The sequence below is a fragment of the Salvelinus namaycush genome, chromosome 1, assembly GCF_016432855.1.
Source record: "Salvelinus namaycush isolate Seneca chromosome 1, SaNama_1.0, whole genome shotgun sequence".
NCBI classification, from domain to species: domain Eukaryota; kingdom Metazoa; phylum Chordata; class Actinopteri; order Salmoniformes; family Salmonidae; genus Salvelinus; species Salvelinus namaycush.
In genome coordinates, this window is record NC_052307.1 from 34848795 (window position 1) to 34992973 (window position 144179).

General features: G+C 42.9%; 3 protein-coding genes across 8 annotated transcripts; 2 read left to right on the plus strand and 1 right to left on the minus strand.

Annotated features, from left to right (window-relative positions):
* Nucleotides 1-225: 225 nt before the first annotated feature.
* LOC120040599 (serine/threonine-protein phosphatase 2B catalytic subunit gamma isoform-like) lies at nt 226-68195 on the plus strand. Of its 4 annotated transcripts, none has more exons than XM_038985804.1 (13): nt 226-820; nt 18889-19086; nt 23340-23464; nt 47061-47172; nt 51769-51914; nt 53527-53666; nt 55463-55540; nt 57145-57239; nt 57964-58089; nt 58329-58406; nt 58906-58996; nt 61203-61300; nt 67777-68037. In XM_038985804.1, exons 1-13 carry the CDS (start codon nt 751-753, stop codon nt 67917-67919), a joined length of 1500 nt encoding a protein of 499 aa, XP_038841732.1. In that variant the 5' UTR covers nt 226-750; the 3' UTR covers nt 67920-68037. The 4 variants fall into 4 exon arrangements, with proteins under 4 accessions (XP_038841732.1, XP_038841789.1, XP_038841646.1 ...); XM_038985861.1 differs by having other exon boundaries at nt 58909-58996; XM_038985718.1 differs by lacking the exon at nt 61203-61300 and having other exon boundaries at nt 67777-68195.
* Nucleotides 68196-72241: 4046 nt separating this feature from the next.
* LOC120040934 (zinc metalloproteinase-disintegrin-like brevilysin H2a) lies at nt 72242-85209 on the minus strand. Of its 3 annotated transcripts, XM_038985943.1 has the most exons (22): nt 85080-85209; nt 83820-83905; nt 83548-83624; nt 83179-83257; nt 83006-83082; nt 82729-82912; nt 82397-82459; nt 82079-82150; nt 81581-81750; nt 80123-80204; nt 78810-78943; nt 78353-78530; nt 77409-77498; nt 76264-76459; nt 75443-75548; nt 75164-75320; nt 74728-74814; nt 73840-73933; nt 73490-73598; nt 73250-73340; nt 73047-73136; nt 72242-72930 (listed from the first exon to the last, which is right to left on the minus strand). In XM_038985943.1, the coding sequence occupies exons 1-22, from the start codon at nt 85135-85137 to the stop codon at nt 72901-72903; spliced, it is 2310 nt and encodes a 769-aa protein (XP_038841871.1). In that variant the 5' UTR covers nt 85138-85209; the 3' UTR covers nt 72242-72900. The 3 variants fall into 3 exon arrangements, with proteins under 3 accessions (XP_038841871.1, XP_038841935.1, XP_038842003.1); XM_038986007.1 differs by lacking the exons at nt 83006-83082; nt 83179-83257; XM_038986075.1 differs by lacking the exons at nt 83179-83257; nt 83820-83905; nt 85080-85209 and having other exon boundaries at nt 83548-83613.
* Nucleotides 85210-100980: 15771 nt separating this feature from the next.
* On the plus strand, nt 100981-102014 carry LOC120055047 (transcriptional and immune response regulator-like). Its single transcript, XM_039002911.1, has one exon. The coding sequence runs from the start codon at nt 101115-101117 to the stop codon at nt 101418-101420; it is 306 nt and encodes a 101-aa protein (XP_038858839.1). The 5' UTR covers nt 100981-101114; the 3' UTR covers nt 101421-102014.
* Nucleotides 102015-144179: the final 42165 nt, after the last annotated feature.

The following is a 144179-nucleotide window of genomic DNA, read 5'->3' on the forward strand; positions in this document are numbered from 1 at the left end:
GTTACCACAGCCACAAAGGCAACATTTCCTATAATCGTAAAAATGTATTATTATTATTGTGTTGCTTTTTTGTCTTAATTTAAGTTTAGGCATAAAGTTAGCATTGGGTTATGGTTAGGATTAAAATCAGATTTTAAGAAGATACATTTTAGAAATAGGAGGGGTTTATTACTTGTGGTTGTGGTAAATAGTGACGACCGTCTGTGTGCGCTGTCAGATTAGAGTTTAATCCGTGGGGTTACGGTCAGAACGGGAACAATAGCTAGTTACACCTGGAACAGGGCTCGATAACCGCGAGGAAACGCTGGTTTGAAAGCGACAGGTTTTATGGATGAATCATCTAAGTAATCCAAGCAATTTGATAATGAGGTTACTGACTAAGGTTAACATTAGCATTCAAATGGATTGCAAGTGATTTGTCAATCTGATACCCAGCTAGTTTGCTAGCTAACTCTTAAAATCGAAAATCGCATTAACTTTATCCACTAAGTAAATAGTCAAGATTTTTGCTACACGGGACAATCACCACTTCTCCGTTTTCTATGGTCCATATCAATTCGTGACATTTTGACACAGATTAACGCTGTTAGTGTTAGCAATCGAACCTAATCAAATCAAACCTCTCGGGAAGAAAACAAATCTCTATTCATTCTCATAACTTCAAGACGGAGTAACCAGCTGGCGCTAAAAACTAGCTAGTAAAACTAGCTCTTTAAACTTGGTCCTGAGTGGAAGCCAGACGGAACTAACATGTCTGGAAAAGACAAAGACAAGGAGAACGCCGGAGAAAAACAATCTACAACTGAGCGGCTCGTAAAAGGTGAGTCGATTTTGCAAACGTAGCTAACTACTGTACCGTTAGCTAGCTATGTAACGTTAAATTACCTAGCGTTCTGTTTTAACATTCCAAATATTAGCCAGTTAGCTAGCTAACAAGTTAGGTAACGTTACTGTAGTTACACCAAACGAAGCTGCAAGAACATGGTACAGTAATTAACTAGTTATATTGAACGAACCAGAACTGTATCTACTTGGCTGCAGTAACTAGCTTAGTTTAACTTAGTTCTGTCACAATGTTCAATTTCGCTAAGTAACAGTAGGACACAAGTTAACTTGCTAATATATATTTAGTATAACTCACTCCCCACATGTAGAAGTCAACAGGCACGATGATATACACAGAATGGTTTGAGAAAGGATTGATAGTGGCCAGTATATTTTCAAGACATGGTTTATAGCAGGCCTGCCATGAAGCTTTACTGTGACCAGAGGTGAATCAAGAGGCACCTGTGACCCCTGGCTCTAAATCACCAGGGCATAGCTTTGTGGTTGCGGTCTGACACGTTCTTCCAGGAGGTCTACTTAGTCTATGGTCATGGAAAGTGATGTAAGGTACTTGGTATCATTAGGCAGGTTTCAGTGGGGTGGTCTAGATAGGCCAATGATATCTCATCATGAGAAATGTAGTGACTGTGTGCAGTGTGCAACACAAGGGCCACTGAGGGAGAGCGGGCCGTGAGAGGTTTGCTATTGCTGTGATTAGGCTGGCAAGGTGGATTTCTTAACTCAGCTGTTGTGGACCTTGTTAGCACTGCATGGCCTGAAGGGTCTGTTCAACTGAGCACAAGCCAGTTCTCCCCCTCGGCCAGCCCAGCGCTGCCCAGCGCTACCCACCAATTCAGGGTGAGAGGGCCAGGAGCAAGAGAATTCCCTGGCAGGGGATCAAAATGTATATGTATGCCAGTAGGGAGAGGTGAGTTATTTGCGGAAAGAATCTCCCCAGTAACGTGCCCGACATGGTCTAGCCACAGGGTGTGGGATTGTGGGAGAAAGTGCAAAGTAGGGAGGAAGAGTGGGAGAAAGAGATTTGTTTGTACATCCAGTCAGGACCAGTGGGGTCCCGGCATGGCAGTTTTAACTGTACCAAGGCTAAGGAGAGGCTTGATGAGTAGAATGATGCTGCTAATCTTCCGATAGTGGTACTATCCACCTTTTTTTTTGTCTCACACTAAAACTGACACTTTCTGTTTTCAATATGAAATCCTCTCCTTTGTGGATAGCCTACAATATTAAAGAGGTGGATTGGATGGGATGTGTTGTACAAGTGCTCTACTTGCACCACAGCTGTAGTCCAGATGGAAAATGACAGATATGCATATTTTTTTCTTTATTGGTGAGTTGATATTTTGCGCTTCACTTCATTTATGTGGTTTAGAGGTAGCCTCAAAAATCTGTCATTTGGTAATTGGACCAGACTGAACCAGAGTGTATGCTAACCATGTCTGCCTGCCTGAAAGGGAGAGGCCCAGCTGGGTCCTGTGCCGTGTACAGAGCATGTGATGTCACTGACTCAGTGGCAGAGAGGACCACCACTCTGTGTTAGAGCTGGGACGATAAGCCAAAAATGATGGACACTGATCACTTATCGCAGGCATTTTGCTCATATAATTTATTACGATATGTAGCCTATACTAGAGAGATGTGAAGTTCGAAATGAAATAAGTATGCTAATATGGGTTATTGTTAATGGGACAATCAATGTCTACAACCATCAAACTAGTAGTAGTAATTTTAAAGGATATTTTAGGGCCCTATAAAAGCCATTAACTCATCAATTCTGTCAATTTATAGTAATATGGATTTTTGTCCATATCTACACTGTAATTATCTAATTTGGCTGAGTAATGTGTTCAGGGCAATTTGGATGGGAGGACAACATAATATCCAACTCCCCCCACAGCTACCTGAGCCATATTTTTAACCAGGTAAGTTGACTGAGAACACGTTTTCATTTACAGCAACGACCTGGGGAATAGTTACAGGGGAGAGGATGGGGATGAATGAGCCAATTGTAAGTTGGGGGTGATTAGGTGACCGTATGAGGGACAGCTTGGGAATTTAGCAGGACACCAGGGATAACACCCCTACTCTTAAGATAAGTGCCATGGGATCTTTAATGACCTCAGAGAGTCAGGACACCCTTTTAACATCCACCTACACAGGGTGGAATATCTTTTTTTTTTTTTAGACCAGAGGAAATAGTGCCTCCTACTGGCCCTCCCGTCTCCCATCCAGGGACTGACCAGGACCAACCCTGCTTAGCTTCAGAAGCAAGCCAGCAGTGGGATGCAGGGTAGAATGCTGCTGGCATCCTGATTCTGTAGCCTAATCATTCAGTGTGCCATTGTCCCATTTTGTGAGTGTTTGATGATACAATAATAGAAGGACTATTTCTATACCAGCAGGATCCAAATCTGAAACAAAGATTGAATAAATATTGGCCCTTTGTCCTGTTTGTTGTCATGCCAATTTGGGTGAGATGTAGGTCTTATTTGTCATTAAGTCGTCTGTCTCGTTTGTCATGAAGAGGCCATTAAACGTCCATGCTAATTAGTCAACTAATCTTAAGGACATACACTATGTATATAAAAGTATGTGGACACCCCTTCAAATTAGGAGAATCGGCTATTTCAGTAACACCCGTTGCTGACTGGTGTATAAAATCGAGCACACAGCCGTGTAATCTTCATAGGCAAGCATCGACAGTAGAATGGCCTCACTGAAGAGCTCAATGACTTTCAATGTGCCGCTGTCATAGGATGCCACCTTTCCAATAAATCAGTTAGTCAAATTTCTGCCCTGCTAGAGCTGCCCCGGTCAACTGTAAGTGCTGTTATTGTGAAGTTTAAATGTCTAGGAGCAATAATGTCTCAGCCGCGAAGTGGTAGGCCACACAAGCCCACAGAAAGGGACTGCAGAGTGTGTAAAAATCGTCAGTCCTCGGTTGCAACACTCACTACCAAGTTCCAAACTGCAAGCAACGTCCGCACAAGAACTGTTCGTCGGGAGCTTAATGAAATGGGTTTCCATGGCCGAGCAGCTGCACACAAGCCTAAGATCACCATGCACAATGCCAAGCGTCGGCTGGAGTGTTGTAAAGCTCACCGACATTGGACTCTGGAGCAGTGCAAACAAACACGTTCTCTGGAGTGATGAAATCACACTTCACCATCTGGCAGTCCAATGGACTAATCTGGGTTTGGTGGATGCCAGGAGAACGCTACCTGCCCGACTGCATAGTGCCAACTGTAAAGTTTGGTGGAGGATAAATAATGGTCTGAGGCTGTTTTTCATGTTACAGGCTAGGCCTCTTATTTCCAGTGAAGGGAAATCTTAACGCTACAGCATACAATGACATTGTAGACAATTCTGTGCTTCCAACTTTGTGGCAACAGTTGGGGAAGGGCATTTCCTGTTTCAGAATGACAATGCCCCAATGCACAAAGCAAGGTCCATACAGAAATGGTTTGTTGAGATCGGTGTGGAAGAATTTGACTGGCCGGCACAGAGCCCTGACCTCAACCCCGTCGAACATCTCTGGGATGAATTGAAACGCCGACTGCGAGCCAGGCCTAATCGCCCAACATCAGTGCCTGACCTCTCTAATGCTCTTGTGGCTGAATGGAAGCAAGTTCCCGCACCAATGTTCCAGCATCTAGTGGAAAGCCTTCCCAGAAGAGTGGATGGAGGATGTTATAGCAGCAAAGGGTGGACCAAGTCCATGTTAATGTCCATTTTGGAATGAGATGTTCAACAAGCAGGTGTCCACATACCTTTGGTCATGTAGTGTATATAAACAGTGTAGGCCTATCCTAACCTATGATTTTGTTTCCAAACTCTTGGTCCTCCTGACCAATAGCAGTTTGAATCTTGTCTCCAACACTCATTTTGCAGTGGATTTAGTCACCACCACTGTAGACTGGGATCATGTGCAGGTGACCCTAGAATACTATGGCTGATCTGTGCGACGTGTGATCCAGCCTTCTTGCTCCAGTCAGTTTCACTGAGATGGTGTTGTTGATCCCAATAACTGGCCAATAGGCCTAGCCCTTGACACATGCTAGCTACTGCCTGCCTTGCCTTCGCCCCTCACTGAGTTGCCATCCATCCATATTTTCTTGGATCCTTGCAGCCAGGATCTTGCCATCAGTGGGGCTAGCTAGCTAGGCTTCTAAATAAACAGACTCTGAACTTCGAATCCCCTGCTATTAGAGGCTTTGCCTAATCTCTTAACGCTTGTACCCAGCTTACAGTTCCTTTCGTTGCCTGCCTTGTAGGTCCAGGAACGCTTACTGTTTATTTATACCACACTTGTCAGAGCATGACAGCTTGTATTGATCATAGGCTGACCAAGTTGGAGCTCACTGTTTGTTCTGCTGGTGCAATCCCACTGCAGGCCGGCCAGGTCCGTGCCAGTAATCCCCCTCCCCCATTCCCCATCCAGCTCATCACACAGCCAGCCTGCACCCTACCTGTCCTGTGCTGCACACCAAAACAAGGCTGCTGGACTCCTAGTAGGCTATCCATAAGGCTCTGGGCAAAGGTAGTGCACTATGTAGGGAATAGGATGGACTTGCATTTGACTGATTTGTTGCTCCAAAACCTGTCAAAGATGCCAGTGGAGTAAAGAGGCGTGACTTTTTGTTACAATGTCGGCCTACACCGGCCAAACCCAGACGACGCAGGGCCAATTGTGCGCTGCTCTATGGGACTCTCAATCACGGCCGGATGTGATGCAGCCTGGATTCGAACCAGGTACTGCAGTGACGCGCCACTCGGGAGCTTTGACTCAGTTTTTTTCACTTTAAAATATATGCCAAACAAAAATCATTGATTTCAAGTTTAACTATGCACAAGGACTACTTTTAACAATTTCCACAGAAAAAAAGTCTAAAACGTATTTAGTGCAAGAACTGTGCAGATACCAACTTTGGTAACAGAATTATGGTTAATAATAAAAAATATTTTTTTTGTCTGCAGAAAGAATGTGTCAACAATGACATGGCACCTTGAGTTTGAAAAAATCTCTTTTGGTTATTGAAGGGAAGTGGATTTACACCCGGAAACGGAATTATGATAAAGGAATTACATTATGGGTCCCTGATCTGTACTACACAGAAATGCAAATGCATATCTCCTCATGTTTCACAAGTTTGGACAGCACAGTAGAGAAAAGTGCAGTACAATACAGCAGAGCAGAGTATGGTAGAGTTTAGTGTAGTTGAGTACAGTACAATATACCTTACTTTTCTGTACTGTATTGTACTGTGTTATTGTATTAGAATGTACTCTACTGTGCTCTACTCACTGTACAGTGCTGCACTGGTCTCTACTGTTCTCTAGTCACTGTAGAGTACTGTATTATCCAAACATACAACTATGATAGGTTCAGATTTGGTCCGGTCCGTCTGTGGACATTATCCAGGCCAGGGTGGACTGACCAGATTTCAACGTCCATGGACATACGGTGTCGGTCAGTACTCAGTGGGTGAGGATGCTGGTAACAGTACATGGAAAGCGAGGGGACTCATGGGTAGGTGTCAGAAAGAGCTGGCAGAGGTGGCATTAACTGGAGAGAGAGAGAGAGAGGGGGGGGGGGGGGGTTGTCCATACTCAAGACTGTTTTAACACTCTTGGTTTGACCACCAGACAACAGAAAGACAAAGAAAACAGTTATGAGTTGAAAATACAGTGCATTTGGAAAGTATTCAGACCCCTTGACTTTTTCCACATTGTTACATTACAGCCTTATTCTAAAATGGTTTAAATAAAAACGTTTCCACAATCTACAGACAATACCCCATAATAACAAGGCAAAAAGTTTTTATTTGTATTTTTTGCAAAGTGTTTAAAAAAAATAGAGATACTTTATTTACATAATTATTCAGACCCTTTGCTATGAGACTTGAAATTGAGTTCAGGTGGATCCTGTTTCCATTGAAAATCCTTGAGACGTTTCTACAACTTGATTGGAGTCCACCTGTGGTAAACTCAATTGATTGGACATGATTTGGAAAGGCACACACTTGTCTATATAAGGTTCCACAGTTGACAGTCCATGTCAGAGCAAAAACGAAGCCATGAGGTCGAAGGAATTGTCCGTATATTTCCGAGACAGGATTGTGTACAGGCACAGATCTGGAGAAGGGTGCCAAAAAATGTCTGCAGCATTGAAGGTCCCCAAGAACACAGTGGCCTCCATCATTCTTAAATGGAAGAGGTTCGGAAACACCAAGAATCTTTCCAGAGCTGTCCGCCTGGCCAAACTGAGGAATTGGGGGAGAAGGGTCTTGGGCAGGGAGGTGACCAAGAACCCGATGGTCACTCTGACAGAGCTCCAGAGTTTCTCTGTGGAGGTGGGAGAACCTTCCAGAACGACAGCCATCTCTGCAGCACTCCACCAATCAGTCCTTTATGGTAGAGTGGCCAGACGGAAGCAACTCCTCAGTAAAAGGCACATGAGAGCCCGCTTGGAGTTTGCTAAAAGGCACTTAAAGGACTCTCAGACCATGAGAAACCAGATTCTCTGCTCTGATGAAACCAAGATTGAACTCTTTGGCCTGAATGCCAAGCGTCACGTCTGGAGGAAACCTGGCACCATCCCTACAGTGAAGCACAGTAGTGGCAACAGCATGCTGTGTGGAAAACAATTTAATCAATTTTAAAATAATGTGTAAAAAGTCAAGGGGTCTGAATACTTTCTGACTGCACTGTAACAGTATGCCACTGGAAGGGAGGCCAGTAGTAGGTGACCAAACTGGTTTGTGACTTATTTCCCATTGTAGCCAATTGTTGCATTAATTCCATTACTGATTTGTTTGGTAATTGGTAACGGAATTGCACATTTTTATCACTTGTTTATGAATTATTATCAGTAAAATCACTATTTGGTAGCTCTACCGTTACTTGTTACTTCTGGGAACTTTCATTATTCTCCCTCATTTATTTTTTATTTATTTTTATTTCACCTTTATTTAACCAGGTAGGCAAATTGAGAACACGTTCTCATTTACAATTGCGACCTGGCCAAGATAAAGCAAAGCAGTTCGACACATACAACAACACATAGTTACACATGGAGTAAAACAAACATACAGTCAATAATACAGTGAAAAATAAGTCTATATACAATGTGAGCAAGTGAGGTGAGATAAGGGAGGTGAAGGCAAACAAAATATATATATAAATATATAAAAAAGGCCAAGGTGGCGAAGTAAATACAATATAGCAAGTTAAAAAAAACACTGGAATGGTTGGTTTGCAGTGGAAGAAAGTGTAAAGTAGAGAGAGAAATAATGGGGTGCAAAGGAGCAAAATAAATAAATACAGTAGGTAAAGAGGTAGTTGTTTGGGCTAAATTATAGATGGGCTATGTACAGGTGCAGTAATCTATGAGCTGCTCTGACAGCTGGTGCTTAAAGCTAGTGAGGGAGATAAGTGTTTCCAGTTTCAGAGATTTTTGTAGTTCGTTCCAGTCATTGGCAGCAGAGAACTGGAAGGAGAGGCGGCCAAAGGAAGAATTGGTTTTGGGGGTGACCAGAGAGATATACCTGCTGGAGCGCGTGCTACAGGTAGGTGCTGCTATGGTGAACAGCGAGCTGAGATAAGGGGGGACTTTACCTAGCAGGGTCTTGTAGATGACCTGGAGCCAGTGGGTTTGGCGACGAGTATGAAGCGAGGGCCAGCCAACGAGAGTGTACAGGTCGCAGTGGTGGGTAGTATATGGGGCTTTGGTGACAAAACGGATGGCACTGTGATAGACTGCATCCAATTTATTGAGTAGGGTTTTGGAGGCTATTTTGTAAATGACATCACCGAAGTCGAGGATTGGTAGGATGGTCAGTTTTACAAGGGTATGTTTGGCAGCATGAGTGAAGGATGCTTTGTTGCGGAATAGGAAGCCAATTCTAGATTTAACTTTGGATTGGAGATGTTTGATGTGAGTCTGGAAGGAGAGTTTACAGTCTAACCAGACACCTAGGTATTTGTAGTTGTCCACATATTCTAAGTCAGAGCCGTCCAGAGTAGTGATGCTGGACGGGCGGACAGGCGGGCAGGTGCAGGCAGCGATCGGTTGAAGAGCATGCATTTAGTTTTACTTGTATTTAAGAGCAATTGGAGGCCACGGAAGGAGAGTTGTATGGCATTGAAGCTCGCCTGGAGGGTTGTTAACACAGTGTCAAAAGAAGGGCCAGAAGTATACAGAATAGTGTCGTCTGCGTAGAGGTGGATCAGAGAATCACCAGCAGCAAGAGCGACATCATTGATGTATACAGAGAAGAGAGTCGGTCCAAGAATTGAACCCTGTGGCACCCCCATAGAGACTGCCAGAGGCCCGGACAACAGACCCTCCGATTTGACACACTGAACTCGATCAGAGAAGTAGTTGGTGAACCAGGCGAGGCAATCATTAGAGAAACCAAGGCTGTCGAGTCTGCCGATGAGGATGTGGTGATTGACAGAGTCAAAAGCCTTGGCCAGGTCAATGAATACGGCTGCACAGTATTGTTTCCTATCGATGGCGGTTAAGATATCGTTTATGACCTTGAGCGTGGCTGAGGTGCACCCATGACCAGCTCTGAAACCAGATTGCATAGCGGAGAAGGTATGGTGGGATTCGAAATGGTCGGTAATCTGTTTGTTGACTTGGCTTTCGAAGACCTTAGAAAGGCAGGGTAGGATAGATATAGGTCTGTAGCTGTTAGGGTCAAGAGTGTCCCCCCCTTTGAAGAGGGGGATAACCGCAGCTGCTTTCCAATCTTTGGGAATCTCAGACGACACGAAAGAGAGGTTGAAAAGGCTAGTAATAGGGGTGGCAACAATTTCAGCAGATAGTTTTAGAAAGAAAGGGTCCAGATTATCTAGCCCGGCTGATTTGTAAGGGTCCAGATTTTGCAGCTCTTTCAGAACATCAGCTGACTGTATTTGGGAGAAAGAGAAATGGGGAAGGCTTGGGCGAGTAGCAGAGGGGAGGGCAGTGCTGTTGACCGGGGTAGGGGTAGCCAGGTGGAAAGCATGGCCAGCCGTAGAAAAATGCTTATTGAAATTCTCAATTATAGTGGATTTGTCGGTGGTGACAGTGTTTCCTATCTTCAGTGCAGTTGGAAGCTGGGAGGAGGTGTTCTTATTCTCCATGGACTTTACAGTGTCCCAGAACTTTTTTGAATTTGTGTTGCAGGAAGCAAATTTCTGCTTGAAAAAGCTAGCCTTGGCTTTTCTAACTGCCTGTGTATATTGGTTTCTAGCTTCCCTGAAAAGTTGCATATCACGGGGGCTGTTCGATGCTAATGCAGAACGCCATAGGATGTTTTTCTGTTGGTTAAGGGCAGTCAGGTCAGGAGAGAACCAAGGGCTATATCTGTTCCTGGTTCTAAATTTCTTGAATGGGGCATGCTTATTCAAGATGGTGAGGAAGGCATTTAAAAAAATATCCAGGCATCCTCTATTGACGGGATGAGATCAATATCCTTCCAGGATACCTCGGCCAGGTCGATTAGAAAGGCCTGCTCGCTGAAGTGTTTCAGGGAGCGTTTGACAGTGATGAGGGGAGGTCGTTTGACCGCTGACCCATTACGGATGCAGGCAATGAGGCAGTGATCGCTGAGATCTTGGTTGAAAACAGCAGAGGTGTATTTGGAGGGCAAGTTGGTTAGGATGATATCTATGAGGGTACCCGTGTTTACGGAATTGGGGTGGTACCTGGTAGGTTCATTGATAATTTGTGTGAGATTGAGGGCATCAAGCTTAGATTGTAGGATGGCTGGGGTGTTAAGCATGTTCCAATTTAGGTCGCCTAGCAGCACAAGCTCTGAAGATAGATGGGGGGCAATCAGTTCACATATGGTGTCCAGAGCACAGCTGGGGGCAGAGGGTGGTCTATAGCAGGCGGCAACGGTGAGAGACTTGTTTTTAGAGAGGTGGATTTTTAAAAGTAGAAGTTCAAATTGTTTGGGAACAGACCTGGATAGTAAAACAGAACTCTGCAGGCAATCTTTGCAGTAGATTGCAACACCGCCCCCTTTGGCCGTTCTATCTTGTCTGAAAATCTTGTAGTTGGGGATGAAAATGTCAGAATTTTTGGTGGTCTTCCTAAGCCAGGATTCAGACACGGCTAAAACATCTGGGTTGGCAGAGTGTGCTAAAGCAGTGAACAAAACAAACTTAGGGAGGAGGCTTCTAATGTTAACATGCATGAAACCAAGGCTATTACGGTTACAGAAGTCATCAAAAGAGAGCGCCTGGGGAATAGGAGTGGAGCTAGGTTGGGGAATAGGAGTGGAGCTAGGTACTGCAGGGCCTCGATTCACCTCTACATCACCAGAGGAACAGAGGAGGAGTAGGATAAGGGTACGGCTAAAAGCTATGAGAATTGGTCGTCTAGAACGTCTAGAACAGAGAGTAAAAGGACGTTTCTGGGGGCGATAAAATAGCTTCAAGGAATAATGTACAGACAAAGGTATGGTAGGATGTGAATACAGTGGAGGTAAACCTAGGTATTGAGTGATGATGAGAGAGATATTGTCTCTAGAAACATCATTGAAACCAGGTGATGTCATCGCATATGTGGGTGGTGGAACTGAAAGGTTGGATATGGTATAGTGAGCAGGGCTAGAGGCTCTACAGTGAAATAAGCCAATAAACACTAACCAGAACAGCAATGGACAAGGCATATTTACATTAAGGAGAGGCATGCTTAATCGAGTGATCAATAAGGGTCCAGTGAGTAGAGGTTGGTTGGGGTCACGGCGATCCAGACAGCTGGCCGGGTAGATGGCTATCGGTAGCAAGATAGCATAGGATGGAGGTCTATTTTTAGACACCTCGTGCGTTTCCGTCTGTAGATTAATGGGGTTCCGTGTGGTAGAGGGGATCAATCCAATTGGCAAAATAGATATAGTGACCCAAGAAAAAATTGTCCGATATACTTATTCAGATAGCAGCCGATAAGACAGCTAACGATTAGCGGGCCCCAGATGAGCGTTCAGGTAACGTCGCGACGGAGGTGCCAGTTGGATAACTCCCTCGGGCAGATAACGTCGGCAGTCAGTCGTGAAGGCCCGGTGGGGCTCCGTGCAAATGTCCAGAGCCTGCGGCTGAAATCCGGGGACACTGAGAAAAAAAAGGCCCGGTATGCTCCGGTCCGAGTCGCGTTGCACAAAAGTGCCGGTAGATTATCGAGCTAAGGGAATAGGTGATGACCACAAAACGTGGGCAGCTGAAAACACCAACGCTAGCCAGCAAACCGGCTAACTTCTGGGCAGCTTCAGATTAGCTTCTAGCTAGCTTCCGGCTAGCTTCTGGTTAGCTTTCTGGCTAGCTTCTGATTAGCCCCTGGCTAGCTTCCACTGTGGATTTTCAGATTTGAGGTAAATAATACTTTTTTTTGTAATTGGTGAGGCGGGTTGCAGGAAAGCTTTTGTAGTTGAGTTCTTGGATAATAAAATATATAAAAGATATGTGAAGAAAGGTGTAAATATATATATATACAGGACACGACAATACGAGGTCAAAATGACGTCTGAACTGCTAAGCCATCTTGGAACGGGATAGGAGGGAGATAAAAATATCTTGTGGGTTTTTGGTAATTGAATTACAATGAAATATTTCTTAAATTTACTGAAGGTAAACAATGTATCCAAAACGAAATATAAGTGTTATTAGCTGGCAGGGTTCCTTCTGTCAACATTGTGTTTTGGTGTATTTCTGATACCTTTTTAAGACATTTTCTGGTAAATGTTTTCAAAGATCCCTTTTCCATCTGTTTATCCAGAAACCAAAGCCTTTACTTATGCCTAATTTTTAAGATGGAAAATGGTTGAAAAATGTATCCATGCCTTCATTCTCCCAAAATATAGACTCTTTGCTTTAGCTTGACACCCAATTCGTATATGCCCCTATAAACTTCACATGTTTATGCTCATGGGTCCTTTGACGGAAATGCCCATGTGTACATTTATTTTGCAATGCTCACGCACCCAGCGTGGCTGGTTCCAGTTTCTAGTAAGTGTGTTAAGCAGGGTTCAAAACTGCGAACAAAACACATTAGCGTCCCTTTGACTTGGCAGTGCAACACCAATTTTTTTTATTGGTCGCCAGTGATTTACATTTTTTTTGCTGGTCACGTTAGTTTTTGATTCACAATTAGCTTTATTTTATTATCAAGATTTATTGAAACTGAAATGTGTATGCCACAATTTGTATGCAGACCAGGTAGCTTATTAAAGAAGTTTGTTCCGAAGTCTTGGTTGAATCTTTGCGATGTGCGATTGTCATGTGCTGTTTGAATGAACATTTCTAAAGGCTTTCCCAAAAAACCTTCCCAATGAAATGTTTTCTAAAAAGTAGGGGTACCTGGCAGAATGATACCATGATGATTTGTATCAATCGCGGGGCATTTGTTTATCAAACTCTGCCATCGCATGTAGTCTACACTAGAGGTCGACCGATTATGATTTTTCAACGCCGATACCGATTATTGGAGGACCAATAAAAGCCGATACCGATTAATCGGCCGTTTTTAATTTATTTATTTGTAATGACAATTACAACAATACTGAATGAACACTTATTTTAACTTAATATAATACATAAATAAAATCAATTTAGTCTCAAATAAATAATGAAACATGTTCAATTTGGTTTAAATAATGCAAAAACAAAGTGTTGGAGAAGAAAGTAAAAGTGCAATATGTGCCATGTAAAAAAAGCTAACGTTTAAGTTCCTTGCTCAGAACATGAGAACATATGAAAGCTGGTGGTTCCTTTTAACATGCGTCTTCAATATTCCCAGGTAAGAAGTTTTAGGTTGTAGTTATTATAGGAATTATAGGACTATTTCTCTCTACCGTTTGTATTTCATATACCTTTTGACTGTTGGATGTTCTTATAGGAACTATAGTATTGCCAGTGTAACAGTATAGCTTCCGTCCCGCTCCTCGCCCCTACCTGGGCTCGAACCAGGAACACATCAACAACAGCCACCCTCGAAGCATCGTTACCCATCGCTCCACAAAAGCCGCGGCCCTTGCAGAGCAAGGGGAACAACTACTTCAAGGTCTCAGAGCGAGTGACGTCACCGATTGGAAACGCTATTAGCGCGCACCCCGCTAACTAACTAGCCATTTCACATCAGTTACACCAGCCTAATCTCGGGAGTTGATAGGCTTGAAGTCATAAACAGCTCAATGCTTGAAGCACAGCGAAGAGCTGTTCTCAAACGCACGAAAGTGCTGTTTGATTGAATGCTTACGAGCCTGCTGCTGCTTACCATCGCTCAGACTGCTCTATCAAATCATCAACTTAATTATAACATAATAACACACACAAATACGAGCCGTAGCTCATTAATATGATCAAATCCGTAAAACTATAATTTCGAAAACAAAACGTTTATTCTTTCAGTGAAATACGAAACTGTTCCGTATTTTATCTAACGGGTGGCATCCCTAAGTCTAACTATTGCTGTCATAATTATGTACAATTCTGGCAAATTAATTACGGTCTTTGTTAGGAGTAAATGGTCTTCACACAGTTCGCAACGAGCCAGGCCGGCCCAAACGGCTGCATATACCCTGACTGCTTGCACGGAACGCAAGAGAAGTGACACAATTTCCCTAGTTAAAAGAAATTCATGTTAGCAGGCAATATTAACTAAATATGCAGGTTTAAAAATATATACATGTGTATTGATTTTAAAGAAAGGCATTGATGTTTATGGTTAGGTACGCATTGGTGCAACGAAAGTGCTTTTTTCACGAATGCGCTTGTTAAAACATCACCCGTTTGGCGAAGTAGGCTGTGATTCAATGAGAAATTGACAGGCACCGCATCGATTTATATGCAACGCAGGACAAGCTAGATAAACTAGTAATATCATCAACCATATTTAGTTAACTAGTGTTTATGTTAAGATTGACAGTTTTTTTATAAGTTTAATGCTAGCTAGCAACTTACCTTGGCTTCTTGCTGCATTCGCGTAACAGGTAGTCAGCCTGCCACGCAGTCTCCTCGTGGAGTGCAATGTAATCGGCCACAATCGGTGTCCAAAAATGCCGATTACAGATTGTTATGAAAACTTGAAATCGGCCCTAATTAATCGGCCAATCCGATTAATCGGTCGACCTCTAGTCTACACTGTACATTGTACAGTACAAGAACACTGCTAGCCAAACAGGGCAGTATTTTTTTCATTCGGGGCAATAGCTTTCAGTTGGCACTAGCCTGGGTTGCCACTGGCAAATTTACCTGAATGTCAAGCCCTGCAAGGGCATGCTAATTTCAAATATGGCTTGTCGTTATTAGCCTGGTTCTGTATGGAATGCAGGCACATTATGGGACACAGGTGTCTGGTCTCCACCCTGCTGATCCTCAACACTGGGGACCCACAAGGGTGTGTTCTCAGCCCTCTCCTGTACTCCCTGTTCACCCATGACTGCGTGGCCATGCACGCCTCCAACTCAATCATCAAGTTTGCAGATGACACTACAGTGGTAGGCTTGATTACCAACAACGACGAGACTGCCTACAGGGAGGATGTGAGGGCCCTCGGAGTGTGGTGTCAGGAAAATAACCTCACACTCAACGTCAACAAAACAAAGGAGATGATCGTGGACTTCAGGAAACAGCAGAGGGAGCACCCCCCTATCCACATCAACGGGACAGTAGTGGAGAAGGTGGAAAGTTTTAAGTTCCTCGGCGTACACATCACGGACAAACTGAAATGGTCCACCCACACAGACAGCGTGGTGAAGAAGGCTCAACAGTGCCTCTTCAACCTCAGGAGGCTGAAGAAATTTGGCTTGTCACCAAAAACGCTTACAAACTTTTACAATTTGTAAGCGAGAGCATCCTGTCGGGCTGTATCACCGCCTGGTACGGCAACTGCTCCGCCCACAAACGTAAGGCTCTCCAGAGGGTAGTGAGGTCTGCACAACGCATCACCGGGGGCAAACTACCTGCCCCCAGGACACCTACACCACCCGATGTCACAGGAAGGCCAAAATGATCATCAAGGACAACAACCACCCGAGCCACTGCCTGTTCACCCCGCTATCGTCCAGAAGGCGAGGTCAGTACAAGTGGATCAAAGCTGGGACCGAGAGACTGAAAAACAGCTTCTATCTCAAGGCCATCAGACTGTTAAACAGCCATCACTAACATTTAGTGGCCGCTGCCAACATACTGACTCAAATCTCTAGCCACTTTAATAATTAAAAATTTGATGTAATAAATGTATCCCTAGTCACTTTAAACAATGCCACTTTATATAATGTCTACATACCCTACATTACTCATCTCATATGTAAATACTGTACTCTATACCATCTACTGCATCTTGCCTATGCCGTTCGGCCATCGCTCATCCATAAATTTGTATGTATTCTTTGTACATATTCTTATTCAATTCTTTGAAATTGTTAGATTACTTGTTAGATGTTACTGCATGGTCAGAACTAGAAGCACAAGCATTTCGCTACACTCGCATTAACATCTGCTAACCATGTGTATGTGACAAATAACATTTGATTTGATTTGGTCTTAATCACCTTGCAGCGGTGAAAAATTGGTGCGACCATATCATGTGCTGGTGCAATCAACTGAAAACCTTTTGTTGGAAAAAGTTAGTATCGATCCATGTTAAGCTCATTGTTGATGCATTGTATGCTCATGCTTTGTCATACTAGGAGGGATAGCAATAAAATATTTCCATTCACCTGCAGGCTAGAGTTGAGAGACAGAAGATCTAAGATTGATTCGCTGTGTCTGATTTGGTCATTGTTTTCTAAAGAAGACCAGTGTCTCTAGTCTTTACTCCCCTGAGCTAGTAGTGGGTTAGATGAAGAGACTGTGGCTCTATGAAAGCTTCCAGGTCAATTCACCTGCTACCAATGGAACAACCAGGACGAAGGGAATGTTAGGCCCTACCTACAGTACATGCCACACTGGAAATAATAGCCTGGGCACAAATATGTGGTAAATGCCTTATCACTACCCTGTCTGTCTGGGTGGCTGGCTGTTGAATTCTAAAATGAAAACGCATTGCTTTTCTGTTTAATGAATGGAGATGGTTGTTTCCTGTATTCCAACTGCCGACCCACCTCCAAGTTCCATACGTATAGTAGTAGGATAGTCTACACCTAAAAGCAGCATCATTGTCATAATCTTTTCTAATTGCTTGCCGGGGTTGCTACGCAATTTAGTAGGGCTGGGGATTGCCAGGGACTTCACAATTCGATATTATCATGATACTTAGGTGGCAATACAATATGTATTGCAATTCGTCGAGGCATGGACTCTACAAGATGTCGAAAGCGTTCCACAGGGATGCTGGCCCATTTTGACTCTAATGCTTCCCACAGTTGTCAAGTTGGATGGATGTACTTTGGGTGGTGGACCATGGGAAACTGTTGAGCGTGAAAAAACCAACTACCATACCCCGTTCAAAGGCACTTAAATCTTTTGTCTGGCCCATTCACCCTCTGAATGGCACACATACCCAATCCATGTCCCAATTGTCTCGAAGCTTAAAAATCATCCCTTAAACCTGTCTCCTCCCCTTAATCGACACTGATTTAAAAGTGGATTTAACAAGTGACATAAATAAGAGATCATAGCTTTCACCTGGCCATTCTGTCATGGAAAGAACAGGTGCCCTTAATGTTTTGTATACTCTGTGTATGGGAAAGGTTTTCCATCAGTTTGTCTTAAATTACTACTCGATGGGTTATTGTTGTGTTTTATTGCCTAAGATGTGGGCTCTCTAGGAGAATTTGTGTTAACGTATGTAAACTCAGCAAAAAAAATACTGTCAAATGCGTTTATTTTCAGGAAACTTAACATGTGTAAATATTTGTATGAACATAACAAGAATCTACAACTGAGACATAAACTGAACAAGTTCCACAGACATGTGACTAACAGAAATGGAATAATGTGTCCCTGAACAAAAGGGGGTCAAAGGAGGAGGGGGATGTCTTCACTGTAACGCACAGCATTGAAATTGCCTGCAATGACGGTGTAATGCTCATTCCTTCGACGATAAACGTGAATCCGACCATCACCCCTGGTGAGACAAAACCGCGACTCGTCAGTGAAGAGCACTTTTTGCCAGTCCTGTCTGATCCAGTGACGGTGGGTTTGTGCCCATAGTCCCATTGTTGCCGGTGATGTCTGGTGAGGACCTGCCTTACAACAGGCCTACAAGCCCTCAGTCAAGCCTCTCTCAGCCTATTGCGGACAGTCTGAGCACTGATATAGGGAATATGCGTTCCTGGTGTAACTCGGCCGTTGTTGTTGCCATCCTGTACCTGTCCCGCAGGTGTGATGTTCGGATGTACTGATCTAGTGCAGGTTTTGTTACACGTGGTCTGCCACTGCGAGGACGATCAGCTGTCCGTCCTGTCTCTCTGTAGCGCTGTCTTAGGCGTCTCACAGTATGGACATTGCAATTTATTGCCCTGGCCACATCTGCAGTCCTCATGCCTCCTTGCAGCATGCCTAAGGCACATTCACGCAGATGAGCAGGGATCCTGGGCATTTTTCTATTGGTGTTTTTCAGAGTCAGTAGAAAGGCCTCTTTTAGTGTCCTTAGTTTTCATAGCGGTGACCTTAATTGCGTACCGTCTGTAAGCTGTTAGTGTCTTAACGATTGTTCCACAGGTGCACGTTCATTAATTTTTTTATGGTTCATTGAACAAGCATGGGAAACAGTGTTTAAACCCTTTTACAATGAAGAGCTGTGAAGTTATTTGGCTTTTTACAAATTATCTTTGAAAGACAGATTCCTGAAAAAGGGATGTTTCTTTTTTTGCTGAGTTTAGATAGTATGCAGTTTGCCAGCACAAATGAGCAATCTGTAGAACACTGTCAGACATAATGCATTGTAGATCACTGCACTCTGACTGACTCATGGAGGTATTAAAGCTAAATGCAAGAGAAATCTCTGTGGGTTGTACCAAAGCCCTGCTCAAAAGTAGTGCACTAAATAGGAAAAGGGTGCCTTTTTGGGACACATCCTTAATATTGTTTCCCCTCTTTTCCCCTGTCAAGCCGTGCCGTACCCTCCCCAGCAGCGTCTCTCTATGAAGGAGCTGTTTGAGGATGGCAAGCCCAACACAGAGACGCTCCGCACCCACCTAGTGAAGGAGGGCCGGCTGGAGGAAGAGGTGGCCCTCCGGGTCATCAACGACGGCGCCAACATCCTGAGACAGGAGAAATGCATGCTGGAGGTAGAGGCACCCATCACAGGTAAGGGAAGACTAGTACTTTATTAATCCGTTTGAGACATATGTGCCTTCTGCTATACCCAACCCCTCCAATATACACACAACCTACACACAAACAAACATTAGGTTGGAAAGATGGAACTTGGTCTCCTTTTTTGGTGTTGCTGTATGTGACCGGCTGTTGACTTGAAACACCCTTTCTTTCACGGTTTCACACAAGAGGATAGTGTTGAGTATACAACACCGTTGTGTATCCTCCCTTCCTTTGCTTGAGGAGAAGGAACTTACCTGCTTCTCCAAAGGCAGTCAGTCGCCTGGCCTCCACTAACTGCTTCAAAGAGATCAAATGCAAATGGGAACGTTTAGCCCGTCATTAGTTGTTTAGCTTGTGAAGCCTGACCTTTGCATTTTGCCTGAAGCAACATCCGTCTTCAGGAAGTTAGTTTTTACACCCAGGTCTTGGATTTAGGCTACATATACTTCGTGCCTTTTGGGGAGGCAGGTAGCCTAGCAGTTAAGAGCGTTTGGCCATTAACTGAAAGGTCGCTGGTTCGGATCCCCTAGCTGACTAGGTGAAAAATCTCTGTGCCCTTAAGCAAGGCTATTTGCTCCTCCTGTAAGTTGCTCTGGATAAGAATGTTTGCAAAATAACTCAAATGTAGATGTCATCTAGTTCATATGGATTTGGATATAATTATTTTGCTGACGAAACCACGGTTGTAGGCCTGATAACCAATAATGACGAGTTGGCTTATAGGGAGGGAGGCATGTGAACTGGCTTTGTGGTGCCAAGACAACAACCTCTCCCTCAATGTCAGGAGTTGATTGTTGACTTCAGGAAGCAGAGGGAGGAACATGCCCCGATCCACATCAATGGGACTGTAGTAGAGAGAGTCAGCGGCTTTAAGTTCCTCGGCGTCTACATCACCGAGGACTTGACATGGACCAACACCACCGCCACTCCTCTCCAAATACTACCGCTGCGCCATTGAGAGCATCCTGACTGGTTGCATCACAGCCTGGTACTGGAATTGCTCCGTCCACGACCGCAAGGCCCTCCAGCAGGTGGTGAAGACAGCCCAGTACATCACTGGGACTCCCACCCATCCAGGACATCTACTCGAGGCGGTGCTTGGGGAAGGCCTCCAGCATCAAGGACCCCACACACGAGCTGTTCACTCCCTTAGTCAGGCAGACGGTATTGAAGCATGAGGTCTGATACCAACAGTCTCAGAGACAGTTTTGATCTACAAGCCATAAGACTGCTGAACACTTGAACTGGACTGACCACCTGCTCTGATTCGCCACACGTTAGCACGCACACACACTCATTCATGCTACACACACACACACACATCAACTGCTGCTACTAGACTTATGATTGCTAAATACTGCACAATTTAAATAATTTCCCCAATTCCCCCTTCCCCAAAAGACATGTAAATATTGGACTATAAATTGTGCCTTCCTGTATTATACTTATGCACGAAAATCTACAGTTGAAGTCGGAAGTTCACACACTTAGCTTGGAGTCATTAAAACTCGTTTTTCAACCACTCCACAAATTTCTTGTTAAACTATAGTTTTGGCAAGTCGGTTAGGACATCTTCTTTGTGCATGACACAAGTAATTTTTCCAACAATTGTTTGCAGACAGATTGTCACTTACAGTGAATTATATCACAATTCCAGTGGGTCAGACGTTTACATACACTAAGTTGTCTGCCTTTAAATAGCTTGGAAAATTTCAGAAAATAATGTCATGGCTTTAGAAGCTTCTGATAGGCTAATTGGTATCATTTGAGTCAATTGGAGGTGTACCTGTGGATGTATTTCAAGGCCTACCTTCAAACTCAGTGCCTCTTTGCTTGACATTGTGGGAAAATCTAAAGAAATCAGCCAAGACCTCAGAATTTTTTTTGTAGACCTCCACAAGTCTGGTTCATCCTTGGGAGCAATTTCCAAACGCCTGAAGGTACCACATTCATCTGTACAAACAATAGTACGCAGGTATAAACACCATGGGACCACGCAGCCGTCATACCGCTCAGGAAGGAGACGCGTTCTGTCTCCTAGAGATGAACGTACTTTGGTGCGAAAAGTGCAAATCAATCCCAGAACAACAGCAAAGGACCTTGTGAAGATGCTGAAGGAAACAGGTACAAAAGTATCTATATCCACAGTAAAACGAGTCCTATATCGACATAACCTGAAAGGCCGCTCAGCAAGGAAGAAGCCACTGCTCCAAAACCGCCATAAAAAAGTCAGATTACAGATTGCCACTTCACATGGGGACAGAGATCGTACTTTTGGAGAAATGTCCTCTGGTCTGATTAAACAAAAATAGAACTGTTTGGCCATAATGACCATTGTTATGTTTGGAGGAAAAAGGGGGAGGCTTGCAAGCCGAAGAACACCATCCCAACCGTGAAGCACGGGGGTTGTAGCATCATGTGGGGGTGCTTTGCTGCAGGAGAGACTGGTGCACTTCACAAACTAGATGGCATCAATGAGGAAGGGGAAATTATGTGGATATATTGAAGCAACATCTCAAGACATCAGTCAGGAAGTTAAAGCTTGGTCTCAAATGGGTCTTCCAAATGGACAATGACCCCAACCATACTTCCAAAGTTGTGTAAAAATGGCTTAAGGACAACAAAGTCAAGGTATTGGAGTGGCCATCACAAAGCCCTGACCTCAATCCTATTGAGAATTTGTGGGCAGAACTGAAAAAGCGTGTGCACCAGCTCTGTCAGGAGGAATGGGCCAAAATTCACCCAGCTTATTGTGGGAAGCTTGTGGAAGGCTACCTGAAACGTTTGACCCCATGTTAAACAATTTAAAGGCAATGCTACCAAATACTAATTGAGTGTATATAAACTTCTGACCCACTGGGAATGTGATGAAAGAAATAAAAGATGAAATAAATCATTCTCTCTCCTATTATTCTGACATTTCACATTCTTAACAAAGTGGTGATCCTAACTGACCTAAGACAGGTAATTTTTGCTTGGATTAAATGTCAGGAATTGTGAAAAACTGAGTTTAAATGTATTTGTTTAAGATGTATGTAAACTTCCGACTTCAAATTTCTTATTGTTGTTTCATTGTTGAGAAGGAACCCCACAAGTAAGCATTTCATTGGACAGTGTATACCATGTGTATCCCGTACATACAACTCATAAAACTCTCCTCGGCTGGTGGAACCAGCCTGATCTCTCCATTGTTTTACTGCACAAGTGAAATAGAATGGTGAGAATGCAGGGATTAGACTGGTTCCATCAGGGTTTTATTTTTTATTTATTTTACCAGGTGAGTTGACTGGGAACACATTCTCATCTACAGCAACGGCCTAGGGAATAGTTATCGGGGAGAGGACGGGGGATGATTAGGTGACCGGGATGGTATGAGGGCCAGATTGGGAATTTTGCCAGGACACCGGGGTAAACACCCCTACTCTTACGATAAGTGCCATGGGATCTTTAGTGACCACAGAGAGTCAGGACACCCGTTTAACGTCCCATCCGAAAGAAGGCACCCTACACAGGGCATTGTCCCCAATCACTGCTCGGGGGAATTGGGATATATTTGTTTGACCAGTGGAAAGGGTGCCTCCTACTGGCCCTCCAACACCACTTCTAGCAGCATCTGGTCTCCCATCCAGAACAAACACTGCTTAGCTTCAGAAGGAAGCCAGCATTGGGATGCAGGGTGGTATGCTGCTGGCTAGCCTGCTCCCTCTGGCCTACACACATGCTGAGTGAGTGAGGATAATACATGCACAACTCTCTTTCTCTGGCACCCAGCAGACAGACATTCATACAGTGCCATGGAATAGTGCCCAACCAGGCCCAGAGTAAACACAGCACATGCCTGGGCACTATGCCATGGTACCACACAACTGTTAACTGCATCTGTTGACAGAAGGTGTATTGGAGTGGACCCATTTTGCTGGCTTGAGTTATGGGTGTCATCAAATGCCTTTGAACTGAACTCCCAGTTTCACACAGCTGTCCTTGCTGTCCTGGTCCAGCTTAGTATATCTGTTCTGCACCCTGCTAGTGCTCACACACAGCCTCAATCACATGCAAATAGGCCTACATGTCCTCGCTGCATATGAATAGATTACTTTGTCATAGACAGAATTGGGTAACTCTGAAATTACTCTCACTCTTGTGCATATCAAAGTATTGTCATATCAGACCATGTCTCTCCTGTACTAGAGGATAATAACCTATTGTTTCCTTCCCTAACAGTGTTGTTTGTTTGTCCTTAGTGTGTGGAGATGTCCACGGCCAGTTCTTTGACCTAATGAAGCTGTTTGAAGTGGGAGGCTCGCCCAGCAACACACGTTATCTGTTCCTCGGAGACTACGTAGACCGAGGCTACTTCAGTATTGAGGTGATTATACCCTACTGACCCAATTCCCCCTCTCCTTGAGTCTGCCAATGAAAAAGGAGAATCTGAATTGGGGTGAAGGGGGAGGAGTGAATAAAAAGTTGGATCAGGTTTGGCGACTGCTTGGTGAGTCTATTCCAGAGCACTCAAAAGGAGAGGATAAATATGATTGGCCTTATTTAGATCCTGCTGCAGGAGGAAATTCCCTGTGTTGTGTTTGAAGGCGAACAGAGCGGCAGAGGTACACTACCGTTCAAAAGTTTGGGGTCACTTAGAAATGTCCTTGTTTTGGAAGAAAAGCAAAATAAAATTGTCCATTTAAAATAACATCAAATTGATCAGAAATACAGTAAACATTGTTGATGTTGTAAATGACTATTGTAGCTGGAAACGGCAGATTTTTTTAATGGAATATCTACATAGGCGTACAGAGGGCCATTATCAGCAACCATCACTCCTGTGTTCCAATGGCACGTTGTGTTAGCTAATCCAAGTTTATCATTTTAAAAGCCTAATTGATCATTAGAAAACCCGTTTGCAATTATGTTAGCGCAGCTGAAAACTGTGGTTGTGATTAAAGAAGCAATAAAACTGGCCTTCTTTAGACTAGTTGAGTATCTGGAGCATCAGCATTTGTGGGTTCGATTATAGGCTCAAAATGGACTGAAACAAAGACTTTCTTCTGAAACTCGTCAGTCAATTCTTGTTCTGAGAAATGAAGGCTATTCCATGCGAGAAATTGCCAAGAAACTGAAGATCTGGTACAATGCTGTGTACTACTCCCTTCACAGAACAGGAGACAGAATGCGTCTCCTTCCTGAGCGGTATGACGGCTGCATGGTCCCATGGTGTTTATACTTGCGTACTATTGTTTGTACAGATGAACGTGGTAGCTTCAGGCATTTGGAAATTGCTCCCAAGGATGAACCAGACTTGTGGAGGTCTACAATTTTTTTTTCTGAGGTCTTGGCTGATTTCTTTAGATTTTCCCACAATGTCAAGCAAAGAGGCACTGAGTTTAAAGGTAGGCCTTGAAATACATCCACAGGTACACCTCCAATTGACTCAAATGATGTCAATTAGCCTATCAGAAGCTTCTAAATCCATGACATCATTTTCTGGAATTTTCCAAGCTGTTTAAAGGCACAGTCAATTTAGTGTAGGTAAACTTCTGACCCACTGGAATTGTGATACAGGGAATTATAAGTGAAATAATCTGTCTGTAAACAATTTTTGGAAATATGACTTGTCATGCACAAAGAAGATGTCTTAACCGACTTGCCAAAACTATAGTTTGTTAACAAAAAATTTGTGGAGTGGTTGAAAAACGAGCTTTAATGACTCCAACTTAAGTGTATGTAAACTTCCGACTTCAACTGTATAACAAGGTGATGTGTGTCTGGCCCTGCTGGACTAGTGTGCCATGTTTAATTTAGACATCTCTCGCTCTCTGTATTTACCTCTCAAGCCCATTGAGGGACACCCACTCTGCTGTGCTCTCACGTGTTATTATGTCATGTCTGAACGTGGCTCAGGGTCAAGTTTGCTAAGTCTTTTGTTACATCACATAGTCAAAACCTTAATAATAGCTGCCATTTTGGTTCATGGTCATACGTTTGTTGCTCTTCTCAAGGCAGAGCACGTGAATTGGGGTCAGTGTCCTCTAGTTAATTAGCTTGATTAATCTGGGTAAACTGGGTGTGTAGACCACAGAAATGGCCTACAGTGCCTTAAGTATTCACACCCATTGACATTTTGTTGTTAAAGTGGGATTAAAATGGATTTAATTGTTTTTTTGTCAACGATTACACCAAATACTCTTTTGAAACTGGAAGAAAAATTATAACGTTTGTAAAAAAAAATATATATATATATATATAACACTATCATGCTTACCAGACCGCTCGCTATCGCGCGTGTCCACCATCGAGCGCATGTTGATTTTGTCCACCCACACCAGACGCGATCAGGACACACAGGTTGAAATATCAAAACGAACTCTGATCCAACTATATTCTTTTGGGGACAGGTCGAAAAGCATTAAACATTTATAGCAATTTAGCTAGCTAGCTTGCTGTTAGATAATTTGTCCTGGGATATAAACATTGGGTTGTTATTTTACCTGAAAGGAACAAGGTCCTCTACTCGGACAATTAATCCACAGATAAAAGGGTAAACAGAGTTCATTTCTAGTAATCTCTCCTCCTTCAGGCTGTTTCTTCTTTGGACTTTATATGGCAGTTGACAACCGACATTAAGGTGCACTACTAACTGGACTGGAGTGTGGACCTCAGTTCATCTTTCAATCACCCACGTGGGTATATGCTTCTACAAACCAATGAGGAGGTGGGACTTGCAGCGGTTCTTGCGTCACAAATATAACCAAGTTCTATTTTAGTGCCTGGCTACGCAGACGCTCGTTCACGTGCGCGAGCAGTGTGGGTGCAATGATTGATTAACATTTATTTGTACATTTAGTCAATCAGTACATCTTAGAATCACCTTTGGCAGTGATTTACAGCTGCGAGTCTTTCTGGGTAAGTCTCTAAGAGCTTTGCACACCTGGATTGTACAATATTTGCAATTAAAAAAAAAAAAAATATTCTTCAAGCTCTGTCAAGTTGGTTGTTGATCATTGCTAGACAGCCATTTTGTATTTATTTATTTATTTATTTATTATGGATCCCCATACTCTTCCTGGGGTCCAGCAAAATTAAGGCAGTTAAATATACAATTAAAAAAACATTACATTACATTTCACAATAGATTAGGTGTGTGCCCTCAGGCCACTACCCTTCTACCACATATCTACAACACATAATCTATGCTGTCGTGTGCCTGTGTGTCTCTCTACACAGTCCCTATTTTATTTTTTATTTTATTTAACTTGGTAAGTCAGTTAAGAACCAATTCTTATTTACAATGACGGCCTAACTCTAACCCGGATGACGTTTGGCCAATTGTGCACCGCCCTATGGGAATCCCAATCACGGCCGGTTGTGATACATCCTGGAATCGAACCAGGGTCTGTGGTGAGGCCTCTAGCACTGAGATGCAGTGCCTTAAAATGCTGCACCACTTGGGAGCCTTACTGTTCGATAAGGTGTATTTTTAGTTGTTGTTGCTGTGTTTACTGCTTCCATGAGTTACTTGATGTGGAATATAGTTCCATGTAGTCGTGGCTCTATGTAGTACTGTGCACCTCTCATATTCTGTTCTGGTCTTCGGAACTGTGAGGAGACCTCTGGTGGCATGTCTTGTGAGGTATGCATGGGTGGCTGAGCTGTGTGCTAGTAGTTTAAACAGACAGCTCGGTGCGTTCAACATGGCAATACCTCTCACAAATACAAGTAGTGATGAAGTCAGTCTCTCCTCTACTTTGAGCCAGGAGATATTGACATTAATAATATCAATGTTAGCTCTCTGTGTACATTAAAAGGCCAGCCATGATGCCCTGTTCTGGGGCAATTGTTATTTTCCTAAGTCCCTCTTTGTGGCACCTGACCACACGACTGGACAGTAGTCCAGATGCGACAAAACAACGGCCTGTAGGACCTGTCTTGTTGATAGTGTTATAAAGGCAGAGCAGCATTTTATTATGGACTGACCTCTCCCCATCTTAGCTAATGTTGCATCAATATGTTTTGTCCATGACAGTTTAAAATCCAGGGTTACTCCAAGCAGTTTAGTATCCTCAACTTGCTAAATTTCCACATTATTCGTTAAAAGATTTAGATGAGGTTTAGGGTTTAGTGAATGATTTGTCCCAAATACAATGCTTTTCATTTATGAAATGTTTAGGACAAACTTATTTCTTGCCACCCATTCTGAAACTGACTGCAGCTCGTTCTTAACTGTTGCAATGATTTCACGTGCTGTGGCAGCTGACATGTTGAGACATCAGCATACATGGACACACGTGCTTTAATCCGAGCAAGGTCATTAGTAAAGATGGAAAATATTAAGGGGCCTAGACAGCTGCCCTGGGGAATACCTGGCTCTACCTGGATTGTGTTGGAGAGGCTTCCATTAAAGAACACCTTATGTGTTCTGTTCAGATGGGCCAATAAAGCCAATAAGTTTTTCCAGCAGCAAATTATGATCAATGATGTCAAAAAATGCACTGAAGTCTAATAAAAAAGCTCCCACAATTTTTGTATCATACCTTACCTTGATTGTAAGGTATACCTTTTATCATACCTTACCTTGATTGGTGGAGGTCTGCAGAGATTGTTGTATGTCTGGGAAGTTCTTCCATCTCCACAGATGAGCTTTGTCAGTGACCATCGGGTTCTTGGTCACCTCCCTGACCAAGGTCCTTCTCCCCCGATTGCTCAGTTTGGCCAGGCGGCTAGCTCTAGAAAGAGTCTTGGTTGTTCCAAACTTCTTCCATTTAAGAATGATGGATGACACTGTTCTTGGGGACCTTCAATGCTGCAGAAATGTTTTGGTACAATTCCCCAGATCTGTGCCTCGACACAATCCTGTCTCTGAGCTCTACTGACAATTCCTTCGGCCTCAAGGCTTGTTTTTGTGCTGATATGCACTGTCAACTGTGGGACCTTTATATAGACGTGTGTGTGCGTTTCCAAATCTTGTCCAATCAATTGAATTTACCACAGGTGGACTCCAAGTTGTAGAAGCATCTCAAGGATGATCAATGGAAACCGGGTGCATCTGAGATCAATTTTGACTCTCATAGCAAAGGGTCTGAATACTTATGTAAACAAGATATTTCTGTTTTTTAAATTTGTAATACATTTGCAAAAATGTCTAAACCTGTTTTTGCTTTGTCATAATGGGGTATTGTGTGTAGATTGAGGAATTTGTATTTTAATACATTTTAGAATAAGGCTATAACGTAACAAAATGTGAAACGAGTCAAGGGCTCTGAATACTTTCTGAATGCATTGTATGTGTGGGGTACAGAGATGTTTTAACATTAAATCATTTTAAACACTATCTTATTATGTAATTTATAGACCATTTAACTTATGTGACTTGTTATGCAAATGTTTACTCCTGAACTTATTTAGGCTTGCCATAACAAAGGGGTTGACTCAAGACATTCCATCCTTAAAAAAATGCAATTTGTAAAAACAGAATTCCACTTGTACATTATGTGTGTGTGTGTGTGTGTGTGTGTGTGTGTGTGTAGGCAGGCCAGTGATCCATTTTAAATTAAAGCTGTAACACAACAAAATGTGGAAAAAGTCAAGGGGTGTGAATACTTTCTGATGGCACTGTAGATTATATTTCTATGGTATAGACCAGGGGTTCTCAAACGTTTTCACTCAGATCCCCTCCTGCGAGCGCCACGTCTATTTCTATGGGCACGAACACTGTTGATTACACAAACTGTTCACACCCCTCTTGTTGATGGAGAAAATGTTGCAGTTTTAAAGCAAATTGAATTGCAATTCTATACATTTTGCCATGTCTGTGTATTCATGTGATGTTTGAGCGACTCGAACATTATTACAACATCTATGGACTAAAGAAACGTTAGCTGACATGGGCTAGTCTGGACATTTCTGACAAGTTATAAATAGCTCTAAGGTATGCAATGACTGACATGACAAGAGAAAAACTGATGATCCACTACCCAATTTCAAATTGCACTTTGTATTCTGCTATTACAACTTTCAAGAGTAAGTTGAAAGCCAGACTGAGTTCTTAGCCCCACTGTTTGGGAACCACTGCAGACCTGCCAACATGCACGCATTTTGCGTAACAACTACACGATTCTCTGTCGATGTACGCAGGTACGAGATCCGAGTTAAAAGTACGCATAAATGAATAGGGCCTGATTTTTATTTTATTTTATTTTTTTATTATTTTTATATACATTACATTTTAATAAAAAAGAAATCCACTGAGTAAGTCTAACATCCCGATTCTCGAGCTGTAACACACAGACATGTACGGAGTTTGTCACTAAGCTAAGGACTCTGGGACTAAACACCTCTCTCTGCAACTGGATCCTGGACTTCCTGACGGGCCGCCCCCAGGGGGTAAGAGTAGGCAACAATATGTCTGCCACGCTGATCTTTAACACTGGGGCCCCTCAGGGGTGTGTACTTAGTCCCTTCCTGTATTCCCTGTTCACCCACCGCTGTGTGACCAAACACGACTCCAACCCTATCATTAAGTTTGCTGACGATACAACAATGGTAGGCATGATCACCGACAACGATGAGACAGCCTATAGGGAGGAGGTGAGAGAACTGGCAGTGTGGTGCCAGGACAACAACCTCTCCCTCAATGTGAGCAAGACAAATGAGCTGATCGTGGACTACAGGAAAAGGCGGGCTGAACAGGCCCCCATTAACATCGACGGGGCTGTAGTGGAGCAGGTCGAGAGTTGGTCTGTGGTCCAAACATACCAAGACAGTCGTGAAGAGGGCACGACAAAACCTTTTCTCCCTCAGGAGACTGAAAATATTTGGCATGGGTCCCCAGATCCTCAAAAGATTCTACAGCTGCGCCATCGAGAGCATCCTGACTGGTTGCGTCACCGCCTGGTTTGGCAACTGCTCAGCACCTGACCGTGAGGCGCTACAGAGGGTAGTGCGAACGGCCCAGTACATCACTGGGGCCAAGCTTCCTGCCATCCAGGACCTATACTCTAGACGGTGTCAGAGGAAAGCCCATAAAATTGTCAGAGACTCCAGCCACACAAGTTATAGACTGTTTTCTCTGCTACTGCACGGCAAGCAGTACCGGAGCGCCAAGTCTAGAACCAAAAGGCTCCTCAACAGCTTCTACCCCCAAGCCATTAGACTGCTGAACAGGTCATGAAAATCGCCACTGGACAATTTACATTGACACCCCCCTCCCTCTTGTACACTGCTGCTACTCGTTGTTTGTTTGTTACCTATGCGTAGTCACTTCGCCCCTCACCTACATGTACAGATTACCTCAACTAGCCTGTACCCCTGCACACTGACTCGGTACCGGTGCCCCCTGTATATAGCTTTGTTATTGTTAGTCTTATTGTGTTACTTTTTATTATAACTTTTTATTTTAGCCTACTTGGTAAATATTTTCTTCTTCTTGAACTGCACTGTTGGTACAGGGCTTGTAAGTAAGCATTTCACGGTAAAGTCTACTCTTGTTGTATTCGGCGCATGTGGCAAATAAAGTTTGATTTGTGTTAACGTACATGGAGATTAATACATCATTATTCCGCGTAGCTACCCCGTGTCTGCCGCTCCTCCTGTTTGTTGTGATGCTGAGTTTGCCGACTGTCAGCTGTACGTAAACACGTGGACAAATCCCTTTTCAACCCCGTGTGTTGTGGAAACGTAAACACGAATTGTTTCAAGTTAACGTTATCGAACGTAAGATGGACATTCAGTGGGCTCTAAATTGCCAGCAGTTCACTTGCATTTGCTAGTGAAAGAAATTAAATCCAAATACGAAAAATAACTGGTGTGATATTCATTTGAATTCTGTGTCCCATTAGTTGTATTTTCCACGTAACATTACGAGGATCGATAGACTAACTGTAATTATGATCCACGTCACAAAAAGCATTACAAAAGTATAATCAAAAATAAATATAAACATCTTGGCTTTAAATGGAGTCGGGAGTTTCGAAGACTGCGCTGTAAGGAATGAATGAATGAGTGTCCGGTATTAGCTATAGAGGCAATGCTTCTAAAATGCCTTTGCACTTGTTTTTGAGATGTTATCAATTTCGAAAATCTGAAATGTATGCGCTGCAAAGAAATACAATAGGCACCTTTACATAGGCTGAAACACCGGACTGTTCTAGCGAACAGTGTTCAGAGTTCAGATTCCCTTTGCGGTAGCCTACTTAAGCTTTGTGTTGCCAGTTTGTGATCTGCGGGGGTAAAGAACCCCAATTCAGCGAGTGTTACATCTCCTATTTCCCCGCCCGTATCTGGTACTCTAAAAAGTTGGACAGGGTTGGCAGGTCTGCCACTAGTGTAGACTAGTTTTTTTGTGTTTGCTTCTAAGTAGGGTTCAATGGTTGTGTGTGTGTCTGTCTGTGTGCGAGGAGACTGGCTGTGCGTGCATTAAAAGAGAGTTTCACATAGCTAAGTCTGAGGCCCTTGGCTGCCTCTCACTGAACCAGCTGTCTTTGTATAATCAGGCCTCCACCTCCGTGACAGACACACAGACTATCCACCCTCAAGCCTGCCTGCGTCTGGAATCTAGTGCATCAGTGGTGAGAGAGCAAGATAGTGGTGGGTTTTGACCCTAATGAGCTGTAGCACTTCTTAGACAGCCCTGCTGACCACTACAGGCCCATTTAGGCTCTGGTCAAAAGTAGTGCACTATATATGGCATCCATGTTGAGTGTAACGCATTACAGTAATCAGATTACTTTAAAACAGTAATATAACGTGTCACTTTTTAAAATTGGATAATATAATTAGTTACTTTTTCAATTATACTTTCAGAATCATATCTCTGCCAGTGTGTTATATACCCTCAGTGGCCAGTTTTAGGTACACTCATCTAGTACTAGGTTGAACCCCCCCCCTTTGCCTCAATTATTCTGTGGATTTAAAGTTGGTATCAAGGGACCTAACGTGTGCCAGGAAAACATTACACCACCGCCACCAGCCTGTACCTGTACCAATCATGCTGCTTACACCAAATCCTGACTCTGCCATCAGCATGACACAACCGAAGCCGGGACTCGACGGACCAGGCAATGTTTTTCCACTCCTCAATTGTCCAGTGTTGGTGATCGCGTGCCCACTGGAGCCGCTTTTTGTTTTCAGCTTATAGAAATGGAACACTGTGTGGTCTCCTGCTGCAATAGCCAATCTGTTACAAGGGCCGACGAGTTGTGCGTTCCGAGATGCCGTTCTGCACACCATTGTTGTACTGTGCCGTTACTTGTGCATTTGTGGCTGTTAGCTTCTCCTTCATCCTCTCATCATCGAGCTGTTTTCGGCCACAGGACTGCCGCTGACTGGATTTTTCTTGTTTGTCGCACCATTGTCGCATAATACTCCATAATGACAAAGCGAAAACATGTTTATAGAAATTTTGGAAAATTTACATAAGTATTCAGACCCTTTTGCTTTGAGACTCGAAATTGAGCCTAGGTGCATCCTGTTTCCATTGACCATCCTTGATGTTCCTACAACTTGATTGGCGTCCACCTGTGGTAAATTCAATTGTTTGGACAGGATTTGTTAAGGCACACACCTGTCTATATAAGGTCCCACAGTTGACAGAGCAAAAACCAAGCCATGAGGTTGAAGGAATTGTCTCTAGGGCTCCGAGACAGGATTGTGTCGAGGCACAGATCTGGGGAAGAGTACCAAAAACTGTCTGCAGCATTGAAGGTCCCCAAGAACAGAGTGGCCTCCATCCTTCTTAAATAGAAGAAGTTTGGAACCACCAAGACTCTTCCTAGAGCTGGCCGCCCGGCCAAACTGAGGAATCGGGGGAGAAGGGCCTAAATTCAGAGAGGTGACCAAGAACCCTATGATCACTCTGACAGAGCTCCAGAGTTCCTCTGTGGAGATGGGAGAACCTTCCAGAAGGGATAACCATCTCTGCAGCCCTCCACCAATCAGGTATTTATGGTAGAGTGGCTGACGGAAGCCAATCCTCAGTAAAAGGCACATGAAAGCCCGCTTGGAGTTCGCCAAAAGGCACCTCAAGGCTCTGACCATGAGAAACAAGATTCTCTGCTCTGATGAAACCAAGCTTGAACTCTTTGGCTTGAATGTCAAGCGTCATGTCTGGAAGAAACCTGGCACCATCCCTACATGTTTTTCAGCAGCAAGGACTGGGTGTTAGTCAGGATCGAAGCAAAGATGAACGGAGCAAAGTACAGAGATCCTTGATGAAAACCTGCTCCAGAACGCTCAGGACGTCAGACTGGGGTGAACGTTCACCTTCCAACAGGACAACAACCCTAAGCACACAGCCAAGACAACGCAGGAGTGGCTTCGGGACAAGTCTCTGAATGTCCTTGAGTGGCCCAGCCCGAGCCCAATCAAGCATCTCTGGAGAGACCTGAAAGTAGCAGCGACGCTCCCCATCCAACCTGACAGAGCTTGAGAGGATCTGCAGAGAAGAATGGAAGAACCTCCCCAAATACAGGTGTGCCAAGTTTGTAGCGTCATACCCCAAACGTCTCAAGGCTGTAATCGCTGCCAACGGTGCTTCAACAAAGTACTGAGTAAAGGGTCTGAATACTTATGTAAATGCCATATTTGTCTTATTTTTTATTAATTAGCAAACATTTCTATAAACCTGTTTTTGCTTTGTTATTATGTGGTATTGTGTGTAGATTAATGAGGGGGGGGAAAACAATTTAATCAATTTTAGAATAAGGCTGTAACATAACCGAATGTGGAAAAAGTCTTTCCGAAGGCACTGTATATACAAAGCTCATGTCTTTCAAGCAACTTTTTTCAAATAATCTTTCGTCTCAACATGCAGCCTTACAATGTATTAAAAATCAAAACATATAGCCCAATGTCTGTAGAACAACTAAAATTACATTAATAACTCTAAATTAAGCATATAGGGGTATATATTTATTTGTTAGCCACTCAACACAGAATAGCCGCATGTGCGTACTCCCTCATCGTTTGGAGAAAAATATATATTTAAAATTTTGTTTAATTGTATTCGTACTATAATGCCACAGATTATAAGCAAATATTGTATGCTAAAGCAACTGGTGTAGCCCACAGTCATTTGGCATAGCCACATCAGAACCTAACATAAGGACAGCTCATAGTATGCTATTCTTTTCTCCTGAAATAGACTACATTTTTTTTCATATCATGTTTCTTTAGACTTGTCTAAAATAAATAATGGATTGTTTGTGAAGGTGTAGGCTATATTACATGGATTTATTTGACTTTTTAAAATGGCTTGTAGGCTATTTGTGGAATCCAGGAGATGCTAAATGTGTTTGTTAATTAACGGTCAATTACCGTGATACTGACCGTTATTTGCTTGACAATCACCAGCAGACGAAATTTCATGACCGCCACAGCCCTAGTCTGGAGCCCTGCGTACATTTTCTAAACAACAACAACAAAATGATCTGATTGGCTCTATTTTAAAAATATCACTTCTTTGTAGAATAACTGGGGTTCCATGCTTTCCTCAAGTTGAAAAATATATTATTTCAATTTTATTCAGTTATATTCGGTTATATTTTACTATAAGTAATATAACAATTAATATAACTCATTAATCTGCACAGAAAGTAATTTTGTAACGTAGCATGTTACTTTGATTGAAGTAACGAGTAATGGGTAATATGCCGCTTTAGGAAACGAATTCCAGCACTATAGGGCATAGGGTGCCATTTAGGATGTATCCTCTTACAGCCCAAGCTTACTATTGAGTGCTGATTTTGACATGTTTTGCCGTGACAGATTTGGTTAATGTAGATCAGACCCATTTTTGTATCCCCATATAGCTTTTGTGGCCTCCTGAAATTGGGTCTGCTGAAACTAGAAAAAAACGAAAATGAGACGGCTGTTAGATTTTTTTTTAATGGGTTTTCTTTCTGCTGCTTTCCTGTGCTCTCTGAATGGTCATCATGGTAACTGCATGATTTAGCGTTTCTGTCAGTTTGAAATTAGAGTGTTAAACGAACATTTCTGTCCAGGAGCCGTTGTCATGTAAAGTGGATTAAAGCATTTTCATTATTACGTTGATAGAGGATTTAAATAATGGATTTTGCAGCCACTAATGAGAAGAGCAGAAACTGGTAGACTTGACCCCTAGAGTGGAAACCTGGATCCTCACAGCAGAGTAGTGTTGCACTGTATGCCGAAACGTCTTAACTGTTTCGATACTAGAACATGAAAAACAGTTTGGTACTAGAATTTTTGTTACTTTGATACTTATGTCAAATGTTTCACGTCGTCTACTGATTGAGAGAGGATCAAGTCTGTCTACCAGCGCAGCCAATGTTCCCTTTTTATAACGCAAGCACTAGGGTTGAATGGCGGGAACGCGGTAACTGAGATTTACCGGGATTTACTGCTCAAAACCACTCCCCTTTCCCGGGATAAATAACTGCAAGAAACCAATAAATTATAATATATTATTAATATGAACAGCATGGCGTGAAATGGAACTGTTAAATTATATGCGTTGTCTAAATCTGGCTTCTCTACGGCCTCCGCATGATGAATCATCAATGCTCAGGGTGGGGACAGACAGCCCATCTCAGATAGGAGCACAGTTCATAATGTGTAGATCGATCATCTCATCATGGTAACTTTTTTTCTTGTTGCAGGTAGGCCTACATTTGTTGCAGCATAGTCTATAATATAAAGATTGAATGTGTGTCTAATTTACCCGTCTCCATCTGACTTTTGGGGGTCACCTAATTTGTTTATTGTAAAGATTTTTAAAAAGCATTATTTTAAAACAGCTCATCACTCGAATATATCGTTGCTTTAAACCAGTGCACACACAATCGCTCTCTCGCAGTCTTGTGCTCTCATCAATTCCATTCAAATTGCATCAGAAATAGATAATTCTGTTCTAGTTGATATACTGTATAACCCTATATACAGATGTCCCAGCTTACCTCTTCCAGGTAATCCATTCACTGCAGTATTAGCCTTATTGTTAGCTAATTAATGATGGGTTATGCATAATAAGCTTCTAACTTAGAGCCTCTGTCTCTTGCACAATATGCATGCACATGTGCTCTACTGGCCTCTCCTTACACTCTCCTTAGCTCTTGAAGTCAAATCACATTTTATTGGGCACATACACATGGTTAGCAGATGTTATTACAAGTGTAGCTAAATGCTTATGCTTCTAGATCCGACAGTGCAGCAGTATCTAACAGGTAATATCTAACAATTCCACAACTAAACCTAATATCTAACAAATAACACAACAAAACGAATACACCCAATCTAGTAAAGGAATGGGATGAGAATATATAAGTATAAAATATATGGATGAGCAGTGACAGAGTGGCTAAGATGCAATAGACTATAAAGAATAGATAGTGAAGGATACAGTATACATTATATACGTATGAGATGAGTAATGCGAGATATGTAAACATTCTTAAAGTGACTAGTGTTCCATTCATTAAAGTGCCCAATGTTATCAAGTCTGTAGATAAGCAGTCACCTCTGTGTGCTATCTGATGACCTTGAGATAGAAGCTGTTTTTCAATCTCTCTGTTCCAGCTTTGCTGCACCTGTACTGACCTCGCCTTCTGGATGGAAGCGGGGTGAACAGGCAGTTGCTCGGGTGGTTATTGTCTTTGACAATCTTTTTTGCTTTCCTGTGACATCGGGTGCTGTAGGTGTCACGGAGGGCAGGTGATGCAATGTGCAGACCTCACTACCCTCTGGAGAGCCTTGCGGTTGAGGGCGGTGCAGTTGCCGTACCAGGCTGTGATACAGCCCGACAGGATGCTGTCGATTGTGCATCTGTAAAAGTTTGTCAGGGTTTTTGGTGACAAGCCAAAAGGTTGAAGAGGCGCTGTTGCGCTGCCTTCACCACACGCTGTCTGAGTGCATGGACCATTTCAGTTTGTCGGTGATATGTACACCGAGGAACTTACAACTTTCCACTTTCTCCACTGCTGTCCCGTCGATGTGGATAGGGGGTGTGCACCTTTTGCTGTTTCCTGAAGTCCACGATCATCTCTTTTCTTTTGCTGACATTGAGTGAGCGGTTATTTTCCTGACACCACACTCCAAGGGCCCTCACCTCCTCCCTGTAGGCTGTCTCGTCGTTGTTGGTAATCAAGCCTACCACTGTAGTGTCATCCGCAAACTTGATTATTGAGTTGGAGGCGTGCATGGCCACTCAGTCGTGGGTGAACAAGGAGTACAGGAGGGGGCTGAGAACGCACCCTTGCGGGGCCCCAGTGTTGAGGATCAGCGGAGTGGAGATGTTGTTTCCTACCTTCACCACCTGGGGCGGCCCGTCAGGAAGTCCAGGACCCAGTTGCACAGGGCGGGGTCGAGACCCAGGGTCTCAAGCTTAATGATGAGCTTGGAGGGTGCTATGGTGTTGAATGCTGAGCTGTAGTCAATGAACAGCATTCTTACATAGGTATTCCTCTTGTCCAGATGGGTTAGGGCAGTGTGGTTGCGATTGCGTCGTATGTGGACCTATTGGGTCGGTAAGCAAATTGGAGTGGGTCTAGGGTGTCCGGTAGGGTGGAGGTGATATGGTCCTTGACTAGTCTCTCAAAGCACTTCATGATGACGGAAGTGAGTGCTACGGGGCGGTAGTCGTTTAGCTCAGTTACCTTAGCTTTCTTGGGAACAGGAACAATGGTTGCCCTCTTGAAGCATGTGGGAACAGCAGACTGGGATAAGGATTGATTGAATATGTCCGTAAACACACCAGCCAGCTGGTCTGCGCATGCTCTGAGGACGCGGCTGGGAATGCCGTCTGGGCCTGCAGCCTTGCGAGGGTTAACACGTTTAAATGTTTTACTCACCTCGGCTGCAGTGAAGGAGAGCCCGCAGGTTTTGGTAGCGGGCCGTGTCAGTGGCACTGTATTGTCCTCAAAGCAAGCAAAAAAGTTATTAAGCCTGTCTGGGAGCAAGACATCCTGGTCCGCGACGGGGCTGGTTTTCTTTTTGTAATCCGTGATTGACTGTAGACCCTGCCACATACCTCTTGTGTCTGAGCTGTTGAATTGCGACTCTAGTTTGTCTCTGTACTGGGACTTAGCTAGTTTGATTGCCTTGCGGAGAGAATAGCTACACTGTTTGTATTCGGTCATGTTTCCGGTCACCTTGCCCTGGTTAAAAGCAGTGGTTCGCGCTTTCAGTTTCACGCGAATGCTGCCGTCAATCCACGGTTTCTGGTTTGGGAATGTTTTAATCGTTGCTGTGGGTACGACATCGTCAATGCACTTTCTAATGAACTCGCTCACCGAATCAGCATATTCGTCAATGTTGTTGTTGGACGCAATGCGGAACATATTCCAATCCGCGTGATCGAAGCAATCTTGAAGCGTGGAATCAGATTGGTCGGACCAGCGTTGAACAGACCTGAGCGCGGGAGCTTGTTGTTTTAGTTTCTGTTTGTAGGCTGGAAGCAACAAAATGGAGTCGTGGTCAGCTTTTCCAAAAGCACTGCTTTTCCTTCACTTTGCGGTCCGACTCATGCTGAACCATCTCAATTTGGTTAAGGCTGGTGGATTGTGGAGGCCAGGTCATCTGATGCAGCACTCCATCATTCTCCTTCTGGGTAAAATAGCCCTTGCACAGCCTGGAGGTGTGTTGGCTCATTGTCCTGTAGAAAAACAAATGATAGTCCCACTAAGCCCAAACCAGATGGGATGGTGTATTGCTGCAGAATGCTGTGGTAGCTATGCTGATTAAATGTACTTTAAATTCTGAATAAATCACAGACGGTGTCACCAGCAAAGCACCCCCACACCATAACACCACCACCTTCATGCTATACAGTGGGAAATACACATGCAGAGATCATCCATTCACCCACACCGCGTCTCAGACAACAACGGTTGGAACCAAAAGTCGCCAATTTGAACTCCAGACCAAAGGACAGATTTCCACCGGTCTAACATCCATTGCTCGTGTTTCTTGGCCCAAGCAAGTCTGTTATTATTATTGGTGTCCTTTAGTAGTGGTATCTTTGCAGCAATTCGACCATGAAGGCCTGATTCACACTGCCTCCTCTGAACAGTTGATGTTGCGATGTGTCTGTTACTTGAACTCAGTGAAGCATTTATTTGGGCTGCAATTTCTGAGGCTGGTAACTCCTAATGAACTGATCCTCTGCAGCAGAGGTAACTCTGGGTCGACCATTCCTGTGGCGGTCCTCATGAGAGCCCGTTTCATCATAGTGCTTGATGGTTATTGCAACTGCACTAGAAGAAAGTTCTTGAAATGTTCCGTATTGACTGACCTTCAAGTAATGATGCACTGTTGTTTCTCTTTGCTTATTTGAGCTGTTCTTGCCATAATATGGACTTAGAACTATTTGGTAAAACAACGTCTTCTGTATACCCCCCCACCTTGTCACAGCACAACTGATTGGCTCAAACGCATTAAGAAGGAAAGAAAATACACAAATAAAATTTGAAGAAAGCACACCTGTTGAATTGAAATGCATTCCAGGTGACTACCTCATGAAGCTGGTTGAGAGAATGCCAAGCTGTCATCAAGGCAAAGGGTGGTTATTTGAAGAATCACAAATATAATATATATTTTGAATTGTTTAACACTTTTTTTTGGTTACTACGTAATTCCATATGTGTTATTTAATGGTTTTGATGTCTTCACTATTATTCTACGATGTAGAAAATAGTAAAAATAAAGAAAAACCCTTGAATGAGTAGGTATTATACAACTTTTGACTGGTAATGTATATGTATTGGATAACGGCACAAACATTTGGGCTTGGGCTCATTAAATGTATTTTAATGTAGGGCTCATAAAATGTATTTATTGTGTGGCTCATCAGGCTCATTTAACATCAGGCTTGAATTTTCTATCAAAGCTCTAATCAAATCCAGACAAGCCTATTTATATGCTTTAGAATGACACTTCGGGTTTTGGCAGGAATAGAGGGTTACCCGGGAGAAAAGTGATTTCATTGTCGGGATGGAACATTTGTAAAATACCGGGAAAATATTCAACCCTAGCGAGTGCACCGTGCCTGCTCCTCTTAGTCGTTCCTAGCTCTAGCCTGTCCTGATGAACCACTGCACTCACTGGGAGTCTGGGCTGATTCACATGCAACACTTATTTAAGTGTGTTAATTGCAGCATAATGTAACGCTGCATGTCTTTTCTTTCTTTTTTTACGGAATTACTGTTCACACAAGCATATCCATTACAGGCTAGAACACTTAATGCAATAGGATGCAGGTAGCATCCAGCTTTGTAGGCGAACTTTCCTTGCTTGCATACAGCTGAAGCTAACATCAATTCACTATCCTAGTATCAGCAAAATATTGATTGATTTTAAAGCTGATTGTCACCAAAAACGTTATTCATTCACTTAGTCTCCCCCGCCTCGCGTCTCTACCTTTTCAAGATGATCTTTGTCCGAGCCTCGAACTGACTGCATGTGTGAATGAGACCGTGCACACTTTCATAAAATAAGAGATTGCTTCTTCTATGCAAATATTGTTGATCAGTATAATAAATAAGTCCCCAATGGAAAGGAAACGGATTGTGTTTCATCTATAGCCCATGAAATCAGCCAAAACGAGCTCAATAACTCAATACATGTACTCCCACCTGTATTGTGAATAGGCCTAGGCTGGCCTACAGCTTGATTTACTGAGTTTATCATTAGAGATGTACTATTCAAATAAGTGATTACCATTATGTAGTCAGATTGGTAAACAACAAAGTCATATTGATTTTATTATTGTGTAATTGATTAATTAAGGCATACATAAAAATAAAAATTTCAAATGTAATGATATTCAACTCAAAAGATCTGTCTGGCTCAAGCACCATTCTGTAACTTTGTCTAAAAAGCCTGCTTTTTTTGTTTTTGAGTATTGTAATGGTATTGAGTATCGTGATACTAAACCTGGTATCGAATACAAAATTCTGCAGAGTTTGACTGGTCCTCAGGGTGCAGAACTGGGCTGGCTGAGTTATGACCTGTGGGTGTTGAATGGAAGAGTCGACGGGGCTATAGGGCTGAGGGGGGTTGAATGGAAGAGTCAACAGGGCCATAGGGCCTGGACGGCTAACTGGGCTAAGCATCGACCTGCTTTGTCTGTGGTTCTGGGGGGCTTTTGATGGGAGGCAGTAGGTGAAATGTCACAGATGAAAAGTTGTCGGTGAAAGAGCATAGGGAATGACAGGTGACTCCTGGGCCATTGATCAGCTATTCTAGATGAAATGTTCTCTTCCCCTCATAACCAGACAGGACTCACAGGAAATAGGTAGGCTAATGTCCATCCATGACTCCTCTGGAAGCACAATGGAGTTATGTGCCTGTAAAAATCAAGGCTCATTTCACTCACCCAAAAAGTTTTTGAAACGCTTATTGCGTAGTTAAGCCTGCGTTGTTTGGTGTTCACTTGATTTTCACTTTACTCCCAGGAAAACAGTGTAAGGCCCTATTAAAATCTATTTTATTTTGCCGACTTCGTTCTGTTTCTCCCAAATTTCCAAAATCACACTTTAATAGAAAAACACCAAAAGTGGATGTTCAAGTCCACAACAATGCTTAAACCATCAGGAGACCACTTTTGAGGTCTGTGAAAAATCAGACATTTTTTATTTTAGGTGTTGTTAACCTTTAATGCAGCTGAGCACCAGCCAGAGACTGTTTGGTTAGCAGTGTTTCTGTAGCGCTTGTGATTGCAGAGTTTGCAAAACAAATGGCCACTGGATTGATGCAAATAATCATGATATCATTCTGCCAGGTAGGCATAGGCTACTTCGTAGTTATCATTTAATTGAGAATGTTTTTGGGAACCTTTACCAGAAGACGATTTTCATTAAATTAGCATCATCGCTATAGGCTACACAAAGTAGTAGACAAACAGACTGGGGCATTCCTGTGCTGTTGCCTCTTCACAAAGTTGAAGTAAAATACGATGTATTTTGTTCATGTCTTATGATAAACTTGGGAAAATGTATGAATTAAAATTCAGTTTTAATGTCTTGATTCTGTCCACATTCTCTGCAACACAGATTTTGTAGGGCCCTAACAGTGGCAAGTGTTACTTAGTTGACTATCCTGGTTAAAATGACAAGAATGAAATGACGCCATGTGCTTTCTGTTACACATCAAATATCTGCTAGTATAATGACCGACTGTGCCTTAGTCTAGGGGTAAGGAGGAGGGTACTGCCAGTGCCTTGCCCTCCTAGAAGGACTGGCAAAGAGAAGCTCTCTTTGATGTGCTGCGTAAATTAAACCAGTGTGTTGACTAGGCCAGTAATGAGATCTACCATTGGATGTGGGCCAGAGTTGGACCACAGCATAACTCACTGGATTTATGGGTGGATGTGTCCCAAATGGCACCCTTTTCCCCTATGTAGTGCACTACTTTTCACCAGGACTCATAGGGCTCTGGTCAAAAGTAGTGCACTACATATGGAATAGAGAGACACATGGTGAGCTCTACACGTAATTGCCAGAATAATGGATACTTGAGTAAATAAAGGATACAAAGTATATTGAAAGCAGGTCCTTCCATACAGGTGTGGTTCCTGAGTTAATTAAGCAGTTAACATCCCATCATGCTTAGAGTCATTATTTTGGCTACCAGGCTATGCCCCCATCCACAGGGCATGAATGGTCACTGAATGGTTTGATGAGCGTGAAAACGATGTAAACCGTATGCCATGGCCGTCTGTCACCAGATCTCAACTCAATTAAACACATAGGCGATTCTGGAGCGGCGCCTGAGACATCATTTTCCATCAACCAAACACCAAATGATGGAATTTCTCATGGAAGAATGGTGTCGCACGGAGTTCAAGACACTTGTAGAATCTATGCCAAGGTGCATTGAAGCTGTTCTGACTCGTGGTGCCCCAACGCCCTGTTAAGGCACTTGTTGGTATGTTCTTTATTTTGGCAGTTACTTGTATCTGTACACCCAGATTGATTTAGATTTAGTGGAAATGGGCTCAGAAACCTGTGTTGTAGTTCCATATGAAGGCCAAGAATGGAAAGATTGACCTTATCCTTTTGTAGAAGGTAGGTAGCATTACCATTTCAGGCCAGACATTTTCTCGGTCTAAATTCAGGATGTGTGAGCCATCCATTTGATTCTCCTGTTGGCCCTCCTTTGCCTCACCGCCTCCTCATTCCTTTCTCCCTCTTTGATGCAGGAAAGTGCTCTAACCTATGGACCCCTCCCAGCCTCCAGCCACCCCCAGGCAGCACACTGCTGTCTCAGGCTGAAGTGAAGTATGTGTGTTTCGAGGTGAGGGAGGTAGCAGCCACTTGTGTCTGACACACAACGTGCTGTTCTGCTGCCTTTGTCTGCCTCCCCCGCTCAACGCACGCAGGCAGGGAGGGAGGGAGAGAGAGGAGAGAGGGGGGGAGAGACTCATTAAATCGCCCTTCAGCCTAAGGCACGCCACTCAAAGCCCCTCACTCAGACTATAGGTCCTTTCACTGACTCTAAACTGCCCCTCTCCTCACCCTGGCTCCCTCCCTGGCCTGAACCTCTCCCCATGGTCAACCAGTCCCCTAGTCATTGTTAACCCATGTTTGACATGCCAAAGAATGACAAGGAGTTGGCATGATGATGACACAAATAATCCCAAGTCCCTACCTGCACTTCTCAGCTCCGTAACATCCCAGCCTTCCTAGAAACTCCGGAATTGTGGGTAGCGCAATGCCCACTTCTCTATTGTGTATTATTTGAATGGACACCTGCTGGCCTTGGTTGCCTTGGCATCCTGTTCTCAGGACTTAATGTAGGGCTCTGGTTGTGTTCCTGCCTGGCTGTATTTTAAAGTAGAGGATGAAGAGTGAGGGGGCTGAGATAGAGGGAGACTGAGAGTGGCAAGCCAAGTGGAGACTAATGAGTGCTGCTACCTTGTTTGTGTGTCGTCTGAGGCTGGAAAGTGGAAGGGGAAGCAATCTCATTTGGATTGTAAATGTAGCCCGCTTTTCATATTGTCGTCACACATTAAATACGGCCCGAACTCTATTTGGGTACTGCATCAAAGAGTGTCTGAGGATAAATTAATTTTGATTGAATCTGGTGTTTTTTTATCCTCTCCCATTGAGAGCCCTAAACGGGGAGAGAATGACTAGTCTGTTGTTGCTTTTCAGAGGAGACCTGGGCCCGTAGCCACAAATCAGCGCAAAAAAGGTCCTTGGAATCCTGTTAAAACCTGTTCTGACAAAAAAAACAAAAAACATCTCAGAGTAGGTTTTAGGGTGATGCTAAGACACTGCCCAGACAAACTCTGAGCCAGGAGTAAAATCAACTCATAAAAGTGTATCTCAGATGGTAGTCACTGTAGTTTGAGGCAAAGGAAAGATTGTGATCATGCTCATTGGCATTGTTGCAAATTATGGGGAATAACCAATTGTGATGAGGCATCGCCAGCTGGGAACTCTATAGCACGCTTCAGACAACCACGGTAAATGTGACTACATCAAATTTTGCAATGGTTAAAGGTCCAATGCAGTTGTTTTTATCTCAATATCAAATCATTTTTGGGTAACAATTATGTACCTTACTGTGATCTGTTTTCAATTGAAATGGTAAAAAATAAACAAAATAGCTTCTTAGCAAAGACCAATTTCTCAAGCAAAAATGTTGCTAGGACTGTCTGGTAGTGGTCTGGGTGGGGAGGGGGAAACTAGCTGTTATTGGCAGAGCGATTTGGAACTCTTTCATATCGGTCTATTAACTCATTTTACTGCCTGGTGATGTCACTAGCAGGCCAAAACTCCATCCCACCAAAACAGGCTGCTGTTCTTACACTAAAAGGGCATTATCATAATTTTCATAATTTCACAGTACTAGTCCAACCTCAGTGTGGAAATATACACTGCTCAAAAAAATAAAGGGAACACTTAAACAACACAATGTAACTCCAAGTCAATCACACTTCTGTGAAATCAAACTGTCCACTTAGGAAGCAACACTGATTGACAATAAATTTCACATGCTGTTGTGCAAATGGAATAGACAAAAGGTGGAAATTATAGGCAATTAGCAAGACACCCCCAATAAAGGAGTGGTTCTGCAGGTGGTGACCACAGACCACTTCTCAGTTCCTATGCTTCCTGGCTGATGTTTTGGTCACTTTTGAATGCTGGCGGTGCTTTCACTCTAGTGGTAGCATGAGACGGAGTCTACAACCCACACAAGTGGCTCAGGTAGTGCAGCTCATCCAGGATGGCACATCAATGCGAGCTGTGGCAAGAAGGTTTGCTGTGTCTGTCAGCGTAGTGTCCAGAGCATGGAGGCGCTACCAGGAGACAGGCCAGTACATCAGGAGACGTGGAGGAGGCCGTAGGAGGGCAACAACCCAGCAGCAGGACCGCTACCTCCGCCTTTGTGCAAGGAGGAGTACTGCCAGAGCCCTGCAAAATGACCTCCAGCAGGCCACAAATGTGCATGTGTCTGCTCAAACGGTCAGAAACAGACTCCATGAGGGTGGTATGAGGGCCCGACGTCCACAGGCTCAATATTAGGAAGGTTTTCCTAATGTTTGGTGTACTCTGTGTACATTTCCACACTGAGGTTGGAGTAATACAGTGAAATTGTAAAAATTATGATAATGACGTTTTAGTGTAAGAGCTGTTTGAAAATACCTGAAATTTCAGCCTGTTTTGGTGGGATGGAGTTTTGGCCTGTCTGGTGACATCACCAGGCGGTATAAGTTAATATACCAATAACAAAGGGTTTCAAACCTCTGCCAATATCAGAGTTTCCTGGTTACATATCTCTCTCATTAGGCTTGACCAATTAGACCCATATCTCAGACCACTCCCAGGAGTGAAAATTAATTATAATATTATTAATTATGTCCATCTTGTCCTGTCAAACTCTGTCCCATCCCGATAAAAATCACTTCCGACCCATACAAATTTTTATGCGCAGCCTGTTTGTAGCTGGATACTTTCGAGTCGCGTTGGAGACAATTTGAGCTAACCCTAACCTTTTCCTAACCTTAACCTAATTATCCCAACCTACCACGTTAATTCTCCTAACCTGCTACGAAAAGTCACTTCTTATAGTCAAAACCGGAAGATATTCCCTGAGAAGTCTTTGTTTCCACTAATGCGATACAGGCGCTCTGCGCGGGAGGAGCCGAGCAACTGCTCGTTTTGGCTGCTGCTCAGCGCTCACGAGACAGTTGCCTGTACACAACTGATAACAACCAAATGAGAACCCGCAAGAGTCCTCTTCCCGCTTGTAGCAAAATTCTTGCTTAAGAAATTGCTATTTGCTAAGAAGCTGTTTTTAACCATTTTAATATTTTAAAAAATAACACTCACTAATTATTTGATTTTGAGATAAAAATTGCTAAATTGGCCCTTTAACAACTCCAAAGCAATTGCGTGTGGCACACAAACCACTGACTCACTGCATTTTTCTATTTTCAAGACACCTGCTGGTACAGTAACTCTTAACTGCTCGTGAGGTGTCCTAAATACAGTATCTGTCGCCTAGGTGGGACTCTTATGACTAAAGAGGCTTAATGTATAGCTTTTATTTTTACCCATAAGGATAGATGTAAAGTCTTTATTCTCAACACTTACAACCAATTTCTACTCTTAGGCACTTTGTGGATACGACCCCAGTTTTAATGCGCTGTTTTTATTTTTGCACTGGACTGTAGACACAGCCCGTCTGGTTGGTTGAAGAGGTGTAGGCAAACCTTTGTCTGGAGCGTATCCGTTTGAAACCACCTGTTGCAGTTGACAATTCTCCTCGTCCTTACAATCTGGGGGGCCTGGTCCTGTGCTGCTTCTATCATTTTGTGTTTTTTGACCTTCTCAGCCTCAACAGAATGTAAACGTTTATTTTGTATAGCGATTTGTGATATATAATTCATGTTGGGCATTCAGGATCTATGCTGGGGTTATGTGCTTGACTTTCATGCCCTGGTTGCCTTGTGTCCCTCACTCGTTCTCTCGCTCTCTCTCCTCTCACAGTGTGTGCTGTACCTCTGGTCACTCAAGATCAATCACCCGACCACACTCTTCCTCCTGCGAGGGAACCACGAGTGCCGGCACCTCACAGAGTACTTCACCTTCAAACAGGAATGTAAGTATACTGTCACTGCAGCATGATATGTCACACCAATGAGGGCAAGCCTAATGTGACGCAACACCGTAGGGTACTACTTAGAGATCAAAGGCCCTCTGCAACCGAGAGAAGCAGACTTGGCCCTACTCTGCAAACAGACATAAAGTACATACTTGAAGGGGACATTCTTCCCCCTAGCTCTATGGCTTATTGATGCTCTTATTGTAGTGCAGTATTATTTGTGGCTGGTGAGTTTAGCAAACGTTCAGTGACAGACAAAAGAGACAAACCAAGCGATAAACAGACACTCAGACAGAGAGACGGAGTCATTCACAGAGACAGACGCACGCACACAGGCACAAAGAGACAGACAGACCCCTCCCTGCCTGTGCCCGGTGGCTGTCTCCCTGATTGAACAGCCTCCCTCTACAATGACACATCAGGATCAGGAAGCCTGTCAGTCACAGTTCCCAATAGTAACATCTCATTTGTTCAGATGTCTTTATCCATCGTGCATAGAGACCACGTCTCCTCTTCATGGTGCAGCCAGGCGGCGAGCTGCTGAGGCATGGAGAGCAGCCAGCCATGCAGATGACGTTATTCAGACAGTTACACACAATGAAAGAGAGCTGACACACCCACAAGGTGTGTGTTTTGTGCACGCGTATGGGTATGTGTGCGTGAACACTTATCGCTGTGCATTCAAGTGGCGGCACAGGTGTGAGGCATTAGTATGCAAACCTCATCAAATAAACCAACCTTACTTTGGCGGACAGGGCAGGAGAGGCAGCAACAACATTGGCCAACAGCATTTGAATGGGAAGAACCTATTGGAAAGAAAGATGCTTCAGTCTAATTAGTTTCTAATGAATGCATTCATTAGCATGCATTTAAACTAATTGACAAGCGCTGGGCTGACAGAGGCAGTTAGCATTAAGCAGCAGATGGCACCACTGATAAGTGTTGCTCTTTTCTTCAGGATGAAAGTCAACATACTGTAAAAATAGACTGCTGCCCTCCTGCTTTAGATTTAGGTGGCGTTCCAGGTCGTCGTTTAGCAGTCACGCTGCACACCCGAAGATTTCTAGATCATGTTAATGTGGTTTCTGGGATGTTTCTCCAGGTGTTGCGAGATCGGATCATCTGAGAAAAGATGACCTGGAACACCACCGGAGAGAGTGTGTGTGCCTGTATGTCTCTCAGGCATTTTGAGAAGCGACAGGTCTAAGACACAGGGCGTGTTCTAAATGGCACCCTATTCCTTATGTAGTGCACTGCTTCTGACCCGAGCCCTACGGGTGCCAGTTGGGACACAGAGTGCGCCTAACCGTTGAGCCCAGTCAGTGCGTGTCTGTTGTTACTAAAGCCTGGTCTCGTAACAGCAGCACTGATCCACCCTGGTCCAGCCCCATCTGTCAGGACCTTATTACTTCTCCTCTCCGGATGTCCTTCTTACGCAGCCATGAGTTAATGTAACTAACAACAGTTTAGCTCTGGGTCCTTTATGCACCTTGGGGAGATGCATGGCTTTTTCACTTGATCGGTTACATCTTTAGCTGTAGATTAAATTAGCTGGGCTGTTGTCTAGCCCGAGTATTTCAAAGAGACTTGCTGTTTGACTGTTGTTGTTTTGGTTGGTTCTTCAGCCTTTGGGTTTGTGCAAGGCTATTGCAAGACTGATAAATTAACTTCTGTGTTGCTAGAAAGGCCTCTGAATATTTGAACCATATCAGGAAGCACGAGTTCCATACGAACTGACTTCAAACCCTGAAGGCAAAATGAAGGGAGTGCGGTGCCATGCTCTCTCCCTTCCCTACCTTGGAATAGTTTGAATGCTACTCTCTCTCACCCCGGGGACTCACAGATTATCTTGCTTTCCTTGAGCTCTCATTGAGAATGGCCCCTGTCCAGCACTAAGCATTTTATGCTGAACAAAAATATAAACACAACCTGTAGTGTTCGTTTCATGAGCTGAAATAAAAATAAATCTTCGATACACACAAAAAGCTTATCTCTCAAATGTTGCGCACAAATTTGTTTACATCCCTGTGAGTGAGAATTTCCCCTTTGCCAAGATAATCCATCCACCTGACAGGTGTGGCATATCAAGAAGCTGATTAAACTGCATGATCATTTCACAGGTGCACCTTGTGCTGGGGACAATAGGCCACTTTAAAATGTGCAGTTTGGTCACACAGCACAATGCCACAGATGTCTCAAGTTTCGAGGGAGCATGCAATTGGCATGCTGACTGCAGGAATGTCCACCAAAGATTTTGCTGTGGGTGGAAACAAGTGTTATAACTCGCCAGTTGTCACATTCGCTGAGGTTTCCGATCTTTGGCCCAGATCTTGCTAAAGAGATCAGTCAGCACCTTGGTAGCGGTGTTGTCATCAGCTTTAAGTAGCTCAGCCTGCTGAGAGAATCCCTGGTGCTTTGCCACTCTTCATAGCCTTGATGGCTGCTTGGACCTCTGCTTCAACTGGTGGGTCGGTGTCTATACCATCAATCTCATCCGAGGGTGGTGGGTCTGCTGGATCATTAGGCTTTGGCCAGTTGAGGACCTCTTGAGGCCAGTTGAGGACCTCTCAATCTTGCAGTTTGTTCCTCTTTGGTTGTTAACATTTTACCTTGTCTTTGACTGGCATTGTGTGGTTGCTAACTTGGCCACAGAGCTGTCTTTTGATCTTATATACAGTGCTTAGTTCTCCTCTTGCTGCAGCTTGTTCTGCCTTACAGGCCAATTCCTGGACAAAGGCTCTCTTATCCCTTCAAGCACTCATTTTATGTCTTTGTCCATGGTCTTGTATTCTTGCTGTGCTCGCACAATCAGCCTGGGGGATTTTTTGCTCAGCAGTTTTTTGCCCAGCCTTCTCATCTATACTGAATACAAATATAAACGCAACAATTTCTATGATTTTACTGAGTTACAGTTCATATAAGGAAATCAATTAATTTAAATAAATTCATTAGGCCCTAATCTATGGATTTCACACGACTGGGCAGGGGTGCAGCCATGGGTGGGAGCCCGGCATAGCCAATCAGAATACGTTTTTTTCCCTCACAAAAGGGCTTTATTACAGACAGAAATACTCCTCAGTTTCAACGGCTCTCCGGGTGACTGGTCTCAGACGATCCCGCAGGTGAAGAAAGACGGATGTGGAGGTCCTGGGCTGGCGGGGTTACACATGGTCTGCGGTTGTGAGGCGGGTTGGTCCAAATTCTCTAAAATGACGTTGGAGGCGACTTTTGGTAAAGAAATTAACATTCAATTCTCTGGCAACCGCTCTTGTGGACATTCCTGCAGTCAGTATGTCAATCTGTGGCATTGTGTTGTGTGACAAAACTGCACATCTCGGAGTGGCCTTTTATTGTCCTTAGCACAAGGTGCACCTGTGTAATGATCATGTTGTTTATTCAGTTTATTGATATGCCACACCTGTCAGGTGGATGGATTGTATTGTATTTTGAAGTTTCAAACATGGTGCGGACGTTCCATGCTCCAAGGCAGGCTGTGGTTTTGGGCCCAAGAGAACTTATCGCGCTCCTGATTTCTCGGGTGGGGCTTTCATCTGGTCAGTGTTGTGAAAGACAAGTTACACTCAATCTGATAAAACTTGTCTATTAGGCCTGAAGTAAAAGAAGCTTAAGCAATCACCTAGGAGGACACGACATCCCCTGCGGAGTAGCTAGTAACTGTGGAGGTAGTGGTTGAAAACATATAGGTTACCAGGCCCAAATGACGGATGTGGGAGCCACAAACCAAAACAACACCCTCTGAAAACCCAGGCTATAGCTAATTGAGATGATTCCCTAGCAGTTATTTTGGCATGCATGGTTTTTCTGGATCAAAAAGTGGCTTAGGTGGTGGGTGGAGGCAATGGTCAGCCCCAATTATTGAGACCCCCATCTTGGCCCCCATTTCTGTGTTTTTAAAGCAAACTTTTTGCAATTCTACACATTTTGCCATGGAGCTGAGAGAAAATGTTGCAGGTTTAAAGCAATTTTTTTATGCAATTCAATGCTTAAACATTATAACAAAATCAATCTCCTGAATTCAGGCGCACCGGTTTGAGTTTGTGAAGGACCTCAACGCTGCTGTGTTTTTTACGCTCAACAGTTTCCTGTGTGTGTCAAGAATGGTCCACCAGCCAAAGGACATCCAGCCAACTTGACACATCTGTGGAAAGCATTGGAGCCGGGGCCAGCATCCCTGTGGAACGCTTTCGACACCTTGTAGAGTCCATGCCCGACGAATTGAGGCTGTTCTTAGGGCAAAAAAAAAAATCGTAATATTAGGAAGGTGTTCCTAATATTTTGTACACTATGTATCTAGGTCCATTATCTTTTCTACATACTTTATATATGATTTTGGTCATAAAGTTTACACTGAAATTGTTTTCCAATCCCGAAAATATATAAAAAATTATATATATATTTTTTACACTTTCACTTATGCAGAAAAAACCTGGCATCTAGTGAAGCTTAGCTTGACCTTGGTTACAATTGAAGTGGTACTGCCTCATTTAATCAAGAGTTTAGCAAGCGCAAGTAGATGCTCTCTGAAAGCGATAATGAACCATATCTTATGTGAATCCCCTGTTCCATGTTTAGGTAAGATCAAGTACTCAGAGCGTGTGTACGATGCCTGCATGGAAGCCTTTGACTGCCTGCCACTCGCTGCTCTCCTCAACCAACAGTTCCTGTGTGTACATGGTGGGCTCTCACCAGAAATCAACTGCCTAGACGACATTAGGAAAGTAAGTCCGTGTTTGACTACAAACTAAGTTTGGATGAATTTAAACTCAGCAAAAAAAGAAACTGCCCTTTTTCAGGACCCTGTCTTTCAAAGATAATTCGTAAAATCCAAATAACTTCATAGATCTTCATTGTAAAGGGTTTAAACACTGTTTCCCATGCTTGTTCAATGAACCATACACCACCATTAATGAACATGCACCTGTGGAACGTCGTAAAGACACTAGCAGCTTACAGACTGTAGGAAATTAAGGTAACCGTTATGAAAACTTAGGACACTGAAGAAGCCTTTCTACTGACTCTGAAAAACGCCAAATGAAAGATGCCCAGGGTCCCTGTTCATCTGCATGAACGTGCCTTAGGCATGCTGCAAGGAGGCATGAGGACTGCAGATGTGGCCAGGGCAATAAATTGTAATGTCTGTACTGTGAGGCACCTAAGACAGCTCTACAGAGAGACGGGATGGACAGCTGATCATCCTCGTAGTGGCAGGCCACGTGTAACAACACCTACACAGGATCGGTACATCCGAACATCACACCTGTGGGACAGGTACAGGATGGCATCAACAACTGCCCGAGTTACACCAGGAACGTACAATCCCTCCATCATTGCTCAGACTGTCTGCAATAGGCTGAGAGAGGCTGGACTGAGGGCTTGTAGGCCTGTTGTAAGGCAGGTCCTCACCAGTCATTACCGGCAACAACGTCGCCTATGGGCACAAACCCACCGTCGCTGGACCAGACAGGACTGGCAAAAAGTGCTCTTCACAGATGAGTCGCGGTTTTGTCTCACCAGGGGTGATGGGTCGGATTCGTGTTTATTGTCGAAGGAATGAGCGTTACACCGAGGCCTGTGCTTTGGAGCGGGATCGATTTGGAGGTGGAGGGTCCGTCATGGTCTGGGGCGGCGTGTCACAGCATCATCGGACTGAGCTTATCATTGCAGGCAATCACAACGCTGTGCGTTACAGGGAAGACATCCTTCTCCCTCATGTGGTACCCTTCCTGCAGGCTCATCCTGACATGACCCTCCAGCATGACAATGCCATACTGCTCTTTCTGTGCGTGATTTCCTGCAAGACAGGAATGTCAGTGTTCTGCCATGGCCAGCGAGGAGCCCGGATCTCAATCCCATTGAGCACGTCTGGGAACTGTTGGATTGGAGGGTGAAGGCTAGGGCCATTCCCCCCCGAAATGTCCGGGAACTTGCAGGTGCCTTGGTGGAAGAGTGGGGTAACATCTCACAGCAAGAACTGGCAAATCTGGTGCAGTCCACGAGGAGGAGATGCACTGCAGTACTTAATGCAGCTGGTGGCCACACCAGATACTGACTGTTACTTTTGATTTTGACCCCCCCCCCCCCCCCCTTTGTTCAGGGGCACATTATTCCATGTCTGTTAGTCACATGTCTGTGGAACTTGATCAGTTTTATGTCGGTTGTTGAATCTTATGTTCATACAAATATTTACACATGTTAAGTTTGCTGAAAATAAACGCAGTTGACAGTGAGAGGACGTTTCTTTATTTGCTGAGTTTAGTAGATTTAAAAAATGTGTGATCAATCAACTTTCTTTGACTCACGGTGCTGTGCGTGTGTGTCTGCGCTCCACAGTTAGACAGGTTTAAGGAGCCTCCAGCATTCGGCCCTATGTGTGACCTGATCTGGGCTGACCCAGGAGAGGACTACGGCAGTGAGAAGACAGCAGAACACTTCAACCACAACTCTGTTCGAGGCTGCTCCTACTTTTTCAGGTATGCTACCTGCTCTATATCAAGGTTCAGCTACATAAGAAACTTATATGGCCACAGCTATTTTCAGGTCTCTCCAGAGATGTTCGATCGGTTCAAGTCTGGGCTCTGGCTGGGCCACTCAAGGACATTCAGAGACTTGTCCCGAAGATACTCCTGTGTTGTCTTGGCTGTGTGCTTAGGGTTGTTGTCCTTTTGGAAGGTGAACCTTCACCCCAGTCTGAGGTCCTGAGCGCTCTGGAGCAGGTTTTCATCAAGGTTCTCTCTGTACTTTGCCTTGTTCATCTTTCCCTTGATCCTGATTAGTCTCCCAGTCCCTGTCGCTGTAAAACATCCCCACAGCATGATGCTGCCACGACCATGCTTCACCGTAGGGATGGTATTGGTCAATTGATGAGCGGTGCCTGGTTTCCTCCAGACATGACGCTTGGTTTCATCAGACCAAATAATCTTGTTTTCCACGGTCTGAGTCATGTAGGTGCCTTTTGGCAAACTCCAAGTCAGCTGTCCTGTGCCTTTTACTGAGGAGTGGCTTTCGTCTGGCCACTCTACCATAAAGGCCTGATTGGTGGAGTGCTGCAGAGATGGTTGTCCTTCTGGAAGGAGCTCTGTCAGAGTGACCATCGGGTTCTTGGTCCCCTCACAGACCAAGGCGCTTCTTCCCCAATTGCTCAGTTTAGCCTGGCGTCCAGCTCTAGGAAGAGTCTTGAAAGTTCCAAGCTTCTTCAATTTAAGAATGATGGAGGCCTCTATTCCCCAGATCTGTGCCTCGACACAATCCTGTTTCAAAGCTCTACAGACAATTCCTTCGACCTCATGGCTTGGTTTTTGCTTTGACGTGCACTGTCTGTCAAAGTGTGGGACCTTATATAGACAGGTGTGTGCCTTTCCAAATCTTGTCCAATCAATTGAATTTATCACAGGTGGACTCCAATCAAGTTGTAGAAACATCTCAAGGATGATCATTGGAAACAGGATGCACCTGAACTCAATTTTGAGTCTCATAGCAAGGGTCTGAATACTTATGTAAAGAAGGTATTTCAGTTTTTTCAACCTTTTTGGTTTGTCATTATGCAGTATTGTGTGTAGATTGATGAGGGAAAAATAGTATTTAGTCCATTTTAGAATAAGGCTGTAATGTAACAAAAGTGAATGGGTCTGAATACTTTCCGAATGCACTGTATATCTCTTTCCGCTGTTGACGGGTTTTTGCCACGCTAACTAAATGCAGGTGTCCGGCTAATTGCCCGAGCAGTCTTTGATGAGAGGTGGAGTAGGCTGGTGGGGTCATTGTAGAAACCCAAGTAAAAGCCGGTCAGCCACATAGATGGGCTGCTTCCCAAATGGCACCTTATTGCCTATATAGTGCACTACCTTCGGCTACGGCCCATAGAGCGCTGATCCAGGAAGCACACTGTTTAGGGAATAGGGTGCCATTTGGGATTCACACCAAGTCTGCTCTCCTGTGGCTGTGGCCTACTGGCTGCCTCTGGAGCAGCTATAAGAGTCCATAAATACCACAGCCCCCCTTGGCACTGTTCTGCTCTGGCCTCAGTGGTTCAATTAAACACTCCCTACCTCCCAGGCCAGAGGGCAAGAGACTGACAGGAATTCCAAATGTATTTCCAAAAGTAAAGAACAGCCAGAAAAATGCTTCTAATGGCCACACGCTGTTCCTCAAAGAATGTTGGTCATATCTCACACTACATGGTTGCCAGACTGACTCTGTGAGGTCCAGCTTTAACCTCACTCCACTGGCTGTTCTAATTGGCTGTTTTTCTCTCTCTCTTGCCTTGCAGTTACCCGGCAGTATGTGACTTTTTGATAAATAATAACTTGCTGTCGGTAATAAGAGCACACGAAGCACAGGATGCAGGGTAAGTTTCACTGTTTACAGAGTAATACATTTAACCGTATAACGGATTTACATACGGCGAAAAAAAAGAAAAAAAATGTATAAGTTGTACCCCTTGTAATAATATTAAACAATCTTAGGACAACACCTAGCGACCTAGAACATGGGTTGCTGCTGTGAAAGGCCAACAGCCTACACATCGCACCAATAGGGTAAATCTACTTGGTGGGAATTATAAAGTGGCTCATATAGCGAGCATCGCTACAGTGCCCTTTCCGAACGGGAGGCACGTCCCTGCGCTTTGACTACTCGGCACCCTAGTACGTCCTGGCCGTGCGTTCGTTCCGATACCCTCACGGCCGTCTTCCCACTTCTGCCACCAGTGTAGCAAACGGCGTGGCAGGGAATCAAAACCGGGTCACTGGTGTGAAAGGCCAGAGGGTAAAACCTCTTGGTGGCAATTGTAACGCTGCTCATATAGCGAGGATCATGATAGTATAATGGTTTTGGAATGACAGATCCACTAGATCCACTAATCCAGTTTTAGTCACAGGTGCATAGATCGACCATTTTTAATAGTTGATGTGCTGCTGATAGCAGTCTACTAAACTAATCAGACGTGTTCTTACTATACTGAGCTGCTTCAGTTTCTGCTTGAACTATTTAGCTTGAATTCGACACGTCTCCCACTACCGTACAACTAAGACGGCTGAAGCAAGCGCGCACCTTTTTTTCAGCGAATGTAGTTATTCTGTAGTAGTTCCCCTAACCACGCAGGTAGCCTAGTGGTTAGAGGGTTGGGCCAGTAACTGAAAGGTTGCTAGATCGAATCCCCGCGCTGACAAGGTAAAAATCCGTCGTTCTGCCCCTGAACAAGGCAGTTAACCCACCGTTCCTAGGCCGTTATTGTAAATAATAATTTATTCTTAACTGACTTGCCTAGTTAAATAAAGGTTAAATAAAAATTTATTGAACTGCCTCCTAGCAAGAGGCCATTGTGTTACTATTAGCAGAAATAAAGGCTATTGCGCACCCGATTTTGATACCAAGCATCATGATATCATTCTGCAAGGTAGGCCTACATTTAATTGGCATGTTCTTTTTAAGGATAACCTTTAGAATTTACTGTTTTGGCATGCTTTTCCATATTGCAGATTTTATAGGGCCCTATATATACTGTATCTTACCTTAAGAAGTGTTTACCTCAGGCTGACTTCTGGCATCTATTGGTGCAATGTTCCATAAATGTCCAAATCAACTTAAAGTATCTACAAAATACGTTTTTTGCAGCGACAACAATCTGTAAGGCTACAGCTAACATGTTTTCCTTTTACCGTTTGCGATTCACAAATTATTTGATTCACCTCGATTGAACAGAACCCTAACTATTACAATGGCAAAGCGAATCATTCGATTTCTCAAAAAGAATTGTTAAAAAGAATCGATTCATATTAATTAAATGATTCGCTCAATTTTATATATATATATATTATTTTTTTTACTATTTTGAGAAATGTGAAGCATCTGTTGTACAGTGCATTACATTTGTATGGCCTTACAAAAAAATGTTGCTCTCTCTTCACCATTTTATTTCTCAAACTAAGGTAATTTTGTCTCTCATCCCAGGTATCGGATGTACAGAAAAAGCCAGACTACAGGCTTTCCATCATTAATTACAATCTTCTCAGCACCAAATTACCTAGATGTATACAACAACAAAGGTTTGTGTACTCTTTATATCAAGACTGTGATGTGTTATATGCAGTGTAGTACGTGCCTTTCTGCTGTTGTAAAGAGCCAATTTCTGTTTACCATCAAACGTCACGTTCGAGTGAGGCGCCTATCCCTACATCAAAAATCTCTGTAACAGGATAGCTAACGTTGATGTCGGGACCTTGACAAACTTCCAGTGAGTGAGTGAAGACAATGAAAACATGCAAGACTGGTTGCTATAGCTATGTTCAACAAGTATATTATTCTTCTGGCTTTATCTAGCTCTATTTGTGATAGTTTACTTTGCGTTGCTGGCTTGCTAGGTAATCAACCCTTTTGACGACATCTGCGATGTTGTAGACGATAACCATCTGATTACATGCTTGTTAACTTGCGCGAACTGAATTTGAAGTTGCATGTGATCGTATCCTCTTCCACGTAAACAAACTTTCTGATGCACACGTGTGGCCAACTATTCATGACGGGGCCGGGAAATGGGTCTATAGCTGTTGTCTGCTGGCTGGCATACAACCACAGGGTCAGGTTTCACAAGTCTGGGATTTTGATTCCCGTCCCTTCTCTGACCTTTCCGCCCCTCCAGGTCCACTTGGGCTGTCCCCAAAATATGACAACACTTGGCTCGTATTGTTTGCAGGTGACACATTTAGTCTGTTAGTCAGAATGGCTAACTTGATCATTCTTTTGTTCTTTACATCTCACTCCAACTTCCAGCTGCTGTGTTAAAGTATGAGAACAATGTGATGAACATTCGGCAGTTCAACTGCTCCCCCCACCCCTACTGGCTGCCCAACTTCATGGACGTCTTCACCTGGTCTCTGCCCTTTGTTGGAGAGAAAGGTATGTAATGTGCTCCCTGTCCATAATCAGTGTTTTTGTCAGAGTTAAGAACGTGCCAGTAGAATTCCAGGAATGAGCATTGGAACATTCTAGCATGAGAGAGGGGTGTGTTTTGGTGCTAAAAATGCAACTACAAAAAAAAAAAAACAGTACTAGGTCTGCACCCTTAAAGATGTAGCAAAGAGTGTTTTGTTGGTGGTGCTAACTGAGTTGTGGCGGTACCTCCCTTCTCCGCACAGTGACAGAGATGCTGGTGAACGTGCTGAACATCTGCTCAGATGATGAACTCATGTCAGAAGGAGACGACCTGTGTGGAGGTAAGAGGAACAGCCAGGATTTAATGAGGCACGTTTAAGTCCCCCGCACCCCTCCTAACTCCACATTATCACGAGTGTTAAGAAGGTAAAGCTGGTAGCTTCATTTTTCATTACAGCTGGTTCATCCACAGCGTGTCATAACAGCTCTGTCAGACAAACACACGCAGTCTCATGTCTGGAGATCATCTAGAACATCTCAGGAGTCACTAGAGATCTGACGGAGCTCAACACGACATTCCACTGTACGCTCCTCTCCTTTACTCCTCTCCCCTCCGCTCCCTGTCCTCCGCTCCCTCCTCCGCCTCCTCCTCCTCCTCTGTTCCCCTCTACTTCCTTCCTTTTCTCCTCTTTACTCTCCTTTCTTCCCTCTGTTCCCTTACTTTTCTCATTTTTTCCCACCTTCCTCTGCTCTATGATGTTCACAGACTATTTCAAGCAGTAGAAAGCATTATAATGCCCAACCAAATGCTTAGAATATTTTATTGTTGTGTTTTATGAGAAGACGGTGGAATCCCAGCAGTGCGCAAGGAGGTGATCCGGAACAAGATCCGAGCCATCGGGAAAATGGCCAGAGTCTTCTCTGTTCTCAGGTGAAAAAGCCTTTCGCTCTCTCTGTCTCGTCATCACACACGACAGCATAAAGGCTGAACTAAATGGCACACTATTCCCTATATAGTGCACTGCGTTTGACCAGGGTCCATAGGGCTCTGGTCAAAAGTTGTGCACTATACAGGTAATAGGTTGCCATTTTGGACACAACCATACTGAAAAGGGAAAGTCAGACTTGGAGTGAATGGAGCAGAGAGGGATGGGAATAGACTGGAGTCTCTATTTTTAGTTGAGACTAGAATGAGTCTAGTTTATGAAATGAGTGAAGTCAGTTTGAAAGTGCACAATGACTTCATGTTTGAAAACACAGTGCTGCTTTTCGGTAAGGATGAATGAACAGGCAACAGTGAGTCACGAGGCAGCACACGGTGAGGCTGCATAATGCCATTAGACATGATTCCAGATTAATGCTGTCTCTGTGATTAGCCTGCCACACAACTGCAATGGGGAGAGGGAGATATGTAGATCAGCACAGAGATCCTATAATTCAAGTCTGTTCTAGAAGTAGGCCTATTTCTATATAGAGCAGGCTGTCTTTCACAGTGGCCCATATACAGAGATATCATGGGATGCTGCAGCTGCCACAGCTCTGTATGAGCAGAAATTATGAGTGTTTTAACATATGTAAACTCAGCAAAAAAATAAACGTCCTCATTGTCAACTGCGTTTATTTTCAGCAAACTTAACATGTGTAAATATTTGTATGAACATAAGATTCAACAACTGAGACATAAACTGAACAAGTTCCACAGACATGTGACTAACAGAAATGGAATAATGTGTCCCTGAACAAAGGGGGGGTCAAAATCAAAAGTAACAGTCACTATCTGGTGTGGCCACCAGCTGCATTAAGTACTGCAGTGCATCTCCTCATGGACTGCACCAGATTTGCCAGTTCTTGCTGTGAGATGTTACCCCACTCTTCCACCAAGGCACCTGCAAGTTCCCGGACATTTCTGGGGGGAATGGCCCTAGCCTTCACCCTCCAATAAAACAGGTCCCAGATGTGCTCAATGGGATTGAGATCCGGGCTCTTCGTGGCCGTGGAAAAACACTGACATTCCTGTCTTGCAGGAAATCACACATAGAACGAGCAGTATGGCTGGTGGCATTGTCATGCTGGAGGGTCATGTTAGGATGAGCCTGCAGGAAGGGTACCAGAATGAGGGAGGAGGATGTATTCCCTGTAACGCACAGCGTTGAGATTGCCTGCAATGACAACAAGCTCAGTCCGATGATGCTGTGACACACCGCCCCAGACCATGACGGACCCTCCTCCTCCAAATCGGTCCCACTCCAGAGTTCAGGCCTCGGTGTAACGCTCATTCCTTCGATGATAAACGTGAATCCGACCATCACCTCTGGTGAGACAAAACTGAGACTCGTCTGTGAAGAGCACCTTTTGCCAATCCTGTCTGGTCCAGCGACGGTGGGTTTGTGCCCATAGTCCCATTGTTGCCGGTGATGTCTGGTGAGGACCTGCCTTACAACAGGCCTACAAGCCCTCAGTCCAGCCTCTCTCAGCCTATTGCGGACAGTCTGAGCACTGATGGAGGGATTGTGCGTTCCTGGTGTAACTCGTCAGTTATTGTTGCCATCCTGTACCTGTCCCGCAGGTGTGATGTTCGGATGTACCGATCCTGTGCAGGTGTTGTTACACGTGATCTGCCACTGCAAGGACGATCAGCTGTCCGTCCTGTCTCCCTGTAGCGCTGTCTTAGGCGCCTCACAGTACGGACATTGCAATTTATTGCCCTGGCCACATCTGCAGTCCTCATGCCTCCTTACAGCATGCATAAGGCACGTTCACGCAGATGAGCAGGGACCCTGGGCATCTTTCTTTTGGTGTTTTTCAGAGTCAGTAGAAGGCTTCTTTAGTGTCCTATGTTTTCATAACGGTGACCTTAATTTCCTACCGTCTGTAAGCTGTTAGTGTCTTAACGACTGTTTCACAGGTGCATGTTCATTAATTGTTTATGGTTCATTGAACAAGTATGGGAAACAGTGTTTAAACCCTTTACAATGAAGATCTGTGAAGTTATTTGTATTTTTACAAATTGTCTTTGAAAGACAGGGTCCTGATAAAGGGATGTTTCTTTTTTTGCTGAGTTTAGTTACTAAAAGCTTTGTTAGATCTCTAAGGTGTTTGTGTCTCTCGCTCCCTCTTTCTCCCCTCTCTTTCTTCAGGGAGGAGAGTGAGAGTGTGCTGACACTCAAAGGACTGACCCCCACTGGGTCGCTGCCTCTAGGAGTGTTGTCAGGGGGCAAAGAGACCTTGCATACCGGTACGTGTCTCTCACCCCCTCAAACTCCCCTCTCCTCCCCCACCCTGCTGTCGCTGTCTTTCTCTATCTCTTTGATGCCCCCCTCCCCCTGTCCCCCATGCCCTAGGAGGGCTTTGGGGTGCCGTTTAATACTGTGCCATTCTCCCTGCGCTAACACAGGCTTAGCCCAACCGCACGGTAAACTGAAGGATGTACGCTTCACTGAACGTTTTGCAATTTTTACATTTCGTTATGGAAAACAAATCATAGACCCTGCTCCTCTGCGTTCCGTTTTCAATTATGCAGTCGAGAGGGAAACTATCAATGCCACTGAAGCCTACATATGGGACGCAGCCTTTGTCTGTCTGGGGCTCTGTGTCAAGCCAGCCGTCCACTTTGGGTAGTAGTCTCGAAAACCCGACCCGAGGCAACAGAGAATGGTTTCAATGACGGACTCTTTTGGCATAGAGGAACTACGTCACTGCCTAAAATACAGGGAATCTTCCCGACAAATCACGAGGCAGACATGCCAGAACATCGCGATTCAAAGCCAAAGTTTGCAGGCAAAACCTTTGTTGTGGTTTTAGTTGTAGCTGATGTGCCATCTAGTCAAATGGCTACCCAGACTATTGCATTGCCCCCCCACCCCCTCTTCTACACTGCTGCTACTCTGTTATTATCTATGCATAGTCACTTTAATAACTCTACCTACATGGACATATTACCTCAATTACCTCGACACCGGTGCTCCCGCACATTGACTCTGTACCGGTACACCTGTATATAGCCCCGCAATTGTTATTTACTGCTGTTCTTTAATTATTTGTTGTTCTTATTTCTTTTTTGGGGGTATATTCATAAAACTGCATTGTTGGTTAAGGGCTTGTAAGTAAGCGTTTCACTGTAAGGTGTTGTACCTGTTGTATTCAGCGCATGTGACAAATTTGATTTAATGCGAACTAGCCACTTAATGCACTCGTAAAAAAATTACCTCTTTGTTCTCCATCTTGCTAGCTACTATTTAGTATTTTATTAAAGCCGATAAAGTAGTAACGAAGGCAGTGTCGTAGTTTTTCTTTGCCAAAAGAGTAATTGAAACCAGACCCTAGTCACTGTGTTGCCTAGGGTCAGGTTTTCGAGACTAGTTGAGTAGAAGAGGAGGGGGACTGAGCTGTGGGCGTGCGGTTGGAGGGGGGCTGGACCGAAGAGGCCTGTCACTGATGTGGTCAACCAGCCCATCTAAAGGTCAACCAGCCCAGCCAGCTGGGGGAATACACACACACGGCGCAGGAGGACCTGGTCTGTCAGCAGGGAGGAGAGAAGGGAATGCTGGGGTTTGGGGGCTGGTCTCCTCCCAGGCGAGGCAGAGGTGTAGCGTATAGAATTAGAGCTGTAAGCATTGGGACGGAAACCACATGACATGACCTTTACCAGAATGACATTGTCTGTGTTTGCGTCCCAAATGGCATCCTATTCACAATAGAGTGCACGACTTTTGACCAGAGCCCTATAGGCAATGGTCAAAGGTATTGCATTATATATAGAATAGGGTGCCATTTAGGGGACGCACCCTGTGTCTGTCAGCCCCTCCAGTCAGATGTGTGCTCTGGTTCATTACATCCCCTGTTTGTTGTTTCTCTTCACTGCTTCTTAGCACTGCTCTAGTGACATTTTAGGGGTACGCTGTCCAGTTTTGACTGCAGTGCTCTTTAAAAACCTGCCGTGCCAAATTAAGAAGGGAAATGCCTTAGCCGAGCTATTTCTATTCCACTCCTTCTAAGATGTTTTATTGTCACACACACCGGATAGCTGCATCGAAATATGCCTTGCTCAAGGGCACATCAACTGATTTTTATTGATTTGTATTTCATTTTTAAAATTTTCACCTTGTCAGCTTGGGTATTAGAACCAGCGACTTTTCGGTTGCTGATTTTGAAATTCAACAGAGGGCCACATTTTTTGAGGGACTAATTGTTTGTTAAATCAATTTGCGGGGGCCACCCGAGTGGCGCAGCGGTCTAAGGCACTGCATTGCAGTGCTTGAGGCATCACTAAAGACCAGAGTTCGATCCTAGGCTGTGTTACATCTGGCCGTGACTGGGAGACACATGAGGCGGCGCACAATTGGCCCAGCGTCGTCCGGGTTAGGAGAGGGTTTGGCAGGCAGAGATTTCCTTGTCCCATTGCGTTCTAGCGACTCCTGTGGCGTGCTGGGCACATGCACACTGACATGGTCGCCAGGTGCACGGTGTTTCCTCCGACACGTTGGTACGGCTGGCTTCCGGGTTAAGTGGGCATTGTGTCAAGAAGCAGTGCGGCTTGGCTTGTTCGTGTTTCAGAGGACGCACCGCTCTCGACCTTCGCCTCTCCCGAGTCCGTACGGGAGTTGCAGCGATGGGACAAGACTGTAACTACCAATAATATACCACGAAATTGGGGTGAAAAAAGGATAAAATTATGTCTCGCGGGCCGGATTGAAGTGCCCGGCGGGCCGTACTTTGCCCCCCCTAGCTCTAACCGCTAGGCTACCTGCTGCCTGTATGACTATAACAAATGAAAGACGGTCTTATAGCTGGATTCACCACCAGTTATTCTGTGAGTGACACCAGTAACAAAGCACCTCATTAAGAACAACTCGAATAGAAAGATTAAAGCTGTCATCTCACCACAGTTCTCATCTGTCTTCATCACATGTATGTGTTCCTTTGAAACCTGAGTCTAAACACACTTCATTATGACAATGTGAGACGTAGTGAGGCGCCTTTATTGACTTCATAGGAAATCAGTTCCCTTCAATTTACACACAATACCCCATAATGACAAAGCAAAAACAGGTTTAGACATTTTGGCAAATGTATTACAAATAAAAAACAAATCTTATTTATGTAAGTATTCAGACACTTTGCTATGAGATTTGAAATCGATCTCAGGTGCATCCTGTTTCCATTGATCATCCTTGATGTTTTTACAACAAGATTGGAGTCCATCTGTGGTAAATTCAATTGATTGGACATGCACACACCTGTCTATATAAGGTACTACAGTTGATAGTGCATGCCAGAGCAAAAACCAAGCCATGAGGTCGAAGGAATTGTCCGTAGAGCTCAGACAGGATTGTGTCGAGGCACAGATCTGGGGAAGGGTTCCCAGAAATTTCAGCAGAATTGAAGGTCCCCAAGAACACAGTGGCCTCCGTCATTCTTAAATGGAAGAAATTTGGAACCACCAAGACTCTTCCTAGAGCTTGCATGCTCGGCCAAACTGAGGAATCAGGGGAGAAGGGCCTTGGTCAGGGAGGTGACAAAGAACCCAATGGTCACTGACAGAGCTCCAGAGTTCCTCTGTGGAGATGGGAGAACCTTTCAGAGGGACAACCATCTCTGCAGCACTCCACCAATCAGGTATTTATGGTAGAGTGGCCAGACGGAAACTACTGCTCAGTAAAAGGCACATGACAGCCCGCTTGGAGTTTGCCACCTAAAGACTCAGACCATGACAAACAAGATTCTCTGGTCTGATGAAACCAAGATTGTCCTGAATGCCAAGCGTCACGTCTTTAGGAAACCTGGCACCATCCATACAGTGAAGCATGATGCTGGCAGCATCATGCTGTGGGGATGTGTTTTAGCTACAGGGACTGAGAAACTAGTCAGGATCAAGGAAAATATATATGGAGCAAAGTACAGAGAGATCCTTGATGAAAACCTGCTCCAGAGCGCTCAGGGCCTCAGACTGGTGCGAAGGTTCAACTTCCAACAGGACAATGACCCAAAGCACACAGCCAAGACTACGCAGGAGTGGCTTCGGGACAAGTCTCTGAATTGCCCAGCCAGAGACCAGACTTGAACCCAATCAAACATCAAACACCTGACAGAGCTTGAGAGGATCTGCAGAGAAGAATTGGAAAAACTCACCAAATACAGGTTGGTGCAGCGTCATACTCAAGAAGACTCGGCTGTAATCGCTGCCAAATGTGCTTCAACAAAGTACAGAGTAAAGGATATCATTTTGTTTTTTGCAACATTTTCTAAAAACCTGTTTTTGCTTTGTCATTTGGGGGGTATTGTGTGTGTAGATTGATGAGGAGGAAAAAATATTCAATCAATTTTAGAATAAGGCTGTAACATAACAAAATGTGGAAAAAGTCAAGGGGTCTGAATACTTTCCGAATAGACTGTAAGCACGACCTAATTCTATATTATTATTATTATTATTATTATTCCTGTCCTCTGTTTGTCAGGGATGTTTTTCTCCTGCCTGCCTGTTTTCTCTGATTTGTGATGGTGATAATGGGGGATCTCATCTATGATTGGTTGTTTGGATGATTCGGACTGTCTGTTCTGTGGTTGATGATCTCTGGTTCTTTGCATTGATGACTCACTTTTCTCCTTCTCACCACTACTCACATTTACATAGCCGCCGCTGAGGCAGCGGAGGCAAAAGGTACGCAAGCGGTCCCCGGATCCCTCCCTCAGTGTGTTGTTACTTTTAACCCTTCCAACAGGGCCCTCATTCTTTATGCACCCCTGTTGTCCCCTTTTTAAATGTTCCTTTTGTTATTGTTGTATATTCACTGTGTGTGTTTGAGTTTTGTCATGGATTGGTGTACTTCACTTTGCAAAATTGCTGCTCTTGCATTACCAGTTCCTGCTACTACTGTACATGCATGATAGGACTTAAATGCCCAAGCAGTGGGCACTCCATTTGGCAGGAAGGACTTTAGCTTGAACCTCAACATGCACTGTATAGTTACATTATTCCTGGGTTCCTGGGTCCTAATTACACTATGTTGACAATGATAACATAAGGGCAAAGCCTAAACACAGTCTTCACCGATAGGCTACAGATATAGATATCGATACAGAGAGTCAGGCATTTGGCCTAGCAGTGACATGTTGAGAAACAGAGACTTGTTAACAAACAGCTGTAGGCAGAGGTCACATGGGTGAGAGCTAGATTCCTTGCCACTGCTGCAGGCAGCTCATCCCTGAGCAAAGCCAGCTAAGACTCTGCTAGCCTAGGGAGCACCTCCCTCCTCCTCCTGGCTATCCAGGGATATATTCAGAGTCTAATCCTGTTACGCTGCTTGGCTGTTGCTACTCTGTCACTGTCTGCTTCTGTTGGCATGTTACTGTTCTAGCATTCAGATACCCTCTTTGATCGCATACACGTTTGGAGTAGTAATAGGTCGTTTGGTTTCTGTCAAAATATATTTTGTTGATGTCAGAGCATGTTTAATAGCAGGGGTGTCGAACTCATTTTGGCCCGGGGCCCACATTCGGTCTTCAACGAGGTTCCGGAGGCCCGCACTGAAAGTTTATTTCCTCTCTGTCAACATGTTCTGAAGAAAGTCCTCTAGCCATATGGATTTTAGAATTTCCGATGCTCCCTGACTGTCTGACTTTCATTTAGGTGATTATTAGCGAGCTGGACATGGTCAAGAAACTGTATGAATGTAGTTAAATTATTGTCATTTTTTTAACTCAAACCACCCGCGGGACGGATTGGGGAAGACCCCTGATTTATAGCCACCTATTAAAGCTGCAATATGTAGCTTTTTGGGCAAGTTGACCAAATTCACATTGACAGATCCATAACTCACATTTCTATCTCATTGAAAGCAAGTCTAAGAAGCGGTAGATTTGTTCTAGGTGACCTATATCTAGGCTTCCAGATTCGTTTTTTTGCGTGTTTTACCTTCGGTTTTGTACATCAGCTGAAAATACTATATTTTTGTTTATGGAAGAGATATTTCACAACAGTTTAGATGGTACAATGATTCTCTACAATATACTTGCTTGTTTTGCCACGGAAATTAGGCGACTATTAGAAGTTTTGCAATTTCAGATTTCTGCGTAGTCCACCTTCAACTACAACTAATGTTTGCCTTGCAATGATACATTTCTCATTAACAAACCAACTAACTTAAGATGTTATTTAAAATTGCAGATCTGTTTTCTATGAGTGCAGTTTCATTGATCACATTCTCCTATTGTCAACTGTAAAACGTCCATATTTTCCTCTTATTCTAAATGTTTGCCTTATTGGTTTTTTGTTGTTGTTGAATAGTTACTTACAGTATATCTCTCGTTTGCCCATGTTTTCTTTGTGGTTTTTACTTGGCACTTGGAATTTTACAGTAAGTCCCACATTCACTGTGAGGTGTTGTACTGTAGCTTGTGCTGTGGTTTTGTCAACAGTACTAGGACTGTGTATTCACCGTACGTACAGCTGTTGTATGTCTGCACTGTTTGTCTAAGGACTGTCAGCTATTACCTGCATTTGTAAGCATAAGAAACTGGAGTTTACTAAGGACATACAATTTGACACAATAAAGGCAAAACTAATGGGTTAATTTTGCAGGTTTTACCTGAAGATCTTTATTGCAGATCCTTAAAAGAGATAGCTAACTATTTTTCACAAACATTTCAAGTTGAAGCATTCAAACCATTTTTTCCCTGTGATTTCTAATTTCCCCTCTCTTTTCTTCCTTCCAGCTATTCAAGGCTTCTCTCCCACGAGGAAGATCAAGGACTTTGCGGAGGCGCAGAGCCTGGACAAAGTCAACGAGAGGATGCCCCCACGCAAGGATGGCCAGCAGCCGGTCCACCCAAACGCCCCCAAGAATGGCACAGACTAGGCCCGGAGAGTGACCCCTCTCTCATCCCCACCAGACCCAGGCCATGGCCCTGTCTCATACACCAAAACTATCTCCTCTCGCTCTCTGTTTTCTATCTCCCTCCTTCTCTCTATCTCTCCCTCTCTCTATCTCCCTCTATCTTTCTTTATTTCTCTCTCTCTGTCCCATTGTGACTCTTCACCCAGCTGGCCTATAGTTGGACAAGCACAGGACATGTAGGTAGGGAAGACGCGACCACACTGGGAGAATGGTTTCAGCCACCACAGAGTACAACCATGAAAATAAACAAAAAAAACGATTTTATTTATTAAATGAAGTATATTAGGTATATTATGTAAGGCTACAATTGAGTGAAAGCATACATTTCTAAGATGTTCAAATAAGCATATAACTATGGTAAATGTCAAAGATAAAGACCATTTTGTAAATTTGAGTTGATGATTGAGGTAGCTAGTAAAGGAGACCTTATCCTTTATTAGTCAATTAAAGTGTTTCTATTGTTATTTTATGTGCTTTGCAAGGGAAAGTTGACTGAATCTACAGATATCTACAGTTTGTGTGCTCTCATACATGTTTGTCCATTTTAAAGAATATTATGTGTGTTAAGTAGAGAGAAAATAATGAAGGGAACGATTTGACACCATTGCAGAAGATTATTTTATACCTCCAGCAGAATTTCAGTAGAACTGTTGTTCTTTTGTCCAATTTCCTTATTAATTTTCTCTATTTTATAGGTAGGTTAAACGGGATTTAATTTGACAGCCTTTAGTCAACCCTTGAGCAAATGCCCAGAATTTCCAAATGATTTGTCAAAGAATGGAAAAAAAGACTATGGAAGAATTGATCCTAGTTTGATACGATCATTGATGTGATGTATCATTGGACGGTGATTCGTTTTTCTAGTGTTAGGTGTTCTGCATAGTGTTTTGATAGTTGTTTGCAAGCTGTCACTAACCAACAGTTACTACCAGTGTGTTTAACTGAGGTCAGTTTGGGGGGGGGGTTATATAATATATACACTGTGTACAAAACATTAGGAACACCTTCCTAATATTGAGTTGCACCCCTTTTGCCCTCAAAGCAGCCTCAATTCGTCGGGGCATGGACTCTACAAGGTGTTGAAAGCCTTCCACAGGGATGCAGGCCCATGTTGACCCCAATGCTTCCCACAGTTGTGTCAAGTTAGCTGGATGTCCTTTGGGTGGTGGACCATTGTTGATACACACGAGAAACGGTTGAGCATGAAAAACCCCAGCAGTGTTGCAGTTCTTGACCCACTCAAGCCGGTGCGCTTGGCACCTACTACCATACTTCGTTCAATCCATGTCTCCGTTGTCTCGAGGCTTAAAGATCCTTCTTTAACCTGTCTCCTCCCCTTCATCTACACTAATTTGAAGTGGATGTACAAGTGACGTCAATAAAGGATCATAGCATTCACCTGGTCAGTTTATGTAATGGAAAGAGCAGGTGTTCTTAATGTTTTGTACACTCGGTGTAGATATTCTGCAAAACCAAAGTCTGATTCAAAAGGGATATAGGCCGACGGTATGTATTGAAGACAGCCACCAGTACCTTGGGTGTGTGGTGCCCCCATTTGGTTAGCTTTTCTGGGACATTGAGCGGGGAGCGGCCTACTCTTCTTGAGAGTGATGTGCTGAATGTGGAAGGAAGAAAGTCATCATGGTTCATGGTGAAGAAACATACTAAACACAAGGGAAGAGCAACCAGTGGTGTCGTCTTCTCAATGCCCTCCGTGACAAGATGGTGGAGAAATCTTTCCCATGGAGCAAATGGTAACGCCACAGATATGTCCCAAAATGAACTGAAGCTTCCGCGTGTTCATTATTTTATGTTTTAGATAAGATTTCTCTGTTGAAATAATAACAACGCTTAGTTTGATTTCATACTGCTTTTCTTGTCAACGCTACATAAATGAATATTTGGGGCGTTTCTTGGCAAAAGCTGTGTCAATGTCTCCATCTACTGTTGATTTGATGGAGATGCGTTCGAAAGACTCCAATGTTGTAAACGTGAGGGAAACCTGGCCTCCAAATTGGCTCCAATTCAGTGTTTTAGTTGCTAGCGGTTTGAGGAAAGCAGTACCCTGAAGAGGAGTGGATTGAGTCTTTCAGTGTGACGCTGTGAAGATTTGATGTTATCGGAATTTCCATTCTCTTTAGTGGCTCTTTGTCCATCCTATGAGTTATCGCTCCCTATGACACAGTGTTCACTATCTGTGGTAGAGCAAAGCTGTGGACCTACAGTGTCTCTACATTGATCATGTAGTAATGTCTGATGGTTCTTCTGAATGAATTTGATTGTGAGTATTATATGGTCTTAACACCTTTTTGGTACATAGTAATTGTTCCTCCATGGCAGGAACTGACACTACTTTTATAACACCCACTCTCAACCCTTTAAGGATTGACTTGATTCTTTAGGACTTGTGACTCAATGAACCGGTGCTTAGTTTTAGCCCTAGATTTTTGTGGGCTACAACTGCTTGTCTGACACTCCTCCCGTCGCGCCACATGTAGTTATTCTATTTTGTTTTATCATTCAAGAAAAGCTTTTAAGATTTTTATTCTCATGTGAATTTTCCCTTTTATAATATATATTGTAAGGCTTTTAAACGAGTTGCATTCTATGTGTCATGCCACTACCAAAACACACGCCGACACCTGTGTGTGACTGGTGAGGAGAAGGGAAATCAGAATGTCCCATTCTTGTGTTCAGCAGTGGTCATGGAGAGATCTTGGAGCCTGTTTCAACTCAACATGGGTCAGGTTCATCTGAGTTGTGTCATGGCCCAGATGCTTTTGTTTGTATTTAAACATGTGATTTGTTTCTCTTCACTGTATTGTGCTCCGAGTTAGAGCAAGTACAGGCCCCGTGGGAGGGCCGTTTTTCTCAGCTCTTGTCAGTTTCTAAACATATCTCGAATGTACAAAAATATTTGTAATTAAAGTCTCTTAATAGCTGTAAAAAGGGTGAGAAAAATAATTTTGTCAAGTACAGTGCTTGTCATGCGAGGCCATAATCTATGTAGATGTATCACTTAAAAAATAAAATTTAAATGCAATGTTTCTTGTTCTCCCTGTCGTGGCTGTCTGGAGTTTTTAGCTCTGCAGAATTGAGGATGGTGTGCCAGATGCTTTCTCGCTTCAATTGCTCGTGTTAGGCCTACATTCTAGGTCTCTCTTGATCTGAATTATACTACATGTTGCTAATATATTCTCTACACGTCTGGTTGAATGGGTGGATGCATGTACTCTGGTAGACTTCAGTGTCTAAATGTTGCGCGCCGAATAGTTGTTTATAAATGTCAAAGTTCTACATAAGCAGGACAGTCGTGTCAAAAATATTTAAAGAATATGCCTGACATGTTAATCAGGTGGCATCTTTTTACAATCCGAGAGATTGTGATTACAGAAAATGCTGTTCAAGTAATAGTATACTGTCATTGCAAATCAGACATTTTCACACACAGATACAGTGCCTTGCAAAAGTATTCAGACCCCTTGGATTTCAGAACACTTTTTTATTTTTTATAAATTCAGTACTAAAATATTGTTGAGTAAGTATTCAACCCCTTTGTTTAGTCAAGCCTAAATTAGTTCAGGAGTACATTTTGGCTTAACAAATCACAGGTTACAATAATAGGGGTTGACATGATTTTGGAATGACTAACCCTTCCTCCTTCCTCATTCATACATTTAAGGTCCCTCAGTCAAGTATTGAATTCCGAGCACAGATTCAACTACAGAGACCAGGAAGCTTTTAAAAAGCTTAAAAGAAGGGCAGTGATTGATTTGTTTGTTACCCATCTACCAGACATTGAATATCTCTTTAAACATGGTTAATATAATGCTGTGGATTTTGTATTAAATCACCTAGATACATAGTCGTCCAGGTGTGTAAATATCTTAGACTTCCCCAAGAAGACTGAAAGCTGTAATCTATGCCAAAGGTTTTTCTACCATGTATTGACTCAGGGAGCTGAATACTTATGCAATGACTATTTTAGTTACATTTTTATTAATCTTAAAAAATACATTTTTAAAAATCCTTGACTTTGACCGTGTATTTTGTGTTGATTGCCAAAATGACAAATCAATTTTAATCCCACTTTGTGACAAAATCCAAGGGGTCTGAATAGTTTTGCAGTTGTATTCTCAGTCACAGACTGTGGCTGCAGAGTTGCAGTTAGTTGTGCAGCATTTAAGAATCTCCCCTCCCCCCCAAAATCTTAAATCTTAAATAAAATGTAAATTCTTGCTCACTAGACTTCCTCAATCTAAAATTGAGGAACTTTATCAGTATTGAGCATGTGTATTTTTTTTATACAGAACTTTAGTCAGCAATGGCTGTCCTCAGTAATACTTTGAATTAATAAAAAATATTTACTGTAGACTCAGTACTCAGCCAAAGTCGGGAATAAACAGTCACCATTGACAAATGTAATAGTACAAAAATAAATGGCATATTATCACATACTGAACACTCACTCCCTCACATGGCAGTGACAAATAAATTACAGGTATAAAATGAATACTAAAAAGTGTCATTTTTTTAAGATGTTCCTCGTAAAAAGAGGACTCCTCAGTCCATTCCATATTTGTCACTATACTGAGTTTACCCATCATGCACATCATTGGCACAAACACATTCCTTGAGCTTCATAGGTAGCCTGAGTGCCAGTCTGTTTGTGCCATCATGCCAATTCCTTGTCACTCATTGTCATGCCAAACAATGAGCAATGGAGTTGGCCAGAGAACAAAGAGATCTGGGACCAGGCTTTTTCAGAAGTGGTGGCAGAGCCAACTTGTCTCTAGTCTAGGGTTCTGTAAAATTATCCCAAAGAAGTGAGGTCTCTGGACTGACTGTGCTCTGGCTGGCCTGGCAGTTGTGACCCTGCATTTGAGGTCTTGGTAAGGTTTGAGATCCTCCTGTTTCCACTCTTCTCCTTTAGATGTTGACATCAGACACGTGGTGGTGGTGGTCTCAGAGCCTGAGAGAGAGAGAAATATTTACTTAATACTAAATGTTATTCCCGTTCATATCTAAATGGATTAATTCACCTATGTGCCATTTGTAATATCTAAAATTATGCTAATAGTCTCTTACCTGTCGTACGGCCCTGAAGTCATAGACCGGGGCTTGTGATTGGTTAGCAGCTGGAGGGGGTGGGGGCGGAGCTACTTTTGGTCGCTTGGGCTGGAAATAGTAAAGCGATTTAATAAATAGGCAACAGTCCACGGACACAAGAATCTTATCAACCAAGACCAACATTGAGATGATACTGTATAAATCAAAAGGTATTTCATTACCTGCTGTGGCATAGCTTTGTTTTGGCTGGGGATTGGCAGTTGGTTATGGATGTGGTTGTCCACTTCATGGATTTTCTTCTGGGTATGGTGGCTGGTGGATGAGCAGACAGATTTGTATTTTTATCCAGGAAGTCAAAATACGTATTTTACAATGGAGACCTGACAATTGAGTACATCTTAATTTATCAAAGAATAATCTTGGCAGTGAATGTTTATATATGCCCCACGTGGTGGACTAACCTAGGCAGAGTGGGGGACTGTCGTCTCTTCTTTAGGAACACAGCCACTGCCCCAGCAATAGCAGCCAGGAGCAGCAGAGAGACTGTCACTGCAATGCCAATCACTCCTTCTACAATCACACATAGAGAGGTTGGCAAGGTTAAGGAAAGGTCTATACAGAAGTTGAATACGATGAAAACACAGACCATACCTATTGGCAAAACGTTACATAACGATGCTCAAATACCTGTAGTAACACTAATTACTCTAGCAATATTGTAGTAACATGTAAATAAAGTAAAGGCTTATCCCTTGTATCAATTGAAACCGTATTTTTTTTTTAAACACGATTTTCTGATTTATGTCTTTACCTCTGGAGAGGCCTGTGAAGCTTCCATCCTTTGTATCACAGCCTGGCTGTGACCATCCAGGTTCACACTGGCACTCCATTCTGTGATTACACTCCTGCAGTGTCACAACACAGAAATGCATACATTATAATAAAGGCAGGGGTCTTCAACCTTTACTTGCCTAGGGAACCCCCTCCCGGGCAAACCGGCAACCCCATAATGCATTAACAAAAAGGTGAATGATAATGGGAAGACAAAGTAATCAATATTTTAAAATGAATAGATTTGGTAGATAGTTTTGTTATTTTGACCTTCCCACATACAAATTGGAAGAGGAAGTGTAAACTCTAACATGAAACACTAGCATGAAAGGTGACCCCAAACACATTTTTGCTAAGAGCAGCTGTTTAGCTGGTTAAACAAAGGTTAGCCATGTGTTGGCAAAAATGTATGTCCAAGTCAAGAAAGCTTACCAGCAGCAAATTGCCGTAATGGTAGCCTATTCACGGGTGCGTTTTCAAAGCCTATGTCAAATAATCCAGTGAGTGCAATTGGCTCCAATGAGTGTAATTTGCTCAATATTTGGAGTTGAGAATTAAAAAGTTGACATCATTAGAAAGAAAATATTATCCTTTTTTTTCCTACAGTAGGTATGTAATTCAAAATGAGTTTGCCTTTTTACCAGTTTTCATCCCCAAGAGAAAAAAAAGAAAGCGCAACCAAGAAACACTTGGAGGGCAGACGTCCAAGCAGAGATGACAGAAAGCAGCCTCAACTGGTGAGGCCTGGAAAATCTTGCCTCAAACCGAATGAGATGGAGGACATTCGTCAATGGCCTATGCTCCTTATAGCAGTGTTTCATCCTGAGCTCACAAATACCAAACCAGAGACAGGGGCTGCTGTACTCACAGCATGTCCTTTGCACCGGGCTGAGCAGTTGGTGGCTTTGGGTCCGTAGGCTGTCTCAAGATCCACACACTCGTTCTTGCTGCACACCTTATAATAGAAGACAGGAATGGGCACAAGAATAAAAGAGAAAATAACACGGTACACATTCAATTTGATTTAATTTCCAAAAACTAGAGGTAGCCCCAGCAGCAACAGACAAAAACTAGAGGTAGCCCCAGCAGCAACAGACAAAAACTAGAGGTAGCCCCAGCAGCAACAGACAAAAACTAGAGGTAGCCCCAGCAGCAACAGACAAAAACTAGAGGTAGCCCCAGCAGCAACAGACAAAAACTAGAGGTAGCCCCAGCAGCAACAGACAAAAACTAGAGGTAGCCCCAGCAGCAACAGACAAAAACTAGAGGTAGCCCCAGCAGCAACAGACAAAAAGTAACCTTACCTTCCCATCATTACACTTGGTCCCCGTGTTCACCTGTCCAAAGTCACTGGTGTGATCACCGTAGAATGTGGCTTTGCAGTCGGAGAATTTCACCATGCGACCATAGTTGGGGTCATCGTTACCGTTCTTGCAGAAGAGTTTCCCACACTGCACATCTCTACAGAGGAGAGCCACAGGAGGGAGGTCTATCAGTGACATGCCGCTTAAATAAGCAACACCACAATCTGAGTAGTAAAAGCAGCCTATTGAAATGACATGGTATTGCTTGTTCGGCCTCACTGGCTCTGGCAGGGGATGAACTGGTCCTGTGAAGGCCGTCTGCAGTAGGCGTAGTACAGTCCTCTGGTGTTCTGGTTATAGCAGTACGTTGTGGCCTTTTCAGCAGCTGAGGAGGGAATAACACCCAATGTTACACAATGCATTAGAGTAGTTCAGAAAGGAAACACCACGTGTACGTTTAACCATGTATTAGAAAATATTACAACGCATAGTCTTGGCGTTAGGGCTCTGCTCCTTCAGGGTATCTGCCAGAGCGAAGCGTCATATGAAGATGATAATATAACTACAGGCAATGAGCATCATATGCTATATCAAATATCCCGACGGAAGAAACAGAACCCACAGGTTCTGGGGGGGTGGGCTGGGGTGGTGGTGGTGGGATATCAGAAACCGCAAGCATAGCGAGTAACAGCTAGTTACAGCAGCAAAGGTAGCAAGAGACACCAGGGCATGGTTGCGCATGACATCCGGCATTGAAGAAGCATTTGTAGAATTGGTCAAATTTAAATAGCATGTAAGTAGAGTTTGAATCAAATTGGTGCAATATCTGCTGACACGACCACGCTCGTGTTTCCCTTCTGGGCTGAATCACCACGTGTCAAAAAGGCTGCAACAACAAGTGACTATTGTGTCCACACTTTAAACATGCATTAGAATACACTTGACCATTTCATGACAGAAAATGGATCTAAAAAAAAGACAAGCAACAGAAAGTTTGCAGCATGAGAAGATGAACCAGAAGAGCTAGCTACCTACATCACCTGATCTGATGAGAGGTGACTCCGTGATGACGAGACAGAGGGAAATTCTTTCACACTTACATGGGCCATACATTTTCACACACTGGTCGTGATGCTGTGGACACTGGCCGTTGCGGCAGTAGCCCCTCCCTCTGTCACAGGAGATCCCATTGACAGAGAAGACGTCCTCAGGACAGACGGCTGAATTCCCTGTGCAGTACTCCGCTAGGTCACAGTCATCATGTTTCCTTCTGCACTCTGTGGACGAGGCCATGATCTGTGGAGAGAGTGGTTGTTGCTATGTTCACTATCACTAGCTTGTTAGTCTTCCGACAGTCATGAGTATAGAATGTATTGTAATGAAACAGCAGGGAGCAGGTCTCGAACCCTCGACCTTCTAGCCCGAGGTCGGGCGCGCGATCGACTGTGCCGCAGAGTCGTTTTCCGCGCTTATAAACCCAGGGTCGTTACACTACTCCCTCCAGCGCGTCGTGGATGCAAGGTCCGATCACTTCTGACACCAATGTAATGAAACAGCAGGGAGCAGGTCTCGAACCCTCGACCTTCTAGCCCGAGGTCCGGCGCGCTATCGATTTCCGCGCTTATAAACCCAGGGTCGTTACACTACTCCCTCCTTTCAAAGAGCGCGTCGTGGATGCAAGGTCCGATCACTTCTGACACCAATGTAATGAAACAGCAGGGAGCAGGTCTCGAACCCTCGACCTTCTAGCCCGAGGTCCGGCGCGCTATCGACTCTTCCGCAAAAGCATGCTCGTGCGGGAGAGTCGATTTCCGTGCTTATAAACCCAGGGTTGTTACAGTATAGTCTATTAGCTTGGTGAAGGAGGTGTGATGCTGCATCTGTACTCTGAATCCACTCCGATTGCCGAAATAGAAGATGAATTTAGCCTGGCTGACGCGCAGATCCACGTGTACACCGCAAGTTGCTTTTGCCAGACTAGTTCTGAACAAAATGCGCGTTTAAGAGGATTTGTTTTCAAGTGATGACATGGAAAATATTCTGCTTCCACTAATTCCATTCCTTTTTAAGTTTTATAAAACAAAGGAATGCAAGTGAAATGTCTTCAATGCACATGAGTCATAAAAACCCTTTGACATAGTTATACGTGTCTGCTGCATGTTCTCAAGAGGGCTGTAGTATCAAAGGAACACATCCGGATATCTAGAGCAGACAGAGGCATGGTTGATATGTGGTCGGGTCTCACCTTACAGTCTTCACAGCACTCTCCTGCAGCACACTCGGAGCCTTTGGTCAGTGTGCAGCTGGTGGCATTACAGCAAGGGTTTGTACACTCCTATAACATCAACATCCTACATGTCATTATGATAATGCTATGACGAGATCAGAAAGTTAGTAAGGAATGAGAACATAATGTACCAGTGTGTAAAAGTCTCAAAGTCAAGCCACTATGTATGTGTAGGCTTTAACTAGATAACAAGGGGTTTCCCCACTCCATGTTTACCTCTAGAGTATTATACCGCAGTAAGACACTCTAACTAAGTAAAACAAACATTGTACCTTAGTAGGCTATAAATAGGAATTACAAGCATCTGATGCAAACACGACTTGGCAGGAGAGGTGTAGTTTAGCAAGACAGGTACACAAAAAGATGGTATCTTATCCGACTGACTAACAGGTCTGGACAGATTGACTTGACTAAACTGCACACCTAACTCCCTCTGACTGGAATGTAAACAGATGTTCATGGATTGTTACTTTCAAAGTTTCCTCTACCAGATCACCATATAGCCATGACTATCATACTATGTGGGGAAATGTATAGACTACAATGTCTGGAAATGTGAGTCATCTAGTGAATCTTATCATTGCATTACTGCTATGTCAGTACTCATTTGAATAGACATTCCCAAACTGGGTAAATATGTAAGTTTTTCTAAGGCGGGTGGTGGTGGATATATATATATCAGGATAGGCCTGTGCTTGTCAAAGGCATTCTCCATTTTGACCCTAGTTAAGGAAAACAGGCAAGACCACGCAGGTAAAACTTAAATGCCATTCCCAGAAATGCAATGTAATCACTTGACACACTTGTATTAACTCCACGAGAACCAACTTTTGTCTGATTTGATTGCCACATTGTTGATCTAAATGGTGGGTAGATGGAATAGAATGAGAAGGTTAATTCACCTCCAGGGAGCCACAATCACACTCCTCTCCTTTCTCCAGAAAGCCATTCCCACACACTGGGGTTGATTCCACATTTCGGTAGTCTGGCTTGTTCAGTAGGCACTCAGGGTTACGATTATTCAGGAACTGGTCATAGCTCGAACTACTGCAGCTACTGAATGACTTTGGGATATCCCAGCTGAAAGAAAAAAACTATTAAGTTACCCATAAGGTCATATACTGACTTTCAATATAACCACTGTAGTACAAACCACTGTGCTGTCCAAGGGGTCAGTACTGTATGGCTGCTCTGTGTGTGTTATGAGCAGAGAAAACAATGCCTGTAAGTATTCTTGAATACAAGTTCCCTCTTGCTTGTAAACCGCAATCAATCATATGGTTTATCATTGACAGCATTCCAATCTAGTCACAACATTATACTGTATATCTTGAAACGTTTCATAATAACAGTCCTTACCTGAGGGCCCCAGCCATTATACAGCTATTCCCAGAACAAGCACAGGCACTGGAGTCATCGTGGTTCATGCCCAGATTGTGGCCCATCTCATGGGCCAATGTTGCCCCCACAGCTATGGCCCTGGGGTTGTGATCCTGTAAGGAAGTAAATAGTTAACATGAAATAGAATTGACTGTGTTTGATGACATGTTCTATCAGTGAAACTAACCTGAATAAATAGATTAGAGATTAAATTGATATAGAATGACTGTCATTGTCTCATTCTCTCAAAATGTGCTAAGATCTAATCGAGCTTCCTTTTTCTGATTTAGACATCTTGTTCTGCATGATGGTTGATTAGATAAGTTAAAAAGCAAAAGGCAACTTCTCCTTTTGAAAATTCCTACGTTGCATTGATATGAGTCAGAAACATTTATTCTACTGTCAAAATTTACTACAAAGTGTAAATAGGATACTTTTGCTCATATTATCAGTCTCGTCCAAAACTGAGATTTATGAAACAATTGTATGTCACAGAATAAAGGGTACTTTTCCCCCCCTTGGATTGGGTTTGTTTAAATACTGCCCAAATGCCCACAGCACTGAAGTAATCATCAATTAATAGCGCAGCTGCATGCAACCTGATCGTAATGCCCAATGACATTCGATATCCTTATGGGGCTATTTAGGGACCATCAGTAAATTACACAATGTACATGGGAAATAAAAATGATGTCAATAGCTCCAAATTTCAATGACTTAAAAACCTCAAACCAACTATAAGTTGTAGAAATTCATATACAATTATTGAAAACATTTAATGAGACAACTAAAGGTGTGCAACATGAAAATATTGTCCCATTTACATTGTGTAATTTATTGATGGTCCCTAACTAGCCCCAGATAACTCTTTAATGACTTCTCTGGGGCTAATGATTACACTTTTCATACATTTTTTTCACATGAGTCATTTAGCAGACGCTCTTATCCAGAGCGACTTAAAGTAGTGAGTGCATACATTTTTTGTACTTTTTTTGTATTCCTGTGGGAATTGAACCCAAGAACAATGCTCTACCAACTGAGCCACACGAGACCGTAAAGTACATTTCATTACCATGCCATTTTTCTCACAACTATTTCTAAAGAAGTTAATCTTGCAATTCAACTTTCACTCTTTCTGCTTTGTAAACGTCACAGTTTGAAAACTTGGTAGAACCTCTCCATTGTCCTATTTTACTTATTCAATTCCTCAAGCAAAAACGATCCTACTACCACATTTCAAACAATGGCAGCTTATTGTGTAGGCAAATGTAGACCTAATGAATGTACTTTACCTGCACCACCCCAGCTGAATGACCTGAACATAGAGTCCCGATGAAGGCCAGACCCACCGTCGATCCCTCAAAGTCAATGCCACTGAAACACAGGGAACAAGAAACATATCAACCCCACATACGTATGTATACATGTCAGCCACAGTGTTTTTGTGCTGCCCATGTATTCGTTGTTTTTGTTTGTTTACTCATGGATTTGCGACGAATGCGGATTACTTTTACTCAGGATGAGCTACTGAATATTAGAGAGACATTGCCAGCTGTTTTTGTTCACAAACTTTTGTCCTCAGTCACCGAAATACTGATATTGTATCTGTAGGATGTCTGTGGACTGGGTATGTGTAATTATGTACTGGGTGGTTCGAGCCCTGAATGCTGATTGGCTGAAAGCTGTGGTATATCAGACCGTATTCCACGCGTATGACAATTCTATATATTTTTTACTGTTCTAATTACGTTGGTAAGCAGTTTATAATAGCAATTAGGCACCTCTGGGGTTTGTGGTATATGGCCAATATACCACGGCTAAGAGCTGTGTGCAGGCACTGTGTCGTGCATTAGAACAGCCTTAAGGCGTGGTATATTGGCCATATACCACCCGTCCTCAGGCCTTATTGCTTTAATGTACTTGGTGAATAAAGAAGATTCTGATTCTGATGTCAAATACCCATGTTATGAATTCTTCAATATGAGTCTATCAAGAATAACAATGTTCCAAACCAAGATGGCCTAATCAGGTGACCATCAGCTGACCCTATAAAGATGTCTGACAAGCACACACTAAATGAGAAAAACAGTTTTTACGCCACTTCGATACCGCTACGGCCAGAAGTTACCTTTTTTGTAGCAGGTTAGGAGAATTAGAGTCAGCAAAAAATGATCACCTAACCTGCTACAAAAATTTACATTTACATTTAAGTCATTTAGCAGACGCTCTTATCCAGAGCGACTTACAAGTACATACATTCATACTTTTTTTGTACTGGCCCCCCGTGGGAAACGAACCCACAACCCTGGCGTTGCAAGCGCCATGCTCTACCAACTGAGCCACACGGGGCCCGTGTGGCCACACGGGGCCCGACTTCCGGTCGTAGCTGTGTCGAAGTGGCGTGAAAAGAGTGTCCCCAAACCAAACATTCCAGACATTGGAGGACTTGCGTTCATGTCCAAAGTGAATGTTATCTGCCTCTTATTTTATATTCACTGTTTACCTTATACTCAACTATGAGTGCCTCACAGAGATGAAACACTTCAACCAGTCAGAGATAGAGGTGAGGACATTTAGATAAACAATTAAATTTCTTTGGCCGAGTCCTATAGTTACCTGATTAGATGTGCGTTGTGGCCTACCTGATGACGTGTGTATGTCCAGGCCTACCCAATGAGGTGTGAGTTGGGGCTTACCTGATGAGGTTTGTGTTGGGGCCTACCTAATAAGGTGTGTCCGTCATGGCCTACCTGATGAGGTGTGCGTTGTCATGGGGCTTAGTCTTGACCAGGTCGTTGTTCCTCCACGTGGTAAAGGCGTCCAGGGTGGCACCAGCAGGGGCGGTCACTGATATCTTATCGCTGTCTGACCACACCTCCAGACCAACCAGGGCAATAAAGGTGTTGAGAGGCTTATACACCTGCAGGCAAATTTGTTTCCTGGTTAGGTTAGACTCTCCGCATTAAAACAATTAGGGGTGGTTTACCAGAACTACTCCTAATCGGTATCCTGGAAACCATTACAGTTCATTGGAAAGCAATTAAAACAGAGAGGTTTGAGTTGAATGACCTTCATAAGGCAGAGAAGCAAACAGGTACTGTACAAGCAGAGCCAGAAGACAAAAAAGTTCTGAGAAACGGATTAAATATGAAGGTGTTTGATATTCGGTTACCAGGCCAGCAGGGACATGGTGCTGTAAGGGGATCTTATAGGTATGTAAAGCTGGCATCACCATGTGACTGACTCACCATGTTGACAAAGTTAACCACTTCAAATATCCTCTTACGCAGCTCTCCCCGATTACTCTCCATCTTCTTGTACTGAAACGGTATGGAAGCAATATGATTTAGTGTGCGCACGAGAACAACGGACATCCTGTCACAATGCATTACTCACTAATTAGATATGATTATTAACATTATTTTATAGATATTACATTGCTTTCCTAAATATTATTTGGTCAAAATATTGGCCAGATAAATGATAAGAATGAAATGTTGAAGTTTATTGTGTTGATTCGGGTAGAGGTGAGGCACTTGTGTTTCTGGTGTATTGTCAGTTCTTACCTCACGGTTGTCTGCAACGAGGACAAGCTCAACATATTTTTGCTGTTGAAGTATAGATGGACCCTAGTAAACAGGAAAACGTTGCGGTTAGAAGTGGAGGCCGCTAAACCAACGTGAGTTGAGGTGCAACCAAAAAACTATTGGGATCATCATTGAAATGGCTCAACGCTCGCTCACCACTAAAAACTCAATGTTTTATTCACGCAAAAGTTAAAAAGGTGTTGTTTCGGCCATCAATGGCCTTCATCAGAACACATCATTTCCTGTTAGGGAATATCAGACTATATTTAACTAGGGACATTTTAGGTGTATTCATAGATTGGATGTCTTACTGAGGCTCGAGAACGGCTCCTGACAGTAATGGAAGGGTAGTCTTCGTTCCAGGTAGTATTAGTGACTCCACACACCACAGGCTTGGGGCTCTGGTCCTCGTATTTCAGCACTGCGTGATCACCATCATCCCCCCCTGACAGGGGCTCAATCAGGTACCTTTGGGCGGCCGTTCTGAAATATCCACTAAAATAAAAACACATAATAGACATTATACAATCGATTTAGGGGATGAAATAGTGTTTCACTGTGGACTAATAGAAATGTAGGGCTGCCTGCCTGAGTCCATCGCAGGTGCTCATGCTGACCGTAGACTCACTGTCATCCACAATACTGCCGTGATAGTAGCAGTGATCCTGGAGAAGAGAATTAAGTAGAAGGCGAGGTTAAAGGGCCTTAATCAAGACACTTGTAAACAGCCTACCTATCAAGGGTATGTTCTAATCACTTACCATATCCTGAGGCGTAGAGGTGACTGGTGTGCCATCCTCAGTGTAGTAAGTCTCACTATAGTCTTTCGTGAGTAATTCCCTGAGGGGATTTTTTTTTTTATTAAGTTATTTATTACATCATTTCCTTAGACTGACCTACATGTTCAAAGGAATTCATGAGGTGATAACAAAATTCATTTTTTTTTTTTTATATATTTGAGGATGCAGTGTGTGGCTACAAATGGGAACTAAGATAAGACTGTGGAAAGACAGTTCTCCACATAGTGCCGTTCCTTATTTAGGGGAAAGAAGAAGCATGTGATAATCCTACTTGTGTGAGAAGTTAACATTTTGGAGAATGAGATAGGAGTCTTTTGCCAGAGTACATACCTATTCTTCTCCAGATGCATCTCAATGTCTCTCCCACCCACTCTCATTGCATACTTCAACGTTTCTGGCCTGGATGACTGAGAGAGAGGATTAGGATTAGTTGATACCATAGACATAATCTCTCCTCAGTATATTAACATGGTCTCTTATACCACTTTGTTACAAGCAGTAAACACAATTGTTAACAAAGAATAGGTTGGCATTGATGTCTACAGAGTAATTCACAGCAAAACAGCTCCTGTGCAGGAAGGAACAACAGGAGACGAATCTACCTCGGTTTCTCTTTTCTGCAGAGTATGTAGTCTGATGGGTCGGACTACTTCATAGTCCCTCACCCCTTCAAGAGGACCATGACTCACTGTGGGGAGAGAAGGAGAGAGAACGATGAGGGATAGAGAGAATTCAAGAATGGACCATCTTTGTCTGTCTCCATTCTATTCCAAACGTGTCAAAACCTAAACTTTGTTTTCAGGCATTGACTGGTCCATTGGTAAGGAACAGTCAGATGGCAGTATAGCAGTGTTTTACCCTTGAACTGCAGCAGTATAACCACAGCTTGCCTTATATTCAATGCATTTCATTAATTCATTAAAACTACAGTATGAATAGCTCAGATACATGATGAACACAGGCTGTTTGACCCTCGTATGTGATCATTATACTAGGTGCTGTTTTGTTAGAGAGTGTATATCAAAGGCTGACACATGGATAGATGTTTTTTGTTTTTCCTTATTACCCTTTCTTGTTCTCTGTCAGGCCTGTTTGATTTGTACTTGACATTGGCCCATTGAGCCATGATTGGGCCGTAGAGGAACATTGGGAATTATGTCATTAAAATTGGTCATCTCGTTTCCAGACACTTCCACAGCACAAGGTTTTGACATATGGGCGATGTCCACCACAATCAGTTTGAGTTTACCAGATAATGCAATAATCTCTGCCTTGTCATTCCATCCATACTGTACCTGGTGTGTCAACACTTACTAACACTACTAAATGGATGTTTCCCAATAGTGGCTGTGAGAATGAGACTTAGCTAAGGATTTATCCCTATAAATCAGTGATTCTTGACTGGTGGTTTTGAATGGGTTGAGGATGTCTGAGTAAAAAATATTCACTTAAACCACAAAAACACAGTAGAAAGTGATGAAATAATTGAATCTCTGAACAATTCTTCTTCAGTCAGTATTTTGAATATAGAGCTATTTGCAGTGCTGTTCAGCGGATTTGGTTGATTTGTGGTCTCTAACCAGTGAGCTTATTAACATCAAGAATATGGGCGAAATTGAATTATTGACAATGAAAAGGTGGGAATGTTGTTCCCTTGTTATACAATTGCAACATTTACTATCAATATAGCAGTAAAAAAAAAAAAAATCCAGATTGCAATTTAGCGATTTTTCTCTCTATATCTATACACTCACTGTACTGTTAGTGCAACTAGTTTGAATAAAGTGCCCTTTGAATATGGCTGACTAGGGCTTAACCTGTGTCATTGTGCTGTGAGGAGACGGGTGTATCAAATGGCTTACCTGAGAGATTGCGGCATGCAGTTAGGGTAAAGATCCACAATAGAAGTTTATGTGTCATTGTCGAAGTGCAGACAGCTACTGAAACACAAGTGATGGTCTGAGGGGCTTAATGGGTTACCTGTTTGCATGCTCATGTGATACCATCTACAGGCCACACCTTATTGGGCGGCCCCAGCCTGTCAGTGATGGAGTTTGTTTTTCATGGCCCAGTGGTTTTCATGGCCACTTCCTGTTAGTCATAGCTAGTGTACACATGACTTGCTACAGTGTCAGTGTTTCCCAAATGGCACCCTATTCCCTATAAAGTACACTACTTTTGACCAGTAGTGCACTATAAAGTGAAAGGTACTGTATGAACAAATGTATTTACTTAGTTAATCTCTGTAATGTTGTGACTAAGGGTACAATGAGAATATATATATTTGGCACGTATGACAAATGACATTTGATTTGGTATCTATCTCGATATATTTTTCAAAACATCGGACACATTTAATCAGAAAATTTGAATTACCTGTAAGCAATATTCACCACTTATCACACTGACCAATCACTGAGTCATCTTCATTTCAGAGCAAAAGGCTGAGATGTTATTATATTATTTTACTCATGTGAGTCCTGGCCTCCAGTAAGCTGTTTTTGTCTGTAAGGAGAAACTAACCTTTGAGAGGAAAATAAATACAAAATTGTGATAAAATATACCACCACAAGAGGGCAATCTCTCCTCATAATACCTCAGGCTCTCAAGCCAAGTGAATCTCTGCAGTCCACAGTGGAGCTCAGCTCAGCTGCCTGCCTGCTCTGCCTGCCTTTCTTCCTGCTCTGCCTCCCTGCCTGCCTCTCTGCCCAGGCAGGTCACCCGTGATACGAGTCAGTATTCAACGTCCATCCATGTCTGAGGACGTCGGAAGTTGATGTGGAATTCAGCAACTAGGGGCATCAGTGAGTGCTATTACCTTCAAGTAGGTTTTGGCCTTGCGGACAGGGATGGAGGATGGGTGCAAGCAAAGGTTGCATGTTCAAATCCAGTGATAGAAAGTTGTTTTCATATTTTTGCTTTAAGCCTGTCCCAAACCTTAACTCTTACCATAACCATTCAGAGTGAATGATTAACTTTTACAAATTAGGAGATAATGCCTAAACATAACCTTAACCACTTTGAAATTTGACGTTTGAGAAACATGGATGAACGTCTAATTTTGACGTGAGACTGTGAGAGTTTGTAGCTCTGCCTACCTCTCTGCCTGTCTCTCTGCTCTTCCTGCCTCTACATGTCGTCTCTGCTCTGCCTGCTCTGTTCTGCCTACCTCCCTTCTTCCCTACCTCTCTGCCTGTCTCTCTGCTCTGCCTGCCTGCCTGCCCGGGGCAGATATGATCACAGGGCAAAAAGAGGACAGCTGGCTGGGTTTGTGTGCTCATCTATGTGGTTGGAGCCTTGCCAGGGACATGGCAATCTGTTCTTTGTTTTTTTTGTCCTTGATGACAGAGGGAAAGTGTGTGGCAGGACTGTGCACCACTGTTTTATAATTGGATTTGTATGCACCATTTACAATGCATGTCACCAATAAAGAAAGACAAATCAGACAAATCTCAGAGAATTTTGGGAGACGGGGAGATTATGCTCGAATTTGTGATTGGATCTTTTTATGTGGAACTCTTTCTCCAATATGCACCATGTTGCATGATTCATGATTCCCTGGCTCTGCAGAAGGAGGTTAAATCTGCCTTTTGAAGCTGTAGCCTGTCCTGTAAAACGGATTACCATGTTATGTTATTGCTATCATGACAAACGAGAGCTGTCTATGCCTGTATGTTATTGCTGCTTGGTTTAATACGTGTTCGTGCAGACTGCGGTGCTGAAAGTCACTATGAGGAACCATACAAATGAGGAACTGCCACTGCAGAAAACATTTGCATGTGTGGTCCAGGTTGAATTCTTAATAGAATACAGCTTCAATATAAATAACTTAGATTAAGCATCCTTTTAAAGCTATGAAACTAGGGGATTTATAATTTAACCTACAGAATTTGCATGATTATTAATGATATGACTGAAGCTCAGTAGAGCCTTCATTTGTATTCACTGTCTATTTCTTTTTGTATAACAAGAATACACGAGGCCGTGGGCTGAGCAGTAAAAAAACAAACGAGGCTCTGTGGTGCTTTGTCTTACGTCAGATAGCATGACTTTTGTCAAAACGTGATTGAGTTATTGAGGATACAAGGTGGCGTTTTGTAGATGTTATTCAGTCTCATGTGATTTGTCGATCCGTCCATTCTACAATGGATGTTATCAAACACAGCTCGGGTCTGTCTGTCTGTGGTACTGATCTGCAGATGCGGTTACTGTGGAGTTTTGCTAATGTCACCAGATTGGAAGATGCAGCCTTGACCAAGATCGCTGAAAAGGAGGAACTCCAGAACAAGGAAACAACAGAAGTCAGCTAAGAGATTGACAGTTCATGCTAGACTGGAATGATCCACTGGGCTAGAGTAGCCGACTGCACGTGTGGGACTTAAAAAATAGAGCAGGGATAATGTTGCCTACTACAACACATGGTCTATTCTGCTCCAAAACACTTATCTCTTACAATAAACCATTTCGGTCTTCTCGGCTAAATTTAGAAAGAGTTAAACACACGTGAATGGTTTTATAGAATTCATCTCGTTGTGGAGTTGGAGAGTCATGTCTGTTTGACCTAATTCTGTTCTTCTCTTTCCTCACCATCCGTCATTCTATGATACAATTCCAGGAGAGCTTGTGCACTTTCTAATCATCCTTGAGATGCCGGGAGAATAATTGTTGGTATGGTTGAATGTTATTCCCTGCCTGTCTCTCTCTGTATGGTGAGCTGCTGATACTGATATTGCTGGACCTCTCTGACCTGCTTTCTCCATTATCTGGCCCTAGAGCTGATACTATGCTGGTGGATATCCAAAGCCCTGCCTTGTAAGTGAGTTAAGTCATCTGCAAGATTGGTTTATTTTTCCGGCTGACCAGTTTGAACCAGCATAGAACCGACTGCACTAGGCCCTGGTTAGTGCCTGGCCGAGCTGTCGGCTCTCAGTTCCTCATCCAAGCAGCCACGCTAAGCACAATAAAACCTCTCTGAGCTCACACTGTTTCCTGCGGGGCCAGTCGCAAGACAGCTCTGTTGTGGTCAATCCTTCTGTTTTTATTATTCGAGTATTGTTACGTATTACTATGTGTAAATCTCATTGGTGTTTTGTAGGATTTGCATTTGAATAAATGCACCCCACTGCAGGTTGTATAATATGAGGTACTGTCTGGTTGGATGACCTATTTACTATAATTATCACATTTTTGTGTGGAGAATGGTAATAAATGTGGGTCATAATCATTCGTTCTTTATAGAAACAATACAGACACTAACATTTGTCACACTTTCCGTTATGCTGTAGAACAGCTGTAGAATGTCTGACGTACCTTGACCTCCACTACACTAGCAACTTGACCTCCACTACACTAGGTTTGCTCCACTTTGATCATTGCCCGATTGTAAAGGGGATTTTCAGGTGGACAAGAAGAGCAGTCGCTGATAATATCAATAAAAAAATCTGGTTTATTGCAAGTTGCAACAGGGAGACACCTCCAGAACAGAAGCAGAGGAAATGTCTAACGAGCCTTCTCTGAGAAGACCGTTATATATTAAACACACAGTACCAAATGTTCTGTAAACACCAGCCTGAGAGGCTTGTAGGAAGTCACAACATCAGCTGCTACAGAATCACACAGTGTCACAGATACATTATCAGTGTGTCCTTGAATCCAGTCTGGCGTCAAACTTTAACCATAACATTCAACACTGGCAGACATTTGATACTGGCAGTTAAACAGGTCAAAGGTCAAATGGTAGAACACCCGTACTTAGTTACAACAGATTTTGTAGACTAACAAGTGAAAACGACTTAATTAAATATGGTGCGTAAACATACATGGTTAACTCCTGGTTTCCTTCTCCCAAGGGGAATGCATCTGTCTGCGTCTTCCCGCACATACGTTCATGTTTAATACATATTAATCCATATCAACAGTAAATCACATACAGGAAAATAATTCATAATAATTTCCCATTCCACCAATGAAAACCACACATTGGTTTTGTTTTGTAGTACCGGGCAACCCTACTCTTTAGAGTTCAGAAGCGCTAGCTTTTCCATTGAAAGTGCTGATGTGGATATCCCAAGCTTTAGCCAGGGTTTCCGTCAAAGTCTGCCAGATAGTTACTGTAAATAAGTGCTGTAATGTTGTCCCTTAGCCAATCTGTTGGTTCTAGGGCCCTTGGCCCAATGCTCCCAGTCCAAATGTGTCCTTTGGCACACAGCATACTCTGCTGCTCTCAGTAGGTAAGGGCTAGCACAGACACTAGCAGCTGATTAAAGGCATCCGCATTCTTCCCAGCCGAAACACTTAGTGTATTTGTTTTAAACTAGGAAAGTCAGTTAAGAACAAATTCTTATTTACAATGACGGCCTAGGAACAGTGGGTTAACTGCCTTGTTTAGGGGCAGAACGACAGCTCAGGGATTTGATCTAGCAACCTTTCAGTTACTGGCCCAATGCTCTAACCACTATGCTACCTGCCACCCCATATATGACCAGTAGTGGAAAAAGTACCCAAAAGTCATACTTGAGTAAAAGTAAAGATACCTTAATAGAAAATTACTCACGTAAAAGTGAAAGTCACCCAGTAAAATACTACTTGAGTAAAAGTCTAAAAGTATTTGGTTTTAAATATACTTAAGTATCAAAAGTAAATGTAATTGTTAAAATATACTTAAGTATTAAAAGTAAAAGTATTAATCATTTCAAATTTCATATATTAAGCAAACCAGACGGCCCAATGGTCTTGTTTTTTAAATTTACGGATAGCCAGGGGCACTCTCCAACACATAATTTACAAACAAAGCAGAGATGACCAGGGATGTTCTCTTGATAAGTGTGTGAATTTGGGAATAAATTCTGTCCTGCTAATCATTCAAAATGCAATGAGTACTTTTGGGTGTCAGGGAAACTGTATGGAGTAAAAAGTACATTATTTTCTTTAGGAATGTAGTGATGTAAAAGTAAAAGTTGTCCAAAATATAAATAGTAAAGTACAGATACCATCAAAAACTACTTAAAGTATTTTTACTTAAGTACTTTACACCACTGAGGAGGGAGCTAGTCAAAGGCCCCAGCCGTGGGGAGGGGGAAATGGAGAGTATAAGGAGTTGGGAGGCTCTAGTCGTGAGGACAGGGGGAGGGAGCTCCAGGAGTGGAGAGTGTGGAGGCCCCAGCCATGGGGTGGAGAGAGGGGAGTCGGCAAGACTGAGCCCTGGGGAGGGAGCACCAGCCTCAAGTCTGCCTGCTCTGACCTTGTCCTCCAGCCAGGATGAACAATGAGCCTGTCCCTCCCAGAGCCTCTCCCGCTCTCCTCTGGAACTTTCCTGTCCTTCACCTGGCGCCAGTCCAAACGACTCCCCATGGGATTGTAGACTCAATGTTAGGTCGGCAGGGCCAATAGGACAGATGCAAGATAAAATTGTTCTTGGGAGGACCTATGCTGTCAGTTTGATTGTTACTCAAGTAAATGTGTCCATTGCTATTGTAACTGGTGTTCCTGTGCGTGCCTAACAGTATAGCTTCCTTCCTCAAAGGTCCTTACTGGTACTCGATCTCAGATCCTCTGCCTTTTAAACACACGTGACCGCCCACTTGCCAACATCTTATCCAAAACCACTTACATAATAAGTGGGTAGAAAGAGATGCCATATCCCTCTGATATGGTCGGACAAAATGGCCAAAACCATTTGCCACTGTGACAGGAAGCCACATTCTAATGTACTAACCATTCTGACTAAGTTGTGAGTGGGACTGCATTACTATGGTGATTGGTGACACAGTCGACCGTGCTGATGTCATTCACCCTGCCCTCCTACTCCCTCTCGCACCCCTCCCCCCTCCCACTCTCACCTCTCCCCCATTCACCTGATCTTGTTGTCACCTCAGCGTGGGGTAGTGTTGGAAATCCCTTCCCCCTCAGCTTTCCTGTTCGTGTCCCTGCATTGCCATGGAGATGGTAAGTAAGGCACATGACCCACAGGTGATCTCAAAGACACAACAACAGTGTTCGTCACAGGTAACCTAACCTAACTTAGCAGGTGTAAAAGAAAAGCCTGAAACTAGATCCCCTACATACTGGTCTTGACGCGAAGAAAATAAATGTTGGGGGAGGTTCTCGTCTGCACAGTTCAGTAAATGTGGAGGACAAGTTAAGATGGAGTGTCGCCTTGTTAACATCCATAAGCAAAAGTCGCGTCACAGGCTCTCTTTCCATTTCCCCTGAAAACCGGAACATCTGTAATGATACACATAGACAGCAACAATGTGTCAGTTTTTGTTCTGGTTTTAGTGGTTATTATGTTGTAACTGAAACTGTACGATATCAAGAGACATTAAGTTTGACTGATACTTGTTTATGTTCTTGTGTGTTCCATGCAAGACAAAGCAACTTTGTTTTTAACTTCTGACCCGATTTGGTACAGTCCTACAATATTCACACCTATAATTCGTGGTTGAGTGGTTATGTGGCAACCAGAGGAGTCTGGTGGGAGGAGCCTCCTCTGGAAGGGTCATTGTAATGACTGGATTGGAATAAATGAAACGGAGTCCAACGTGGTTTCCATATGTTTGATGTGTTCCATTTATTCCATTCCAGCCATTACAATGAGCCCGTCCTCCTATAGCTTCTCCCACCAGCCTCCTCTGGTGGCAACTGTACAAAGTCAAGGGTCATGTTTATGTTTAGACTTCTGTGTAAGACAAAGGAATCGGCACATGTATTTTCAGCCTCCTCACTGGATTACACCCTTATGTTCCTGATCTGTATAATTCATATAAATTCTTCCCTTTTTTCCCAAACAATTGAAAGAGGGATTGATAAAGAGAATTGAGGTGAAAGGTGACCCAAAGGAGAAGTAGAACATGCCTAGCAGAGTTCAGGTGGGTCTTCGCGCTTCAGCAAACAAAGGAAAGGAGGGTTGCTCAACAACATTAACACATTTCATGAGAATTGGCTTACCAAGAAAAACTTCCAAAAGGACTAACTTGAGGTAAAAAGAAGTTGGAGCACTCGACAGAGTGTTGAGCTTGAGTAAGGAAGGTACAGAGTACAGTACACTACAGTAGGCAGTAGTATCTAGGATGCATCCTAAATGGCACCCTATTCCCTACATAGTGCACTACTTTAGACCAGGTGCTCTGGTCCAAAGTAGTGCACTATATAGGGTACAGGATGCCATTTGGGATGGTACCCTAGTCTGGAATGTCACCTTGACCCCCCAGGACCATGCAGTGACCCTAATGAGGTACCTGATCATGTGTTTCCTTGATGTGTCTTTGGCGTTCAGACTCTGATTGGATAGTGATGTGAAGACAGATGCGCCATGGCACTCGTGGCCGTCTTAGTGCAACCAGCCGTGATCAGAGGTAGAGGCGAGCCGGCGGCGGCCGGTTTGAGCCGGTTCTGTGTGCCCAGGCTGTGTGTGGGAGCGATGCACAGTCATTTAATCTGCATGTTCAGGCCTGTCCCTGGGGGAGAGGAAGAGAAAGGGAGAAAGAGAGAAAGAGGAAACACAAGCTTTATAGCTCTGCCTGCTCTGTGCGTGCCAGTGCTGCCTCCAGAATCTCTGGCCAAAAGTTGACCGATCTCTCTTGCCTGCCTTCTGCGCCAGGCTCCCTGAGGGTTATGAAACTCATCCCAGAAAAACTGAAAAAGCTTAGTTGTTTTTGTTTTTCCATTTTTGTCATCAAAAACACAAAAGCTTTTCTGGTAAACCCTACTCCGCTGGATGATTTATTAAGCCGATTTCCCATAACTGTAGGTATTAGACTTGTATTGACACTAAAACAGGATCGGACCCCCCTTGAAGAGCTCCTCTTTATAATAGGCTTTAAAAGTCAGTCAAGCGTTGCTGTGTGTTTTTCAGTCACAGGCCAATGAGTGAACTGATGAATGCACCTGTGTTACCGTCAGGCGATCACGCACGCAAGCACACGCACATGTACACACACACACACACACATAGTCTTGTACAGGTAACCTTGTGGACACACACAATTCAGTCCCATTCAAAATTATATTTTCCTGAACCCCTAAACCTAACCCTAACCTGCACTCTTACCCTAACCCTAACCTTAACCCAAAAACCTAACCTTAACCATAAACCTAAACCTAACACTAGCTCCTAACCCTAACCTTAAATCTAACCCTAGCTCCTAACCCTAACCCTAAAGCTAATTCTAACCCTAACACTAACTGTAACCTTCATAGCAGCCACATACAAACAGCACGATCACTTTGCTCGTTAATAAATCCCTCTACAGTATACGCCCTGTCTAAGCTGGGGGAGGGGGGTTCTACTAAGCTGTATGGAATTGTTTTAAGAAGGTCATACTCAGGATAATTTAGCTTTTGATTTTGAATTTTAAAACACCTTACAGTATCAGATTTTTTGTTGTTGAGATAACATTTTTTATTTGACCCATAAAAACCCATTGAATAACAGAAAATCCCCCAAATAAATTGAAAGGAAGTTTGTTCGGGAGTGTCTATATCTATATCTGAGAGATATAAGAAAGATCAGGATTTTTTTTGTTACATATATTTAACCCCTTATTTTTGGCACTAAATAGTCTCCATATATACTTCCATAAATCTTTTCAACGGGTACGGGGAGACCTTCATACGGGTCTTGTGAGGCCTGTGGGCGCCCTAGAGCAAAACAACCAACGTATTCGTGAGCGTCTCACCTTCCCACAGAGGGGTGGAAAGGTTAGTGTGTAGCCCAAACTGTTCGGACGCTACAGACAGAAGTTGGCAGATCGGCTGTACCGACTTCAGACCAATCCCAAGACATTTGTGGAGAACTGAGAACACCATCGTGTTAGTGAGAGTCTCATATTTCCATAGAGGGTTCACAATAGTTTGTAGGCCAAACTTTTCGGACGCTACAATATATTTTGTGTGAAGATCGATTTTTGTCTCACAGTCTGACAAACACCGCTCTAGCTCTGTCACCTTCACCTCAGATTCGGAAATGAGACATCGGCGGATGCGGTGTTACAACAATATCTCTAACTTAAACTGACACTTTTTTCAGGTGAATTTTTTATTATGCTAATTGGTTTCCACGGGGCCGCAGAAATCGACGCTAGGTGTTCCTTCTCGCATCTACACGCTCTCCTCCTCTCACCTTTTCCCCAATGCTTGTGGACTTCAGTGCACAACACATCAGCTGTCTGTGACCAGGTGAAAAAACCTTTGCAAGCCAAACCATCGTAACCGCTTCACACAGCCTACATCGTTGTCATCATATTAGCTGAGGCCATAGTCAACATAGCTACTAGAACTAACGCGTTAGTAAACCCGCTACAATCATGCAGCACAGTGTACAGTCAAGTAGTTTAGCAGTTACGCCGGCGGGCCTCGGTAGCAATAAATTAACAAAACCAAAAGCTTATCTTGGAAAAGCACCAGTGTTGGATAGCCATAGACAGCTAGCTAACATGGCAACCCTCTATGTTTGAGCAGGCTAAACTGACTAGCTGCATTCGCTAGCTAAGTAAGTGAAAGTGAAAAAAAGACAAGAAAATACAGCTAGCTCTCTCTCTCTTTTGCTTCTTCATTTTTTAAGAAATACATTATTTCAAAACTGTTCAACTATTGTCTTTCTCTCTCTTTGAGTCAACAATTCACCACATTTTATGCACTGCAGTGCTAGCTAGCTGTAGTTTATGCAGTCAATACTAGATTAGTTCTCTGATCCTTTGATTGGGTGGACAACATGTCAGTTCATGCTGAAAGAGGTCTGATAAAGGCCTGACACACACACACACACACACACACACCAGTAATGTTGGTTAAACTCTGATAATGTTTATATCCCTCGGTAGTGCAGTGCTTCGGTGTTCAAGTGCCCTGTTTCCGTGTTCCATCCCTCTGAGCCCCTGCCAGACTGCCAGTTAGAAGCAGGAATATGTCTGGTATGCCGGCCTGGCCTGGTTCATACTATTGGAATTGATGTGTTGCTGCCATGCTATGTTGTTGTCTTAGGTCTCTCTTTATGTAGTGTTGTGGTGTCTCTCTTGTCGTTATGTGTGTTTTGTCCTATATTAAAAAAATATATACTTTTTTTAAATCCCAGCACCCGTCCCCGCAGGATGCCTTTTGCCTTTTGGTAGGCCGTCATTGTAAATAAGTATTTGTTCATAACTGAATTTCCTAGTTAAATAAAGGTTAAATAAAAAATAAAAATAAAAAGATGCTGGCTTGCCACTGCCATTGGAGAGGTGCCATGTGTAAGATCTGTTATAATCACAGCCAGGGCCCATGGAAAGAGACTTCCCATTCACTCTCCCAAATTCCCTTCTCAGAATTACGTAATAAGGTGGCATTGGGTCATGGATATGGGATGATTTCTGCCAGCACCACAGATTCATGTAAGGCAGGGATCATCAACTAGATTCAGCCACTGGACGATTTCTTCTTGAGCGGATGGTCGGGGGGCCGGAACATAATTACTAATAATTTGTGTACGGCACATTTACTGCAAGAAGCCCAAACAGATATAATATCTGACTAAAACATAATAATTTCAAACCTTACTTACATTTGTATATGATCACGTGTCTCTCAATTATGCGTGGAAATACCTGGGAACAGATTTCCAAAATTAAAATCCTGGTGTTCTTACATACAGTTTTTTATGTCCAATAATGAAAATGCAACCCTCCCCCAGTGAATACAGCAGAACTGTAATTGTCCCACCCTATATGATAAGAGGACGGTGTCAATCAGTACAGAACAACCTGGTCTCACACACACCTGGCCCCAATTCCCAGTGATTAGTAATTGAATAAATGTGTCCTTGGTTTACCATTGTCCTGTCGATTATTGTTACAATGTCCGTTGGCGCATGTGAGTAACAGTGCTGTGTGTTTTGGCTTTCGTGCCATTGTGGATTGCGCAGATGATTACGGGTCTCGTCCCATGTGTTAATCATTGTGCGCTTGTGTTATTTATTCGAGGTATTCCTCGCTCTTTTGTTTTGGGTTTCTACCCTGTGTTTTGTATAGTGTTTGTTTGGTCTTCGTCCCCGTGCCTTTACACGGCACGCCTTAATTTGGGTGTAATAAAAAAACATATTACGCATTCCTGCGCCTGTCTCCCGAATCATTCATACCAACGTGACAATAACTGTGCCCGTCTGAATGACAGTAGCCGAGTAAACAACACACAGCTTGACGTACTTATTTGACCGTTATTTAACAAAGTTATCTGAGTGACACGCAATAACCTGCACTAAATAGGTAATGGGGTGCCATTTGGGACGCAGAGGGGTCCTAGACTGCTCACTCTGTCATAAAGCCTCACTAAGATAATACTGGATAGAAATGTCAACACCCACACCCTACATTATTAATATAAGACATGGCCACGTTAACTGGCTGGTTGACATCATATCCCAAACTACAATGCATGAAATCATCCACTCCAGACAGAGTTCCAAGAATATCCGACAATGGTGCAACTCGAACTCCAGCTGTGACAGAGTTAGGTAAGCCATGCACACACAGACAGGATGGAGAAGAACTAAAAGAAAATCAGTTTACCTCATTTAAACCCACTAGAATGCCAGCTCATAACACTGGCCATAACGCCAATGTTATTGAATTTGACTGATATTAGTGATAGAGGAGATAGTGGTTATCAGTGGCACTATATACTGTCGTATAGTGCATCTTAGATACCATCATAAAACAAGATGCAGACAAGACCAAGACATGGGGATAGGAGATAGAGTTAGCTACAGAAGGACATTGACCCTGTTGGTCTAGTACACATTTATGATTCAGACATGAACAAACTGTTCTGCCAAGCAAGCGGAGACAGTTAATGTCTGGAAAAGGAGACTCCACAGACTGTCTCCACAGAGTTGACCCCAAGGGGAAGAATGATGACAAGACCTTTGACCCTCGCTAAATTTAGCGCCCTTTTGTTGTGATTAATACGGGGACACTTGTCTGCATCAGAGAACGGGGTAAATGTCCCGAACCCCCTACTTCCGTTTCCCCGCTGGCTGCACCAAGAGATCTCATTGTGCAGCGCTGGCTGTCTGTGACTGTGTCTCACAGTCTAAAATGTTCCTCACTCACCCGCACAGTCATGAAGAAGGTGCGACAGCGCCTCTTCACCCTCAGGAGGTTGAAAAGGTTTGGCATGGGCCCTCAAATCCTCCCAGAAATATACATCTGCGCCATTGAGAGCATCTTGACTGGCAGCATCACTGCTTTATATGGCAACAGCAACGCCCTCGATCACATGGCGCTACAGAAGGTGGTGAGAACAAGCTCCCTGCCATCCAGGACCTCTATATCAGGCGGTGTGAAAGGAAGGCCTGGAAAATCGTTAAAGACTCCAGCCACCCAAGCCATATGCTGTTCTTTCTGCTTCCGCATGGCAAGCGTACCGGTGCATCAAGTCTGATACCAACAGGCTGCTGAACAACTTCTATCCCCAAGCCATAGCTAACAAAATGGCTACACGGACTATCTGAGTTTACCATACTGTATTTTGGCACTGTCTCTATGCACACTAACAGGACTCTACATGCTCGCTCGCTCGCTCACACACACACACACACACGCACACGCACACACACACACACACACTTCATTTGCTCACACACACATAACGTGCACACACAGTTATACTGATTTTATACACATGCACACACACTCACATACAATCATCATGCACGCTGCTGCTACTCTGTTTATCGTATATCCCAATGCCTAGTCACCTTACCCCTATACATACATATCTACCTCTATCTATTTTGTTCTACCTCATGTTATTTTTAGTACTATATTCATATTGATTACTGCATTGTTGGGTTTAGAGCTTGCAAGAAAGGCATTTCACTGTACTTGTGCACATGACCGCGTCTCTGCTCTGAAGTACTTTTGGGTCATAAATATGCCATTTTGCTGACGCAACCTTTCCGGAAGCTGGCTAATATTCTGTGTCCTCAGTCATAACTCTCATGCCAGCTCGAGACAGGCAAGTATCCTGTGGCGAGACAGTGTACAGACAGCCCTGGGGCCTCAGTACAGAAACAGTTTAAGTGAGGGGTTATGTATTGTACATTGTTTCACTCAGCACAGACAGACAATGACAAAATAACCAGCATTCCATACTTTGGCACAACTCTCTAAACAACTTCTCTAGAGACACATACCAGAACAATTGCTGAGAGAGGTAACAGTCTCGAACCTTTGTTTCCATATAAGGGAGTGTATACATCAATGAGGGGAGTGAACTACATAACAAAGGGCAGTGGGAACTTTCCCTCAGTCCAGGCAGGGCATACATGCTAAGGAATGGGTGCAGCTTGAGGCTTCAAGCTCAATGAACATTCACAGTGAGTATTTCCAAGCTATATGCCCTGGACGTTTGCGTAGTATGTGGAGTTTATACATTCCAATGTTTTTAAGAGGAACGCCTTTCTCTGGCTCCGTCCCAAATGCCACCCTATTCCCTATATACTACACTACTTTTGACCAGGGCCAATTGGGAATAAGGTTCCATTTGGGATGCACACTCTGTTATCATCAGTATGGAGCTGGGTCTCAGGATGCTCCCCTTCCTCCCAGTCAGACCTGCCAGTCAAAAAAAAAACGTCCCCCTGGTTTGGAAAACGTAACGAAGGGTGTTTATAGTGCTACTAACTGGAATGTTTAAATGTAACCTGTTTTTATATTTTAGAACGTAAAGGCAGTAATAATACTGACAGTAACAGTAATAAGATCAAGAGACTGAACTGTTGGGTGTCACCCTAGATAGCAAGCTATCATGGTCCAAACATATAGTCTCAATGGTTACTAAAATGGGAAGAGGTCTGTCCTTGATAAGGCGTTGCTCTGCTTTCTTAATATCTCAGTCAATCAGAAAAGTCCAACAGGTCCTAGTTTTGTCGCTCTTGGACTACTGTCCAGTTGTGTGGTCAGTTGCAGCAAAGAAGGACAAAGGCAAATTGTAGTTGCTCCAAAACAGAGCAGCACGCATTGCACGTAGATTTACATGGAGGGTGAATGTCAATGACATGCATGTCAATCTCTCCTGGCTCTAAGTTGGGGAGAGATTGACTGCATCACTTTTGGTCTTTGTGCGAGGTGTTGATGTACTGAAGGTACCGAACTGTCTGTTCAAGCAGTTGGCACACAGATTGGACACTCATCGGTATCACACAAGACATGCAACCAGAGGTCTCTACACAGTTCCTAGGTCCAGAACAAAGGCTGGGAAACACACAATATTAAATAGAGCCATGACTAAATTGAACTCTCTGCCACCCCAGGTAACTCAAACTAGCAATAAAACCATATAATAAAAAAAAGATTCACTAGCTGTGGGTCGCTCTGGAAGGGAGCGTCTGCTGAATGGCTAAATTGTAATGTAAATGCAGCGCTATGTATGTATATTTATGTATATTTTGTATTTTATTTGTTGTGTTGTTTCCTGTTTGGACCCCAGGAAGAGTAAAATTCAGACATTTTCAAGCCTTGCCATAGATTTTCAAGCCGATTTAAGTCAAAACTGTAACTAGGCCACACAGGAACATTCAATGTCATCTTGGTAAGCAACTGTAGATTTGGCCTTGTGTTTTAGGTTATTGTCCTGCTGAAAGGTGAATTTGTCTTCTAGTATCTGTTGGAAAGCAGAGTGAAGCAGGTTTTCCTCTAGGATTTTGCCTGTGCTTAGCTCCATTCCATTTATTTTTTATCCTAAACAACTCCCTAGTCCTTGCCGATAACAAGCATACCTTTAACATGATGCAGCCACCACCATGCTTGAAAATATGAAGAGATGTACTCAGTGATGTGTTATGTTGTATTTGCCCCAAATATAACACTGTGTATTCAGGACATAAAGTTAATTTATTTTCCACATTTTTTGCAGTTTTACTTTAGTGCCTTATTGCAAACAGGATGCATGGTTTGGAATATTTTTATTTTGTACATGGACCCTTCTTTTCACTGTTATTTAGGTTAGTATGGTGGAGAAACTACAATGTTGTTGATCCATCCTCAGTTTTCTTCTATCACAGCCATTCAACTCTGCGACTGTTGTAATAAAGTCACCATTGGCATCATGGTGAAATTCCTGAGCGGTTTCCTTCCTCTCCGGCAACTGAGTTAGGAAGGACACCTGTATCTTTGTAGTGACTGGGTGTATTGATATACCATTCAAAGTGTAATTAATAACTTCACCATGCTCAAAGGGATATTCAGTGCCTGCTTCTTTTTTTTTACAAGGCATTGGAAAACCTCCCTGGTCTTTGTGGTTGAATCTGTGTTTGAAATGTACTGCTCGACTGAGGCACCTTACAGAAAATTGTATGTGCGGGGTACAGAGAGGAGGTAGTCATTATCATCTTATTATGTGACTGGTTAAGCACATTTTTACTCCTGAACTTATTCAGGCTTGCCATAACAAAGGGGTTGAATACTTATTGACTCAAGACGTTTCAGCTTTTCATTTTTTATTAATTTGTAAAACTTTCTAAAACACAATTCCACTTTAACATTATGGGGTATTGTGTGTAGGCCAGTGACATTGTAAATCACAATTGAATCAATTTAAAATTCAGGCTGTAACAGAACAAAATTTGGAAAAAGTCAAGGGGTGTGAATACTTTCTGAAGGCACTGTAAGTAGCTTACTGTTGCAGTCGGCGTAGAGAGTCAGTCGTTCCCTGGAAGCAGTGATGTCACTTCTGTAACTGGGGCTTGACTGCATGAGCTTCCCTATAATCCCTTTAAATAGCGCAGGCAGCGCTCACAGCGCTCACTCACAACAATCCCTCTCAGGCGAGTAGTGCTCTCTCTCCCTCTCCTACAACGCCAGTCAAAGGAGTTGCTGGACCAGTTTCGGAGACTGCACCGCAGCCGTTACAAGAGAGTCATCAAGATGACTAGCTACATTGTATCCTCCGACTCTCGCCGTGTCAGCCCATCGGTCCACGGGAACAAATTCGACACTGCCTACCGCAAGAAGGCCGTGCCCAACATATTCGAGAACGTCAACCAGGACGCGGTGATGAGGCTGTTCGAGAAAACCGGGGACAAGAAAGCGGAGGAGAGGGTGAGGAGCATCTTCTCCTTCACGCAGGACCCAGCGGAGACGGCCAAAGCTCTGATGGCGCTCAAGCAGCGAAAGAAGGACAAGTTCTTCCAGATCGTGGGCCTGGTTCGCCACATGCTGAAACTGCGTTGAACATTCTCTTTCGGCTCTGCTGAACGAGTTGAATTGAATTGCCCAAGAATGTCGCTGCAGCGGTTGGTCAGGTAATGCCGACCTGTCATGGAGAAGAAACGTCCTCGAATGGATTTAGCCTAAATTTAAGCCACTTGCTTCGAAGGCAACAAAGTGTGACTATTCCATGAAGATGCACTCCATGCGTAATGGTATGTTCGTTTGGATACGTCGTGCTGGATGGAGAAAGAAGGAGGGAATGGAATACCGAAGGTTGTTGTCCCGAACAAAGAAACATGGAGACACGATGCTCTCCCTGACTGACTATGCATTCTGTCGAATGCTTCACATTCAATGTGTACCTTATAGGTGCCTATTTGCTGGTACATTGTAATTATAAGAAGAGACTGCCGAAGAAACTGCCTGAAAATGTCTGTTCCGGTGAAAACATATGCCTTGTCTCTGTATCATTTCAACTTTGTGATACCTGCTATAAACACTGTTTATTAGTGGCCACAAATGTATTTGTAACACAAATGTTACAGCAACATAATGACATGCATTTATGAAATGTCCTTTTGCAATTTCTTTAATAAATTATTATTGAAATATAATGTCCATTCTCTTTGCTTTCATTTCAAATGACTCCACATCACATTACTTTGTTTGAAGCCTCTCTGATAGGCCTGCTTTCACCTTAGTTTGTAAATACACTGTAATCATTTCAGACGGCTACATTTAGTCTAAAATGGGGTTCATCCTTTATTAATAATTCCATTAAGTTACACCTTTATATAATACAATTACTTTGTTTTTCCAGAAGGAACTTCACTTGTGGCAAGTTGGATAAGATAAATATATATAGTAAACATATAAACAGCAACATTCACACAGGACAGATAAAAATGCTTATAACATATATATATTATAAGACCCAAGTCTGCGCCCTGATTGCAGTATTGTATATTACCTGATGGCAGGACTGTATATTACCTGATGCAGTGCTATATAGTACCTGGTGGCAGTACTGTACATTACCTGATGGTAGTACTTTACATTCTTTGATGGTAGGACTACCTGATGGCAGTACTGTGTATTACCTGATGGCAGGACTGTATATTACCTGATGGCAGTAATGAATATTACCTGATGTCAGGACTGTATATTATCTGATGGCAGGATTGTATATTACCTGATGGCAGGACTGAAACTAAAGGGGGGGGGGGGAATTTACACATGGCTTGATGTGATTAACCTTCATTGGGTTTCCCTCTGATGTGGCTTACTCCAGACCGGTGCAAACCAGTTCTGCTGGGGAGGTTTGCTGCAGTGCACAGCAGTGTTTGTCTAAGGTGTATCTCATCATCCCCGCTCTGCAGATAAGAGCTTGTTTGACTAGTATTACAGGGTTTAGGTCTGCTGTGTTAGAGGTTCTACAATACGCTGCCTTTACCTGTCTTTCATCAGTGACAATATCACCTATTAAAATGTCTAATAACAGTTTACATCTTTTCACACACTTTTGGGGTCTTAATCAGTTCTGTCATTTTTATCAGGGTTTTGCTACGGGTTGGATTAGCTGGCGTCATAGGGATCAGTGAGAGTCTGCTAATCTCATTGCTTTGGTAGTCTCTCTGCCGGTTCAAACCAGTTCAAACCAGAGGCGAGGGATGATTTGTCTGACATCTGACTGTACCTGGCCGCCGCTTGCCACAGACACAGGAAACCCTGCCTCTAGCCTGAGGGCGGGGATTTCTCATGAAAATATCTACCTGTGCCAGACCCTACAGGCACGGTGACGCTAGGTCGTCGTAAAACACACCACACAAACTCTTTCTTTCTGTCTCTCTATCTCTTTTTCTCACCCACACACAAATGCACACACACACACATACGTATCGCAGAGGATCTGCGTTTAAATATAAAGGTAATTTCCGATTGAGCTAACATATGCAGCATTTACTGTGAATGCAGTCTCCGTAACCGTGGGAACATTGACTTGAATTGTCAATCGCACTATAAATCAGATCTTCAGCGCTACGGATTAAATAGAGCCCTGACTAGATCATGTTCTTTGTGTCTGAGCGATCTGCTTTTTAAACCTGTGAAAATCAAACACAGCTCTTTGCTTTATAAACACACTAAAAAGTAACTGGCTATCTCGGTTTGAAAAAAAGTGCCTGACATGATTGTTATAGGTTTATGTTCAAATTACTTAGAGTACATTTTTGGGGTTTTTACAAAACAGTTGCTCTGGTTCGGTTGCTCTGTGTATCATCTTGCAGAGAACATAATTTATTTCCCTCTATTCCTTTTAAGGCTATCCATTTGTTTAGAAAAAGCAAACTACATATTTAAACCAATTTTCTTGGTTGTCTTGGTGGCTGGGTGATACTGTATGTTAAGTCTCAGGCTGTCCTCCTCTCCCGCCCTCTTCCTCCCTTTCATACAGCTCAGTGCTGCATCGCTTTGATGTCAACAGACACTCATGGCAGACAGCCGTCTAGCCTCTGTGTTGGTGCCATTGCCACGGTGACAGAGAGTGAGAGAGTGAGAGGGGAGCAGAGGCGGGAGAGGGGAGCAGAGGCGGGATTTTATGATCAGAAGGACTGTCCTCTGATTCCAGTGTGGACCGGTTCTAATCATGCTCTTTAGAAGAGGAACTAAGAGTGAGCTGGCTGTTAATATTAGTCAGCATTAGCTGGGAAGATCCTATCTATAACAGCCGCAAGTTACCCTCATGACTCATATTTTCTCTCTTGATAAAGGATTGAAAAAGCTGGTTTGTTCTGGTATTTGCTCTGGTAACTCTGTGAACCATGCATCCCATCTACTGAAAAATTAATTTGGTTTCAAGTGTTCCCCACAACAATGCAATTACATATTTACTGGCGTCTACTGAAAAGGAGGTTAATAAAACACAATTGAAAACAGACAGTGAATAACTATTTAGCATGTCACACTCGGCTCTAAAACTCAATCACCCCTTTTTCTCAATAGCCTAAATACTGACTCACTCGCTCATACCACTCAGTTCTTAGTCTCACACGTCTTGACTTTGATGGTTCTGACCTAAGCTCTCAGTTGCTATGGCCAACCTTTCTTCTTTCTCAGTCAATCTTGTGTGTCAAAAGCAGCTGGCTGGCTGGCTGGCTGGCTGGCTGGCTGGCTGGCTGGCTGGCTGGCTGGCTGGCTGGCTGGCTGGCTGGCTGGCTGGCTGGCTGGCTGGCTGGCTGGCTGGCTGGCTGAGAGAGAGAGAGAGAGAGAGAGAGAGAGAGAGAGAGAGAGAGAGAGAGAGAGAGAGAGAGAGAGAGAGAGAGAGAGAGAGAGAGAGAGAGAGAGAGAGAGAGAGAGAGAGAGAGAGAGAGAGAGAGAGAGAGAGAGAGAGAGAGAGAGAGAGAGAGAGAGAGAGAGAGAGAGAGAGAGAGAGAGAGAGAGAGAGAGAGAGAGAGACCTCCTAAAGGTCAAATGGGACGAAAAAGTGGTCTCCATACAGGAAAGACAGGAATTTGCTAGAGGTGAAGACGAAGACAAACAGGAACTGACCAATAGTTTTCCTTTGTGTGTCTTACAGTCTGACTCATTCATTTTTCCCAAAGGGGGCCAGCCAAGCGCATCAGCAGTACTGACAACCTCATAAAGGGAACACAATAGAATCACACAGAAATGACTTGGTTCCAGTTCTGGAATCTCTGAGAGGGGATTCCTAGCATTTGGCACATTCTTGTGGTTGTTAATCACTGGCATTATGTCGTAGACAGCGACACACAACTAACTCTAGTCTGAGGGCCTTGTTGGATGAATCAGTGTATTGGTTGTGTTTGGTGCAATTTGTGTAGGATTGGTCCTGCAGGGCTGTAGATTGAGGCCAGTGTGTGTGTGTGTGTGTGTGTGTGTGTGTGTGTGTGTGTGTGTGTGTGTGTGTGTGTGTGTGTGTGTGTGTGTGTGTGTGTGTGTGTGTGTGTGTGTGTGTGTGTGTGTGTGTGTTGCGTCAGTCAGTTCCGTTTGAGCTGACCCTTGCTGGCCCGTCATGAGCCCAGAGGAGAACCATGGAGACACACTGATGCTTCTTTCACTTCCCAAACAAAACATTTGGTCCGTTTCTGCTGTGCATCACTCTACTGTCTCTTCCTGTTGCCATGGATTTATTACGGGTGTTGACTTGACAAGTCCATTATCTGTCAGTGGGGACACATACAGTGCATTTGGAAAGTATTCAGACCCTATTACTTTTTCCACATTTTTTTATGTTAAAACCTTATTTTAATATGGATTAAATTACACTTTTTCATCATCAATCTACACACAATACTCCATAATGACAAAGTGAAAACAGGTTTTTAGAAATGTATTAAAAATAAAAAACAGAAGTACCTTATTTACATAAGTATTCAGACCCTTTGGTATGAGACTCGAAATTGAGCTCAGGTGCATACCGTTTCCATCGATTGGAGTCCACCTGTAAATTCAATTGAATTTGACATGCATTGGAAAGGCACACACCTGTCTATATAAGGTTCCACGGTTGACAGTGCATGTCAGAGCAAAAACCAAGCCATGAGATCAAAGGAATTGTCGGGTAAAGCTCCGCGACAGGATTGTGTCTAGGCACAGATCTGGGGAAGGGTAGCAAAAAATGTCTGCAGCATTGAAGGTCCCCAAGAACACAGTGGCCTCCATCATTCTTAAATTAAATAAGTTTGGAACCACCAAGACTCTTCCTAGAGCTGGCCGCCCAGCCAAACTGCGCAATTGGGGGAGAAGGGCATTGGTCAGGGAGGTGATAAAGAACCTGATGGTCACTCTGACAGAGCTCCAGAGTTCCTCTGTGGAGATGGGAGAACCTTCCAGAAGGACAACCATCTCTGCAACACTCCACCAATCAGGCCTTTATGATAGAGTGGCAAGACAGAAGCCACTCCTCAGTAAAAGGCACAGCCCGCTTGGAGTTTGCCAAAAGGCATCTAAAGGACTCCCAGACCATAAGAAATTCTCTGGTCTGATGAAACCAAGATTGAACTATTTGGCCTGACTACCAAGTGTCACGTCTGGAGGAAACCTGGCATCAGCATGGTGGTGGCAGCATCATGCTGTGGGGATGTTTTTCAGCGGCAGGCACTCAGAGACTAGTCAGGATCGAGGGAAAGATGAACGGAGCAAAGTACAGAGAGATCCTTGATGAAAACCTGCTACAGAGCGCTCAGGACCTCAGACTGAATTGCATGTATTTTATTTATTTAACTTTTATTTTCATAACCAGGTTGTCCCATTCAGGTCAGCTTGTCAAGTGCTTGACTTGGACTTAAAAAGGTGCCGGTACTGTTTATATTTAGGTGCAGGTGCTCCACAATACGTTTGAGCTTATATTCTACTAGAGGAACAGGAGCTCAAGCAGTAGACATTTGAGGTTCCAGTACTCAGCTAATGTTAGCTCCTGCCCAAATCAAGCACCGTGCTTGTCCCCATTAAAGGCTAGGCCTTTAAACCTAACACAATGGGTTGAATAACTATTTTCTCAACCCACAGATATTGGGTGTTGATATGAGCAGTAATCTTGTACACCTCAGCACTACATCAACGCCGCACAGGGCTTAGTGGGGGATCTCTCCATGCCGAGCAGTTCTTCTAACATTTCGTAACCATTTCTCTCCTCCCTCCCCTCCCTCTCTGACAGGACTTCCTGTTCTTTCGGGTGGGTGCGTTAAGTCCCTGGAGCTGGAGTTATGTTCGGGGCCGGGCTTGTAGACCTGGGATGGCTGTGTGTGTGTCTGTCTGTCTGTCCTGTCTGTCTGTCTATGTGTGTGTGTGTGTGTGGGGGGGGGGGGGGGGGCTGCTCCAGAGAAGCCTTTTCCTGTGTGGCGCTGAGGTTCCTCCTGGGGCTGGCCAAGCAGACTGGCTGTCTCGCTCCAGTTCCACCATGCGGCCTTGCCATTGTTCTCTCCTTCACTCCCTCGTCCTGTCCCCTCCGCCCCTCACGCCAACCCCCCAGTGCCCTTTCCCCACCTTGCCCTGCCCCTGGCCCTGCAGGTGCAGCTGGACTATAGGCATGAGGAGGAAGCTAAGCCAAGACATAGACAATGGCAGATCCCAGCTTCTATTTATATATCACTTTTAGGTCCTCACTGATGAAGATTTTGTAACGATGGGTTATGAAAAGGTTCTTAGGTGAATGATAAGTATTTTTTGCCCCACTGCACTGTGGATGAAGAAGGCCAACAGTGTCAGGAATTTCCCAATGTCATTTTTCTTAGGTTGTGGCGTACACACTGTATATGGTACACTGTGATACTTCTGTCTTTCGATTGTCTTTGATCTTTGAAAAGCAAAACCCACCATGACTGACATGTTATAACATTCTCTCTGGAAAGTGAACATAAGCTACAGTAGCTTTGATGTAATGGCTGAATATTGGAGCCATTCCGAGGGTCAACTGTTATCAGTGCTGATCAGGTGCAATCTTCACCACAGATAACACATAACATCCATGCTATGAGAATATGGCGAGTACATTGGCAGACAGATCCCATAATTGACACTTCGTATAATGCAGGTGAAAGTGCTTAGCTGATAATACCTACACAGAGACTGATAGAGTTATAGGCAAATGGGTGCTTGACCCAGGCGTTGTGGGGTTTTAAAACAAGTTTTCTTTATTTCTATACATTTTGTCATGGGGCGGAGAGAAATGTTTGCAGTTTTGAGAATGATATTTGAGTGAGAGTGACCAACAAAATCAATCGGTAATTCGACCATGGTTACTATAAATTTAGATAGCTGGCTAGACTAACTTAACAATTAAAAAATGTTAGCTGGCATGGGCTAATTGAGTGATTGTCAGTGACTGACATAACAAGAGTAAAACTGCTGATGCACAGCCAAATGTAGAAATTGTACCTCGTGCAGAGGCGTCATGCCTGCTGGAGAAGATTTTGGGCCCAGTTATCCCTCTTGCTTCGCCTCTTCCTGTCTGACCAGACTCAGCCTCTATCTCATTAGTGTCTATGGGAGAGCACTCCCCTTAAAACTTCTTATGGCTGTGATCCCGTTAACGGGATCGACTTGACAACATCAAGTGAAAGTGCAGGGCGCCAAATTCAAACAACAGAAATCTCATAATTAAAATTCCTCAAACATACAAGTGTTTTACACCATTTTAAAAATAAACTTTTTGGAAATCCAGCCACAGTGTCCGATTTCAAATAGGCTTTACGACGAAAGCACACCAAACGATTATCTTAGGTCAGTACCTAGTCACAGAAAAACACAGCCATTTTTCCAGACAAAAAGAGGAGTCACAAAAAGCAGAAATAGAGATAAAATTAATCACTACCCTCCTTTGATGATCTTCATCAGATGACACTCATAGGACTTCATGTTACACAATACATGTATGTTTTGTTCGATAAAGTTAATATTTATATCCAAAAATCTTAGTTTGCATTGGCGTGTTATGTTCAGTAATGTTTTGCCTCCAAAACATCCGGTGATTTTGCAGAGAGCCACATCAATTTACAGAAATACTCATAATAAACGTTGATAAAAGATACAAGTATTAAACATGGAACTTTAGATAAACTTCTTCTTAATGCAACCGCTGTGTCAGATTTCAAAAAAGCTTTACGGAAAAAGCACACCATGCTATAATCTGAGTACAGCGCTCAGAGCCCAAACAAGCCATGAAGATATCCGCCATGTTGTGGAGTCAACAGAAGTCAGAAATAGTATTATAAATATTCACTTACCTTTGATGATCTTCATCAGAATGCACTCCCAGGAATCCCAGTTCCACAATACATTTTTGTTTTGTTCGATAAAGTCCATAATTTATGTCCAAATACCTCCTTTTTGTTTGCGCGTTTAGTTTCAAAATCCAAATTGATGACGCGCAGGTCAGACGAAAAGTCTAAAAATTCCATTACAGTTCGTAGAAACATGTCAAACGATGTATAGAATCAATCTTTAGGATGTTTTTAACATACATTTTCAATAATGTTTCAACCGGAGAATTTCTTTGTCTTCAGAAATGCGATGGAACGCAGGTCGCTCTCACGGGAGCACGCGTGACCAGCTCATACCAGACACCTGACTCAAAGAGCTATCCTTCCCTCATTCTTCACAGTAGAAGCATCAAACAAGGTTCTAAAGACTGTTGACATCTAGTGGAAGCCGTAGGAAGTGCAATATGACCCCAAAGACACTGTATATTGGACAGGCAAACCTACAAACCTCAGATATTCCACTTCCTTGTTGGATTTTTTTCTCAGGTTTTTGCCTGCCATATGAGTTATGTTATAGTCACAGACATCATCCAAACAGTTTTAGAAACTCCAGAGTGTTTTCTATCCAAAGCTACTAATACTATGCATATCTTAGCTTCTGGGACTGAGTAGCAGGCAGTTTACTCTGGGCACCTTATTCATCCAAGCTACTCAATACTGCCTCCAGCCATAAGAAGTTAAGTAGACCGGAACAACACTGGTAAATGGCCTGAGTCGACTATCTTCACAGAGTAAGAGTATACTATCCACCATATTTGTCGTAGACTAGAATGAGACCTACCTCATTTGATTTGATTTCAACTGTCGGTGAATGGCAGGACTCGTTTGTATGTTTGTAAATTCATTTGATCAAGCTTGGGGGAGGGGCGGGGTTGGCTGCGCTACAGACGGCTATATCAGTCCGCTAATACAGGATTTGTAAAGGCCCAGTCCATTACTTTTGTGAGAATAAAAAAAAAAAAAAAAAAATGTTTTCCAGGGGTTGCTGCAGCACCCTCAGCACTCCGACTTCCTGTGGCTATGTACACAATTATACACAATTGACAAAATTGCTTTCATTCTTGGGTTATAATACCATATACCAGTGTGGCAGTTGTACTAAACTCCTAAGGCATTACAGTTCTTAAAAATATATGTGGATCATTAATAAAATTGCAATCGAACAGGTTAATCTGTACAAACAATAGTACGCAGGTATAAACACCATGGGACCACGCAGCCGTCATACCGCTCAGGAAGGAGACGCGTTCTGTCTCCTAGAGATGAACTTACTTTGGTGCGAAAAGTGCAAATCAATCCCAGAACAACAGCAAGGACCTTGTGAAGATGTTGGAGGAAACAGTTACAAAAGTATCTATAGCCACAGTAAAATGAGTCCTATATCGACATAACATGAAAGGCCGCTCAGCAAGGAAGAAGCCACTGCTCAAAAACCGCCAATAATAAGCCAGACTACGGTTTGCAACTGCACATGGGGACAAAGATTGTACTTTTTGGAAAAATGTCCTCTGGTCTGATGAAACAAAAATAGAACTATTTGGCCATAATGACCATCGTTATGTTTGGAGGAAAAAGGGGGAGGCTTGCAAGCCGAAGAACACCATCCCAACCGTGAAGCACGGGGGTGGCAGCATCATGTTGTGGGGGTGCATTGCTGCAGGAGGGATTGGTGCACTTCATAAACTAGATGTCATCATGAGGAAGGAAAATGATGTGTATATATTGAAGCAGCATCTCAAGACATCAGTCAGGAAGTTAAAGCTTGGTTGCAAATGGGTCTTCCAAATGAACAATGACCCCAACCATACTTCCAAAGTTGTGGCAAAATGGCTTAACTTCAGGCTAGGGTCCTTTTTTCTCAATTTCCGCCTGACTGACGTGCCCAAAGTAAACTGCCTGTTGCTCAGGCCCTGAAGCCAGGATATGCATATAATTTGGATCATTGGAAAGAAAACACTTTGAAGTTTGTAGAAATGTTAAAATAATGCAGGAGACTATAACACAATAGATATGGTAGGAGAAAATCCAAAAGAAAAACCAACCGGAATTTTCTTTTGTTTTGAGAGCCCTTGCTCTTACAATGGAAAGTATAGGGAAATAATTCAATCTAGCTCCCTGTATGCAATTCCTACGGCTTCCACTGGGTATCAGCACTCAATGTTCAAGGTTTCAGTCTTGCTTCTTCCAAAACGAGTAAGAATAATGAGTTTTACTACAGTGACACAGTCTGGGAAATTCGTGTATGCGTGTGCGACGAAGAGGAGACGCACCTGCTAATATGGTTTTCCTATTGAACATACTTCTTTGCATATGAAATATTATAGTTTGATTACATTTTAGGGTATCTGAGGAGTCAATAGAAACGTAGTTTGACTTGTTTTAACAAAGTTTAGCGGTAGATTTTTGTATTCCTTTCTCTGCATGTTGAACGAGTGGATTACTCAAATCGATGGCGCCAACTAAACAGACTTTTTGGGATATAAAGACGGATTTTATCTAACAAAATGACACTACATGTTATAGCTGGGACCCTTTGGATGACAAATCAGAGGAAGATTTTCAAAAAGTAAGTGAATATTGAATCGCTATTTGTGAATTTATGAAACCTGTGCTGGTGGAAAAATAAAGCCCTGACCTCAAACCTATAGAACATTTGTGGGCAGAACTGAAAAAGCGTGTGCGAGCAAGGCCTACAAACCTGAGTCTGTTACATCAGCTCTGTCAGGAGGAATGGGCCAAAATTCACCCAACTTATTGTGGGAAACTTGTGAAAGGCTACCCGAAACATTTGACCCAAGGTAAACAATTTAAAGGCAATGCTACCAAATACTAATTGAGTGTACAGTCGTGGCCAAACGTTTTGAGAATGACACAAGTATTAATTTCCACAAAGTTTGCTGCTTCAGTGTCTTTACATATTTTTGTGAGATGTTACTATGGAACACTGAAGTATAATTACAAGCATTTCATAAGTGTCAAAGGCTTTTATTGACAATTACATGAAGTTGATGCAAAGAGTCAATATTTGCAGTGTTGACCCTTCTTTTTCAAGACCTCTGCAATCCGCCCTGGCATGCTGTCAATTAACTTCTGGGCCACATCCTCACTGATGGCAGCCCATTCTTGCATAATCAATGCTTGGAGTTTGTCAGAATTTGTGGGTTTTTGTTTGTCTACCCGCCTCTTGAGGATTGACCACACGTTCTCAATGGGATTAAGGTCTGGGGAGTTTCCTGGCCATGGACCCCAAATATCGATGTTTTGTTCCCCGAGCCACTTAGTTATCACTTTTGCCTTATGGCAAGGTTCTCCCTCATGCTGGAAAAGGCATTGTTTGTCACCAAACTGTTCCTAGATGGTTGGGAGAAGTTGCTCTCGGAGGATGTGTTGGTACCATTCTTTATTCATGGCTTTGTTCTTAGGCAACATTTTGAGCCCACTCCCTTGGCTGAGAAGCAACCCCACACATGAATGGTCTCAGGATGCTTTACTGTTGGCATGACACAGGACTGATGGTAGAGCTCACCTTGGCTTCTCCGGACAAGCTTTTTTCCGGATGCCCCAAACAATCGGAAAGGGGATTCATCAGAGAAAATGACTTTACCCCAGTCCTCAGCAGTCCAATCCCTGCACCTTTTGCAGAATATCAGTCTGTCCCTGATGTTTTTCCTGGAGAGAAGTGGCTTCTTTGCTGCCCTTCTTGACACCAGGCCATCCTCCAAAAGTCTTTGCCTCACTGTGCATGCAGATGCACTCACACCTGCCTGCTTCCATTCCTGAGCAAGCTCTGTACTGGTGGTGCCCCGATAACGCAGCTGAATCAACTTTGGGAGACGGTCCTGGTGCTTGCTGGACTTTCTTGGGCACCCTGAAGCCTTCTTCACAAAAATTGAACCTCTCTCTTTGAAGTTCTTGATGATCTGATAAATGGTTGATTTAGGTGCAATCTTACTGGCAGCAATATCCTTGACTGTGAAGCCATTTCTGTGCAAAGCAATGATGACGGCACGTGTTTCCTTGCAGGTAACCATGGTCAACAGAGCAAGAACAATGGTTCCAAGCACCACCCTCCTTTTGAAGCTTCCAGTCTGTTATTTGAACTCAATCAGCATGACAGAGTGATCTCCAGCCTTGTCCTCGTCAACACTCACACATGTGTTAACGAGAGAATCACTGACATGATGTCAGCTGGTCCTTTTGTGGCAGGGCTGAAATGCAGTGGAAATGTTTTTGGGGGATTCAGTTCATTTTCATGGCAAAGAGGGACTTTGCAATTAATTGCAATTCATCTGATCACTCTTCATAACATTCTGGAGTATATGCAAATTGCCATCATACAAACTGAGGCAGCAGACTTTGTGAAAATTTATATTTGTGTCATTCTCAAAACTTTTGGCCACGACTGTATGTAGAACTTCTGACCCACTGGGAATGTGATGAAAGAAATTAAAGCTGAAATAATCATTCTCTAGTGTTCTGACATTTCACATTCTTAAAATAAAGTGGTGATCCTAACTGACCTAAGACAGGGAAGTTTTACTAGGATTAAATGTCAGGAATTGTGAAAAACTGAGTTTAAATGTATTTGGCTAAGGTGTATGTAAACTTCCGACTTCAACTGTATGTCATACAATTAGGTATAATGATTATGGCAAAATTCTCTGACCACCTCCCTACAACAACACCTACTTTGTGCCCCCCTCAGATTGTTGGGGTGCATGACGCCCCTGACCTTGTGTATTCTACTATTTTAACTCTCAACACTAAGTTGAGACCCTGACTGAGTTCGACCAAAAAATATATATCGCATGCCTACAAAAGGGGGAACTGGCGGACAGTTGTCCATCCCTGGCCTAGATTCAATCAGATCAAGCGTTAACCGGCGATAGCCAACATCTGCACAGCTGATGTTTTGGCAGTGTCAGAGGTGTAACTGCACTGTCAAATCGGTGAGCAGATTCTCTTGTGATCATTGTCACAAAGCCACACCCATCCCACTCGCATTAGAAGTTCGGAACGAGAAAGTATAGGCTATATAGAAATAATGACGCTTAATTTGAAAATCATTGAACAAAATATTGACGATTTCTATCATTTTAATTGGGGTGTAGATTACACTTCTCACATTCCAGTGTTCGCGCTTGTAAACAAGGCTGAATGGGATTTCTCTTAATGTGACTCCATACAGCCAATGGCAATGTCCGCTTTAGGTATAATGCCCGGGAGCCGCTTGTGGATTTGGCAGCTCTAACGCAGTTCCACTTCCGACACTTCCAAAACAACCACTATGTGGGTGTCGGCTAGCATGAATCGGATAGAATCTAGCCCAATGGCTCTCTCCCTGTGAAGACTCGCCTCACATCCATCAGTTCAGACAGGAACTTGATAAGGAAAAGGGGAACTGATAAGCCTCTATTGCTTCGCGGCTTGATCCGTTTCAGGCCTGGCTAACGTTAGCCTCTCTCTTGTCTCTCGTATAGTCAGATCTTTAAGGCCTGTAAATGACTGCTTCCTAATCTGTTGTGCGGTCATGAAGGGTCATTCGTTTGTATGTTTAGTTAACTATTCATTGCATACATGGAAAGGTATTTTAGTGGAAAACAAAGTTCCTTGTGTCTATAGGATTGATTTGCGGTCTATAATGCAGCCACATATCCAGGACACACTATCTGGGCCTCCATATTGATCATCACATGATGTCTCTGACTGAACAATAAACAACTCAAGTATTTACTGAACTCTTTGTACTATAGGATCTTTCTATTCAGGGAATGAACTTCCTCTTCTGTATATCCTCAGTCTACATGAAGTGAACCAGTAATGCAGGAAACAGCGAAAGAAACAGTCTCTCTCTTTCCCTGTCAGTCCTTTTCCTATAGTGCACTACTTTCGATCAGAGTCTAGGGTGCCGTTTGGGGCACACCCATGGGGTAACGTACAGTACTGTGAGGAAAGGGGTTAGTGCTCAGTACGCTGGGTCAATGCAACTCAACTCAATGCAGCCCCCCACTCGTCAATATAACACTAACACTAAACTAACACCTGAACTCCAGCCAAGGGGGACAAAGGGTAGAGTCAGTGTAAAAGCTCCATATGTCTACATGCTGTGTGCAAACCAGGGCAACTTTAAATCCATAAATGAGAGCAAAGATGTCACTGGCGATTTGATTTCTTCTGTCTCACTGCTCTTTGTTTCCCCACTCCTATACTGTTTCAGCGGCTCCTGCTGTGTTGCGATGAAAAAGTACATGTTGGTTTCTGCACATTTATTGAAGAAACAATGGATCCATCTCAGTACTTTTCTCCCAATGACACCCTGTCAATACTAGAGTAGAGTTCATCATCACATCAACATTGGTTGTGTAACAAGGCAACGTTTTGAAAGAGTTCAAAATAACAGACACTTTGGAAATGATGATATTTGGATAAGCTTTTGAGAGGATGGCTAAAATAACAAACCCCAGAATAACCTCTGGGTCTGACAGACTATAACATCAGAGAGCTTCTTAGAAAAGGACCAGCAGATGTCTAAATAACATCTAAGACACAGACACCCAGAGCTGAGTAGACAGTAACTACACATCTGGCTGTGCAGAGAGAGAACACACACCGTATCACACTGTATCTGGCCCAAGTAGTAGCAGCAGTCGGTAAACCCGAACCAGAGCTGCTTGAGCTTGGTTACCGCAGCCAAAGAACCAGTTTGAAACCTGTTCAGATTAACACAGCAAGTCAAGTCAGAGTGAGTTGGAGAGGGCGCTGCGTCAGAGAGTACGCCAGCTAGGCAGGCCACCTTATCACGGGCGGAAGCCTAACACTTAAAGCCCATAAGCAGCTCATCTGTCAGCCTGCCAGGATGGATGACCGTGCTGTACCCATGCCTGACCAAAACACAGATGACTCACTGCAGCAGGTGAAATCGTGGTACAGTGACACAATTACCATCTAGCTAAGCACCTTCAAAATATCAACTGACTTAAAATGGAAAGTATTTAATCAGGATCGTTACGAGATGATTATAGTATATTATAAGTGGGTCATACATGCTTAGGAGGTCTTACAATGGATTATACACTGAGTGTACAAAACATTAAGGACACCTACTCTTTCCATGACTTAGACTGACCAGGTGAACGCTATGATCCCTTATTGACGTCACTTGTTGAATCCACTTCAGTCAGTGTAGGAGGATTTTTAAGTCTTGAGACATGGATTGTGTATGTGTGCCATTCAGAAGGTGAATGGGCGAGACAAAAGATTTAAGTGCCTTTGAACGGGGTGTAGTAGTAGGTGCAGACGCACCGGTTTGAGTCAAGAACTTCAAAGCTGCTGGGATTTTCACACTCAACAGTTTCCTATGTGTATCAAGAATGGTCCACCACCCAATTGACATCCAGCCAATTTGACACAACTGTGGGAAGCATTGGAGTCAACATGGGCCATCATCCCTGTGGAACGCTTTCCACACCTTGTAGAGTCCATGCTCCGACGAATTGAGGCTGTTCTGAAATGAAAAGGGGGGTGGTGCAACTCAATATTAAGAAGGTGTTCCTAATGTTGGTTTTACTCAGTGCAGATTCCATTTTAATAAAACATTTACATTTTATAACATTTAAATATTATAAAGACATCATAATGCATTAAGAAAAGCTTAACCTCGTATTTCGTTTCAAGCTCTGGCTCGTTTTCTACGCAGAGCCATATCGTATCGTATTTTTGTCCTACATGTGCTTAGGGAGGCTGTTCTGTCACACTCTGGTGAGCAGATCCAATTCAGTGTCTCTCGTAACAATGCCAAAAGCACCTTGTGACTGAGTCAGTCTCAGATCAATCCTTGCAAATTCCTATCAGCTTTTTCTCCAAATACCAAGGATAAAATGGATACAGGTGTGACTGAAAGTTAATCAAGAAAGTTAATGCGGGCATGATTCATCTTACAAATTACTCTTAAATGGGGTAAATAAAAACAACAACAGGTAGCAGGAGCATGGATGGAAACGCTAAGCTGCTTATTGCTCACAGTGAGGAGTCAGGTGGTTTCCTGAGTCAGGCAGGCAGGGGGTTATTTTACAACACTGGTCTGGCTGGGTATAAACTTCACCACTTATTGCCAATCAGTCGAGGGAGTGAGCAGTCCAAAGACCTCTCTGCATACACACACTATGGAAGAGCAGTCTGGGTAGAAAGCAACACAGATCGAGCTGCTGTGTACTACATGTATTGTTGTTGTGTAAACACACAGAGGTTGTTGTCAACTAGTGGAATGACCCAGAACCCTCCAGCAGGCTAAATCAGACCTGCTTATCTTGTTTTATTTGTCAAAGTCAAGCTCTCTCACCAGACAGGGGCACACTGTCTCCAAGTAGTAGCATCTCTCCTCCCACCCAGCGGCTCCTCACAAACCCACAACCAGTAGTGTTCATGTGTCATTTGACTACAGAGTCTAATTGCCTGAATTTGTTTGTGTGTATTTGTGTGTGTGTGTGTGTGTGTGTGTGTGTGTGTGTTTGCAGCAGAGAAAAATATGGCTGAAGAAAGAGAGTGACAGCGAGAGAGAGAAAGACAGTGACACACACACACACACAGAGAGAGAGAGAGAGAGAGAGAGAGAGAGAGAGAGAGAGAGAGAGAGAGAGAGAGAGAGAGAGAGAGGCCTAAGGCAGTGTGATTCTGCAGTGTATTTGTGACATTTGCTTTGTCTTGTTGTTGACGCACCAGAGCTTTGTTCCATGCCCACACATTCTACCAACGTCTCTTACAGTACATCCTAGAGCCTGCCACACTATCGAACACGGGCTGGAAAATGGACTGGAAAACAAAGAAATGTCTATTGACTCTTTGATAACATCAGTCACAGTTTTTGCATCCCAAATGGCACCCTATGTAGTGCACTACTTTTGATCAGGGCCCATAGGGCTTTGCTCAAAAGTAGTGCACTATATAGGGCCCTTTGGAACGGAGCCAGTCTGCTTGTGCTCTGCTGAGTGTGTGTTTACTCACTTCACCTGATTGTATTTGTTCAAGTTTTTATAGCAGTGCACTGGACTGGGAAATCACAACCAAAACTTTATATGTCAAGAGCTCCATCTACTGACCGAATTATGCATTTCCCCTACACATTTTATATATATATATATTTTTTTACATTTGAGTCATTTAGCAGACACTCTTATCCAGAGTTAAGTGTCTTTCTCAAGGGCACATTGACAGATTTTTCACCCAGAGCTTGGGGACTCGAGCCAAAGACCTTTCGGTTACTGGACCACTCGCTCTTAACCACTAGGCTACCTTCCCTACACTGTAGAGCAATATAGAACGCACGCACGCACGCACGCACGCACGCACGCACGCACGCACGCACGCACGCACGCACGCACGCACGCACGCACGCACGCACACACACACACACACACACACACACACACACACACACACAACTCCAGCTCATGCCATCTATAGTCTAATATGCTGTCAGTGCACTTTTGGAGAACGTAGCGCTATCTGTGTATTAGCGTATCTTGCTTTGCTACCGTTTTAAAATGAAAAACATCCTCTACTGGTGATAGACTAGGGGACAAACAAACCCTTTGTATGGAATTGTAGTTTAAATGAACAAACAAGTAAACAAACGAGTAGTTGGCTGGATTTAATGAGTCCACCCGGCCGGAACAGATTGTGCTCCTGCCAGTTCAGGTCACCAGGACACGCTACAATGAACTCTGAACCCCGGGCACTCCTTCCCTCCCAGTGTGTGTGTCCTGTATGACATCTTTCTCCTCTACCGCTACCTCCATTACCTCTACCTATCTTCTCTACCTTTTTTCTTTAACTTATTCATATATATAGGCTATATAGTACATATTCATATACCTCTGAGTCTGTTCTTGTCATTCATGCAGGTTTTTGCCATATGTTCCTGATTAGTTAATATATCCCATCAGCCAGTGCACGACAGCAGCTCCAGATGATAACAATGTCCACATTCTTCAGCATGCAGTCCTTATCTTCATAATTTCCCCAGAAAAGAGCAGCTACTGCGTCCCAAATGGCACCCTATTCCCTGTATAGCGCACTACTCTAGTCAAAAGTAGTGGGAATATAGGGCCGTTTGGGAAACAACCTTGGTGTTTTTGTGTAATTGTTGCAGGGCTAAAGGTCAAAGCATCATTCATCTACAGAGCATTTATAAAAGGATGCACAGTTATTGTATGTTCAGTTACTGTATGTTACAGATGACTTCCGATGTAAATCTCTAGTGATTTTTTACCCGATTTTGATTAACTATTAATAATTGACATACTAACAGATGAAAGGGCAATGTCTAATGGAAGTTGAAATCCATGGGATGTATATCACTACCATTGATAGTAAATAAAAGTCAAATAAAAAATAAAATAAATAAAAAACTATTGATTGTGCTACATTCCCTCACACGTACTGTTTTCTCCATTTGCAACTTATTTTTCTTTGCATCATTCCTCCATCTTGTGGTCAAACTGCACACTGCATCTTTAGTTGCAATGTACAGGAATTGGAATAGCAGGTATGTGCAGTACAGAAGTAGCATACATATTAACACCATTTGATCATATATTATTATGAAATAAGAATGGAAGTTTAATCATTGAAAAACAACACAAAAGTCTGCATCCAGACGATAATATCCCATCACTTGTTCTGAGCACATACTTCAGGCTTTGGGCAAGACAATAAACAAAGTTCCCAGAAGAGCTGGGAATGACATTTCCTCTATTTCTGATTGGCTGTTTCTGACACGCTGCACATACTTTACACTTCAGTCAAGATGTTGTGGTGCTGTTTTCAATGGTTCACTGTTACAAGGTCATTGTGGTTAGAACTTGACAATGACATACCTAGCATACGGAAGCAAGGTATCCAAGAAAGAGCATGAAAACTTCCATGTGTGACTCACCCTTTTAATACACAGGAGAGGATATAGGAACAACCATGCCTTCTTCTTCGTTTTCTTCAACCTATCAAAAGGGGGGGAGGGGGAGTCACAATTACTTAATGAACATGTATTGTCCACTACATCCATTATTTGATCCCAAGAGGTGACTTGAACTTTGTTTAGCACAACTGGCTTAATAGACAATGACAATATGTTGACATTTGGAAAAAAATGAAATACACATGAAATAGTGAAAGGTCACAGAGTAGACAGAGAGAAAAGGGTACTAGAGCATCAGGTCTCGGACCAACAGGCTCAGAGACAGCTTCTGTCTCCAAGCAGACTGTTGAATAGCTAACCAATGGCTGCTATCCCCTCATCTGCACTGATCAAATCTGCACGGACTCTATGCACACTCTCAGGTCTCGATCCACGCACTCCCACACAAACACTTACACTGTCACACACAGCGCACGCACACACTCGCGCATGCTGACGCCACACACACACCTACACACACACTATCACACATGCACACACACTTTCTCCATATATGCTGCTGCTATAGGGCTACGGCATGGACTGGGGCTGGGACAATGTTTAGGTAATTGTACTGCTTCCTGTACCCTAGGGCACGGTGCATTCAAGGCCCCAGCTAAAGGCCAGCTGTTCACAATGTTTACTGAACACACACAACTGCGGGCAAGTGCCCTCTTTAAAAAGGGAAGGTACCTTTATAGAAGAGCTGAGCAACAGAGGGCCTAGGGAGGGTGTCTCTCTGGTTGAAAGTAGTGCACTATAATTAGGGGATAGGATACCATTTCGGAAGTGGACAATGTTCACCGGTGGTTTTAAAGTGTTGGCCCACTGCCTGAGGCTAGCTATCGTAATGCTATAGAGGACAGATATTGAAGTCTTATTTATTGTTGGTAATTTAATGACAGTATTTGGACTCTTCTTTATTTATCTTTATCTCCCTGTTGTCCTCTCCGAGTACTTCTCTCTCTGAAACAACACGGCCTCTTTGCTGAGCAGGCGGGATAGTGGGGTTTTCCAAGACATTAAATGATTATCAAGACGACCAGAAATATAGTCATTGAATTTGACATGGCTATTTTCCCTTAATTGCTGTTTTGCTGCCAGAGGCTGCGCCTGCCTAGTCGTGGAGACCAATCACTATGGGAGAGCTGAGCTTGTGCATTCCAAATGGCACCCTGTTCCCTACATAATGCACTACCTGGTCAAAACTAGTGCACTATATAGGGAATAGAGTGCCAATTGTGACGTGGCCTGTGTCTCCAGCAGTCTCCAGCAAAGCCATCTGTATGGAGATGAGGCATAGTGACTGTCAGATCTCAGATGTGAACACAGATATTCACTCAGAGGAAATGGATATAATTATGCTGTCTGTATAGTGGAGGCTTGATCCACATTTTTAAGATTCAGGGGAATTGTTAAGAGGGGTGAAAAGTGTTTTCCTCTGCGTGAGTGAGTGCTCAGCTGAAACAATGGCTGTTGTGAGAAACACCCATTTTAAGAGACATCTTGATTATCATTGTCTTCTCTGTGGAGGTAGAAACAGGATTAAAGTGCCTTAAACTCTCGGAGTGGTCTACAATGTGTTTTTAAAATCTGTAATATGTATTGACAGTTGTTGTAACATTGTCGCGTGACACTACACATTGTTCTAACTTAGAATAGAATAGAATATAACTAACAGGAGATGCGGTAATGTTAACACATTATTGATTTTTTCTCAGTAGTAGAAGTACAGTTAGTTTAGATGTCATGCAGTGAGGGATGATCATTTCAAGTCAAGACATCCACCCTGTATCTCAGTAACATTAAAACAAATCTCAAATTTGTCCTCTAGTCTGACCTCATTTCACATTTGACTCAGAAAAGATTGCCCGCATGCGCCTCCCCCTGCAGTGCTTCTGTCTAAGTCCATTATGCTGAGCCGCTCATGGAGCCATCAGCCACAGGAAGCAAAAACTCACAAACGCCTACAGGCTCAGGTCATCCTGCAAGGGCACTATGCACTCAACCGCTTATGCTTGTTCTCATGCTACTACCCTCAATCACACCAGGCTTTTAGCTTCACTAACACACGCAATGGGAAAAAATAACAACACACACCCACTCAGCCGAGCCAACAATATTGTCATGGAATGTGCACTGTATGCAACCAGATAATACACATCTAATGCCCGGTCATATTGTGCCATATAGAGGCCATGAGAAGACTGCTGCATGACACTCGTCATTAACATACGTGTGCATTCCCACTGGGCAAAAACTGGTTGAATCAATGTCGGTTCAACGTCATTTCAACCAAAAATGCAATGTGATGATGTTGAGTCAACGCGAAAAACGGATAGGATTTGCAAAAAGTCATCAACGTAAGGGAATTTTGTATTTTTCACCCATTTTTTTACCTAAATCCAATGACAGGGTCGTTTTGGTTGATTTGACATTGAATTCACATTAGTTGACAACTCAGCCAAATGTGAATCAAAACTAGACATTGAACTGACGTCTGCACCCAGTGGGTTCAGATTGCTATCATACATGTTTTTAACATATCAGACAGAAGAAGAGGCTGTAAAGCGCTGTTTAGAGGGTGGTCTTCATTCTCTAGAAGCAACCACCATCTCAATCATTTCATGTGACAGATGGGAATTTATAGGCCAGGCATTACTAATCAATGATCATGAATTCCAATTCTCACGTTGACACCCCACTAGGCACAAACTGGTTGAATCAACGTTGTTTCAACGTAATTTGTCAATGTGGATTCGATTTGGAAACCACAGCATTATGATATCATGGTAAAAATTTCCAACATACACAAACCGTGTATAAAATATGTTGAATTTGTACCATTGAAATAATGTCAGATCAAAAAAACAGTAGGCAGGGAGGGCAGCGCCTCCTACTGGAGAGTTGTTATATCTACAGCTATCCATTTGGACTCCCATCCAGGGTTTACACCAAGCCCAGCCAAGCTTAATTTGTCACTGACTACTACCAATGTGCTATCATGAGAATGATTATTGAGAGATCTCGGCAACACGGTCTTTATTACAGTGCAATTACATATGGAATTACACTGTAACAGGTATTGTAGTTAATTGTAAGATTTAATAGTTACACTGTAACAACAAATGTGTGTTACCATGCTTGTTACAAATGGGCAAGTTTCCACTAAAATCACCAATTTAGTTCTTTGTTTCTTCTCAGAGCTGCATCCGATTCAGTAACAACTGTCACAAGGTTGTAATCTCTCGTGGACAGATAATCTGGGTGTCCAATATTAGAAAGGTTGGAGGCTCAATAGGTTCTAATTACCTACCTGTGAATGTGCACTCTTCAAAATCTCTACTCAATGTTGTTGCTACAGTAGCAGTAATCTGGGTTCATTTGGTTGAGTTGACTAAATATTATAATTTAAACATGTACTTATACTGAATGTGTATGTTGCCCATTATGACAACCTGAACCTCCTTGCCATCCAAGCAGGAGGATAAACCAACTAGTACACCAGAGAGTACAAGTATTATCTGCATAAGTACTAGGTGTTACACAGATTTTGCAAGTTCAAATTAAATGTATCGTGAGGGGTACTTACTTTTAATAAATGTGTACTTATATAATACATTACTCATCCTTACATCCTGGCTCTCATTTTAAGGCTTCTGGAAGCACCATCCAAGTGGGAAGATAAACACTCTAGTACACCTCACAGTACATGTAATATCTGCCTAAGCACAATGTAGATACTAACAATTTAAAGTGAACTGTATCTTAAGGGGTACTTGTAATTATCGTTACAAGTAAGTACATTACCTACAAACTGTTGATACAGTGCCTTGCAAAGTATTCAGTCCCTTTATATTCCTTCACATTTTATTGTGCTACAAAGTGGGATTAAAACTGATTGAAGTGTAATTTTTTTTGTCAATAATCTACACAAAATAATCTGTGATGTCAAAGTGGTAGAGTTTTGTTGTTGTTGTTGATTGATACAACTTTTAAAACAAAAATATAGTTGTTGCAGCTCCCTGAGTCAATACATGTTAGAAACACCTTTGGTATTGACTACAGCTGTGAGTCTTCTTGGGTAAGTCTCTAAGAGCTTTGCAAACCTTGTGCAATATTTGCCAATTATTCTTTTCAAAATTCTTCAAGTTCTGTCAAGATGTTGGGGAGCATGGCTAGACAGGAATATTCACTGTCCTCTTGGTAACCAACTCCAGTGTAGATTTGGCCTTGTGTTGTAGATTATTGTCCTGCTGAAAGGTGAATTCCTCTCCCAGTTTCTGGTGTAAAGCAGATTGAAGCAGGTTTTCCTCTAGGACTTTGCCTGTGCTTAGCTCCATCCAATTTATTGTTATCCTGAAAAACTCCCCAGCATTTTACTACTCAGTGATGTGTTGGATTTGCCCCAAACATAAGACTTCGCATTTAGGCCAAAAAGTTTATTCCATTGCTGTTTATTTTTTGCCGTCTGATTTGTTATTGTTACCCATCTACTAATCACTGCACTTCTTTATGAGGCTTGCCTAAACAAAGAGTCTACATACTTGAGCAATGACCATATTTTAGTTCTATATATTTTGTTTTATGTGTCAAAAAATATAGATATCTTTCACTTTGACATTAAAGAGTATTTTGTGTAGTTTGTAGAAGAAAAAACATCACTTTGTAACACAATAAAATGTGAAGAAATCCAGGGGGGCTGAATACTTTTGCAGGGCACTGTAGTTACCTATGAGTAATTACCATATGCTTACTTACTATTCATTACAAAGTGGAAACAAAAGAAAAGCTGAGCTTCTAATTTAGTCAATGTTATTGCAACATGTAAAAACATTCCTTACAAAATAATAAGGATTTTTATTGTTGGATTAAAAATTTGATTAATTAGAATAAACAAAGATATAGGCCCACTCAATAACATAAAATTAATATTTACTCAAATCTGCAGCCCTATGGTGAGTAGCCTAGGTAGCTAGCTAGCTAATTCAGAGAAAATGGGATTGTCTTGTTCTCCCCTTTATACAACATTACTTAGTAACAATGGAAATCGACAACATCTGTGTCTTTATCTGTTTCTTTCTTGTAAGCATTTTCCCATCCTGGAGTCTGAAACCTTGTGGGAATCTGTAAAGTAGAATAATGTTTGATAATTTAGGAAAGGACACTCTAAAATTAACCTACTGGCTAGCTATAATGAGATATATTATAGGGAACTTCCTCCAATGCCACGGATCCCACCGGTACTGCTGCTCATTCTGTTCACCAGTTCCAGAGGTCTACATCACTGGCTTTCTAGGCTTCACTGAACGGGATTCATCATAATCAACCCCGGACTCTCTTGTCTGATTACACACGCCTGGTTGCCATTTCCCTTGATTAGTATGTTATATATGTGCCCTCTGTTCCCTCTGTCTTTCTCGGTTATTGTTCCCATGTCCATTGGTCGTGTGAGTACCTATGCGTTGGTGCAGCTGGTATGCTGCGTGCTTTATACATTGTGTATTACGGGTATCGTCCCGTGTCGTTCAATGAGGTTTACCCTCGCTCTTTTGTTTGGGTACAGCCCAGTGTTTTTGTATACGTGTTTGTTTTGGGTGTATTAAAAACCCCTATTATTCCTGTGCCTGTCTCCAAATCCTTTATACCGCGTGACATCCAACATCTCTGTAATCATAATTATCATGATTTCTATCGTTTAAGGCCTAGCTACCTAGTTGTTATCCAGCTAACATTATACTAATAATAGTGCTTGCCAACGTTAATAAGCTAGCTAGTGTTTACATTGAAAATGAACTACTCATTGGTGTGTTGACACAAGTAGCTAGCTAGCTAACGTTAACATGCTGGTTGTGTCTCACGTAATACTCTTGGGTACAGATACCCTGAGAACAAGGTTCAAGGAAGAGATCATCGAGCTCAGCTCGCAAAAAAATTGCCCGCTTTAGGTAGCTAGCTAGCTAACTTTAGCTGTCAAGGCAGGGAAAGTATTTTCAATATCAAATCAAATTTGATTTGTCACATGTGCAGAATACAACAGGTGTAAACTACCGTTAAATGCTTAATTATGAACCCTTTCCCAACAATGCAGAGTTAAAAAGTATGAAAAATGGAATCTGGTAATCTGTCTGACCCTGCGGCCTTGTGAATGTTAAACTGTTTAAAGGTCTTACTCACATCGGCCAAGGAGAGCGTGATCACACAGTGGTCCGGAAAAAGCTGGTGCTCTGATGCATGGTTTAGTGTTGCTAGCCTTGAAGTGAGCAGAGAAGTCTGTATCTCCACTGTGCTACATCAGCACAATGGACAAGGTGCGCCGCGGTGTCTGTAGGGGGCTATGGAAAGCCACTCGGCGGTTAGGTATGACTCCTTTGGGTTTCCATAAAAAAGTGGGGGGAAAACGCTTCTCATCTCTAATCTCTGTGGTAGGCTAAGTGAATAACGTGATACTTCTCCACCTGTATTTGATTTTGATTTTATAAGGGCGGGGTCAAGTTTACCGTTGAAGCTTCTTGAAATGGAAAAGCCAGTCGAGTGCGTTGCACAGATGGGCAGATCTTGATGTGATTGATGCCTTAATTCTTGGGCTAAATAAATAAGTGCACCAATGCATCCCATCTAAAAGTGAGAATGTTCTTCAACCGTGAAACCCTTGCAAGTTTACATGATGAAATAAGAGGTTGCCTTATGACCATTTTAGGTGCAATTATAAACCATTATTCAAGCAACCTATTATAAACCATTATAAACCATTATTCCACCCGGTTACGTAACGCTGCACCTTAGAGGCTCCTGCCCCATATACATAAACTTGAAATCACTGGCCACTTTAATCATGGAACACTAGACACTTTAATAATGTTTGCATATTTTTGCTTTACTTATCTCATATGTATATACTGTATTCTATTCTACTGTATTTTAGTCTATGCCACTTCGACATTGCTCATCCTAATATTTATATATTCCTTAACTCTACTTAATCACCCTCCCGGATCCGGGATCCTCCTCATCAGAAAAGCTGACTAGCATAGCCTAGCATAGCGCCACAAGTAAATAATAGCATATAAATATCATGAAATCACAAGTCCAATACAGCAAATGAAAGATAAACATCTTGTGAATCCAGCCAACATGTCCGATTTTTAAAATGTTTTACAGCGAAAACACAACATATATTTATGTTAGCTCACCACAATGGCCCAACACAAAACGCAATTTTTTCACCGCAAAGATAGCTTTCACAAAACCCACAAATAGAGATAAAATGAATCACTAACCTTTGAACAACTTCATCAGAGGACAGTCTTATGACATCATGTTACACAAAACATTTATGTTTTGTTCGAAAATGTGCATATTTATAGCTATAAATCCTGGTTTTACATTGCAACCATGGTCACAAATGGCACCAAAACAGCCAGAATAATTACAGAGAGCAACGTGAAATACATAAATACTCATCATAAAACATTTATGAAAAATACATGTTGTACAGCAAATGAAAGATAAACATCTTGTGAATCCAGCCAATATTTCCGATTTTTTAAGTGTTTTACAGCGAAAACACAACATATATTTATGTTAGCTCACCACAATATCCAAAAACACACCGCCATTTTCCACCGCAAAGATAGCTTTCACAAAACCCACAAATAGAGATAAAATTAATCACTAACCTTTGAACAACTTCATCAGATGACAGTCTTATAACATCATGTTATACAATACATTTATGTTTTGTTCGAAAATGTGCATATTTATAGCTACAAATCCTGGTTTTACATTGTGAATATGGCGCCAAAATGCACCAAATTGCCCGGAGAAATTTTACACAGCCACGTAATCTAACCAAAAAACTCATCATAAACTTTACTGAAAAATACATGTTGTACAGCAAATGAAAGATACACTGGTTCTTAATGCAATCGCTGTGTTAGATTAAAAATAATAACTTTAGTACAAAGCACAGCATGCAATAATCTGAGACAGCGCTCAGCCATTCTCCGCCATGTTGGAGTCAACATATTCCACAAAAAATACGAAATAACATCATAAATATTCTCTTACCTTTGATGATCTTTCATCAGAATGCAGTGCAAGGAGTCCTAGTTCCACAATAAATCGTTGTTTTGTTTTAGAATGTCCATTTCTTCTGTCGAATTAGCAACTTTGGCTAGCATGGTGGAGCTCAAGTGTCCATCAACGTTTGGCGCATGGAACGAAAAATTCAAAAACTGATAATAAAAGTCGAATAAACTGGTCAAACTCAGTTGAGAATCCATCTTAAGTATGTTTTTCTCGTATGTATCCAATAACGTCCCAGACGGAGCATTTATTCGTGTCTACCTAACGCATTGCAGACAAAGATATGGCGTTCCCAACTGCGTAGCAAAATACTGCCAATATGGCTGACCTGTCACTCCAAAAGCTCTCATTCGGTCCCACATCAGGCTAGACACCTCATTCAACGTTCTACAGCCTGTTGACATCTAGTGGAAGGCGTATGAAGTGCATACAGATCCATAAATACAAGGCAATTGAATAGGCAAGGCCTGTCACAGAGACCCATTTCAGAATTTTCACTTCCTGTTTGGAACTTTGCCTGCCAAATGAGTTCTGTTTTACTCACAGATATAATTCAAACAGTTTTAGAAACTTCAGAGTGTTTTCTATCCAATAGTAATAATAATATGCATATCATATGATCTAGAACAGAGTACGAAGCCGTTTAATTTGGGCACGATTTTTTTCCCAAAGTGGAAATGGCGCCCCCTATTAAGAATAAGTTAATTACATTGTTTAACTTTTAGGTTGTGTGTATTGTGTATATTGTTGTGAATTGTTAGATATTACTGCACTGTTGGAGCTAGAAACACAAGCATTTCACTACACCCGTAATAACATCTGCTAAACATGTGTATGTGACAAATAACATTTGATTTGATTTGAGCTTAGTAGGCTCATAATTTGGCAAGCACTGAATGCCTATCTCAAAATTCTATCCATAATTGTTTATTCATGTGTTAAAATGTTTTACTGACGTTTTAAGACATGCTCCGGAACATTGGAAACCACCAAGTATTTTTTCATACCTCCAGCTTTGGGCTTGATGTGGCAATGTGTACAGTAGTTCATACATGCATAATCTATGAGCAGAATTACAGTCTTACATCAATTAGCCAAGAAATCCCTAGTTTGAAAGTGACTTTTTCTGGAAGCTGTGCTGAGCATTTTCCCAAAATGTTCCCCCACATGGACCAGGCCGCTAGCAATTCGAGTTCTAGCCAATCAACTTCAGCCCCTCACCATTTTAGTTTTGTCTCGTGAGTGCTACTTTCAGAACTATTGGCTAAAAAGTATACAAAAGTACCAGGGAATCACTTTAATAAAGCAATTCACCCATTGTCAAGCCCTGTCTTCCTGAGCTACTGTTGCTTTCCAGGTCAAATGCACCATTAAATGATTTAACAATTTAAAATATTTGCTAATGTAAACGTCCCATTTTGCCATAACGCTCATAAGCTTCCATGCATTTCAAACGAAAGCTGGACCTGGGCCTGGGTATCAACTTGAGAGCCCTCTATAGCAGACGTGGTTTGTGCAGGCCCAGTGCACTACTTCTGTGAAGAAAAAATCCAATATAATATATACAGTACCAGTCAAAAGTTTGGACACACCTACAAGGGTTTTTCTTTATTTTTTAATTTTTTTTCTACATTGTAGAATAATAGTGAAGACATCAAAACTATGAAATAACACATATGGAATCATGTAGTAACCAAAAAAGTGTTAAACAAATCTAAATATATTTTATATTTTAAATTATTCAAAGTAGCCACCCTTTGCCTTGATGAAAGCTTTGCACACTCTTGGCATTCTTTCAACCAGCTTCACCTAGAATGCATTTCCAACAGTATAGAAGGAGTTCCCACATATGCTGATTCCATATGTGTTCTTTCATAGTTTTGATTTCTTCACTATTATTCTACAATGTAGAAAATAATGCAAATGAAGAAAAACGCTTGAATGAGTAGGTGTGTCCCAGCTTTTGACTGGTATCAATTACTCCTGTCAATTCGGTTAGTATTGTGGAGTAACTACAATGTTGTTGATTCATCCTCAGTTTTCTCCTATCACAGCCATTAAACTCTGTAACTGTTTTAAAATCACCATTCGCCTTATGGTGAAATCCCTGAGCAGTTTCCTTCCTCTTCGGCAACTGAGTTATGAAGAACGACTGTATCTTTGTAGTGACTGCGTGTATTGATACACCATCCAAAGTGTAATTAATAACTTCACCATGAACAAAGGGATGTTCAATGTCTGCTTTTTTTAATAGGTGCCCTTCTTTGTGAGGTATTGGAAAACCTCCCTGGTCTTTGTGGTTGAATCTGTGTTTGAAATTCACTGCTCGATTGAGGGACCTTAAAGATAATTGTATGTGTGGGGTACAGAGAAAAGGTAGTCATGTTAAACAATGTTTTTGCACACAGAGTGATGAGTCCATGCAATTTATTATGTGACTTGCTAAGGACATTTTTACTCCCGGATTTATTTAAGCTTGCCATAAGAAGGCGTTAAATACCTATTGACTCGAGACATCAGCTTATCATTACTTATTCATTCGTAAAAAAATATTTTACATAATTTCACTTTGACATTATGTGGTATTGTGTGCAGGCCAGTGACCCAAAATATTCTCTATTTAATCCAATTAAAATTTAGGCTGTAACGCAACAAAATGTGTCAAGGGGTATGAGTACATTCTGCGGGCACTGTAAATCACCAATGATACTTTTTAGGCCTATATAGCATTGGCGAAGTCATCAACAACTATTGTTTCAATTCAACCCAGGGTTCAATTAAAAATAGACAATACATATAGGCATAGGGTTTCAAGCTTTAATTGATTTCAAATGTAATCTTGAAGTATATTTCAAGTGCATTTAAAGTATGATTTGATTTAGTCCTATTCTTTAACTTTGTTGGTTTGTAGACAAACTGGATATTGAATTGTGTTTGGTGGTCAATGCAACATTTGAAGGAGATGTATTGTCTGCTTGGATATTTCCATCTGTGCCACTGACTTAGTCTGGCTTTTAATTACAGTTTGTCTACAAAATAATAATTGATATGTTGGATTCACATCTCCATCTCAACCAGAAATGAAGTAAAATAATAGGACTAAGCCAAATCAAATCAATCTTTAAATGCACTTTAAAAACAGTTTGATTTGATTTAGTACTATTCTTTAACTTCGACTTCTGGTTGAGATGGAGATGTGATTCCAACATGTCAATTATATATATATTTTTTAGACAAACTGAATTAAAGCTGGACTAAGTCAGTGGCACAAAAGATACATCTCCTTCAAATGTAGATTTTTGGTTGCGTTGACAACCAAACACACTTCAACATGGGGCGGCAGGTAGCCTAGTGTGGTTAGAGGGTGGGGCCAGTAACCACAAGGTTGCTTGATCGTATCCCTGAGCTGACAAGGTAAAAATCTGTCGTTCTGCCCCACTGTTTCTAGGCCGTCATTGTAAATAAGAATTTGTGCTTAACTGACTTACCTAGTTAAATAAAGGTTAAATAAAAACATAACTCTTGCAATACAGTAAATGCCCTATTAACTTGTCAAAAAGTTAAAGGTCCAATGCATCTGTTTTTATCTTAATATCAAAATAATTTCTGGGTAACAAATAAGTACCTAAACTGTGATTGTTTTCAATTGAAATTGTCAAAAAGAAACAAAAATAGCTTTTTAGCGAAGAACATTTCCTCATGCAAGAATTTTGCTGGGAGTGGTCTGAGCGGGGAGAGGGAAACTTAAACTAGCTGTTATTGACGGAGAGGTTTGGAACTCTCTTTCTTATTGGTCTATTAACTAATTTATGACCTGTTGATGTCACCAGGCAGGTCAAAACTCCATCCCACCAAAACAGGCTGAAATGTCAGTCTTTTCAAACAGCTCTTACACTATAAGGGCATTATCATAATTTTCACAATTTCACAGTATTATTCCAAGTATAAAATATACAGTCAGTTTATTAGGTACACCACCATGTTCACAAAAAGTGAACGCTCCTACAGACACTGAGTCACGTGGCCATGGCTTGCTATATAAAGCAGGCAGACTGTAACGGTCATCGTTGCATGAAGAAGGATCGGACCAAAGCGCAGCGTCGTAAGTGTTCATGATTTTTATTAACACTGAACACTAGAACAAAAATAACAAAACGAGAAACGACAACGAACAGTTCTGTCAGGTGCAGAAAACACTAAACAGAAAATAACTACCCACAAAACACAGGTGGGAAAATGCTACCTAAGTATGGTTCCCAATCAGAGACAACGATAGACAGCTGTCCCTAATTGAGAACCATACCCGGCCAAAACAAAGAAATACCAAAACATAGAAAAATTAACATAGAATGCCCACCCAAATCACACCCTGACCAAACCAAAATAGAGACATAAAAAGCTCTCTAAGGTCAGGGCGTGACACAGACAGGCATTGAGGCATTCACTTACTGTTCAATTGAACATTGGAATGGGCAAAACGAGTGACCTAAGCGACTTTGAGTGTGGTATGATCATCGGCGCCAGGCATGTTTTCCTGGCACACGTTATGTCCCTTGATACCAATTGAGAAACCATTCCCCTTGAATAATTCAGGCTGTTCTGGAGGCAAAGGGGGCTCTGACCCATTACTAGATGGGTGTACCAAATAAACTGTGTGTACCTAATAAAGTGTATAGTAAACAAGGAAAAATATTTTGTTGAAATCTTCTCCAACTAAACCAAAAATGTAAGTTAAAGAAAAGGATTAAGCCAGTGGCTCAAATGAAACTATCCAAGCATTAGGTATCTCCTTTAAATGTTTGTATTTGGTTGTCAATGAAACACAATTCAATATGACTTTTGTAATAGAGTAAATAGCCTAAAGTTAAGGCTATAATACATGCTAATGTAACAGTATTTATTTAACCTTAAAATGAGTAACACATCCGTGGCCACGTTTTGAGGTTACTAGAACTGTAAATGTCTGATTATGTAATCATAGAAGGCGTGCATGTTCAATATAGCATGCAAAGGTCGCAGGTCTGTGGAGATCTTCACAGTTGCTCTAATAATCTGTACATTGATCACTTGCACTTTGCATTTTCATGTCATCTCAACTGCCATCCAGGTCATTTGGTTGTGTTATTAGATGAAGCACAGTGATAACACATTTAGATGTCAACTAAACAAACATTCTGACATTGTTTTTCCATTGGAATTTGGTTGTGCTTTTAGAAGGTTGAAAGCATAGTGATAAAACATAGGATATTCAACAAACGTCTGTCTGTCTTTCTGTGTGTGAATAAAGGTTAATCTCATTGATCAATGTCTCAGTCAAATACTACCCAAATGGTGTGCCCAGTGGGATGTGTTACTCACTTAGAAACGTCCCTGTTTCTTAACCATAAAAGAAACACTGTACATGTCGTTTTAAGATGCAAAATCCCCCCCGCTCGCCTGAATCCCCTTTCCTAATCAACCACCCTCATAGTATTTAATAAACGGCATCCATCTTCACTCCTTTGTACTTCTGCCCAACAAACAGTCGTACTGCAGGTTATGCTGATCCTTTGACCCACTACCCCGTCCTCCCCATTGAGTCACCCTTCAGGCTTCCTGCACAGTGGCGGTCCAGCTCAACCCTGGTCCCTGCCTGTAGGAGGAGCAGCACAACCTTGGCCTACGGCTGGGAGCTGACCCTGCCAGCAGGCTCAGCACAATCACCACCCACGTCAAAACCCTTCTACCAAACTCCATCAACTACTACCCCTTCCGACATGTTTGGCAGATGGCGAGAAGAAGAACTCATGAAAAAGTTAAGACCAGACAGAGGCAGGATCTCTACAAAACGTGTCTTTATTCTGAATCACTTCTCGTGACAACAGGAATTTATGAGACACAGGCCAGGCACTACTAATCAATGATCATCATCTCCAATTCTCACTCTTACAAGGCAATCAATGCATAGTGGCACTGTATGTGAAAAGAGAGAGAGAGAGGGTGTTGAAATTCCCCAGTGTGGTGGATGCCTGGGGCCTGTTTCACATTGTTGTCGCTCAAACCTTTGATCGGCTTGACTGAGGGAGAACTCGGGGGAGAATAGAGGAGCGCAGAGCAGGTTCATTCTCCTGGGCCCACAGAATGACGACATCCAGGGGGCAGAGAGAAAGAGAGATAGAGATGTGGATAGAGAAAGAAGGCAAGAGAGAGAGAAAGATGAGAGAGAAAGAGAGAGTAAGAAGCATGAAGAGAAAGAACGATGGAGAGACCACATGTAGCCAAGTTTGGCACACCAGCGGCGGATAAATCTCATGCATCTTTAATGACCTGCTTTACAAGGAGAACACGCATGGAGGGGGTGTGGGACTCAATTAGGCTGGGGGAGAATATGGAGAATGTCACATCCCTGATCCTGTCTGTGGAAATGAACAGAGCAAAACATACTGTCATGCGTCGCTGTCGTCTGTTCTTCGGGATGTTTCAGGGTTGACCAAAGTGACTGGTGCAGTATTAATATAACTGGTGGTACTGCATGGTACCGTGTGTGCTTGATTGAGCAAAGGGACAAATGCAAGAGGCAAATGTGAGCTAAATTCCCACTGGGCACAGACGTCAATTCAACGTCTATTCCACATTGGTTCAACGTAATTTCCTTGAAATGATGTGGAATCCACGTTGATTCAACCAGTATATGCCCAGTGGGTTAGGTACATAATTATCTAAGCATAGAACAACAAAATAAAAAATAAAAAATAAATATATATATATATAAAAATAAACAACAACGGTCACAGCTGGACCATCCGTTACTGTATTGTTAAAAATTGGACCCACATTGTCTACATACATGTACACGTAAGTCACCCTTCACTTTAAGAGAAACATCTACAGAGAGTCATGGTGGGCAAGAAGACAATTGTGCTATTCATCTTAGTACACACGCAGCGTTCTGATTAGTTATCTGAATCTAATATATTTTCGCTCCTCTCGGACTGAATCATATTTTCATTTCCCCCCTGTAAAAAGATAGCTTTTGTTGTAATCCGATAAACACTTTTATGATTAAAAACTCAGTGGGAAGCATACTTAGTGTAATTTAATAACTCTACGCTTTATTTGACAGCCCTGGGTTTTGGCACTAAAAGTAACTTAATGAGAGAGAAAAAGATTTGTCATATGAAATGTTTCTGTAAAACATTCATGTGTTTACCTTCTCTGAGACTCTCAAGAGTGATGCCACAATAAAGCTACACAGACCCCAGTGGAAGGCTTGCTTCAAAATATATGTGACTTTTTTGCTGAAGATGACAATTAAGACCCCCGCTGATTAATTATAAAGGTAAGTGGAATTCAGGCATTAAAGGTGAAGATAAGATCATATGGATGTCTGAAAAACATTTTTATGAAATTGTAAGCACGGGTTCGATAGAGCCGAACAGTGTTATATTATAAAAATGAAGAGATGGCCGCCAGTTAAGAGTGTATAGCTCTGAGTCTGAAGGCTCAACAGGATTACTCAGACTCAGAGTCTGTCCCGAATGCCTCCCTATTGCCTATATAGTGCACTACTTTTGACCAGGACCCATAGGATCCATAGGACCCATAGGACCTATAGGGCTCTAGTCAAAAGTAGTATGTTATATAGGGAATAGGGAGCCATTTGGGACGGTCTCTGAGTTTGAGTAATCCTGGTTAGATCTGCTTAGCACCGTCACAATTACTATATGCCCCCTGCAGAATGGTGATAAGGGAATGTTGAAGTTGCGCCTCTGCAATAGTCATCACTGATGTGCCGCTGATAATCTCCAGCACCTCAAAATGCCAAAAATAAATCCATCAGAGATTAAAGTGCAGAGCCAGGAGGGGAAACAATAGTGATTTGAAAGGAAGTCAATACATGTTTAGGCTACTTCTTGTCATATTCCACTAGGTATACAGTACCCTATTAACAACATGATGGATAAATGTACTACAAATAGCTGAAGGGATTGTACATCTTTAGGCAGGTGATTTAGCTGCATGATAAGAAACACAGGCAACAATGAGGCCAGTGACAGTGACTTTGACATTCCTCAGCAGCTGAGAGAATCATTCACTTGACAGATGTCTGTATTATCAGCCTGATCTCGCACACTGACATTGTCATTTAGCGAGGGACTGCCGCCTTCAGGGCACTCAATGTTTTTCAATCTGTCATCACTCATTCTCTCATTCGGGAATTCATAGGAGAAGAACAGAAGCTAAGCAGGACAATTATCTGCAGAAAAAGTCTGCATCGCATGCTACATGTATGTAGCATGTAGTTAGTTGTTCTTTCTTTGCCACAATATGGGTATGAGAGACCAAACAGTTCTCTTAAAAAATGTATGACATTGGGCATGGATAAGGACAGAGAATCATGTTTTATATGAGTTTCTTTCTGCTGTAGACTGAGGTGTCGACCCCTAGGAAACAGGGGATGTCTTAAGGACATTAGGCAACGTTAGGTCACTTTAAATGCCCATCAATACACTTTTTTCGAGGTGAAAGACGTTGCACAACAATGTAAGCCAATAAGTCATTGTTTTAGTCAAAGTATGATATATTTTGGCTTGAAGTGACAAATCCGAACTGCCCACTTCGTGAAAATCCGTATGAATGCGGTGTCTTTTCCTAGCTAGCATTCATTTGTTTTTGCAGAGACATCTGATGACCTAATGTGGTGCGTGATGGGATGAACATGAATTTCTCCAGTCCTTCAATGTTGGAGACATGATGCAAGTGATGCTATGCTGTCAAATAATTTACATTTGTTTGGTGAAAACAGTAGGATAAATACATATGTAGGTAGGTACAGTCCATTCCATTCTCGTTTTTTTTCTTCACTTTTTCTTTTAAGAGCTTTGTCACAACATGGAGTTTGTGTCTAGTTCCCGGTTTGTTCCGGGGATGTCCCCGAGAACATTTTTAGGACGTTCTTGGGATGTTGTGTCATGGTCCCCTGGAGGTTTTTGTGTAGTTCTCATTTGGTTCCAGAGACGTCCCCAAGGAAGTTATTAGGACGTTTTTAAAATGTGTCATCATCCCCTGGAAGTTTTTGTCTAGTTGAGGCTTTTTGTCTAGTCCTAAAAACGTCCTTGGGGATGTTCCCGGAACAAACCGGGAACTAGACAACATATCCAGGGGACAATGACACAACGTTCTGACTCCTTGGCACTTTAGGCAACCATTTTGTGATGTTCCGAGGACGTCCTCACAACTCATTTTTGTTTGCATGGTAGGACATCATGTCACGCCCTAACTTTAGTTATATTTGCTTTCTTTATTATTTGGTTAGGTCAGGGTGTGACAAGGGTGGTTTGTTTAGTTTTTTTTGACTTGTCTAGGGTTTTTTGGTTACCTATGGGAATTTTGTATTGTCTAGGGGTATGTAGTTTTATGGTGGCCTGAATGGGTTCCCAATCAGAGACAGCTGTTTATCGTTGTCTCTGATTGGGGAGCCTATTTAGGTTGCCATTTTCCATGTTGGTTTTGTGGGTAGTTCTCCATGTTTAGTTGCTGTGAGCACTACGTTGGCGGCACGTGTCGGTCGGTCGGTCGGTCGGTCGGTCGGTCGGTCGGTCGGTCGGTCGGTCGGTCGGTCGGTCGGTCGGTCGGTCGGTCGGTCGGTCGGTCGGTCGGTCGGTCGGTCGTTCGGTCGGTCGGTCGGCCGGTCGGTTGTTTATTGTTTTGTTGGCGACATCGTTAAATAAACAAGTATGTACGCTCAAAACGCTGCGCCTTGGTCCACTCCTTTAAACGGCCGTGACACATCAAGTGATGATCCCAAGGGAACGTTCTCTGGTGGGCCTTTGTGTAGTTCCCTGTAAGTTACCAGGACATCATTGCAGATCTGGACAAACAATCCACCTGGCACTATTGTCACTATGAATGATGGATAAAGGGTGGGATAGATTGTTAGACTGGTAGACTATACTGACATGTGGCATAGTAAAAGTTAGCACACAGAAAAGCGTAGCGCGTAAGGGAAGTACCACAACACCTTGATATAGTGGAGGCACATGCAAGCAGATGAGTAAATTTGGCAAGGATGGAAGAAATGATATTGTAAAAACTGCAAAAGAGCGAATGTTAAAGAGGGAAAAAAATGTAATGCCCTTCCATGTGCCCAATAAAAGACCACACAACCCTCCCCAAAGCAAACAAATACGTTTGACAACCCTCCCCTATTTTGGACCAAACCTCCCCCCAGTAAATTGTGATCTGTCCCTAAATATAATTGTTTGTTTTAGGTGTATTTTTTAAGAGAGCTGAGATTTACTTTGAAGTGTAGGAGTACAGGTGAAATTTGTCATTGATACAGACATGGTGTCATAGCAGGAAGATTGGAATGCCGTGAACCAAGAGGTTGTGAGTTCAAATCCCAGGAGCCTCATTTATAACATTTGCATACATTTCACACTAAATGTCTGCGTGGGCCATTTCTGAAGACTGCTCACGTTCAAAAATATAGTGATTTATGAACTTGGTGCACGCCGTACATACACATGTTTCCCGTTATAAATCAGACCCATCCTGAGAACAAGCATTAAAACTCTGCCTGAAAAACGCCCATCATTCACCTTTTATGGTGACAATAACGCCCTTATTTGCTGTATACTTTTTAAGTATTGGAATTAGGCCAAGGCCCTTTCTAAAAGAAACAAACATTGTGAACTTGATCAAATGTATCTGGAGGCGTTGTCAGAATGTTTTAAACTTTTACAGTGACATTTGCTGTATCTGACAGTTTCTGAAAGAACCCATGGTTAATGTGCACTCTCATTTTAGAGGCAACCCTTTAGTGGTGTGTGCCACCAGGAAGCAATGATGATGACGGTACATGACAGCTATTTGACAAGACCATAAGGCTCTTTGACTTTTAAATGTTGTATAGACCTGCTTATCTTATTTTCTGTAAAAGCACATGGATGTGTGTGAAACGGATGAGCAAAAACTTTTGGGGATTTTGTCATATATGCGAAAACGTGAATTTTGTTTAATGTTAGTAGATAGTATCCTAGTAAAGGATGTATCATGCAGTATTGGCATACTAGAATTGTGACAGACCATGTGGAATAAAAGTAAACCTTGAATTTGGAAGTAGAAATTACTTTGCAGAATTTGTTACAGGAAATAATCACTGCAACCTGCTCCGGCTAGCATAGGGATAAATGTGCCAGGTTATGTAATGGGAACAGCTATCACGTAGCGTTTGATCACGTGCAACTAAGTTGACAATTTGAATTGGTGGATACACCATTTGAGACGTGAATATGGTTTCTGCTGTCCCTAACATTGCAAACACATAAAGTGTTGTGAATGGATCAGTGGTTCACCAGTCAGGGCCTTGTTGGGCCTGGCAACAGTAACACGGGATGATGTGTAATGAAACTAGTTTGCAGGGGATCCATTCTAAAGGTGTACATGCAGTACAATATGATAAGTCTGATGATTTCCAGCTCATCTTCAAAACTCTGCATACACACATGACACATAGGCTTCTGGTCACAAATTATCTAATGGCTTTATCATTTGTTGCCATCTTTTTAAATTGAGAGCAAGTGGGCTAAAATGACTTATATATCTCAGTCCACAGGATGCCTGCAAAAAAAGGCTTCAAATATTCAACAGGTATCCCCTGGCACGCAGTATTAACTGTCAGGGGGTTATGGAAACAAAGATGCTTTACAGCAGAGATATTACACTTGGTGACAGGCTCTCATCAATTAGCTCTTAGCTCATATACAGGCTCTGTAGACGTCTAGCAAAACAAAAACCATGTTCCTGTGCTCTCAAGTGTCCTGCACCACATGGGAAATTAATTGAACATTGCCATTTCTCTGGGATCTGGTTGCAATGGGCGAGCTAGTGTTTCACAATGTCAATCAGATTTAGCAACACAATACGTTTTATCTCTGGGTGACATTCAGTGTTTTGCTGTGGGGTTCACTGGGAGTTAAACTTAATCCAGGATGTTTTCAGTGACAAAGTATTGGTAAAATGGGGCCCACTAACTGCATGTACTGTATAATGGTACAGTACAATTGAATAGCTTACCATGCAAACAGATGAAATCTCATAGCGTACATTATGAGAATGAGCTTTCCTCTGTAATGCCCCTTGTCTTCTTTTATAGCAGCCTTTACTATAGATCTACCACACCTGTAACCACGTTTCAGTAATGAGTGAATTCCAGTCCTGGCAGCGTGTCCACCTCTCCGTTAGAACTATATCGATCTGGTGAAATCTTCAACATAACTCCTGACAAACAAAGAAGGTGAGAATTCAAATCTCATTCAGAGGATGGGGAGCCTTCCACAAATCACATCATGCCACGCAGTCAGTCGTGATGAGAGGAGAATATTCATGCTAAAATGGCATGATCTACCACCAGAGGAGTCTATACATTTTGAGACGCGTTCTAAGCCATATTCAAAAAAACGGTTTAGCACGGGTAAGCCTTTGAACCAAAAATGGGCATCTTGTTATCTGTTCAAATGAGAAATCCCTGAGCATCCACGATCCCATCAGCCCAGCCAGCCAATTCATTAACTTGATCTCCACTGTAAAAAAGCATCCAGACATTATTTCCCCTTGCTTCTAGCCTAACATTTTGTTTGCAAAAATGGGGGGTTTGTACAAACGTTTCTGTCTGTCTCTCGAGCCTTTGCAACATATATTGAATATTTCTGGAATTCGATCTCCACTGTCCTATTGAGAATCAACGTGTCAGGACGAGACGGACATCTGTTCTCTGTAACGGTTGTCGTATGAAGAAGGTGTGGACCAAAGCGCAGCGTGGGAAGTGTTCATGATTATTTATTTAAAAAAACTGAACACTGAGACAAAATAACAAAATGTAACAACACGAAACAGTTCTGCCTGGCGAAGACACAAAAACAGAAAACAACTACCCACAAAGCATCGGTGGGGAAAAGCTACCTAAGTATGGTTCTCAATCAGAGACAACGATAGACAGCTGCCTCTCATTGAGAGGGAGGAGACGCAGAGACAGCCTGGTGCGTGGGGCTGCCACAGGGCCCACCAGGCTGGGGAGACCTACAGGAGGCCTGGTGCGTAGAGGAGGCACCGGATGAACCGGGCTGTGGGGGAGCACTGGAGCTCTGGTGCGCAGCCTTGGCACCACTCCTCCAGGCTGAATGCCCACTTTAGCCCGGCCCCTCCAGAGTGCAGGCACAGGTTGAACCGGGCTGTGGGGGAGCACTGGAGATCTGGTGTTTTTTATTTTATTTTATTTTTTTTTATTTATTTTTTTATCCCCTTTTCTCCCCAATTTTCGTGGTATCCAATCGCTAGTAATTACTATCTTGTCTCATCGCTACAACTCCCGTACGGGCTCGGGAGAGACGAAGGTCGAAAGCCATGCGTCCTCCGAAGCACAACCCAACCAAGCCGCACTGCTTCTTTAACACAGCGCGCCTCCAACCCGGAAGCCAGCCGCACCAATGTGTCGGAGGAAACACCGTGCACCTGGCCCCCTTGGTTAGCGCGCACTGCGCCCGGCCCGCCACAGGAGTCGCTGGAGCGCGATGAGACAAGGATATCCCTACCGGCCAAACCCACCCTAACCCGGACGACGCTAGCCCAATTGTGCGTCGCCCCACGGACCTCCCGGTCGCGGCCGGCTGCGACAGAGCCTGGGCGCGAACCCAGAGACTCTGGTGGCGCAGTTAGCACTGCGATGCAGTGCCCTAGACCACTGCGCCACCCGGGAGGCCCGGAGATCTGGTGCTTAACACTCGCACCTCTCCATTTGGCTTAATGCCCACTTTTGCCCGGCACGGGCGGAGCGCAGGCATAGGATGAACTGAACCCTCCCAGCGCCCCGGAGACACAGTACACAGAGCCGGTGCAGGATACCCTGGGCCGAAACGGCGCACCGGAGACCAAACACGCTGAGCTGGCACAATCTGCCCTGGCTGGATGCCCACTCTCGCATGGCACTTGCGGGGGGCTGGCATATAGCGCCCCGGGCTATGAGCGCGCACTGGAGACACGCTTCACCGCATAACACGGTGCCTGACCAGTACCACGCTGCTTCCGGTAAGCACGGGGAGTTGGCTCAGGTCTATCGCCTGACTCCGCCAATCTCCCCGTGTGCCCCCCCTAAATTTTTTGGGGGGCTGCCTCTCGTGCCTGCTGCGCTGCCTTGCCTCATATCGCCGCCTCTCCGCTTTAGCTGCCTCCAGCTCTTTTTTCGGGCGGCGATATTCCCCAGCCTGTCTCCAGGGTCCCTTACCGTCCAATATCTCCTCCCATGTCCAGGAGTCCTGAACCCTCTGCTCCTCCATACAACGCTGCTTGGTCCTTTGGTGGTGGGTAGTTCTGTAACAGTTGTCATATGAAGAAGGTGTGGACCAAAGCGCAGCGTGGGAAGTGTTCATGATTATTTATTTAAAAAAACTGAACACTGAGACAAAATAACAAAATGTAACAACACGAAACAGTTCTGTCAGTGTCCTGACATTCTAGAACAAAAAGAGTTCACGACTGGGTCACGTCTCTGGCAACCATACCTAAGTATGGTTCTCAATCAGAGACAACAATAGATAGCTGCCTCTGATTGAGAACCCCACCCGGCCAAACACAAAGAAATACAAAACATAGAAAATGAACATAGAATGCCCACCCAAATCACACCCTGACCAAACCAAAATAGAGACATAAAAAGATCTCTACGGTCAGGGCGTGACATTCTCAGCCAGTTGAAATCATGAATCAGCATAATTTTTTATGGATATATAGAAATAAATGTTAATAGAGAAACTGGTCAAACAACATGAAAGGCAGCTAGTCTGCTGTCTTATCAGCTTCAGTTTGAAGTGATTAAGTTATCTGTGTAGTTGGCTAGCTCCTCTGAACAGTGTCCTGACGAGAGAGGACATTTTCTATGCCAGGCGAAATCGCTCCTCATTAGTTCATTGTTATGGATGTATCCAAAACAGCTTAAACAAACACAAATGCAGCTACTTTGATGTTATTCTAGGTGGGCTGTTTGACCTGACTGTGTTAGTTGTAGTTGGTTAGCTAGCAAGAAAGGGATAAGAGCGTTCCCAGCCAGCATGGCAACGGAGCATTTAGAACCAACGACTGGGGTAACGTCCATAGATATAGAACAAAAAGAGTTCACGACTGGGTCACGTCTCTGGCAACCTAACCTATAGAACGAATGGCCAGACGGCTTGGCTAGCAACCGTAGATGTGTCGGGACTAGGCCTATATTTTTATTGAGGGATGAAATAGTAACCTATGAATACACTTACGTATTCAATTGGTGACCCGTTGTAGAAAAGCAATTGTACACTCGAGGTTATGTAAAGCAACTTTTTTTACGGAGCCCTCTTGTGTACAATTGCTTTTTAGAGAAGCCACAAATCAATGACTTCAGTGTGTGAGAGGGCTGTAGAGGGAGAGAGAGCGTATTATAATAATCAGTATGGTGTATACTGTATGTATACAGTGGGGCAAAAAAGTATTTAGTCAGCCACCAATTGTGCAAGTTCTCCCACTTAAAAAGATGAGAGAGGCCTGTAATTTTCATCATAGGTACACTTCAACTATGACAGACAAAATGAGAAACAAAAATCCAGAAAATCACATTGTAGGATTTTTTATGAATTTATTTGCAAATTATGGTGGAAAATAAGTATTTGGTCACCTACAAACAAGCAAGATTTCTGGCTCTCACAGATCTGTAACTTCTTCTTTAAGAGGCTCCTCTGTCCTCTACTCGTTAGCTGTATTAATGGCACCTGTTTGCTCTTGTTATCAGTATAAAAGACACCTGTCCACAACCTCAAACAGTCACACTCCAAACTCCACTATGGCCAAGACCAAAGAGCTGTCAAAGGACACCAGAAACAAAATTGTAGACCTGCACCAGGCTGGGAAGACTGAATCTGCAATAGGTAAGCAGCTTGGTTTGAAGAAATCAACTGTGGG

Coding starts and splice junctions, on each gene's coding strand:
- LOC120040934 (XM_038985943.1), bottom strand. CDS start 85,137: ATGACACATAAACTTCTATTGTGGATCTTTACCCTAACTGCATGCCGC. Junction 82,460..82,728: donor GGAGCCGTTCTCGAGCCTCA/GTAAGACATCCA, acceptor CCTGTTTACTAG/GGTCCATCTATACTTCAACA. Junction 74,815..75,163: donor CCAAGTGTAATGATGGGAAG/GTAAGGTTACTT, acceptor TTCTATTATAAG/GTGTGCAGCAAGAACGAGTG.
- LOC120040599 (XM_038985718.1), top strand. CDS start 751: ATGTCTGGAAAAGACAAAGACAAGGAGAACGCCGGAGAAAAACAATCT. Junction 51,915..53,526: donor GCCTAGACGACATTAGGAAA/GTAAGTCCGTGT, acceptor TGCGCTCCACAG/TTAGACAGGTTTAAGGAGCC. Junction 58,407..58,905: donor AGGAGACGACCTGTGTGGAG/GTAAGAGGAACA, acceptor GTGTTTTATGAG/AAGACGGTGGAATCCCAGCA.
- LOC120055047 (XM_039002911.1), top strand. CDS start 101,115: ATGACTAGCTACATTGTATCCTCCGACTCTCGCCGTGTCAGCCCATCG.